The 119,121-nt window shown below is 53.6% G+C and overlaps 37 protein-coding genes and 1 non-coding gene across 38 annotated transcripts; 23 read left to right on the plus strand and 15 right to left on the minus strand.

The window, feature by feature from the left end:
• Nucleotides 1-689: 689 nt before the first annotated feature.
• Nucleotides 690-1,122, minus strand: V2A60_004301 (mRNA splicing protein SMX3; the record flags this gene model as incomplete). Its single annotated transcript, XM_083255622.1, has 2 exons — nt 690-750; nt 923-1,122. 2 exons carry the CDS (start codon nt 1,120-1,122, stop codon nt 690-692), a joined length of 261 nt encoding a protein of 86 aa, XP_083111748.1.
• Nucleotides 1,123-8,425: 7,303 nt separating this feature from the next.
• On the minus strand, nt 8,426-10,194 carry V2A60_004302 (uncharacterized protein; the record flags this gene model as incomplete). The annotated part of the gene is made up of 5 exons (XM_083255623.1): nt 8,426-8,604; nt 8,663-9,362; nt 9,444-9,826; nt 9,895-10,033; nt 10,090-10,194. 5 exons carry the CDS (start codon nt 10,192-10,194, stop codon nt 8,426-8,428), a joined length of 1,506 nt encoding a protein of 501 aa, XP_083111749.1.
• A 1,707-nt stretch (nt 10,195-11,901) lies between these two features.
• On the plus strand, nt 11,902-13,212 carry V2A60_004303 (uncharacterized protein; the record flags this gene model as incomplete). The annotated part of the gene is made up of 1 exon (XM_083255624.1): nt 11,902-13,212. One exon carries the CDS (start codon nt 11,902-11,904, stop codon nt 13,210-13,212), a length of 1,311 nt encoding a protein of 436 aa, XP_083111750.1.
• A 1,989-nt stretch (nt 13,213-15,201) lies between these two features.
• On the plus strand, nt 15,202-17,080 carry V2A60_004304 (CRAL-TRIO domain-containing protein; the record flags this gene model as incomplete). Its single annotated transcript, XM_083255625.1, has 3 exons — nt 15,202-16,047; nt 16,129-16,270; nt 16,341-17,080. The coding sequence occupies 3 exons, from the start codon at nt 15,202-15,204 to the stop codon at nt 17,078-17,080; spliced, it is 1,728 nt and encodes a 575-aa protein (XP_083111751.1).
• An 815-nt stretch (nt 17,081-17,895) lies between these two features.
• Nucleotides 17,896-19,773, plus strand: V2A60_004305 (glycosyl hydrolase; the record flags this gene model as incomplete). The annotated part of the gene is made up of 2 exons (XM_083255626.1): nt 17,896-19,422; nt 19,765-19,773. The coding sequence occupies 2 exons, from the start codon at nt 17,896-17,898 to the stop codon at nt 19,771-19,773; spliced, it is 1,536 nt and encodes a 511-aa protein (XP_083111752.1).
• A 1,687-nt stretch (nt 19,774-21,460) lies between these two features.
• V2A60_004306 (DUF3632 domain-containing protein) lies at nt 21,461-22,402 on the minus strand (the record flags this gene model as incomplete). The annotated part of the gene is made up of 1 exon (XM_083255627.1): nt 21,461-22,402. One exon carries the CDS (start codon nt 22,400-22,402, stop codon nt 21,461-21,463), a length of 942 nt encoding a protein of 313 aa, XP_083111753.1.
• Nucleotides 22,403-23,661: 1,259 nt separating this feature from the next.
• On the plus strand, nt 23,662-24,531 carry V2A60_004307 (uncharacterized protein; the record flags this gene model as incomplete). Its single annotated transcript, XM_083255628.1, has 1 exon — nt 23,662-24,531. The coding sequence occupies one exon, from the start codon at nt 23,662-23,664 to the stop codon at nt 24,529-24,531; it is 870 nt and encodes a 289-aa protein (XP_083111754.1).
• A 1,713-nt stretch (nt 24,532-26,244) lies between these two features.
• Nucleotides 26,245-27,990, plus strand: V2A60_004308 (uncharacterized protein; the record flags this gene model as incomplete). The annotated part of the gene is made up of 3 exons (XM_083255629.1): nt 26,245-26,690; nt 26,764-27,151; nt 27,205-27,990. The coding sequence occupies 3 exons, from the start codon at nt 26,245-26,247 to the stop codon at nt 27,988-27,990; spliced, it is 1,620 nt and encodes a 539-aa protein (XP_083111755.1).
• A 1,422-nt stretch (nt 27,991-29,412) lies between these two features.
• V2A60_004309 (uncharacterized protein) lies at nt 29,413-30,950 on the plus strand (the record flags this gene model as incomplete). The annotated part of the gene is made up of 5 exons (XM_083255630.1): nt 29,413-29,556; nt 29,639-29,743; nt 29,805-30,026; nt 30,081-30,223; nt 30,281-30,950. 5 exons carry the CDS (start codon nt 29,413-29,415, stop codon nt 30,948-30,950), a joined length of 1,284 nt encoding a protein of 427 aa, XP_083111756.1.
• A 183-nt stretch (nt 30,951-31,133) lies between these two features.
• Nucleotides 31,134-31,835, plus strand: V2A60_004310 (uncharacterized protein; the record flags this gene model as incomplete). The annotated part of the gene is made up of 2 exons (XM_083255631.1): nt 31,134-31,190; nt 31,257-31,835. The coding sequence occupies 2 exons, from the start codon at nt 31,134-31,136 to the stop codon at nt 31,833-31,835; spliced, it is 636 nt and encodes a 211-aa protein (XP_083111757.1).
• A 1,296-nt stretch (nt 31,836-33,131) lies between these two features.
• Nucleotides 33,132-34,847, plus strand: V2A60_004311 (uncharacterized protein; the record flags this gene model as incomplete). The annotated part of the gene is made up of 2 exons (XM_083255632.1): nt 33,132-33,579; nt 33,733-34,847. The coding sequence occupies 2 exons, from the start codon at nt 33,132-33,134 to the stop codon at nt 34,845-34,847; spliced, it is 1,563 nt and encodes a 520-aa protein (XP_083111758.1).
• A 724-nt stretch (nt 34,848-35,571) lies between these two features.
• On the minus strand, nt 35,572-35,802 carry V2A60_004312 (uncharacterized protein; the record flags this gene model as incomplete). The annotated part of the gene is made up of 1 exon (XM_083255633.1): nt 35,572-35,802. The coding sequence occupies one exon, from the start codon at nt 35,800-35,802 to the stop codon at nt 35,572-35,574; it is 231 nt and encodes a 76-aa protein (XP_083111759.1).
• A 1,106-nt stretch (nt 35,803-36,908) lies between these two features.
• Nucleotides 36,909-37,538, plus strand: V2A60_004313 (GrpB family protein; the record flags this gene model as incomplete). Its single annotated transcript, XM_083255634.1, has 1 exon — nt 36,909-37,538. The coding sequence occupies one exon, from the start codon at nt 36,909-36,911 to the stop codon at nt 37,536-37,538; it is 630 nt and encodes a 209-aa protein (XP_083111760.1).
• A 167-nt stretch (nt 37,539-37,705) lies between these two features.
• Nucleotides 37,706-39,166, minus strand: V2A60_004314 (uncharacterized protein; the record flags this gene model as incomplete). Its single annotated transcript, XM_083255635.1, has 1 exon — nt 37,706-39,166. One exon carries the CDS (start codon nt 39,164-39,166, stop codon nt 37,706-37,708), a length of 1,461 nt encoding a protein of 486 aa, XP_083111761.1.
• A 2,218-nt stretch (nt 39,167-41,384) lies between these two features.
• On the minus strand, nt 41,385-43,556 carry V2A60_004315 (uncharacterized protein; the record flags this gene model as incomplete). Its single annotated transcript, XM_083255636.1, has 1 exon — nt 41,385-43,556. One exon carries the CDS (start codon nt 43,554-43,556, stop codon nt 41,385-41,387), a length of 2,172 nt encoding a protein of 723 aa, XP_083111762.1.
• Nucleotides 43,557-44,150: 594 nt separating this feature from the next.
• V2A60_004316 (uncharacterized protein) lies at nt 44,151-45,551 on the plus strand (the record flags this gene model as incomplete). Its single annotated transcript, XM_083255637.1, has 1 exon — nt 44,151-45,551. One exon carries the CDS (start codon nt 44,151-44,153, stop codon nt 45,549-45,551), a length of 1,401 nt encoding a protein of 466 aa, XP_083111763.1.
• Nucleotides 45,552-45,933: 382 nt separating this feature from the next.
• Nucleotides 45,934-46,749, minus strand: V2A60_004317 (uncharacterized protein; the record flags this gene model as incomplete). Its single annotated transcript, XM_083255638.1, has 1 exon — nt 45,934-46,749. The coding sequence occupies one exon, from the start codon at nt 46,747-46,749 to the stop codon at nt 45,934-45,936; it is 816 nt and encodes a 271-aa protein (XP_083111764.1).
• A 454-nt stretch (nt 46,750-47,203) lies between these two features.
• V2A60_004318 (fungal specific transcription factor domain-containing protein) lies at nt 47,204-49,042 on the minus strand (the record flags this gene model as incomplete). The annotated part of the gene is made up of 1 exon (XM_083255639.1): nt 47,204-49,042. The coding sequence occupies one exon, from the start codon at nt 49,040-49,042 to the stop codon at nt 47,204-47,206; it is 1,839 nt and encodes a 612-aa protein (XP_083111765.1).
• Nucleotides 49,043-51,491: 2,449 nt separating this feature from the next.
• Nucleotides 51,492-52,171, plus strand: V2A60_004319 (uncharacterized protein; the record flags this gene model as incomplete). Its single annotated transcript, XM_083255640.1, has 2 exons — nt 51,492-51,494; nt 51,578-52,171. The coding sequence occupies 2 exons, from the start codon at nt 51,492-51,494 to the stop codon at nt 52,169-52,171; spliced, it is 597 nt and encodes a 198-aa protein (XP_083111766.1).
• A 1,453-nt stretch (nt 52,172-53,624) lies between these two features.
• V2A60_004320 (F-box protein) lies at nt 53,625-54,296 on the plus strand (the record flags this gene model as incomplete). The annotated part of the gene is made up of 1 exon (XM_083255641.1): nt 53,625-54,296. The coding sequence occupies one exon, from the start codon at nt 53,625-53,627 to the stop codon at nt 54,294-54,296; it is 672 nt and encodes a 223-aa protein (XP_083111767.1).
• Nucleotides 54,297-54,658: 362 nt separating this feature from the next.
• V2A60_004321 (uncharacterized protein) lies at nt 54,659-55,339 on the minus strand (the record flags this gene model as incomplete). The annotated part of the gene is made up of 1 exon (XM_083255642.1): nt 54,659-55,339. The coding sequence occupies one exon, from the start codon at nt 55,337-55,339 to the stop codon at nt 54,659-54,661; it is 681 nt and encodes a 226-aa protein (XP_083111768.1).
• A 1,860-nt stretch (nt 55,340-57,199) lies between these two features.
• On the minus strand, nt 57,200-58,232 carry V2A60_004322 (uncharacterized protein; the record flags this gene model as incomplete). The annotated part of the gene is made up of 2 exons (XM_083255643.1): nt 57,200-57,790; nt 57,957-58,232. 2 exons carry the CDS (start codon nt 58,230-58,232, stop codon nt 57,200-57,202), a joined length of 867 nt encoding a protein of 288 aa, XP_083111769.1.
• A 7,382-nt stretch (nt 58,233-65,614) lies between these two features.
• On the plus strand, nt 65,615-68,827 carry V2A60_004323 (uncharacterized protein; the record flags this gene model as incomplete). The annotated part of the gene is made up of 1 exon (XM_083255644.1): nt 65,615-68,827. One exon carries the CDS (start codon nt 65,615-65,617, stop codon nt 68,825-68,827), a length of 3,213 nt encoding a protein of 1,070 aa, XP_083111770.1.
• Nucleotides 68,828-69,827: 1,000 nt separating this feature from the next.
• On the minus strand, nt 69,828-70,876 carry V2A60_004324 (U1 small nuclear ribonucleoprotein C; the record flags this gene model as incomplete). Its single annotated transcript, XM_083255645.1, has 5 exons — nt 69,828-70,066; nt 70,189-70,443; nt 70,565-70,666; nt 70,782-70,787; nt 70,867-70,876. The coding sequence occupies 5 exons, from the start codon at nt 70,874-70,876 to the stop codon at nt 69,828-69,830; spliced, it is 612 nt and encodes a 203-aa protein (XP_083111771.1).
• A 485-nt stretch (nt 70,877-71,361) lies between these two features.
• V2A60_004325 (emp24/gp25L/p24 family/GOLD-domain-containing protein) lies at nt 71,362-72,226 on the plus strand (the record flags this gene model as incomplete). The annotated part of the gene is made up of 3 exons (XM_083255646.1): nt 71,362-71,580; nt 71,681-71,804; nt 71,904-72,226. The coding sequence occupies 3 exons, from the start codon at nt 71,362-71,364 to the stop codon at nt 72,224-72,226; spliced, it is 666 nt and encodes a 221-aa protein (XP_083111772.1).
• A 609-nt stretch (nt 72,227-72,835) lies between these two features.
• On the plus strand, nt 72,836-73,210 carry V2A60_004326 (uncharacterized protein; the record flags this gene model as incomplete). The annotated part of the gene is made up of 1 exon (XM_083255647.1): nt 72,836-73,210. One exon carries the CDS (start codon nt 72,836-72,838, stop codon nt 73,208-73,210), a length of 375 nt encoding a protein of 124 aa, XP_083111773.1.
• A 532-nt stretch (nt 73,211-73,742) lies between these two features.
• V2A60_004327 (ankyrin repeat domain-containing protein) lies at nt 73,743-77,685 on the plus strand (the record flags this gene model as incomplete). The annotated part of the gene is made up of 5 exons (XM_083255648.1): nt 73,743-74,369; nt 74,416-75,013; nt 75,080-75,719; nt 75,771-76,159; nt 76,220-77,685. The coding sequence occupies 5 exons, from the start codon at nt 73,743-73,745 to the stop codon at nt 77,683-77,685; spliced, it is 3,720 nt and encodes a 1,239-aa protein (XP_083111774.1).
• A 3,506-nt stretch (nt 77,686-81,191) lies between these two features.
• On the plus strand, nt 81,192-83,066 carry V2A60_004328 (uncharacterized protein; the record flags this gene model as incomplete). Its single annotated transcript, XM_083255649.1, has 5 exons — nt 81,192-81,426; nt 81,525-81,722; nt 81,824-82,666; nt 82,758-82,993; nt 83,055-83,066. The coding sequence occupies 5 exons, from the start codon at nt 81,192-81,194 to the stop codon at nt 83,064-83,066; spliced, it is 1,524 nt and encodes a 507-aa protein (XP_083111775.1).
• A 1,673-nt stretch (nt 83,067-84,739) lies between these two features.
• On the plus strand, nt 84,740-85,494 carry V2A60_004329 (uncharacterized protein; the record flags this gene model as incomplete). Its single annotated transcript, XM_083255650.1, has 3 exons — nt 84,740-84,862; nt 84,961-85,022; nt 85,131-85,494. 3 exons carry the CDS (start codon nt 84,740-84,742, stop codon nt 85,492-85,494), a joined length of 549 nt encoding a protein of 182 aa, XP_083111776.1.
• Nucleotides 85,495-86,468: 974 nt separating this feature from the next.
• V2A60_004330 (ADA HAT complex component 1) lies at nt 86,469-88,274 on the minus strand (the record flags this gene model as incomplete). Its single annotated transcript, XM_083255651.1, has 1 exon — nt 86,469-88,274. One exon carries the CDS (start codon nt 88,272-88,274, stop codon nt 86,469-86,471), a length of 1,806 nt encoding a protein of 601 aa, XP_083111777.1.
• Nucleotides 88,275-92,831: 4,557 nt separating this feature from the next.
• Nucleotides 92,832-93,797, plus strand: V2A60_004331 (uncharacterized protein; the record flags this gene model as incomplete). The annotated part of the gene is made up of 1 exon (XM_083255652.1): nt 92,832-93,797. One exon carries the CDS (start codon nt 92,832-92,834, stop codon nt 93,795-93,797), a length of 966 nt encoding a protein of 321 aa, XP_083111778.1.
• A 614-nt stretch (nt 93,798-94,411) lies between these two features.
• Nucleotides 94,412-94,930, minus strand: V2A60_004332 (uncharacterized protein; the record flags this gene model as incomplete). Its single annotated transcript, XM_083255653.1, has 2 exons — nt 94,412-94,776; nt 94,897-94,930. The coding sequence occupies 2 exons, from the start codon at nt 94,928-94,930 to the stop codon at nt 94,412-94,414; spliced, it is 399 nt and encodes a 132-aa protein (XP_083111779.1).
• Nucleotides 94,931-96,424: 1,494 nt separating this feature from the next.
• On the plus strand, nt 96,425-97,256 carry V2A60_004333 (Tctex-1; the record flags this gene model as incomplete). Its single annotated transcript, XM_083255654.1, has 4 exons — nt 96,425-96,436; nt 96,547-96,585; nt 96,675-96,749; nt 96,903-97,256. 4 exons carry the CDS (start codon nt 96,425-96,427, stop codon nt 97,254-97,256), a joined length of 480 nt encoding a protein of 159 aa, XP_083111780.1.
• A 2,868-nt stretch (nt 97,257-100,124) lies between these two features.
• V2A60_004334 (uncharacterized protein) lies at nt 100,125-101,444 on the plus strand (the record flags this gene model as incomplete). The annotated part of the gene is made up of 1 exon (XM_083255655.1): nt 100,125-101,444. One exon carries the CDS (start codon nt 100,125-100,127, stop codon nt 101,442-101,444), a length of 1,320 nt encoding a protein of 439 aa, XP_083111781.1.
• A 1,092-nt stretch (nt 101,445-102,536) lies between these two features.
• Nucleotides 102,537-102,617, plus strand: V2A60_004335. The gene has a single exon. It is a non-coding gene; the product is annotated as a tRNA-Glu (tRNA).
• A 490-nt stretch (nt 102,618-103,107) lies between these two features.
• Nucleotides 103,108-104,861, minus strand: V2A60_004336 (uncharacterized protein; the record flags this gene model as incomplete). Its single annotated transcript, XM_083255656.1, has 2 exons — nt 103,108-104,412; nt 104,469-104,861. The coding sequence occupies 2 exons, from the start codon at nt 104,859-104,861 to the stop codon at nt 103,108-103,110; spliced, it is 1,698 nt and encodes a 565-aa protein (XP_083111782.1).
• A 2,902-nt stretch (nt 104,862-107,763) lies between these two features.
• On the minus strand, nt 107,764-110,538 carry V2A60_004337 (neutral/alkaline ceramidase; the record flags this gene model as incomplete). Its single annotated transcript, XM_083255657.1, has 3 exons — nt 107,764-108,349; nt 108,398-110,306; nt 110,382-110,538. The coding sequence occupies 3 exons, from the start codon at nt 110,536-110,538 to the stop codon at nt 107,764-107,766; spliced, it is 2,652 nt and encodes an 883-aa protein (XP_083111783.1).
• A 1,087-nt stretch (nt 110,539-111,625) lies between these two features.
• On the plus strand, nt 111,626-113,125 carry V2A60_004338 (uncharacterized protein; the record flags this gene model as incomplete). The annotated part of the gene is made up of 1 exon (XM_083255658.1): nt 111,626-113,125. The coding sequence occupies one exon, from the start codon at nt 111,626-111,628 to the stop codon at nt 113,123-113,125; it is 1,500 nt and encodes a 499-aa protein (XP_083111784.1).
• Nucleotides 113,126-119,121: the final 5,996 nt, after the last annotated feature.

The raw sequence follows: 119,121 nt of genomic DNA on the forward strand, positions 1-119,121 counted from the left end.
TCCGGCAGATGGAGGACGGCCTTGTCTGCATGCACCGATCCGGCTAGCGCAGGGCCACTACCATCAACCACTATCACCATTCGACACATCATGTTGAACCGCCCGCAGGCGCGAGAGGTTGGCGCTGGGAATCTTTCTCTTGGTTTTTGTATAGTGTTACATGTCATGTCTGCGGCCCGTGTTCGGCGCGTCTCTCTCCGTCTCTATGCTGCCCCTTTCATATGTGCAAAGAAGCTGCCTAGACTGTCCTCCCGGCCTCTACATCACCGACGACCGCAACTTGACCACTACCGGAGCCCACCACCACGGAGACGAGCTTCGGCGACAACTTCGAGTCGGTATAGCAGGGCACGATTGGTCAGTTTCGTGCTTCCCAATTTCGCGCCGTGCGAGGACCGCCATTGACACACACACCGCCATGATGCCTCTGATGAAATGCGTCGCCCGTAAAAAAAAAGCCTTTGCGCACGACACTATTCTTCTGCCAACAACAACAACCCTTTGTGTTTGTCGTCCACAATGTACAGCATGTCCCGCCTCTGTCTTGCAGCCTTATGCAGGACTCGTAGGTCACTCAAGTCCATCAGCAGACTCTTCCCCCCCTTCTTCTTTTTCAATGCAACTTCTCCCAAAGAAATATCCCAAGACCCCCAAAAAACGCCGAGCAAATCAAGCATCCACGCAACGAATTAACCCTCCATTTTGGTATCTCCGTCCTCGGCACCGCGGATCCACAGGACATTGTTGCATCTGCGTAAAAGGGGAAAAGATGATTGTTAGCGAGCTGCCCATCTTCTACCGTTGCGCGCGCCTCGCGCCTCTGCCATGGCCATGCCATCCCCCAACACTCTAGGCACGCCGCACGCATTCCGCCGCCGCCCACGGGCTACGCCGGGTCGACCAGATACATGAACTTTCATACCTGATCAAAACTTGCCCCAAGTCCGCCGTGAACTTGTCCGCAATGTACTCTTGCGTGTTGGCCAGCTGCAGGTTCATGTACGCGTCCAGCGACACCAGCTTGCCCTTGTACTCGGTCTCTCCCCACTTTAGCCGCACCGAGACCGTCTTGTCCACGAGCTCCTGCAGCATCGGTCGCGGGTTGACGGGAACGAAGCTCATCTTTTTTGTCGTTGGGGGGCTTCTTCTTGGTTTAGGGGGTTCGTGCGTTCGTGAGCGCTGTGCCGCTTTCTTCTAGGGTCCTTCGTTTCGTTGGTCGTTTTGTGAAGCTCCAGTTGACTGAAAGTTTCGTGCCTAGCAAGAAGCGCCATCTCGCAAAATTATGCTGACATAATCACACACCGTTATATGCATATGTCTGCACAGTTGCATATCGCAACCGACCTACAACTTCACAGTCGCCATTGTGCTACATTTTGCGAAGAACCGTGCGATCGAGATAAAAGCGGCAACAGGCTATACTTACATTCTATAGTACCATAGCGTCGTGATTCACGATCACGTTGCCCGAGTCTTGTATTGCTCCATCGCTTTTCACCGCCCAGCTGCTAGCGTTTCTCCCCGGGCCTTAACGACCCTTTTGATAATGGTCACCGACAGGACTAAAATGCTTCTCATCATCATGCATATCCTCGGTTTAAAGGCTGCGACCTATTCTTGACTCTCAACTTGACAACATTACGACTTAGGTCCAGCTCAGTAGACGGCAACTAGGCGAAGTTAGTCAAGAGCTACCGGCATCTCCATCTCCACCCCTCCCCATGACCGTCCCGCCATCTGCGGCCCGTTCTCGCGGCCGCCCAGCTGAAGGCCGCGTCTTTTTTTTCCCTGCCAGCTAGTGCTCGGAGGCTTCTGCCTTGGTTTGCATTTCCATCCTCTGACGCCACCCACTTCTGGAAAAAGCGCGCGCCGGTGCATGTGGTGGGACGAGCTGCCCTTTGCAGTTTAACACGATGGCTTGATGCCCGGTCCCCTCCCCCCTTCCACCGTTCTCTAGCCCCGGCGGGTATGCACAAGACCGGTCACATCGGTGGCTCTCTCATATGCAGCGCTCGGCAGAGAAAGATGGACAAACCCTTGCTAGCTATCTCGACGGGATGGCGGCGGGCCCGAGGCGACAATGGACAGTTGGCCCTGCCCCCCGATGGCGATCCCTGGAAGTAAGCGAGTTCGAGAACGTGACTCGCAACCTATTTCATGTAGGTGGACTGATCATATTTGCCGCGACTATGAACGGAAAGGCTGCAGACAAAGTAGAGTCCGATCAAGTGGTCAAGTGATTGCTCGAGCCGCTCCTCTACATTCGGTAGTGGAGAGAATTTCGCTTTGCTGGGCATTGGCGCAGATTTCCATTTACTGTTTTCTGCGTTGCATCCTTTCACAATCCGTACTATAATACCCCTCGATGAATTATCTCTACCGGAGAAGCACGACTCAATGTTTTGAAAGGCAGAAATCCATATACTCAGTAGTTGTCCATGTAGATCCTTAACCGCCCAGCTACCCCTCCCTCGTAAGCTTTGCACGATACTGCCAGGTTCCGACCACAATACGTCCAAGCCCCTCAACCCTTCGTTTTTCCCGCCAAAGAGCAATCATTGCCCATTCAGAGCATCAATTGCTCCGACTTTTTTTCACCGATGCGCTGTTCATCACGTGAACACCTCGTCCTGCGTATCGCAGCTGCCGCGGGCGGGCTTAGGTGGGGGAGGCGGGGGGGACGACCAGCTCAAAAGGGTTGAGAGTATGTATTTGTGTGATTTATTCTAGGCATACCGCCGACACGTTCAAATCGGTTGGTACTAAATTATAAAAAATAAAATTAAGAGTATAATATATTTTTTGTAATATTCATACTTAAATTAAATTATACAGTTTATATTTTACACAATAAATCGAGAAAGCGCTGCCGGGGCCGCCAGATCTGGCCGAAAGTGCATTGATTCATTAGTCTCGCTTACGCAAAGCTGGCAGATGGCAAAGAGCAGCTGCTGTCGATGTGTCGCGTGTTAATAAGAGTCTGTGTGTATCCAAGTAACCTGGTCCAATTCCTAGGAAAATCTCCATCAATCGTTGGACAAGCTTGGTGTTTGTATTGAGGCAAAATCGGAATGTCCTTCGGACTCATGCCCATGCCTCTCTTGTAGCATATCGAACAAGTGGACGAGGTTGTCGACGGCGTGTAGGCCTGTAATGAGCCGAGGCTTAGCCAGTGACCCAAGTTGATAGTAGAGGCTGTTGAATGCCGTGATATCATTGGGGTATCGGGCAGACTCGTCCTGGAGGTATTCCTCGCATGACCGAAGCCAGGCATCAACGACCCCCAAGAACAGCGTTAGATGTGCTGCGGCGCATTCAGAGAGCGCTTGGTTGCGTACGCTCCGTAGAAGTCGATATTTGATTATGGAATGGACAGCGTCGATTTGTTGGACACAATCGTGAATATGTTGATGTTTCCTCCAGACGATTTGGGCACTTGGATAGCTGGACACCTTGGCACCAAGAGCAATGAGGTCGGTCAGCAAAGGACCAGTCTCCTGCCACCACGATGGCAGCGATTGCGCGGCATGCGGGGTGAGGAGGTCTGTAATCGTTCTGATGATGGCAGCCGGGAGAATCGGCGCGACTGGCGCATCTTGGAAGAGCGAAGGCATCGCCGAGTGTTGTCTGGAGTTGGGCAAGAGTAAGCCTGAAGGATGAAGCGGATGAGGTCGACGGGGTGTAGAGGTGGTAAAACACTGAGCACATAGCTCAAAGGGCAACCAGGTGTACCTGCGGAAGTGATCAAGGGGCCTCTCCTGTAAAAAAAGGCGGCAAGTATGCGCTGAAGGTACGCTACATATGTACTACCTAATAGATAGTATAAGAGTAAGTATAATATGAAAAGAAAAGATAGTATCATGAATTAATAAGTATCTAAGTATATATTAAGAACATAAGAGAAATATATGTAATTCAATCATAATATATATTCAGAACTTAAGAGATTAAAAAAAAAAAACTGAAAGAAAAAGAAATACTTAAAAGAAATACTTAAAAGATAATCTATATTATTTTATAAATTAACTACGTAAGAAGCTATTTATAAAAGATAATTTGATTCCTTCATATTTGATTCAGATTATTCTTTAATTTAAGTTATAAAAAAGAATATATGTATTATATACTCACTAATGTTTTTCTAGTGCACTGACCAACTTGAGTCACAACACATCTTTAAAGCTGTCTCTCATCCTCTGCCAGTCAATCGCTGACTTCTGCAACTTAGACTCCCCGATGAGGACCTTAGCAAGGCAAACACTGTATCAAAGGCTGGCGTGCAAAAGTCGCCATCTACCGACCACTTTTAGACGGAAGATGGCGACTTCGCCCATCAGGTACGAATTTGTCGAGGAGGTTGAAGACATCTCCAACTACGCTGTAGGGGGCTTTCACCCTGTCAGGATCGGAGACTGTTACCATGGCCGGTATCGTGTAGTGCACAAATTAGGTCATGGCGCATATGCAACGATATGGCTTGCAAAAGATCTGCAATCGATGTGATACACTGCGCTCAAGATTGGCATTGCCGACTGGGAGACTCAAGAAGCGAAGACTCTCAGCACATTGGCGAAGGGCACGTCTACATTCAGTGACCTTTTCCCTTTACTATTGGACCAATTTGAAATGACGGGGCCTAATGGGAAACACAAATGCCTTGTGTTGGAAGCTGCCAGGTGTAGCTTAGCGGCGTCGAAAAAAGCGTCGTGGATACGACTCTTTCATCTTAGGACTGCTCGCATCCTCGCCGCACAAATGGCTATCGCTGTTCATCAAATGCATAGCAAGGGATTTATTCATAATGGTAAGTTGACTGCATCCGGTAATAAGATTTTAGCTGAGAATTTGATTGATAGATCTGCACTTGGGTAATGTTCTTCTTCAGTTGCCACGCAGCCTTACTGCGCTGTCTGAGGAACAACTTTATAGCCAATTCGACCGGCCAACACCTCAAGCGGTGGTTCGTGAGGACAAAATGTGTCTTTCGTCCAACGTTCCTGCGCATGTCTACGAGGCTATATGGATGGGGATGCCGACAGAAAGTCTTGCTATCCAAGACGCAAAGATATTGCTGTCAGATTTTGGCGTTGCTTCTCAGCCTGAGAAAGAATCACAACTGCAATCAAATACTCCAATTAATTTTCGACCACCAGAGACTCGATTTGAACAGAAGACGCCTCTCACCCCTGCTGCTGATATCTGGAGCCTTGCTTGCATGATATGGGATGTAATGGCACAACGGCCCTTGTTTGGAGAAATTCTAGCAACAACTGATATGATCACAAGTCAACATATAAACACCCTTGGCGCGTTTCCACGAGATTGGTGGAACAAGTGGGATGCAAAATGGAAGTTTTTCAAGTCAGACGGCACTCCAATCGAAAGTCAACGTACTCCTTCCTGGAGTAGTCGGTTTGAAAGAGATATTCAGGGGCCAAGGCGTGAAAAAAATATGGGGGGAAGTTTAGATATCGAAGAAGCGCAGGCTTTTACTTTTATGCTTCGGTCAATGTTGGCTTACCAGCCTGCTGATCGACCAACAGCCGAAGAGATATTGAATACGGAATGGATGAGGAAGTACGCTCTTCCGGACTTACAAAGGTCCGAAATACTCGGCAAGACAATATCATGAATCATAACTGGTTGCGAAACAAATGTCTTTGGAGGCCACGTGCTCGCTTCTCGGCGAAGGTGGATTGGCAATTGGTTGTTAAACGTTTCCACCTCGAACCAAAATTTCAAGAGTTTGACCATGCAAAACTACGAGCGCCATGTCGGACAAAATTGCGGTTTCAATTGATGCAGATAACGTGCAGCCCAGCAAAGCGAGATTTGGTTTGGCAGAAGTCGCCAAATATGGCACGGCGAGTGTCAAAAGAGCGTACGGGGATTGGACAGAGCCAAACGTCAAGGGTGGAAAAACCAGCTGCTCGAGGATTCAATATAGCCGATACAACAGCTTGCTTCTACTAAAGGCAAAATTTTCATAGAGGTAGCGATGGTCATTGACGCCATGGATCTAGAGAGATACAGCACATGCTCGTAATGGGCTGGGGTGGCAATAATCCAGGAAATATTTTTGATGACAGGGTCTTGCAGGAATTAGGTCGATCGGTGAAGGAAATGCGCGATCTCGGAGCCCGACACCGAGATCTACGTTCTAGCAACGTGCTCTGGAATGAAAAGCTGCAGCGTGCGGTGGTAATGTATCTGGCCACACCTGTTGACATGCTGCTTGAGAAGGGGGCTACAGAAGGAGGACTGCATTCCCTGCCGAACCAGTTGCTGTTTTTTCCGCTCCACGATGGTTGCCTTTTGGCTGGTGGCCGTGGTTGGCGACCCACGTCATACAGGTGGGTGTCAGAACGGGCGGTTTCATCTCCTTATGACGTGCCAATTGTTTGCTCTATGTAAGCGGGGGCACCCTCGGATAATCAGGCCGATTTTGGCGATGACAAAGGTCCCGTTAACGATGAATAGTACCTGCGGTCATATCATATCGTTCCGCATTTGACTGTGAATGCATGCGCCACGTTGAAGCGATATTGGTCATTGGTACCACGTCTGTGTCAATGCAGCCACAACAGCAAGCGATAAATGATTGCAAATGGCAGGCATTGTGCCTGGCACGCACTATTGTACAAGCTGATCGAAGAGACTTAGTCCGCCCACCACCTAGCTTTTGTGTAGCCGCCCGAGATGGCTGGTGGGACGTTGTAAGCGATCTGATGGAGGCAAGAGTGGATCATTACTCAGTACGATGCAGACGATTCTTGTGGAGCAATTTTGATACATGTGCCACACACCCACTTTCTCGAAGTGGTCAGCATAGCAAAGTGGCCTGTTAGTGTTTTACAGAAGATAGTAGATAAATACTAATAAGACCCGATTTATTTTAACCTTTAGTAAAAGTCTTTAAGGAATGTTTATATTATTAATAATAATTAAGATTTACTTTACTTTAATCTTTTTTATTCTAAAATAAAAATTCTTTTTCTTTTTTTATATATTTATTTTATATCAAAGCTTTATTTTATATTTACTTTTTTTTCTTCAATACTAGCTTATAAATAGGTGTTAAGAAATAAAACTTATGTTATTATCTTACTAACCCTCTTCCTACTTGCTAGCATATTTCTGGTATACTGACCCGCTTGAGTCATAATAGGCCGACACGCTGCTAGGATCAGGCAGACGAGAATGTCTCCACCCTTACCACCAACCAACATCGACAGACATCAGCACTAGCGCCTATCCATAACGCTCGTTTACGAAGTAACAAGCTAGGAAAGAATTAGGCGAAGGAGACATTATGGAAGCTCTAGGACTATTATCGTAAGTCCACGAAGAGGTTAAATCGAAGCTAAGGCTTAATCCTGAGGACGCCATACCGACGAAACGAAGATAACCTCCGCAATTCAAGGGAGAAACCACTACTAGGCCGAAAACGTTGGGTAAGCTCCTTTAGGGCTTATTATATACTAAAACACTATACTATAGCGAAGAGGATAAGGCTATATTTTACATATGCTTTAGCCTGAGGTATAATAGGATATTAGTGACTCAGATAGAACCTCTATGCTATGCTACGCGGGGAAGTACTGTGATAGAATTAAAGTACTATGGGAAGGTTAGGTTAAACGTAATTAGAGCGCTGCTTGTAGAATATGGATTATGGTCACGAAGACGTGGAAAAGAGCTTCACTTACGATATAGAGGTCTTACGTTGGTGGTAAAAGTAGACGGTGTCTTCTACGCCCTATCTAGAGGTCTACTAGTAGTAGTTGCCGATCTTGCGAATATGGTAGAAAGGAGGATAAAATACCCTGTGACCTTGCTACTAGAAGCTAAAAGAGAGGAGAAGGAACATAGAGAATATAGAGCTGAAGAGTACCTTCGCATTAAGCCTAAAAACCCCGAAGAGGATACGTAAATAGTATTAATTATGGTAGTGATGGTGTAAGAGATGTTAAGGAGTAGTGACTAGAACTAAGCGGGTACGTGGGCGAGGATAATTAGTATTGGCGAGGGTAAGATCTACTTATACTGAAGCTAGATTATAAGACGATTTGTAGAAACGTTTAAAGCCGATAATGAAGTTATTGTGAGTTATCGAAGCGTTTCGTTGAAGGATGAGGCTAGGGTCATAGAGTAGTTGGGTTACTTGCTTAAGGAGCGAGGTCCACCAAGTGTCCAGCCTGGCGCGGCTGCTACGGCTTAATATTGCAAATTGAGGTTACTCTAGCTTGATTTCATAAGTTGTATACTCTGAATATAATTTAGATAGTATTACATATATCAATATATAGTATACTTGGAACTTGGATAAATCTATAAAAAGTCCCCTTAAACCCCGTATCTTACTGAGTTAATGCCCTGCCTGCTTCAACTGCCACACTCAGCACACTCAGCACACCATATCTACTCAGTCAACTTCAATGAGACAGCGGTGACCTTTCGGTGATGCGATAAAATATGAAGCCTCAATCATATCATCATCGCACATTCCCTCACGTTCAGATACGCGGGCATTTGGGAACGTACGGAAGAAGCACGCAATGCCCATCCGAAGCTCCGTCTGGGCGAGATGTTGGCCGATGCAAACTACAGTCGCAGAGGAAGATCAGTCAAGAGATTCAATAAAAAAACAAGATCAACTTACTTCGAGAACCACGCCCAAAAGACATGAAACAATCTGTCATTGCCTTGGTGGGCGCAATCCAGCGGGCGGGATCAAATTCGTCGGGGCGGTCAAAGACGACCGGGTCACGGTGCATGCTATATGCCTGAGCGCTGACCACGGTGCCAGAGTCGAGGTGGAAGCCGCATAGGTCTGCTCCGCTCGGGGGAACCACACGCGGAAGACCCTCCGGGACAACGGTGTGGACGCGCAGTGTCTCCTTGATGATGCGGTTAAGAAGGTCGCACTTGCGCAGGTCCGCGTCTGTGTAGTCGGGGGGCAGAGCTTGAAGCTCGGAAACCAAGGCATCCCTCATGAACGGGTTCTTGCTCACGACCCAGACCACGTACGTGAGGGTGTTGGCCGTGGTATCGCTGCCGGCAATGATGAAGGTTTGGCCGTCGCCGGTGAGTCTCTTGCGCGAGATGTTCACGCTATCCTCCTGTTGGAAGAGCGTAGTGAAGAACGTCTTCTTCACGTTTTCCGCGCCGTTTTCTTCAATCAGCTTTTCGTGGATGGAGATGCCGTCCACGGCAGCCTTGTACATGCTGGTGACGGCCTTGAGAGCCGTCTTGCTACTCTGCAGAGGTAGTAAAGCCATGAGTTTGCTGATGCGCGGTAGGACCGATCGATAGACACCAAAAGAGCCAGAGTTCCTCAAGAAGTAGCTGTACTCGTTTTCCTGTGGGCGCAGAAAAAGAAAAAGAAAAAAAGAATGGAAGTTAGCCTTGGGCTGGGCCGTCAAGTGGCGGGGATTACTGACCTTGCCGTGCTGGAGCATGTGGAAAGATTCGCCAAAGGTGAATTCCACAATGATGTCGGTTGTCATATAAAGCCACCACTTCCAGATATCCACAGCCTTGCGCGTCTCGCTCTCGGCCTTCATCTGCTGGATGGCAAACTCTACGTGGCCTGCGACGCGCGGGGCCAGTTCTTGAATCGCAGAGTCCGCCATGGGGGCGGCAATCAGGCGGCGCGACGTCCTGTGAAATTCGAGATCATTCGTGCTGAAGATGCTCTCAACGCCAGCCACGAAATCCATGTACCAGTTTGTCTTGCGAAAAGTCTCCTTTACCGAGTATATGGTCTTTGCTGCGTCGATATCGCAGACAGAAACTTCGTCCGGGCCGATGCGAACGATGCGTCCTGCAGAGCTGTTTAGTAGCTGTCGTGATGACACATTCCTTCTGGCATCTGAAATCTCGCTTTCATACCATATTTTCCATGTAGCGAATGTACATATACGCTCTTCTGGCCTCTTATCCAGTGATACTTGAGAACGAGACTGGTCCACCTGGAATACCAGGGCCCAGGAATTCGTGAGATTGGCTTTCGCAGCGTCGTGAGGCCAATCTTGGTGACTGTTAGTACACGGATTGTGATGCACAAATTCTGAAAGTGAAACTAACAAGGAAAAGTCCAAGAATGAGGGCTACCGTCGTGGTTAGCGCAGCATTTTGCTGGGCGAAAGTGCCAGTCAAGTTGGACGAAAAGAGCAGTGTTTCGTTTGCCATGATTCAAACTGAGTTGATGTTCTGGACGAATTCATGTTCAATAAAGAACGACCAGAAGTTTTTATATTAATACAATTTACTTCAAGGTATAGTATCGTGACCTCATGCTACGTTCGCTCCACCAAGTTGAGCGTTCCCCGATGGCTCCCCGAGGAACCCGCACTGCACATCGAGTAGCGAGCGGGCTAGCCCGTACCCGAACGCTCAAAACGGTCTTGACACCAAGTCGTTGACCAATCTCGTGGGCGAGGTGGATGACCAAGTCTGACCGAAAAAAAAACTTGCTGCTATTATTGAAGCTGCCTGGTTTTCGGTAGGTGCCTGGGCGCCATGCCCACCCGCTCGCGCCTACTCGCTCTCCGAAGCTGACACGGTGCACGGCGCGGACGGCGCACCGGCGGTCGAGCATCGGACAGCTGACATGTCCGACGTGGGGGAAAATCGCAGCAAATGCCAAGGCAATGATTAGCTGGGACGCCAGGTCTTTCTTCCAAGAATGCCGGCAGTGGCGGACTTGCGATCTGGCCCCCGATCGAAGACTGCGCGGTCCGGTAGGCCTCCCTTGCCTCGCTGGGGGGGGGGGGCGCGCTTGACAGCTGTTTCCCCTGCACGGAGGTGGGCGGGCGACTGATGAGGCGACGGCAGATCGTCCGGCCGCATCGCCGCCAAGCTCGTGGAGAGGGGGGGGTTGTAGAAGTTTATCCGGCGATATGCGCCATTACTGTGGGTAACTTCTGGTTTCCACGAAATAGTCTCGATGCCCCCAAACTTGAGACGGTGGAAGCATTAGGCAAAACTGCCATAATTCAATACCAGCAATATATGTGGCATTTATTAGTCTTTGTAAGCGGGCATTTAACGTACAGCGATGCTGAACCGCCCCCGGCAAAGAACGGGATGGCAGTTCTTTTCCTACCACTGGCATGTCGGATGTTTGTAAACCCCGAGTGGAGAAGACGGATTCATATGTTGACTCCCGAATATCAATGTGTGTTGTTAGTTTTTGGCCTCAGCACAATTTGACCATGCTCTGATTCGGGTTAAACTGGCGATATCCGCTTACATAATCGAATATTGATTTTCACTGCATTCCGTCGCTGTACGTATATACTTGGAACCTGATGAAGGACCATTTCTGATTGCTCTGTTTACTGATTCAAACCGAGTCTCACTCATCACAGAATATTCTCATCTTCATAAATAAGGTAGCGTACCTATAGCTAGGTATAGAGACCGACGGAGTGAGTGCGCCAGCTAGGGTTAGGGTTGGATGACAAAGAGCCCGTACCCATAAAAAATAAGGAAATAAGGCAACAAGGAATGCTACGTTATCAGATCACAAGTGCATTTACCTCCTTCAATAACGCCTTTGTTCCAAGCGACGTCTTTCCGTACTGAATTTCAGGCAGCAAGGATGAACTCCAGGCAGCAAGGATGAACTCCAGGCAGCAGAGAATTCTCATGTTTTGTTACGCTTTCATTTCTGTCTCATAGACCAAATATGGGTTGCGAGCTTGCTTGCGCGCTCTCCAACTTGGAGCTGGCGTTTTTTTCTAGGCTGCTCAGTGAAGCCACTTTGCGATTGTCGACCGATAGGCAGCAACGGCGGACGAGTGGGCCTAAAATGCCAAAAATGAAAATTGGAAAAACTCGACAGAGGCGTCAACATAATTCCCAATAACCACAGACCCTGCTGCTCCTTTAACTATGCCTCAGCTGCTCTCCCTGCCATGGGAATTACTGACCGCCATTGTCGCCCACCTTGGCCCATCGCAGACCGACTTTGACAACTTCGAGCATGAATACAGGGTCGACAGCAGTCTCTACAGGCTTGGACAGACCTGCACGACGCTGCGAGATATTTGCATACCCAAGCTATACGAAATCTGTAGCATCAAAACTGGCGGCAGTCTCCTCAGCAGCATCAATATTCTTCGCACGCTTGCCGCTCGACCGGAAATTGCAAAACAGGTAAAGAGAGTTATTCTCGACGACGGTTTCCACCTCCCTGCTTCTCAGGGAAACGAAATAGTCATCTCCACAGCCGACGCAAGGCTTTCCAATACATATCTGCGAGAAAAATGCAACCTGAATGCTGTTGGGCTTCTGCGCAGGCTGCGAAGCTCTGAGAACCCTGGGCACATTCTAGGCGGTGACATTAGCGAATCGTTGACTTGTCTCGCCCTCGCCCTCGTGCCAAACATCACAAGCGCCATCTTCTCATCCCACTACGCTTCAACTGAGAGGTTTAGACCCGGCTCATTCCCACACCTGGAAGCTTTCTCGCTCCAGCATGCAGACACTGAGCTTGGAACAACCTTTCAATATGTGGAAGGCGTTCTAGGTGCTGCCCCTAACATAAGACGACTGATTGGCTGGTCAATCAGCCACCTTACAAGCTTTGCCTATCCATCCATCAGGCAGGTTGTGCTTGGCCACAGTCGGATCGACGACGAGGCCATGGCGCTTCTCCCAGTGGCATTTCCGAAGCTGGAGCAGTTCACCTATGTCGATGGCGGTGCAACGGTCAGCGACTGTCGCCCAGCGTCCCCGCTGGCCATTTCCGAGGCACTGCTTGGTCTGCGTAGGACTCTAAAGCATGTTGAGCTTGGGTCCCACGAGCCCATGTCAGACTCCTTGGACTATCTTGAAGCTGCTGATAGATTTATGAAGAGTCTTGCCCGCATGGAAGTGCTCGAGAGTCTCCGACTGCACGCACTCTGCATTTACGAGGATGAGCATGATATAGACCAGCTTGTTCCGAAAACGGAATTGGTCCACTTCCTTCCCAAATCGATACAAACCCTCTATATAGAAGGTGTACAGTCGACGAGCCTGTTGGATATCCTGGCCTTGGCTCAGTGCGCGCCTCAACAATTCCCGAAGCTGACGCACGTTACCTTTCCCGCGTTGGAGAAGTCGTCAGAAGGTGCCGTTTGCCACATGTACGGAAATGCTGGGATCAACTGTAGCTTTGAAGCCGTCGATGTGAACGAGTATGGATGCAGTTGCGCCTAGTGCTTTGCATTCGATTCTCTCTGCCCACGCGGGATGGAATGGCTTGTTCAGAAACTACAAGAAGCCGTGCCACGAGATTCCCTCTGCTGCATAAAAATATGATGGTACACTTTTTATATTTCAATACGCTGAAGCTATATCGTCGGATAGAATTAAAAAAGTTTGGGACGTGCATCTCTTCTAGGATAGTCTTTGGCCGAGTTAGGAGGAGCTTGGCGGCTCCCAAACTATCCCCAGTACCAAATTGACAGAGCTCAGTCGAGCTAGGTTACACTACTTGAATACCAAGAGTGTATGAATGGAAATCAGAAGTCATGAATCATTCCTTCATGGAGGGTGTCTGGTTTCCATTGCTTAGGGAGGACGTGAGTTTTGGTAGCGTCGCAGTTCGCAGAGTCGCAGATTGAATGCGGTGACCGTTTCTTGAATTCGGAGGCTCTCTTACTTACTAAGTAGTATTAACGGCTCTTTAGCGGGCCGTCTCCAACCAATACAGAGGGTCGAAGGCACCACCTTTACCGCGCCATCTACGACCAATAGCTTCTTCACGAGTCTTGGTTCTCCACTGTCTTCCAGTTAAGGACCAGGCAACCAGGCAACAGGGTTGTAAAAAAAAAACGAGTATGCAAGAACAGCGGAAGAACGGGGCGATTTTTTCAAGCCCAGGATCATCGCGGCACTCCCTAGTATATGCATGAAATCAACGAGGTTGCGGTGTCGCCACAGATGCTAAAGGTTAAATTACCGAGCAACTAAGGTTTACATCTTAGTCGACGTGTGGCTCAAATCTTGGAATTGGCCACCCTCCTGCGGGTAGTTGAGCCGCATTGAATTGCGAGCTTGAGCAATGTCGCCAAGTTGGTCGGTGAATGAGTAGACGGCCAAAAGCAAGGTAGATGTGAAGATGCAAAGAGCGTCGGCGGAGGAGGCTTACTATTAGTGTCCACCCCCAGCACAGACTGTCATGCACGACTCAACTTTGCTATTGCGCCGACGGTAATTGGGCGTGTCCCCCGCGAAAACAAAGAAACCCCAGAGGGCATCATTCTGGGTCTGGAGGCGGGTTCTCCGCTGTCGGCTGTGCAGCTGCTCGCGGCTGGAGTCTTGGATCCCCGCAAATTGCGCTTTGACCTTGGGTACCATGGAGATCCAGTAATCTGGGGAGCAGCAGGATGCTCGTACAGAGGGTCTATTGGCGGGCAAAAAGGGCAGACGGTATATTCCTCATGTTGGGGGGCTATGGGCAAGGTCGGGTTGGGGGATGTCGCATCAGATGCGACCGAGGTGTCGAGAGTTGAGCCGCATCCGTTCAGAGAGGAGCGAAAACAACGCAAGCGAGTCGGTATCCTGGCAAGAGGCTTGAAGCGGCGCATGATTAGCCTCTGCTAGCTTGAACTGGCCGGGAGTAAGAGTGTAAGAGTTTTTTTTCTGAGGTGGGGGACTGGCTTGCCACCCGTCATACAACTGGGCGGCGGCCGGAGGTGTGTGCGGGGAGGGTGGCCGGTGTGGCGTCGCCAAACCCCCGCATCTCGGCTTCCCCAGCTGTAAGTCTGCTCTTCTCCAGGTTGTCTTGGTTGTTAATCCAGCAGCTAATATGCGGGTTCGATAGCGCGACACTGGGCTCCAAGCATCTTTCCCCGCAACGCACATGGCCTGGAGCAGCCAACCAGCTTGCCCGAACGACGGCATTTCGACCCATCCAGGCTTGCGAGGCGTTGTTGAGCCCCTCCAGAGTGCCCAGCAAGGATGGCGACCAGGCCTCGGCACTGACACTCGAATCGCGGGGCGCAGGCTTCTGAATTGACAATCGTCTGTTCGCCAACCCCGGTCGCTGACGAGCCTCTGTCTGGTATAAGGCCCCGACCTGCCCCCCGACCGTCGTTCTTTGCGGGGTGATGCTCCTTTGGCAAGGCCAACAACTTGTGCAGTAACCTCGTACGCTGTGCCAAACCAAGGCGGACCTTTTCTCCTCCCATCAATCTCCTTGCAATGGCGCAAGTTCTCTCCCACGGCCCGGCGTCGCTGCTGCCCACCCCCCCGGCCACGCCTACAAAGATGACGGCCCACGCGCCCAAGGTCGGGCCCAAGGGCTTCATCGGGAACTTGACCCAGGCGCAGGAGGCCAAGCTGCGCGCGCTCTGGGCCATTGCGTACAAGTTTGTGGAGATGTGCGAGGCCGACGAGAGCTTCCGCGACGCCGTCACGCTCGAGGACAAGTTTGTGCCGCCCGCCATGAAGCCCGGCGCGGCGGAGCGCAAAAAGTCCAAGGGCGGCGGCAGCGGCAGCGCCACGGGCCGGCAGCATCCCGCGGCGCTGGTCAAGGAGCTGCTCTCGCTGCTGCCGACCGACGAGCGCAGCGTGGACAAGCTGGCGGGCGCGGCGCTCGACGCGCTCGACTACTGGACGCCGCACATGTTCCGCATCACGCTGCTGCACACGGTCAAGCAGGAGCACCCGGACGAGCTCGCGCTGCGCTTCCTGCGCCAGAGCAACTGGGACGTCATCCGGGCCTGCAAGAACATGGGCAAGACCATCTACTGGCGCACCATGGAGGCCGCCATCGACGACGACATCCTGCGTCTCGGCGAGGGCGGCGCCGCCGAGGACGAGAAGAACGGCCAGGGCCACGCGCGCACCCTCGGCGCCGAGTTCATGAAGCTGCTGCGCTCCGGCAAGGGCTTCCTGCACGGCAACGACAGGGAGGACCGCCCAATCACCTACGTCCGTGTCCGCCTGCACAAGGCCGGCGAGCACAGCCCGGAGAGCATGGAGCGCTACATCATCTACCTTCTCGAGATGGCACGTCTATCCCTGCGCTATCCTGTCGAAACTGGCGTAAGTAAATCCTCTTCTTTTATTGTCCGGCGATGATTTGCGAGGCTGGTCTTTGAAGCGATACTAACCTGACCTTGATAGACTATTTTCCTCGACATGAGCCACTTTCGCCTAAAGAACTTTGATCTAGACCCGCTCAAGTTCATTCTCAAGTGTGCTGAACAATACTATCCCGAGTGCATCGGTCTTATTATCGTCCACAAGGCTCCATTTGGAACCAAGGGTAAGTACTCCATCTATGCAGGCAAGAACGAAGCCCCCCGGACTCTTAGCTAACGCAATGCCGCCACCAGCTCTCTGGAAACTGATTCGCCACTGGGTCAACGCAAACATTGCCGACAAGGTCAAGTTCACAAAGAGCAGAAAAGATCTCTTCAAGTACATTGATCCCAACCAAGTTCTCAAGGAGCATGGCGGCCAGGACAACTTCAAATACGAATATGAAGAGCCCATCATGGATGAAAACTTCAAGATGCAAAATACAATCACCCGCAACTACCTGCTGCTCGAGCGCCAGATGCTGGTGGAGCAGTTCGAGGACGTCACAAAGGAATGGGTCATGAACGCCCAGGGGACGGACAGGGCCGCCGAGGTCAGCGGCCGGCGCAACCAGATCTGCGCGGAGCTGACCGCCAACTTTTGGGAGCTGGACCCGTACGTGCGCGCGCGCTCCCTGTACGACCGCCGAGGGTGCCTGAGCGGCACCGGGAACCTGCAGTACCACCCTCCCAAGTCGGACCGCCGCCGTCGCGACTCGACGGCCACGCGGCCGCGGTCCATCTCGAGCTCGAGCGGCGCCCGGTCCAGCATCATTGCGCGCTCCGCTCTGGGCTACAGCTCCAGCTCCGGCATCTCGAGCGGCATCGGCTCTGTCGGCGCCCGCTCGAGCATTTCCGGCGCAGGCTCGGGAGGCACCGGCACCCTCACCACGTGTTCGATTCTGGGGTCGCCGGTCAAGGAGGATCACTTTGGTGAGATGGAGCATGCTGACATGACCACCATTGGAGACGATTCATCGTTTTACTCTGACTGAGTGTTTTCTTTGTTTTGTTTTGTTTTTTGTTTTTTTTTTTTTGATCACGTCTTTATTTGATTACGAGGTGCATGACTACAATACCAGGTACAGGTCTGTTTGGGATATATGAATTTAGTGTTTTAATTCTTCAATGATCACTACAATTCTGCTTTGAGAAGACGGCACCTGAGAATTAACGGATGCCAGAAGTAAACCTCATAGAACTGTATAGTAGGACACTGCGCCACTACACCTCGGACTTTGCAGGGCTGGGATGGTGATTTTGCGATCCGAATCGCTATTTTTACTGGTCTCGCTCAATGTGCCTAGAATACCTCTCCGAGACATTACTGTGAACTAAGGCAGGGACAAATATGTATATCTGGGTTCCATACGGAGTACTCCGTACGCCACGCGCAACCAGCCCGATCTACGATTGAGAAATAGCCGCTTTCATCATCGAAAACTACTATAGATGTTGACGGCAATTAAACCAGGAATCAAAGCAATACAGATATTCTTTTTATTTAAAATCACTTTTTGAACAAAAAGTTGTCTTTGTCTTTAGAAATTCAGGGCAAGTGATTCCACAGCCGTTGTGACGGCATCTACGCTTCGCTACCCCGCAAACTGCTTACATGAGGGTTGGGCGGGGGATTTGCATCCGGCAACATTCGGGGGTGTTACTAATGACACCAACGAGCTAGCACAAGAGTGTGAATCATGAGCACTGGAACTGGATCCAAGTGGAGTGGTCCGGGCTTGATGTATTCAAGTCGATTCTCACTAGCAACCTCTCGTTGCTTCCCTAGCATTGTTCCTTGGTCTCTGTCATGCATCGCTATACTCAGATATGTACCGCCGCGGCGGCCATTCTCTCCTTCCAGGCCGTCGTAACAGCGGCAGGGCCTCCTACGTCGTCGTCGTCGAGAATTCTCAGCAGCTCACCTCCCAACTTTCACAATGCAGCCCGCTACGAAGCCGCCGACCCGTACGTATTCTACGACGCCGGCAGTGCTCGGTATTATGCCTACTCGACCGCCGGCGCGGACGAGGGCTGGAACTTCGCCATATACAGCAGTCCGGACCTGGCTACTTGGCATCGGCAGCCTGGCGGCGTGCTCCGCGCCTGCTACGACGCCAACATGACCAGACTTGAAGGGGGGCAAGCCTGCTGGGCACGCGACTGGTTCTGGGCGCCCGAGACATACCACAACGCCGCGACAGGGTGGTACTTCTTCTTCTTTGCGGCACGTCTGCGGGAGGACCTGACGGCGGCGCATTTTCGATACTCGAAATTCGAGGAGCCGTCCAAGATTGGTGTCGCCGTTTCGCGGTCGCCAACGGGGCCCTTTGAGGAGATCAAAGAAACGCCGATTGACTACTATCCCTTTGATCCTCACTATCACGATGTGAACTTGATCATGGACGAGAGACAGATGCTTCCCCCGCAATCGTGGGATAAAGGGCAAGCGGCGCCCAAGGGCACATATATCCCGGGCATTGACCCGAATGTGTTTTTCGATGACGACGGCAAAGTCTACCTCTACATGTCCCGCAATGCGTACCGCAACTGGAATTGGGATACCGAGCTTGGAAAGTACATTGAAGAATCCAACATTATCGTTGTGGAGCTCGAGCGTGAGTGGTGGGATGACCCGGCAGCGTCAACCATGCCTGAGATTGCATCCTCCCAAAAGGATGTATACGCCGCAGGCGCCTCGAAAGTTCCATGCAACATCACGGCCTACAACGGAACCGGAGTGGTCGGCCGGCCACCACGAAAAGACGGGTGGACGACAGTGATATCCTACCGTGCGGACCCGCAAGCGTGGGAGAACTTTCACGTCAATGACTATCGGAAGTTCAACGGCACGAAAAAGGACCGGCGCTGGTCCGAAGGCAGTACGCTCCTCAAGCGCCGGGACCCCGACGGCCAGCCCGTGTACTTGATCACGTATAGCTGCAACAACTACGAGGCAGCCAACTACGGCGTGGGCTTCGCCACGGCGGCCTCGCCGCTCGGGCCGTTCCGGAAAGCGGCGCGCAACCCCGTGCTGGCGCAGCAGCCCAACGGCAGCCTGCCCATCTTCTCGACCGGCCACGGCAGCGTCGTAGCCAGCCCGGTCTACGGCGTCGGCGCCCAGGACGTGACGCTGCAGACCCCCAGGGGAGCGGAGCTGTTTTACGTCCACCACGCGCGCAACAGCAGCACCAGCAGCGAGCGCAGCATGTACACGACGCGCATGACGCTGCGGGATGGCGCGGCGGCGCGTGTCGGCTCGGACGATGCGATCCGGATGCACCTCACCCCGCTGGACCAGCCGCTGCCGCGGGACACCTATCCGTTGCGGCTAGACGTAAGCTGTTGGCGGCATCGTGAGGATGGAGGCAAGTACATGGTGCAGGTGCGGTCAATGTTTGGTGCGGCGTTTGACTTGCGCGATGGGTCGAACCGTGTGGTGGCGATGCCAGGGATGGTGCAGCCGACAGTGGTGACGCATGGGGAGGGGGAAGGGGAGTTTTTATATACATTCGGGTCGAACGAGTTGGTCGGCGTGGCATATCAGCGGCAGAGCGTGGGTGGGAGCTGGAGTACAGTTGCCGAGAGTCGTATATATTGCAGACAGTGACTGGAAAAGCATGTGTATCGTAGTTTACAACCGCATGGGCTGTATTTCAATCCCTACTAATAGCAGTAGAGCTCATGACCTGAAAAGAAACCGTATTGACACATGCAACGGTCAATATGATTCGCATTCAAGGTGTCTGTTACCGTGTATGTCCACGGGCGTTAGTGTGCGAGAACGCGACGTGCTAGATCGACATTGTGCACGATGTTGCAAGTGCTCCACGAACAGCACTGCTGAGTTGACCGAGGAGCTACTCGATCCAATCCAGACTACATCTCTGTAAAGATTCTGGGCTCAGTAGCTTGTTTCTTCTTCGACGCTTCGTCATCGTTTGTAGAGCTTGCGTTGTTGCCTCCATCGCATCCTACCCTATACAGAAACCAAATCCCGGCCAACTCTACTGCCCGCTGTCAGGCTTAATGGGGAGAACTGGAAAATATTTGGCTTTCATTCTCTTTCATTTGAGATTTGCTTTTCAAGTGAGTCAGGTGGTCAGCCTTGACAGGGATAATTCCACGAGCCATTGCGCCGGAAACATCTCCTCGGCGACATTGGTCATAGAGCCTCCCCGGTTCGTTTATCAATATCATCAATTTTCTCTGGTCCTGCATGCAGTATGGGTTGCATTAATTTACGTGCATACGCCACCAAAAAAAAAAGTTCTTAATCGACCGTCATCCCGCCAACTCAGCAGGGGCAATTATGACCGAGATGTGGCGGGATGCTGGCTGGCGGAGGGGTTGCCTGTTCTGGCAAGGGCTAGAATTGCTGTTATTCAGTGGAGTCTTTAGCAGGCAACCAAACGTTGTGGTGAGTCCACTGTAGATCCATCGCAAGCCCGCTAAATTAGCGAGTCTCCAGTTCTCATCGCCCCAGAGCACATAGCTCAACGGGCGATTACTCAGTACTGAGTAGGTGTTCTCTGTACCTGTGGGGGTGATTAAGACCCACCCATACAAAAAGGGTAGTACTGGTAAGCTTGCGCTATAGATTCGCTACATGTATGCTATAACTATACTACTATCTAATAAATAATATAAGAGGAAGGATAGTATAAAAAGAAAATATAAGATAAGAGATTAATAATTTTTAAATATTATATATAACTTTTATATTTCGTATTAAATTATATTATTTTAATAATCTTATTAAATTAAGTATATAAGGAGCTGAAGAAGTAATTGGTTGACGATTTAGAATAATACCTTGATGCAGATAACCAGGCTAAGTACAGTGGGCACAGGATGCCATACCGTCGAGGATATCTCCTGTATGGCCCTCCAGGAACTGGCAAATCTAGCCTTACCGCGGCGATTGCTGGCCACTGCGGGCTGAATATCTACATTGTTGATATTCCTTCTGTCAATGACGAGCAACGCAGGGAGTTGTTCCGTAAGCTGCCGAAGAAATGTATAGTCTTAAAACAGCTATAGTAATACTGCATTGAAATCTTTACAGTAAATCTCGCGGCAGTGGCGTCTCAAAATGTCCACTGCTACGTTTTTACAAATTTAAAGTAGGTCTTGCTAGCTAAAATAGCATAGAGAAATATTCTAATAGAATATTAGGTATTCTATTAGACTAGGGGGTATGTCGAACTATTATATACTAAAATACTTTACTAAATAGTGTAGTACCTACCTTTTGCTAGCGGACTAGTAATACGACAGATAGAAGGCCATAGAATAACGCTAGCTTATACTAACCAGGCGCTTTAATGGGAATTTATGGTTGACTAGTTATCTAGGTACCTACACCTAGTTGCCTACTTCGCGCCAAAAATCACTGTTGTAGGCTGATGCCGAACTATGCCAGGAGAGTTATGCAGCAGTTGCTTGACGGCAGAATGCCTCTCGTCCACGGTAAAGAGCATATTATCCAAAATTCTCCGGGCAGTCCCGCCAAGACGCGCATCCCCCAAACTCTCCGCGCCTTCGGCAACCTGTTCGAGTCTCCTCAGCCAGAAAATCCACCTCTCAGGGCTGAAGCCGGCCGGCGTGGCGCTACCACATAACGTGTCGCTGCGGAAGAGCTCACCGAGGCTACAAGCGTCGCTACTCCACCCCGCGTCGGCCAGCTGGACGATTTTATACCCGGCATGAAATAGCCAAGAGCTGACGGGCGGCAGCAGCGCCGCGACGGTGACATCTTGTGAGAGCCGAGATGCATCCTCGACATGCTCCTCTGCAGAGGCCCCTAGTAAACGTGGGGTCTCTAGCGTATCGCGCAGGAGACCAAGGCCGATACTGCTTAGCCTGTCCTGGCAGACACCAACAGACGCCAGTTTTGCTAAGAAGGTGGCAAAGCTAAGCAGATTGCTTGCGCTCATCGTCGACCAGTCCTGGTCCCAAAATGCAGTCATGTCCGGGACTAAGAACGGCAGATCTGTCCAGATAACCCCATCAGAAGTGATTGCTTTCGTTATCACACTGGCATCTGTAGGAGAAGGGTCATATAGCGGACCTAGTTCTCGAGCCTGGATAATCTGGACAACAAGCCGATCCAGCACAGGGTTTGCATCGATAGTGTTCTTCGCCGCATGGTAGTAGGTGAACCAGAGATCGTGTAGGTCAATCTCGAACGCGCTCGCTGGCTTACCAGAACCTGTATACTGACGATTTATGCTCGCTAACGAGCGGGCAGATTCCCAGAGTCGGTTCTTGTCCCCCTCAGCTCGCCCTGTCTCGGCAACTGAGGATCGTAGCATATTAGAGAGAGTCAAACGAGTCACCGGGCCAGGTCTGCTCGGTAGCTCGCTTTGGCCGCGGTCGGGAGCCTTCTCTTCTTTTGGTCCGTCTTGCATTATCACAGAGAATGCAGCTCGTGCAGATGTCTTGGAGAAAGAGATTAGAAAGCCTCAGGCTAACGATATGGGCTTTTATGTTGTTAGTCAAAAACACGCCGCTTACCCCGCCTGAGGTTGGTTAGGTAGCTTTAATGAGGGCCGCAATTTAGCACACGCGGTTTATATAATTGCACACGGCTAAACCTAATTAGACGTAAGGCCTACTCTTCTAAAATCAGACTAATAAGAGGCTAGGATTCCTGCTAGGCGACCCCTATGATCTATCGACCCCTATTACTTATAATAGCTCCTTTCTAGTAGCTAGTACCCTAATTAATAGTAACAGACTAAATGGTAACTCTCGCTACGCTCGAAGTAGAACCTTCCTACTTATTAACGAGCCTCTCCTCTATCACTAAAGCCGGGTAGCTCCGTTAGCTAGTTTAGCCGGGGTAGCCAGGTTGCCAGGGTAGCGGGGCAGCACATCAACGTTAATAGCTTCGTTAGGCGGCGCACCCGCTCTCTAGGTGGGTACTAGAGGGCAAAGTAGTTACCTATCGTAACCTTTGATTATCAAAATTAAATAGCTAAATTAGAATAAATATAAAAAAATAAAACTAATTTTATCTAACATATAATTTATATATTTCTAGCCTTAATTATTACTAGCTATTATAGTTTTTCTTCCTATTTTTCTACTTATAACATACTTAGTTAACTCTTTTCTAAATCTTCTAAAACATATTTTTATCTCTTTTAATTATTATTTAATAATCTTTTTTAACCTCTAGTAGGCTATCTTTTTAGAGCTAGTATTCATATAAAATTTTAGCTTATCTTTTGTCTTCTTAATTATTTTTAAGGATTTTAGGATAGTTTAAAAGCTTAATATATTTTATTATTATAATTATACTATTATATATAATATAGCTAATTTAATAGCTAGATTTCTCAATAATAGTATTAGAAAATAAAGTTATCATCTCCTAGGAGATATATTAAGGGTAGGCTATGCGGCGTAGTGGAAGTTGCACTTCGGCCTGAAGTTCACCCGGCTTGTTTCCCAACCACCACGCTCAATGCTCATAGCAGCGAGGAACACCAGTCAAAGAACTTCACTCTCCCATCTACACACACGAATCTTTCACAGGCCAGATAGCTATCAAAACACGAGCTTGGTTATGGATGCACATCTGAAAGCACCTTACTTTGCGCCAAAGGAGAGACTTCCTGCTCCACTTCCTCCTCCAGGAGTCATCGCATCCTCAGGTGTTGTTCTTAAGGAACATACAGGCCGCCGAGTCGTCCGGTTTGGCGACAGCTACGTTATCAAGTACGGCTTAAATGTCAGTCTTAAAGAAGGTGAAACTTTGTTATTTCTCAAAGAGACACAAGAGATCCCTGTACCTGAAGTATACGGCCTGTACTCGAGGGACGATGTCAAAGGAGGAAAGGTAAATTACATCATTATGGAGTATATATCGGGCGAGAGTCTCGAGGCATGCTGGAGTCTCTTGGAATCATGTCAGAAGAAAGAAATAGCATCCCAACTTCGCACATGTCTCAACATGCTACGGAACATTCCCGCCCCGGGATATTTTGGGTGCCTGGGAGGCCAACCATTCGAGGAATCAGTTTTCTGGATTTCACCACACGATGAACCCGATCAGCATCGGCAAATCAGCGGCCCGTTTGGATCAGAAGCAGAGCTAAACAAAGCTCTGGTGCAAAAGTATCTCTATAATGGTGGATCTGCACACAAGGCCAAGTTTTACAGTCGGTTGCTCCCATCTGCTCTCCGAGATCATGCGGCGGTATTCACCCACGGGGACCTGCAGAGGAAAAATATTATTTTAAAGAAGGACAAGTCTTTAGTTTTGATCGATTGGGAAGCAGCGGGTTGGTATCCAGAGTACTGGGAATATACATCCGCCACAGTTGCCGCTGCTGCTTGGAAGGACGACTGGCATGAGTATCTGTCAGAGATGCTCGACGAATACCCCAACGAATACGCATGGTTTGACATGATTATACGCGAGATTTGGTCCTAGAACAAAGCAGTATATGCAAAGATAACTAACCATACCTCGCCACTATGACAGTTTGCAGAAAGGTATGACATTTTCTGATAGCTAGTAAGTTAGGTATTGTATCCCCACCCCATTTTCTAAACTTGGATTTTTAAGTAATAGAATTCTATTGGAATAAGATTTACTATATTTCTTATTCTTAGTTTTATTCTTCCTAAAGGTTAAAATGAGTAGGGTCTTATTAGTATTCACCTCCTATCTTCTGCAAAATACTAATAGGCTCAAACACTTGAAGACAGGTACTACCAGTACTTTGGGACCTACTTTAATCTCAATTTTTACCCCTTGATCGCCTCCATACCTAACTTGGCTACAGCGAATTGCCCTTTGAGCTGGCCCCCCATCACCCCGTCCGTCGTCGGTTGGTTTGTTAGGACCCAAGTTCATCACCATGAGGCGTCGGGGACGATGAGCATTCATCAAGCGTGGGACGACAGCATATGCCTTCCAGGTCTTTGGGCGAGTACGACATGCACGACACTGATGCAAGCGTTGATCGTTGATGAACCCCCACCTCCAACTCCTTCCCTTCCTCTTCCTTTTTGCGCTCGCACAAATTACCTTGGTATTGCCTCGAAGAGCCCGGCTTCACATTCCGCTTGCTGCAGCTATCCCGCCCACTGCTCCTTTCCCTCACTAATCTGCCGCCCAGATGCGCCCCATCGCACCGTTACTGGTTAGTACAGATGGTCCCGCCCCGGGAGCCTGTCCACTGGTGTCTGCCCGAGCCGTATTGTGGGCAAATTAGCTGATCCCGTCATCTCAGAGATGAACACAAATTCCTTTTTAATCGACGAGGAGGCTGCGGCTTAAGACGACAAGGTCCGATTTTTTTCAAGGCCTCCACACTGGTACGCCCGCGACCCGCACCTCCGCCTCGATGCTACCACCAAAGTGCTGCATTGCACCACAGAGCGCCTCGTTAGCGTTGAGTCGACAAACCTGATCCTCGTCGACGTCGTATCAAGCTTTGTTGGCGAGGGATGGTTGCAGGTTGCCAAATAATAAGATGCAGCTCGAATACTTTATCTGCGGCCTAGCCACTGAAGCAGCCTGGCACGGGCGCCGCCACGCTCCCCTGTTCTGGGTCTCATCGAACACCTGGGTTGTCCTGCTCCATGATCCGTAGACAAAAAAACCAGTTTGGGTCGCTCATATCAAACAAGGGGGCGACTGCGCCAGGATTAGGGCCCAAGCAAGGGCAAAGTTTCATTCAGCAAAAAAAAAAAAAAAAAGCTGCCGAAACCTTCGACAGAGCCTTGCCCCGGCAGCCTTGCCCAGCCCCTAGTTATTGCGACAGGGTCCATCCTTTCTTCAATCATCGAGACTTTTTGCAAGGCGGGGGGGCTCTTCTGCGTTGTTACATACTGGAAAGTCGGCTTGCATGAGTTGCAGGTTTTATCCTAGCCACACCTGCTTGAACAAAAGAGCCCGTGTCCACGGAGAGAGATGCCCCTCGTGGCTAGCCGAGTACAGCAAGCTGCATAGCAATTTACGGTGAAGGGGATACTTGCTTTATTATGCTTGAAAAGAAGCTGTTACCCGATGGGAAACCTACCTTGAGAGAAATATTCAGTCGTCGCAATTTTTCGACTCTTCATATTTGCACCACTCAGCCCAACGGACGTTTTGCACCCAACGCTCTAGAGCATACCAGACAAAAAGGTCTTCAGCATGAGTGGCACTGCTACTGACTACTACGGCAGAAAGGACGAGGGTGTTGTCGAGCTGTCCCCTCGTCGCTCCAACTCTGGCCGGGAGGAGGCCCAAGATGACGCCGACTCGATCTACCGTACGACCTCGGCCGACAACCGTGACATGCAGCGCATGGGTCGCAAGCAAGAGTTCATTCGCCAGTACCGTCTCTTTTCCATGATCTCTTTTGTCACCATTGCAACTTCGGCATGGTGTCTGAACGCCTTTGTCGTCACTCCTGCATTGCTCGACGGCGGCATCCCCAGCATGATCTTCTCCAACGTCTGGTGCTTCGTCGGTTACCTGCCCGTCATTCTCAGCATGGCTGAAATGTCTAGCATGGCGCCCATCGCAGGTGCTCAGTATCATTGGGTTTCCGAATTCGCACCCGAAAACTGCCAGCAGATTCTCAGCTACCTCACTGGGTATGTATCTCGTACAAAAAAACTGCTGCGGCGCGGTGTCGCATTTCTCGAAACTGACATGATGCGCTTGCAGGTGGTCTTCCACTCTGGCATGGCAGGCTGGTAATGCGGTTGGCCTGTTTCTCGTCGGAACTCTCATCCAGGCCATTATCGGTCTCAACAATCCCAGCTATGTGCCTCAGAACTGGCACGGCACTCTCCTCGTCATTGCTGTTGGTTGCACGACTGTTCTTACCAACATATTTGGCTCGAGGATTGTCCCCCATACGCAGAATGCCATCTTTGCGCTCTCGCTCATGGCGTTTGTCGCATTCCTTGTCCCAATCTGGGTCAATGCGCCGTTGGCCGAGTCCAAAGACGTCTGGGGCCACTGGGAGGATAAGGGTGACTGGGCAAACCTCGGCCTTTCCGTACTGGTCGGACAACTTCCCGCCATTGCGGCGTTTCAAGGCATTGACACGGTGCGTTTATGCTCTCGCCCAAATAATACTCACGCCGCTAACCCGGCATTCAGGCTGCACACATGTCCGAAGAAGTCCGGCAGGCATCCGATTCCGTCCCCAAGGTGATGCTCGCGGTTTTATGTTTCAATTTTCTCGAAACGCTGCTCGTTGCCATCACTCTTGGCTACCACATGCCTAATGTCGAGGATGCCTTGAATGATGCATCCACATACCCAGTGGTTCATGTGCTCATGAAATCCATGTCCCTGCCCTGGGTTACCGTCTTGCTTGCAATCATCTGTCTTCTCCTCACTCTTGGCAATGTCTCGTACCTCGCCGCCGTCAGCCGCGACTTGTTTGCCTTTGCCCGCGACGATGGTTTGCCGTTTTCCAAGTGGCTGTCCAAGGTCGATCAGAAGCGCAAGATTCCCACCAATGCCTACATCTTCTGTGGCGTCTTCAGCGCGCTCCTCTCGCTCATCTACATCGGAAGTCCTGTGGCTTTTTACGCCATCACCTCGCTTGGCTCGGTAGCGGTTCTGCAGTGCTACTGTCTCAGCATCGGATGCATCCTGTGGAGACGCATCTGTCAACCGGACACCATCCCGGCTGCTCGCTTCTCTCTGGGCCGATGGGGTATTCCCGTGAACTGTGCCGCCGTCGTCTTTAGCTTCTGGAGCTTCTTCTGGTCCTTCTGGCCCCAGACCAACCACCCAACGGCCGCTGGCTTCAACTGGGCTTCCCCCATTTTCGCAGCCGTCATCATTGGTGCTCTAATTTACTACTTTATCGTTGGACGGAAGAGATACTTTGGCCCTGTAGCTCTGGTGGAGGGACGCAAGGAGCATTTCTCTTGAATGACTGCTTAGCACTTATTATTAGTCTATCTATCGTTGTTCAACATGACTCCACTGCCAAATCGGATTTAACCAAGGACGGAATGTACTCCGTACATCAATTTCTTTCATGCATGTTATATTGCATATGTTGTACTGTCAAGGCACGATGGCCCTAATAGTACTTTGTATATTTTATTTGTAACTGAAAACAGTGCTGGTGCGGTAGGGCGGCAGGGGCCGAGCCTGGTTGGCTGCCTTTACACAATGGGCTGGCAGATACGGAGTACGCAGGTGCATCAACGGCGGCGGCCATCACAAGATCCTTGTCCTTGACCTAAATTGCACAAAAACACCAATTTAACGTTGCAGCAGGGCCAAAAAAAGGAAACGCCACTGGACCCCAGCAGTTGTGTTGGTGGCTTGGTCCATTTGCGACACTCACTTCCCTCCTTGTTTTTGGGTTCGCCGAATGTAGGGCCCCTCAAGGTCATTATACATACTGCAATGATTAACCCAGCCGGCAATGTGGTGTTTCTTTCTTTTTTTTTTTGCTCCCAGGAGCAGGGGTCGCCTTAAATCCCCACTCGTCTAGCTTTCCTTTTGCTTCATTTCGACAAACAACGAGCCGAGCCAACGCAGGATCATTTGGCGCGCCCAGGCGAGACACGCCCGTCTTTCAGTTCTAGCCGCCAAACTGTTGGGGATTAGACCTATTGTTTGTCATGGTCGTCACTCCCGAGAGCACATACTCCCTTGTCGATCTTGGGAGGAAGGAGGAGGAGGAGGGACATTGCGGAATTGGGAGCGGCAGGTGAACGGAGACAATCGAGAACCCCCGGGAGCCTCGTCTTTACTAATATTAGCACTGATCGCTCGGCGGCTACCTAGCCCAAGGTGGCGGAAGGAGAGCAAGGCGCGGAATTTTCAATTCCTCCCGTCCCCCCCCCCCCCCCCCCCCTAGTATGTATGCAGGAAGTCCAGGCCCAGAGCCCTATGCAGAAAGTACCTTTGTGCAGTTGCAGCAACAGAAGTGCATTTACGTCGTGGTCTCAGGGCGGGTAGCTTCAAAGTAGAAAACTGAGCAAGGGGTTTCGAAAAGCGCCATTGTGAATGCTCAGAAGAGCGCAGTAGCCAACAGAGGAGCCCTCATACTGGCGCGAGCCTCGTTGTTTTAAACCGGCGGTTGCGCCCAACAAACCTGCGGAAGCGATTTACCTGCCGTTGGCCGAAGGCACTTTTTTTCCTGACACAGCTTTCGGTGACTTTTCTCTTTTTTATTTTCGTTTCTTTCCAGATTTGCAGCGTTTCCCATCTTTGCTCCGCTCCGCTTCCTCTCACTTCCTTTTTCACCTTATTCTACGAGGAAACCTTTTTCCCAACCAACTAGGATTCCCTTTCGTCAAAGGGACACATCAGCACAGGGGGGTAGACTCCAATAACATGGAAGAGGTCCAAGGTGCATGGCTTGCCAGCGCTATGGGCATCTTCTTCGGCTGGGCGTTTCTCGCTTGGCTCGTCCGCGTGTGGGCGAAGCTGCGGACCAAGGCCTGGGGCCTGGACGATTATGCCATTTCTGGCTCGCTGGTGCGTGAAGGACTCGCTCGCCAGAATCCCCCCCCCCCGACGTGCCCGTCCAAAATATCGTTACTAACATGGGAGCGGCTAGCTGGCTGCTTTGCTGCACATTGTCTTCTTGTTCCATGCCATCGCGCACGGATACGGCAAGCCATTCCATACGCTGTCCGCGTCTAGCATTACACGGGTACAGACGGTAAGTAAGCATCGACGAAAAAGCAAGAGAGAGAGCAGTAGACGGCTGACCGTCGTCGCAGGGCCTCTACCTCGCGCAGATATTCTACATTGTCTCATTTGGCCTCTGCAGAGTAGCAGCGGCTCTCTTTATCGCGTACATTTCGCAAGCGGGCCCGCACATCCAGCCTGCGCGGTTGGCGGCCGTTGTCACTGTGCTGTGGACTGTGATCTCTTTGCTTGCCATCAGCATTCGTGGCGACCGTTCTCGGCCGTGGGAGGTGCTGGATGGCTCCAATGATATGGTACATCTTGCTTTCTGGCGTGCACGGCTCGGTGAAGTGCTAACGTCCTTGTAGTTTTCGAGGTGGCTCGGCACGGAGATTACGGGTATAGTGATTGAGTTGGTGCTATGGGGGATCGCGGCCCATCTCGTTTGGGGCATCCAGCTCAAACTATCGAGGCGCATCATAATCATATGCGCGTTCGGCGCTCGCCTATTGTACGAGCCCATGCCCCTCGTCTTGAAGTGCGGCTTGTGTACTAACGATGCCTGCAGAGTCGTGCCGTTCGTCATCGCCCGCCTCGTCCTGCTGAGTCCGCAAATCAACACCGGCGCCGACCGCAGCGCCACCATGGCCGACCTCGTCACGGAGGCGTGCGTACACTTCTCCATCATTTCCGGCTCCGCCACGGCCCTCAAGCCGCTCCTGACGTCGTTCTACTCGACGCACCCGGCGGCGGCGGCCGTGGAGCTGACGGCCTCCACATCGTCCGGCCTGCGCTGCAAGGACGGCCACCACGACTCCTACTACCGCCTCGAGACGTTCAGGCCCGCCGGACTCGATCAGAAGAACAGCGACGGCGGCGGGGCCGGGGGCAAGAAGAAGGTCGTCATCAACCGCGCGACCGCCCGCGACATTACGTGGCAGACGGTCCCGCAGGAGCCGCGATCGCATCATGCCTCCTCGGCGAGCTCCAAGTCGAGGGCGAGCAACTCGGTGTCGCGCAGTGTCACAAACTCGAGGACGAGCAACTCGGCGCCGCCGCGCAGCCTCACGAGCGCGAGGGCGGATGAGGGCGGCCTGAGCAGAAAAAGAGACACGCTGACAGAAGCACTTAAGACTGGACTGGTGGGGAGGAAGGAGTCGCATGTGTCGTCCGAGTCGGATGACTCGGGTCGGATGATTATACAAAAGACGACAGAGGTGACGGTTCATTACAAGTAGGTATGCGCGTGTTGAAAGGTTTGTTTTGTTCTAGATACCCTTGTTGATCAATTTGAGGCGTTTTCATCTTCGTTGGATATATATTCTTGAATTTCTTATTGGATTTCGTGTAATTTGGTGCTGTGATGCGAGGTAGTTGGATTCACTACCGTCAGCCTGATACTGTAGCTACTTGAATCAAGAATGAATCGAGGACACGGCACATCAGACCACGAACTGAAAAAATACGTGGAACTTGTGGTATGTCTCAGAGACATCATGCATGTACGAGGATCACGAATAATACTGACCGCTCCTCACTCATAGAAGTACCAAGCGCTGCAGGTCGCGCCGATTACCCGTGACTGCGACGCTTCGGCTTCCTCGACCTCGTCCTGCGCACGACGGCCGCCTTACCCTTCCATCCTTGCGCGCGGCCCGGGGCCAAGGAGATCCGGCAGCTGGTCCACGACGGGGCCGCCGTCGGCACGACGCACCTTTGGCGCGGACCTGCACCCGGGGGCTTCTTTCGGCGTCGGCCAGCTATGCGCTGTTCCGGGGACCGGGACCGCCTCCAGACGACGTTTCTCCCGCCGCGGACCTGCTGCTGGTGGTGGCGGCGCGCGTCGTGCAGCTGCTCAGGGCGAGGCCACCGGGTCGCTGCTGGTAGGACGGCACGCGGGCGCCGAGAGTAGGCCGCGGAATGGGGATATTGGGGGGGGGGGTGGCAGGAGCTCTTTCTTTGCTGACGACGCGGCGAGCTGGGCGGTCCAGGCGGAGCTGGTGCCCGAATTCAAGTTTGCGGCAGCGACGGAGGAGGGTCGTCGGGATGCCGCGGACGGCGATGAAGAGGCTGAAAGGCTGCGGGGCTCAAAGCGGCTGGTTTACACAAGTACGAGGCTGTGAGATTTCTTGATGTAACAAGGGTTGTACAATGTAAGATCGTGTCTGCTGCGCTGTTGCGGGAGACGCCTGATAGAAAGGCTGTGGTGTGGGTGATATGATGGCAATTATCGAGTTTGGGTACCAACATGTGTAGAAATTTGTTGTTTTACCCGGAAAGCAGCAGAATAACAAGAGTCAAATCCTATCATGTGGAATTAAAAAATATGATCCCTGGCCGTGGAGAACCCACGATCCACAAGGAAGCACCCAATAGCTTCGGCTCTAGCGGCAAGTTGACAGCGCGTTCCCACTCGCCCGGACGCCCGATCACGGGACCCTCGGATGATCAAGTTTTCCATCTAATCATTTCGCGTTGGGTGAGTCGTTGTTGGTACGCAACAAGACTGTAATGTCTAAAGCCCCGACGGTTCAAGCCAGGAGCTTCCTCGACTGTTTGAAATGTAGACGGGACGAGGCAAGAGGGTAGTTACGGGCTGTTGAAAATTGTCAGAGCAACTGTATCTTGTGGAGAGTGTGGAGAAGAAAACCCCCTGGTGAGCCCATCGGCTTCTGAAGGGTCTGATGACGGGATAATGATGAGTGTCCTGCGCTGAATTGTATATAGCAGGCTGACGACGGCATTCTATGGTTCCCTTTATTTTGGTCCTTGGTAGCAACGAATGGCAATACTTTGCGCTTCATCTATCAAACCCTCCACGGATGTCTAGTTGGGCTGCTGGATGATGCACATGGCCACACCAAGGGTTGCCGATCGTCAAGCCGAACGAATGGGCGGCGCTGACACGATGGCATTGAGTTGGTTCATGTACCGCCGGCCTTTTCAAGGTACATGGAAGAGGGCATCCTTTCCCCATGCAGCCCGAAAATGCAGCCATAGAGTTTCATCTCCATAATACCAGGCTCTCCGCTCTCGATGACTCGGGTCCAGCTGCCAACTGCCAACTGCCCTAGTGGGTCGGCCGGGTTTCCAAGGTCCGGGCCAGAGACCATCTGGGCCCAGGTTCAAGCTCCGCCTCGAAAGGGCGGGTGGTAGGACTACAAGGCCAAAAAAAAAATCAATATTCCGGGCTCCTCTTCATCCTCCGTTTCTCTTTGTTTTCGTCTCCCCTCCCCTCTGGTGCCAACTTCTTTCGCCATTCGAGGATATCCATGTTGGATCGTACTACGCGCAGAATCGGATAAGACGCAGCACCATCTCCGGCTTACTCCCGGAACCCGCGTCTTGGCACCGCCACCACTACCGAAATCGAACCCCCCCCCTGGTTATCTTATTCGGCACCCGCGAACCGAACCATCATGAGCGAACCGACGAGCCCCGACCCGCGTCCCAAGACGAAGCGCAACATTTCCTTTGCCAACATCAACTGGAACCCGCGTGCGACGTCCGTCAGCCGCGCCACGGCCTCCAACAGCGCCGCCGCCGCCGCCGCAGCCGGACGGCCCGGGGGAGCTCCCCGCAGCATCTCCTTTGCGCACCCGCAGCGCAAGAAGCACCCGGCCATTGCCAATGCGCACAACCGGCCGGGCGCGCCCCCGCGCGCGCTGTCCTTTTGCGACACCCGCTTCACGCCCTCGGGGCCGAACCTGTCCCTCCGCCAGGGCAGCGTGTCGGGCCCCTTTGCGTTCCTCAACCCGACGACGGCCATCTTTGATATCCGAACCGACGACGGCCTGCCTGACGGCGAGCACTCGGAGCACCGCGAGCGTGCGCGCGTCCGCTGGAACGCCCGCGAATTTCGAAAGGGTAAGGGAGTTTGAAAGAAGAAGAAGAAGAACAAGAACAAGAACAAAAGGCGGCTTTTCCCCCAATGACTTTTTCCGTTGCGGGACTGTGTGTGTCAAAACGCAAATAAACTTTGCTGACTGAAAACTTGGGCGTTTCATCACGTCAAAACAGGCCGCCACGTCTTTGTCCTCCCACGCACCGCGCCGCTGGCGCACCGCCTGCGCAACACCTCCAAGCCCAAGCGCGTGGCGCTCGGCATCCTGCGCATGGTCACCGTCTTCCCCTACTGGGACGTGTCGTGGCTCATTGGCGTCTCCTTCACCGTCGGCTGCGCGCTCTTCATCGCCTGCGGCTTCTTCTACTGGCTGCCCGTCGCGTACCCGGAGACCGAGTTCGCCCACGAGGAGGACGTCGCCGGCGGCATCGTGTCCTTTATCGGCGCCACGCTCTTCCAGATCGGCGCCTTCCTCCTCATGCTCGAGTCCTGGAACGACCGCGCCGAGACCAAGTTTGGCGGCGCCGTGGAGACTTTTTTTGCCGACCGCTTCAGCTTCCGCCGCGGTCCCATGCGCGGCAGCGTCAGCCGGGAGAAGCAGGGGGGGTCGTCGGACGGCGACGGCGAAGGCGAGACGACGCCCAGCCGCGCGGTGCGGCTGGGCGACGAGGAGAGCGCCGATCCGGAGAATGGGGGCGGGAGTAGCGGTGGTGGTGGTAGTGGTGGAAATGGCGGCGGCGGCGGCGACGGCACGGCGGCGCGCACGGAGCAGCAGGCATTCGGCGCGAGCCGCGTCGGCAACACCAACCCCTTTGGCGAGCGCGAGTGGCAGTGGCTGCCGTCGTGGCACGACGTCAAGACGCACTACGTGTACGAGATTGGCTTCCTCGCGTCGGCCACCATGTCGCTGGGCGCCACCATCTTCTACCTGTGCGGCATCCTCGCGCTGCCGGGCATCCACCTGAGCGTGCAGGCCAAATGGGGCGCGTACTACCTGCCGTACCTGGTCGGCGGCATCCTCTTCGCGCTCGCCTCCGTCTTCTACATTCTCGAGACGCAGCCCAACTGGTACACGCCGCAGCCCTTCAAGATTGGCTGGCACGTGGGCCTCTTCAACCTGCTCGGCGGCGTCGGCTGGACCCTCGCCGCCTCGTTCGGCTACTGCGAGGCCCACTGGTGCCGCTACCAGAGCGAGCTGTCCCTCATCTGGGCCTCGGTCGCCTTTACCTTTGGCAGCGCGCTGCAGTGGTACGAGTCTCTGGACAAGTACGTCTTCATCATCGAGGACTGAAGTCCTGGGGGAGGGGGCCGAACGTGGGCAAGCGGACATTTCTGGGCGTTTTTAGCATTATACAAAAGTAAAGGCATGGAAAACATATGAGCTCAGGTTATATGAACTCAGGTTATATGAGCTCAGGCTGAAATCGGGCACAAGTGAATGCATTACGGGTGACTGGCGAGCTCGATGAAGAAAGTCTCGTGTTATTTTGGAAATCCACCATTACGATGCATCTCAAAGACCTGACCATGGCATGTGGCCGCGGTCGACTTTTCAGGGGTACTACAAGGTCGGCAAATCGACGTGATTCCTCGCCGCCTGCATTGAAACTACAGACTACCTTGCAGTGAGCGCCTAGCTCATCATAGAATGTGGGAGTTTTTGATACAAGTTTCTTATATTACTATCTGAATCTGTAAGGATGCTACCGTATACACTCGCAACCTTGTTCCGTTGCTGTCGTCTTGGGACAGCTGCCACTTCCTGGGCTTCTCTGGTATCTCTGACGGCAGACGGCATCCAGGCCAGTCACTGCCGGTCTTGGATAACAGTAACGTCCCTCATCACAGAGGCTGAAAAGAGAGACATGTCAGTTTTTTTCATTTTCAATTCCGACGGGTCATCGTCTGTTCCTCTTGCTTTCAAGTTTCCATGTTGCACTTACCCACTCAATAAAGCAATGCCGGACATCACGGGTTGCTTGGGTTCATTGGGGAACCATAGTCGACGGTTGTTTTTAATGGTGTGGGGGGAGTTTATTGTTGACTGGAGCGGCTGTCCTGCCCGGAGCCCGGCTGCTCGAGCTTTGGCTGCGGCCTGCGGCTTCTGGGATGGCTGGCGGCTGAGGCCTGGTGTCCACAGGCTTGCCTTCTTTGGCGACCAGCTCGGTGACCATCTTGACGAGGCCGGCGATGTCGACGGCGGACGCGCCGACAGCGAAAGCGAGACAGACGAGGCTGAATTTCATGATGACGTATTTTTGTATTTAGAGGGTAAGGAGATGGTTTCCACAATATGGTGATTAGCAAAAGAAGCAAACAGATTTGAAGATTGGAGTGAGACTGAAGAAACAAAAAACGGTGAGAACAACGGTGCCTTATATACATGATGATGCCACGCGATGGAATTGCCCGCCCAATATACTGCTGGTAGCATACGCAGGATACAGCCATCTTTTTGCTGCTAGATTGCACGAAATGCCGAGAGGGCTGGCCTTGGACTTGTTCCAACGCGTCGCCCCCAGGTATGCACATCCCGGGAACGGAATGCGCGAGCATTAGTGGACATTGGGGTACGCAAGTATTGGGGGCCGCTTGATGATCTACCAACTACCTAGTTGCTAGTCAACTAGTCATATACCGCCTTTGTCTGATCGGCGTTGAAAAGCTCAAGACCCTGCCAAGGGATGCTGTGGGGGAAAACCCAATGTCTCGTCCAGGTTGACAAAGGGTTGCCGAGTTGCCAAGGCACCAGCGAGAAGCGAGGATCAAAGAATTCTCGCGAATCTCAACGCGGATCCCATGCACGACTATCACTCAGGGTTAAAAAGCAAAAAGGAAAGAAACAGGAATCTGACTTGCTCCCGAAAGAATCCTGTTAATTCTTGCATTTTAATTGTGATGCGCGCCAATCCGTGTGAACGCAATCCTGGGGGGGGGGGAGGCTTCCCTCCTTGAAATTGGATTGCCCATGTAGCAACATCACACATGGCTATATCCATATTCAGAAGATGCCCAAATGACCAATCCGCAATACAATCACATAAGGCAGCATGATTTCTTTTTTTTTTCCCCTCTGGCTGCCAAAAGTCGCCGGGTTGTGGAGCTAGTTTATTAGTGCTATGCTGAATGGGCTTATTCGGCTTGTGTGGACAGCGTAGTCTGACTGCGTGCCACGAACCAGGCTGCAAACTTGTCATCATTGCAAAACATAACAACGACTAGAAAACCGCTTCCTATTGAACTTTTGTCCAATCCCTGTGCTTCACCGGATTCGCACTGATCGAGTACACCCTCCCCCCTCCCCTCCCCCGAACACGTAAAGGAGTGCACGACACCCGTGTCCCGTCCAGTCATGGAAAAGGGCGTCAAGGCGTTTGAGCACCAGGAATGGGTGTCGCAGCGCAAGGTCCCGCACACGATTGACGTGGTCGACGCGGACCCGTCGTGGCCGGCGACGTTTGAGGAGCTGGCCGCGGGCATCCGGGCGGCGCTGGCGGGGGGCGGCAGCGGCAGCGGCGGCGGCGGCGGCGGCGGCGAGGACACCGTGGTGGTGGGCGTGCACCACGTCGGGTCGACGAGCGTGCCGGGCCTGGCGTCCAAGCCCGTCATCGACGTGGACCTGGTGGTGGCGGACCCGGCGGACGAGGCGTCGTTCGTGCCGGCGCTCGAGGCCGCCGGGTACCACTTCCTGTTCCGCCAGCCGCCGTGGTACGAGCACCGCATGCTGGCCCGCTACGAGCCCGTCTTCGTGAACCTGCACGTCTACGGGCCCGGCGCGCTCGAGCTCGAGTCCCTGCGGCACCGCCGCCTCCGCGACTGGCTGCGCCGCTGCCCCGAGGACAGGGACCTCTACGCCCGCGCCAAGCGCGAGGCGTCCCGCCGCGCAAGGGCCAACGGCGAGGGCGTCGGCCCCTACACCGAGTACAAGGGCGACGCCATCAGGGAGATTATGGAGCGGGCCGAGGCGGACGCGGCTAAATAAGCAAGGGGCTGAGGTAATGTGGTATAGATGCGTTTGTACAGTTTCGGCATGGAGTAGATTTATAAGAAGAAAACATTTATATATATATACAGGGTCGGTTCCCAAAATTAGCCATACGAGAGAACGCGCCCAGCATGCGGTAGAGATGCCAGAATAGAAACGCTTATTTACATGATGATACGGATGCCAGCAGGCAAGTGTGTATCGAAACCATCTTCGCAACGGTTCTGTATAAAGAGATGGTCCTTGTAGCTTGGTAATGAGGCATCGGCTCCGCCATGTCCGAGGACATCTCGTGCGGGTGACGGTTGTGGGACTGCAGGCAGGCCGCCCTCAACAATGATCTGAAGGGGCAATGACAGCGCAATATTGGTGCGGCCGGGTCCCACGGAGAGGACCAGGCGCAGCGTATATGTCCGCGACAGCAGGCAGCCGTGAAATGTAGGCAGCAGGACCCTTTTGTGGTCGGTCGGAAGCTGAAGAGCGGCATCTACCGTCGCGGCCCAGGCGCTTGGCTGGCCCTCGTGCTTCTTCTGCGCCTGCCAGCCGCCGGCCAGATCGAATGGCAGATCCGTTGCCCGGCTAGAGTCCGAGTAGTACAGGGCTGCGCCGTAGTTGAGCTCGGTCCTGCGGTCGCGGTCCGGAAAGGCGCCCATGTGAGAGGTGTTGTAGTAGGTCTTGGCGATGAGCTTGGCCGTGATGGAATGGATGGCGGGCAGCGATGCTTCGTCCGGGCCGGCATCGGCGGACGTCTCGCCCAGGCCTCGCGCGGCAGAGGAGAACCTGAGCCGCAGCGCTATCCGAGTTTGCGACGCCAGACGCGCGTCAGGGGAGAGAACGACGGCGGAAGGCTGCGCCGCCTCGACGGTCACAGTGCCGAATTTCCGCGAGACGAGAGACTTTCGCAGCGTCTTGGATGCTGCCAGTCTGTACTCGCCCGTCTTGTCCCCGGGTTCGATATCGAGGGGCGCATCCTCGGCGCCGACGGGCAAGACGTTGACCTCGTGCTGACCACGCAGTATGGACACGGGCTCCGGCATGAACACGGGCCTTTGCAGCACCGACACGGAAACGCAGTACTGCACCCGAGCCGTCTCGGGGCTCGCGTCGTCGCGGTCGCCCCAACAAGCGCCCATGGTAGGGGGCAGGCGCAGGTGGTGCTCCCGCACCGAGGCGTGCTCGCAGCGGTGGCAGCACGACCCGATGGGCAGCCGTTCGGGCACGACAAAGTGGAAGGGAAGCGTGTAGGACTGGCCAGCTCTGAGAAAACGGTCCGGAGGCAGCCGGGCGTGTGCCGCCTTGTCCGGCATGTCTAGGAGCAGAAAGTGGTGCAGGACCTGGCTGATCTCGGGGGTCATGTAGTTGCGCGTGGCCGTGAAGCCGGCAAACTGGACGGCGATGCGGTCAAAGTGGGTGTCGCGCGGGACGCGGACGACGGCCTCGCCAGTGATGGAAGCGCCCGCCGTGTAAATCTTGGCGGCGTAGTGGTTGGTGATGTGAATGTCAACGCGGGCGCGGCCGTCGCCCGTTGTCGTCGTCGTCGTCGACCCGCCGGGCGGCGCGCACTTGGTCGCCTTGGAGCGCATGTGCGCTGCGACGGTTGTCCGGGCCTTTGCAGACGATGGCATGCTGGGGCGTGTCTGCGAAAAGAGTGGAAGAACGGATGAAGGAGATAGGAATCTGCCCCGGGTTGCCGATGATGATGATGATGATGATGATGACGACGATGCTCTTGTGCGGCGGGTAACTAGAGGCCAAGGCCGTTGATTGCCTTTGGGCGGGCGATGCCAAGAGTGCCTCGATCAGCTGCTAGTTGGAGATATTGCTCGCCGTTTGGCCCCAAACACACGATTGGTGTCGCTGGACCTTGCCAGTTGCGTCCTTCACATAGTCAAGAGAAGAAGAGTTTCTTTTTGGATGGAAGATTTTTCGGATCGCTGATAAAGAAATGGAAGGAGGCCAGGTCGCGGACGGGGCGGCGTGGGATGTCTGACAGCTGTCATGGGCGGATGTCTTGGAGTTTGATGAGCTGGTCTCGATGGGGGGAAAAAAGGTTAGGAATAGGCTTTCCCCGGGTATTTGCATGTCGCACAGGGGGGGAGAGGGGAGGGAATGGTTTCTGCTGCCCGCAACAAGGATAGTTTAAAAACAGGCCAAGGAGCAAAAAAAGAAAAATGGCGACAAAGCCACGGGCCACGGCGGACAAGGGCGATTTCAGCTGCCGCGTCCTTTGGTGTTCTGGTGTGGAGGAGGAGCAGCAGTACCGTGACCCCGGGAGAGTAGCAAATTGAGGGGTTACGCGACTGTTGCACCACAGCATGTCACCCGCACATCACCAGGCCATCGCCATCATCAGTTACTGGTATGAGACGTGGCATCCAGAATATTCTATGCCATTTTTCTTTCTTCTTTTTCTTTTTCTTCTTTTTCTGCATCAGATTGAGACGAGGGGGGGAGGAGAGGGAGCCGTCCCCCCCATGTCCCCGAGTCATCTGAACTGTTTGCTTTGCGCCCTTCGGTGCCAAGATGGAGGAGCGCAGAGGTTCACGTGGAGGCAACCGCTAGAGGCAAGGACTAGACAATGTCGATCGCCGCACTGACTGCTGCAACAAGCAAACACTGGACTGCCAAGGCGGTAGGATTTCCAGCCTTGGTCCGTCGTCCCTTTGCGTCGTATTCGTTGCCATTCCACCGGGAGAGTAGTACTGATGGAGCAACTACTTACTTGGGACTCGACAACTGCAAGGGGCAGGGGAGCAAGCTTCGAGTGAGTTTCTCGATTCTAAATGTCTACAAGTCCGCCCGGTACTCCACTCAAGCAAGCTATATAGACCGGGAGCTTTAACTACCATCCACGGATACTACTGCGTCTCCCTCCAGCGACTAACGCCGGCACCTAGTGAGAAGTAGGGCGAGACATGTTGCTACAACTATAAAAATTATTGACTACTGCGCCGAAAAAAAAAAGGTGTTGATATCGTTGTGCACGGCAAAGCAGGCCACAGGTGGGTAGACTATGACACAACTTGTGTCCTAGCATATCAAGGATATCATGCGTATCTGGGGCCTTTTCAGAAAACCCATCGGGCGTTCTCCATCGTGGAAAAGACGGACGAAACCATGAACGCAAACCAGGTGCGCACGGCAGTTCACACTTGAGACATGAGCTACACTATTCCGGCGGCCACCTTCCACACCACACTGGCCAAGCCCGATGCTTTGCATGCCACTTTGTTCTTCTTCGACGCCGATGGCGGCTTCGTTAACGATGCCCGCTTCCTGCCGCCCTGAAGTGGCAGTTCCTTTCTTCAGGTCCGGGACCCTGCCGGCGCCACGGCGCCACCGCCGCAACCTTGCTTTCAGATGTCGAGAATTTGAGAAAGATGGAGAGGGCACTGATGCAGGATGTCCCGAGGTAAGAGTGCTGCGAGAAAGACGACAGTACTTCCGGGGCTTGACAAGCCCCCGAACAGTGTCAATCGACCGGATACCTACCACCCCCGAATCTTGGCGGATATTGAGTGCTTACCGAAACGTGAGAAGAAGATACAACTTCAAGACAGCCTGTACTAAACAGGGTTGTTCCGAGCGCAGCGCAGCAACAGACTGCGCCATTCTTTAAGAATTCAGAGAGTGCATGTAGTCATGTTTGGAGACAGATTTACTACTAATAAAGCTGTAAACAAAATCGCATGGAAGATTTCTGGTCCTACCAGAAATCCTCCGTCCTGGTAGCCAGCTAACCGGGCTAGGTGAACTGATGCACTTGAGTAGAACAGAAACCATGGCATCAATCTGGGATGCGAGACGCTCAAAATTTAGTAGGTTTCCAAGTCATAGATTACTCTACTGCGTAGTGCTCAAATCCGTAGCTGGCTCGTTCAAAGGCAGATTTGCAAGATGACTGGCAACATATCCCGATACGTCTGTGATGACTTTGATCTTTCGAAAACAAAGCCCCTGCTCTCTACACTTCTGAAGCACCAGCTCTCGGTATCCTTCCACGCCCATCAGCGCCCCGGACAATATCAGGACTGTCCTGCTGGCCTCGCCGAGACGCACCAGTCGCGCCACGAGCGAGACGAGGTGCCCGGCGGCTTCGTGTAGGATCTCGGCAGCCTCCGTTCTCGCACCCTCGTCCTCATCGACCGCCGGCGATGACGACGGTGGAAACGCGGCGCGTGTGACGACTCGCGCCAGGCTCCCCATCACCAGTCGCGGCACCGACCCGCCCGCTGTCGAGAGAACCGTCGACAAGAGGTCTGCGGCGTCGCTGCAGCGCAGATGGCGCACGACGTCAGCCTCGAGGGCCGACGGGGATGCGCACGCCCGCGCCGCCGCCGCCGCCGCCGCCGCCGCCGCCGTTTCACACATGGTGCCTGCGACGGCTCCGTTGTCTTGTCCCTCCCGCCTGCGCAGTACGGACTGCAAAGCTCGCTTCCCAATCGCAAAGGCGCTCCCGTCGTCGCCTACCAGGTGGCCCCAGCCGCCGGCCCGGCCGCCCTGCACGACCTCGCCGGACGCCGTCTTGCGGAACGCGATTGCGACGGAGCCTGTCCCGGCCACCAGCGCGATGCCAGCCTCGCCGTCCTCCTCGGCTTCTTCGGCCAGGCAGCAGGACAAGAGCGACGTGTCGCACGTCAGCCGCAGGCTGCTCCCGTCCTTTGCGGACACGCCAAACAAGCGTTCCAGCGCCCTGGCAAACTTGTCCGTCTGGGGCGGCCCCAGGTGGTGGAAGCCCGCGATGCCGGCCCAGACGCGGCAAAAGTTTGGCATGGAGGCTCGGCGATGCGGGGACTCGGGAGGGAGCGAGGCGACGGCTTTGAGCACAGCGGTCCGTATCTCCTCGACGACTCCGGTCAGTGACGCCGAATGAAGGTTGCACGGCCCGGTGACAGCCTTTGCCACGACGCCTTGCGCTGTCGAAATGGACACGGCGCATTTCGTACCGCCCCCGTCGATGGCGAGGAAAAGACGTGGTGTTTTCTCGGGAGACACACTCACCACCGTGAGGGGGCAGCCCCTCTCCAGAGATGAGATGAAATCAGATAAACACCCGTGCACATCTTGAAGCCTGCGCTTCGCATCGGACAGATCGAGACCAGAGGCGCCGACCGCGCATGCGAGCTTCACGCTGCCTCCGCAACGGACAATGAGGGCGTCGATCAGATCGTCCAACGCGGTCTCCTGATCGAGACGCAACAGAGCGGCAGCATTCTTCTGCAGATCCTTTCCCCGACAGACCTGGCTGACGATTCTCCGTCCCCTGACGCGCAGCTTCTCGTTGTCGACGCGCACGTCCACCATGAGTCCGCGGTACGTCTTGCCCAGCCGGACCATGCAGCAGGTGCTGATCATGGTGAGCAGCTGCTTGGCGCAGCTCCCCGCCTTTAACCGCGTGCTTCCCGCGACGAACTCGGGCCCCACGAGGGCCGTGATGCAGTAGTCGACGCCGAGACGGCCGACGGCCGACGGCTGCGCGTTGGTGAGAGCTGCCGTCAAGACGCCGCCGCTGCCGCCGCGGCTCACGGCGCGCTGCATCGCACCCAGGACAAAGGGCGTCCGTCCCGATGCCGAGATGCCAATGACAATGTCGTGCGGCGCGAGGCGCAGCGCGTCCATGGCCGCCTCGCCGTCCCGGCGCGCGTCCTCGGCACCCTCCACGGCCTCGCCCACGGCTCGCGGCCCGCCGGCGATGACGGCGACAAACTGGCACGGGTCGACGGAGAAGGTGACGGGAAGCTCGGCGCAGTCCATCTGCGCGATGCGGCCGCTGTTGCCGGCGCCGACGTAGATGAGCCGGCCGCCGGCGCGCAGGCGAGGCGTCATGTCGTCAATCAGGCTCGCAACGGTGTCGAGGCAGGGCGCGATCGCGTCTGGGACCCGACTTTCTTCCTGCTGAAATCTTTGGCAGAGACCGAGGGTGCTCAAGCTGTCCATGTCCTCGGCCTCGCGGCCGATGGCCTCGGTCAGGAGATTGCCTAGGCCTGGCTCTGGGCCGTGTCCAAAGTCTCCCATCTTGTGAAGATGCAAAAATGAGTATTTTGGAAGAGCTCTTTTTTTGAAGGGGTCATTTCAGCTGCATTGTATCTTTAATAGCATATTTGACAGGTATTTTATGTCGTTTATTCTAAAGTTGATGTAGATTCTCGGAACGCGGCCCCGCGATCCGGCCGTGATCCGGCCAACCATCCGGTGGTACTACTGTCGTCCGCATCATGGCAAGCGTGGTAACGTAGCACTCGGCAAACCTACCCATCTGACTCGTCTGAGTCCGGGGTTACTTCTTCTTATCTACATTCTGTACACTTGCCATGCATGTCAACTCTCCGATTGCCTTCCACGATTTGCCATTGACTAGCACCTCCAAAGTGCACCAAGCCCAGCACGACGTTCCCCGCCACTGGGATGATAATCTTCGGAACGCGGCGCCGTTGGACAACCGACGCCTCTTTCAGCCAAGCACGCCATTATTATTGGCCAGCATGACATCGGCAATTTAAAGTACAGCTTCATAGCACTTCGTCCCACATATAAAGACGCTTTAGCTCCATCACCAAGTTCCAGAGCAACTGCCAGTTTCTCCCCAACTACGCTCCTACACTAGCAATCATGGCAACGCTCAACTCGCAAAGTGACAATGCCACACCAAAGCGACGCGGACTCCCTTCTCTTTTTTCTGATCCCTGGACCCAGATCCTCATCATTTCGTTTATATCATTCTGCAACCCCGGCATGTACAATGCGTTGACAGGCATGGGTGGATCCGGTCAAGTCAACGGAACCGTTGCCGCAAACTCCAATGTGGCCACTCACGCCTGTACAGCCGTTGCGGCTCTGCCCCTTGTGGGCACATTCTATCGCTATCTCGGTCCTCGAGTGTCGCTACTTCTGGGCGGCTGGACCTATGCCTTGTACGCCGGCTCGCTTCTCAACTTCAACAGGACCAAGAATGGGCCCTTTGTCATTGCGTCTGGGGCCTTGCTTGGCCTCGGCGCCGCTTTCTTCTGGGTAGCACAGGGGACGATCATGGTTACATATACCACTGATAGTACAAGAGGTCGTGCCATCGGCCTTTTCTGGGTCATTTTCAACCTCGGAGCCGCCATTGGCTCATTGGCTAGCTTTGGCCTGAACTTCCACTCCAAGTCCGGCACAGTCACGGATTCAACTTACGTCGCCTACATTGTCGTTATGCTTTTCGGTTGGACGCTATCTGCCCTCGTTCTCTCCTCCGGAGATCTCTCTACCAAGTATACTGGTACTAGAATAAGGCATGAAACGCAGCGAATGAGCTGGAAAAGCATCCGAAGCACACTGGTTGAAACGGCCAAAGTCATCTTGAGCTGGAGAAATCTATGCCTGTACCCCATGTTTTTCACTGCGAACGTTTTTTACTCGTATCAGCAAAATAATGTGAATGGTACGACGTTTACTTTACGAACCAGATCTCTCAATGGAGCTTTATATTGGATGGCACAAATGTTTGGAGGCTTACTCATGGGTTTTGTTCTTGACTCGAGCTTCTCCCGAAAAGCGACTCGTGCTAGAACTGGTTGGCTTGTTCTACTGGTGTCTGGCATGGCTATCTGGGGAGGTGGATACAAATTCCAGCTGTGGAATGACGCGCGGATGAGTCGCGGCCACAAACAAGACATTGACTACACACATGGCACCATCTTCCTTGGCCCCATGTTTCTTTACATATTCTACGGTGCTTACGACTCATTTTGGCAAACCTTCTGCTACTGGACCATCGGAGCGCAGTCGCACAGCCCGGTGGTGAACGCTGTCGTGGTAGGTGCGTACTCTGCACTGAAACCTGCTGGAGGCGCCATGGCATGGCGGGTCAATGCCGAAGGATATTCGGCCATGACACAATTTGCCATGAACTGGGGAATGGCTATTGGTAGTCTATTGATAGCTATTCCAACTGTTCTTGTCACTGGCAAAGTGTCTGATCTAGAAGCCGACGCATCGGAAGTGGAGGAAGTAGTGCAAGAAAAGTTGTAATTCTTGAACCGTCCATAGACGTATAATAAATAGCGTGTAGAGTGATTTTGTGAGTCGTGAAATAATATAAAAAACGCGCCATCCTCGTGATCACTACGGAACGACATTTAGACTGTAATTGAAGAGGCGGGTAGTAAACACAACACCAAAGGTTGAGAGCATGAGATGACTGAACCAATCTGTAAAGCTCATTAAAAATATCCTAAAATAGAGACAATCTTTCATAATGAACTATACCTACCATTGAGGCTACCAATACATTGAAGAGCCTCTCTACTATAGCACGAGCACGCATCATACAGAGCGGCTGGGGTGGCCAGAAGCAAAGGAGCATGATTGGTAATTATTGAAACATTTCTCATTCTCTCGAAAAAAGTTACAATCAAACTCCCACAAATGCTTGACGGCCGGATCTTTGCGGCGACTGGTTGTAAATACCATACAATTCATTCAAGAAAGAACGAGTAGCGTTGAGCCAAGGCTGAGCACCCGCAATGGCCTGGCAAGCGTCATTGCAGACGGCGTGGTTCTTGCCGCCCCAAATCACGAACCCATCCACATCCGAATTATCTTTGAGTCCAAGAAGCTGGTTCTGCCAGAGGCTGACGGGATAAAATGAGAAAGGGCTGTTGTGGTACTGCGGCCACACAAAGGGAAAGGTCGGCAGCGAGTCATTGATGACTTTGATCTGCGCGAGTACTGTGCTCAGAGACTTTTGCCAGGCATCGAGGCTGCTGGAAAAGGTATAGGCCGATGGGAAAAAGGCATGGCTGCTGTGGTTGGCAATCAGCGCCCTGTAGTGTCCGAACAGCGAGGCGGGCGTGTTGCCCGCCAGGCCGTACCAGCCGATGATTTGGCCGGCCGGGAGGACCTCGGCCGCCCACGTCTGCAGCTTCTGCATCGTCGCCAGGTTGGCGTCCGCCGTCGCCGCCGAGCCGAGGTAGATGTTCTCGCAGTCGAGCACCAGCGGGTAGCCGGGGTGGACGTTCCACTGCGCGACGATGCGCTGCCAGTCCTGGCGGGACGGCGCGGCGCCGTCCGCCACGAGCGGGTTGCACACGTAGGCGGGGATCCAGTTGATGGGGGAGGTCCCGAACCCGATGCTGGTGTTTGTGTAGGCCGTGCTGTCAAAGACGACAAAGTTTTGGGCATTGGCAAGGCCGAGAACGGCGAGGCAGGTAGCTAACAAGGGCCGCATTGTGGGTGGTTTAAACGGTAGACTAGGCACACATGCAGAGAACAGGGGAAACGGTTGTTGGTATGATCGGATGGCAAAACACCCCTATTTATCTTCAGAGTCAACTGGCTTTTACATGCATGGTATCTGAGAAAGCCTCAATTGACATCATCCACACAAGCTATGAGGCAAGATGAATGATGACGCTTCGCAGCGGGGTGCGGATCACGGGCCGGATCACGGACTCGCTCTCGGATCGCGGCCCCGAGGTCTCCGGAATTTGGGCGTCATCCCGCCGACACAGTGCAACAAGCCAATATATCTCGAAGAGCGTCTTTTAGGTACTATTATATGATACCGGGAGATTTATCAAGGATTTCTTTGTCCATTGTCAGAGCTATACAGTCTGGTAAGTCGTTGCGATCAAGCCGTTCTCATCAGTAGTGTCCACCCCGTCCAAACCCTCTATTACTCGTCAGTAGAATACGTGAATGTTTCCCAGGCCATGCTCGCTCAAAAACGCATCGTCAAGAAATGTTGGATAGTCCATGCTTTCCAAAAGCGGTAGCTGCGTGTCCCAGTCCCGCAAGGCCGCGGCCTCATGGCTGTCCCGCCTTTCACCAGAAGTGCCCTGAGTCAATCGCGAGGCGGCCGCGGGGTCTACAACCACGGCACTTCGCGCGCCTGCAAACCTCTCCGGCATGTGCTTGTCGCGCGCTTGGGTACGCGCGATGGGGAAGACTCCCAGTGGGTTGAGAATGTAATCCAGCGAAAAGTGCGAAGCGCTCGGGGCCTCGCCCATGCCCTCTTTGCCATTCGACAGAGCAGTCTCCTGACGCTGAACAATGAATTCGAAATGCTCCAGCGCCTGGCTCGCAGACTCGACAAATACGTCCACCTTCATGTATTTCTGCATGTGTTGCAGCATCCTGATGTTGGTCTGCAGCATGCGGCGGCACTCCGACTCGGTAAAGTTGAGTGGTATAAAGCCCGCGTCGGCGGCTCTGGCAGAGGCCAGCGTCGTTACGAGCGTGCTGCTGCAGACCTGTGCATGTATGGCGTAGGGAACATCGACCATGCTCTCGCGGTGGCACTTGTAGAGGCTCTCTAGCAGCCCGGAGATGAGAGTCGCTTGGTCCGCGCACATCTGATGACAGCGCCGCCGAAAATACAACGGCGCGGAGTCTCGAAGCTGCGCAGTGGCGGAGCTCGGGAAGACGAGCCCGGCCACGCCCACGCGGTACAGATCGGTCCAGGTCTGGGCAAGCAGGATGTGCAGACCGTAATACAAGTTGAGACGGCCAGACGACTTGTACAGGTATGTGTTGCCGCTATTCATTCGGAGAGCCTGCGGGATAGACTGCTCAAGAGCGGCGAGGCGCTTCTCCAGCCGTTGAAATTGCGAGCCGCCGAGCGCGTCCCACGGTTCGTCGCCGTTGATGTGCTTGACGTAGCGTAGAATGCTGGAGCGCAGTGCCATGGCGCGAATATAATACGCCCTCAGATCCAAGTTGTCTGCAGCGTCTTTCGCGTACTCTTCCCCGACAGACGCAAGCCGAGTGCCCGCCGCCAGCGTCTCCGCCACGCAGGGCTGGCCGCGCAAAAAGTCCTCTTCGCGGCACGGCAGCTGCACGCGCGCGTCGTCGCCGGAGATGAGCCGGAGCTGGTCGATGCCGCACTCGATGAGGGCGTCCTGCAAGTAGCATGCCCAGAACAGGCGCCGCCGTGACTCCTTTGTCTCGCTCGCCAGGGAGCCCGGCGACACGCACAGCGTGTCGTCGTCGTGCTCCAGGTTGAGCTGCAGGATCTGGACTTGGCGCGCCACCATACCAGAGACCAAAAGGGCCTTGGTATGGTCACCTGTCCTGGTGAGATGCTCATGTGCTAGCACCGACACGGCAAGAGATTCGACCGTCGAGGAGCCAAAGTTGGCAAAGATGCGCTGCATTGCGCTCGCGGCCCAGCCACGACCGGCTTCATGGTAGCGCCGGCTCGCTGGGTCGTCGTCGTCTCGAGTGTCCGCCACTTTGGCACATATGAAAGGCGCGGCCAGTGCACAGATGATATAGATGAGTCCCGAAGAATCCGCGGCCAAAGACTCGTCCTCTCGAAAGCGCTCCATGAAAGTCGGTATATGGAGGAAGCCCAGACATCGAACAGTGTGCACCTGGGCAAAGTAAATGTCCACCAGCTCGCGCACACGATGGGACGACGGGAGTTCCGTAGAGCCCAGCCAACTGGGAAAGTCGCCCTGCTGTGCGTGCAAGGGTTCCGCTGTCACTGCCGGGGACCGACCCTGTTCAGGCTCGTCCATAGTCTGCGCTGTGTAGGTACACGCCAGCCCTTTCTTGCTACATCGTGCGCACGCCGGCTCACCAGAACATTTAACTTTTGACCGTTGACAAGCTGCGCACGAGCGAGGCACACGGCGTCGGACAAGGCCGGTCTGGGTAAAGGCGCGACTAGGCTCGCCGTGCAAAAGGGCGGCGGTGCCGCGGCTCGGATTAGACCGGGCAACGGTCGCGTACACGCAGCGCGCGCCAAAATGAATGCAATTCCGGCACGGCGGGGGGCTCCGGTCACACTTGATCTAACTCTGGTCATTATCGGAGTACGTCTCTCCGTCTGAGATGACCAGGAATCGACGAACCTTGCGTTTTCGGCAGACGACGCAGCTGTTGGTCATCATCGGGGGATGGAAGCAGTCAGATCACAATTTCGTGCCACTTTGTGTGCTGAAGCTAACGGGAGTTGGTCACAATGTTGGGCAAGCGAACAATTGATGCGTCACGTTTAATGATGGCATTCGGGCGGAGGGAAGCAAAAGGCGCCCTAACTGGCAGCCATGGCGGAGCTCAGCATACGTCCTTATCAAGCAGACGCCACTCTGATTCCTGAATCGAAGGAAACACTAAACACAAAGTCGAACGAGTTTCTCTTATTTTGTGGAGGAGTTTATTCAATGTGTTGCTTGCCGTAAAACGGATCCGTCCGCTGTGAGTCTTCTGCCAACTGCACAGCGATGTGCACCAGTGTATGTATCCCTAGAATAGCGATTCGAAAAACGATACTCCGTAGAATTGGCGTAAACCACCCTTGCGATTGCGCCTTGACCATACCTTGGGTTGGTGGAGCAAATAACACACTTAGCTGTTTTAGACACTTTGATGGCAGCTGAGTTGGGCCGAGCTGCCTACACACACCAGGCGACCTAGACGAATGCCGGGAGAGTAGTCGCAACGAGTTTGCAGCATTTTCCATGGTTTGAACACTATTACTCAGGTCCCTCAGCTGGGAAATGACATCACGTGGTCTCGCAGAGAAGCGATCGAGACCGGAACTTGTTTGATCACCAGCCGAAGCGATCGAAATCAACACAACCGATCCACAACGTATCATATGGAAATACACGGAGAATGAGGATTTTCGTTGCACTTTGATAGTCTATATATTTATTCATCGAGAAAAAAAATCATTTCTCATTGACAATTTAACACTTAACGGACTGATGCCTGCGATACTACTTATTACCCTATAGGATTTTTATCTAGTTGCTTTTACAAGTCATAGACTCACTATGGCGTAGAATAAGCTGTACGCATTGAGACAATACTGTATTTATGAAGTAATGATCTAGTCAATGTCAGCCTGATTAAGGGATCCGCAACACACTTGGTACATTGAAAATGAGACAATGCAAAATTTGAGGCTTCAAAAAATCTAGCTTCAGTGGCGGTGAGGATACTTGGTGGTCAATTTGGTATACCAGCTGGTCAGTGTATCAGCCACTAGTCAATGACACACCACCGCATATTTGCAAAGGTCCTACATTCGAGATGCACTGTCGTGCCGCCTTTGTCTCCATTGCCAGATTCTAGAACATGAAAATGCCTGCCAACATACGTCAGTAGCAGCCCATCTATGCAGAAAGGGGCTCAAACTTCTTATATGAGCTGTGCTAAGACAATGTCTTGCGTTGCATAAAAAGGTCACGTCGGACACGCTCAAGTCAGCCCTAGCACGCAGTTTTGCTTTGTTGGATGCGGCTACTACTGCAGGATGCAGGCCATTCGAAATGCAAATCAGCCACGTGAAGCCGACATTGCCGTAGCTTAGTATATAAATCGAAGAAGTATGTGATTTTGGAAAAGTTGTACCGCTCGAAGCGCTCTAGTTTTCTATGCCGGACATTCAGTGCGACTTTCTGTACGGCAGGTGCATTACGTTTACCACTCTCTACTTTGATACAGAAGCAAAAACCCTGATACAGCTTAGGTTTGGATTCATCAAAGTACTCCAGAGGTACTATCATTACAATGTCATCTGAGGATTCCAAGAAAGTAACTTGGCCACTTGGCAGAAACGATAGATGGCTAACTGTCACTTCAGTCTTGCAAGTGCTGTTCTGGATGAGAACGGCAGAACCTATCATGTGTATCACCCTGGTTGTGAGCTCAATGACTTTATCAAGTATACATAGTGATACACTAACCCTTTCAGCCTATTTTCTCCCCAACGACGATGTATGATGTCTATCGACCCATTGGCGTCTCAGTAGTCCACTAATCATGAAGAAGCCAGAAAGGGATCGCCTAGGTAATGAACCATGCCGAGTGATTTGCCTGGGTCTAATAACTTGGAAACAGACTACATGCATAGCATCTATCTACTATTGACTGAGGGAAAACTTGGCAAAGCACCGATAGAGAGCGCAAACAGAGTGCTCGAAATAGCCACCGGGACGGGAATTTGGGCCATAGACTATGGTATGGCGCTATCCGCCGACGCGATTGAATAGTGTTCAAATGTTCACCATCCGAGATTAGCCACAAAACACCCGAGCTCACAGGTTATCGGCTCTGACCTCAGCCTCATCCAACGGAAGCACGAGCTGCCGAATCTTGAATTTGTTCAGCACGACGTGGAACTCGACGAGTGGCAATTTGGAGCGCCCTTCGACTATATCCATATGCGTTACATTGTAACTTGTTTCGACAATACGAAGGCGGTCTTCCAAAATGCCTACGACAACATGAATGCGGGCGGGTGGGTCGAGTTCTTTGACGCGGACATGGACCTCAAGTCACCGGATGGCAGCTTCCAAGGCACGGCAATCGAGCGCTGGGGCAAACTGTTGCTGCAGGGCGGTCAGAAAAGAGGACGAGATCTTTTGCGGCCCAGACACTTTGCGGAATGGTGCAGAGACATCGGCTTCGAAGACGTCCACGAGGAGATTGTGCCTCTGCCCAACAACGGGTGGCCCGAGGATCCGAAGATGAGGGCGATTGGCGAGCTGTATACGGCAAACCTGATTGGTTTGGTGGACAGCTTTACCAAGTTCCTGACCCTGGCCGGCCTGTCGCGTACTGAGGCTGTGGAACTCGAGACGCAGGCCAAGAAGGATATCCAGAATCCCGACATCCACTTTGTTGTGAGCACGTAAGTTCATTTCTTATTGCTATCAGAGTTATCTACTTGAATTTTACGCAACTAACAGCTATCAGCCATATTGTGTATGCGCGTAAGCCACTGCGAGGGTAGGATTCGGCATATCTGCAACCGACCGGAGGATGGCAAATGAGCTGCTTGATATGAGCTGCTTGATATGAGCTCTGTCTACGTAGTTTGGACTGCGATTAAATGATTCTAGTACCGTTCCGCTTATTCTCTCTTTACGGATATAATGGATTGCAAGTGATGTGCCATCGCACAAGCCTCAAGGACTCGATGCGAACATGTGTATGAACGGGGCGGTGCTTGAACTGGGAGGCACGGAAGGCCGTATACCGTCTCACTAAACGCGGAGCAGAGCCACTGTCTATGGATAGTCCTAGCCTACTACTGAGCATGCTATTGTTTCTGACGGGTTGCGCGCCATGAGTTGGGAAGAGCGATACGAAGAAATTTTGCGTAGGTGCCACGCCTCAGCACACAATCTTGCCCGCCGGCGGACAAGAAACAAAATCGAAAGGCGAGTAACATTTGAGGCTTCGACCATCTTATAAGAGCCTTTTTCTCACCAGTCCTCTCCAGTCTTCTCCAGAGAACTAGGAGCTTGGCCGATTTGCGCAGCGCGAAGAACGTCACGGCGTGAGAGTGGGTGACAAAGGCGGCGTGCTGCGAACGCCAGCAAGATGCATACCGACTGCCGCCAAAGTAGGGATGATCTCCTCCATTCCGGTACATAACAGGTCGCCCCGTCTTGAGCCATCAAAAACTCTCCGAGGACTTGCAAGTACTTGCCCAAACTGAGATTTATCAAGCTCGGAGCTCGTCCGTATCCCACCAAGCCACACGTCAAGCCTAGGGCATCACAACGTTTCCCAAACGGGAAATGGAAATCGCCAGGCCCTATAGAAAATCGAGCGAAATGAGTCGTGCACCGAGCTAAGCAAAAAGCAGCACCCCTCACCCAACGAAGCTTGAATAGGGCTGATGGTTTTAGGCTGCGGGCGGACACACTTCATTCAGGACCCCCGCATTGGCCGGGGCGCACTAGCCGGCAAGTACCCTTTTGGGCAATCTTTTGATACTGAGAACCCGGACGGGCTCGTGGAGAGTTGCCGGAGACTTTATTGACGAGGGCGTCAAAGGAGGCTGCTCAGCAGACTCGGGACATGTCCTCAACTTGACTTGGTCATTTACTTCTCTTTCCTGGCCTACCTTTATCTTTCTCCTTGACAGTTGCCCCGCGCAAGGCCAACACAACTCGAGTTGTCCTCCTAAACCACCGCCCACTTACACGAACACAAGACGAACACAAGCACAGCACAACGCGCGCGGCCAAGCGATAGGATAACTTGGCACATTTCTTACCGCCCCCTCCCCCAACCCTGCGATCGAGAGAGAGGAAGACACAAGAAGAAGAAAAAAAGGAAACTTCCCCCGGACCAGTCATGAATACACTGCCGGTCGAGATATTCGCCGAAATCCTGGGCTACCTGCCCCCGGCCGCCTGCAAGTCGGCGCGCCTCACGTCCCGCCAGTTCAACGCCGTCCTGGCGCGGACCACCTTTGGCCGCCTGCGCGCCTTTCTCGACCCGGAAGCCGCCCAGGCCGCGCTTCGGGCCACGCTGCGCGACCTCGGCGGCTACCGGCCCCGCGCGCTGTGGTCGCCCAACTGCAGCGTCCCCGACGGCCTTCCGCTGCCCCCGAGCTTCCTGCGCGCCGTGTGCGCGGCGCTCGGCGGCGGCGGCGGCGGCGGCGGCGGCGACAGCAGCGGCAGCAGCGGCGAGCCGTGGCTGCGCGGTCCGAATCGGCGGCGGCGCCCACTGATGCTAACAGACTCGTCCGATGAGAGCAGCTCGGACGACGACGGAAGCGAGCTGAGACTCGCGTTTGGGCTTCCCGAGGAGGAGGAAGAGGAGGAGGAGGAGGTGGAGGAGAAAGGGCCCAGCATGGGCACGGCGGCGATGCTGCAACAGCTAGGACGGCCGGAAATCGACGAGCAGATGCTGCGACAGGCGCTGTTCCGCTACGCGCTGTATAAAAGCTACGTGTACGATGGCGAGGGCGAGGCGCCGCAGCTATGGGTGATGAACTCGACAACGTGGAAATACCAGGTATAATACCGGCCAGCGTCAGTCATTCACAACGAGATACTATTGTCTTCATTTTTTTTTTGTTTTTCAGCGGGAGTTGTAGTTTGTATTCCACACTCTGCGAGGTGTTTGGTTCATGTTTTGCCCTTGTATACTCACACTTTATATAATATGTCACTAATATCACACTCAAAAAAAATATATATATTACCTAGGTTGTTCGCTCCTGAAAAGGCTTTCCCCAACCACCGCGACCAACATCTATTATGCAAAACAGAAGAAAAAAAAAAGACTATACAAGTAGAGAAGACAAACTGGGCTAGCTAAATCCCCAATCTCGGATTGGGTACATTCGCTTCTTTCCCATAGTTTCTTTTTCTCCTTTGTTTTTACAGAAGGTAAGCAACAATCATGCCAGCCAGGGCCAGGCCGCTGACGGCGTCGCGCGGGGCCGCGGCCGTCCAGACCTCGTTGGGGGCGGAGCCGTTGCCGACAACGGCTCCGGTGGACAAGGGCGCGCTCGTGGCGGCGGCGGCGGCGACACCGGTCGGGGAGGCGACGCCCGAGGAGGCGGAGGCGTAGTGGGCGACGACGGCGTTGACGACGCCAGCGGCGGCGGCGAGGTTCTTCATGGCCTGGGTAGCAGCGGCGGCGGCCTCCGGGTCGACGGTGGCGGCGGCGGCGGCGACCGGGGCATCACGGGCGGTAGCCTGCTGCTGCGGGTCCACCGCGGCGGCGTCTGCGACGGGGAGACCCTTGGGGGCGGCGGCGGAGCCAAACTGGGCGGCGGCGCTGGAGATGAGGGCGTCAATCTCGGCCTCGGAGGGGAGGCCGTCGTCGGCGTTGGCGACGGCGGCCGCCTCGGAGGACTCGGCCGGGGTGGCGGGCGTGGTGGCGGCGGGCGTGGGCTGGGCGCCGGCCTGGAGGGAGGCCTGGGCGGCGCGGACGGCCGACGTCGGGATGTTGTCGACGAAGGCGTCCAGGCCGGAAAAGTCGGCGGCGTCGACGGCCGAGGCGTGCGCGGTGCCGGCCGCGGCGGCGACGGCGACGAGGGCGGCGTGGAACTTCATGGTTTTGGTTTGTTGGTTTGTTGGTTGGTTGTGTTTTTGCTGTTGGTTTTTCGTGTATACAAAGTTGGTCGGCTGTAAGAGAGAGCGAGAGACACACACACACACACACAAAGACAGCGAGAGAAGATGGGAAGGAGAAGAAAACGAAAAGAGGGCTACGGGCAGGTAGAATAGGAGGTTATAAGAGAGCAGAGCTTGTTACATCTGACGGGATTGCTCTTATATCTTTCTGTGCTGCGCACGTCCTAACAGATCGTTTGGCGGCTCACAGGGAGGGGGTTCATCCATCCCCCCTCGGTCCCCCCCCCCCGCGCAGTGTGTCTGTGTGTGTGTATGAGTGAGTGAGTGAGTGGTGTGCGTCGTTGGCATCTACACCTGCTAAACACCTAAAAGAGACTTTTTGTTTCCCAACCTTGGCTGCTGAAAAGACGACCAGAATAGCGTCCAAGCTGCCAACCTGAAGCAGAAAGGGGGGGACTCTCTCCACCGGCCCACCGCGTAGATCAAGCGTCGAGTTAAAAAACTACGCTACCAAGAGGAACTTGGTTGGTTCTCCCAAAGGCGCCGGACGGGCCTTTTTGATTTGGTTTGGTTTGGTTCCTGGCCCGCGCGAACGGACGGGGGGGAGGGCCGGGCGCGCCTTCAAACTCCGTAACATGCGTTTGACAGCTTGCCATTGACAGGTTCGGGGGTTTGGTTACTGAAATCAAGGAAGGCAGGCAGGCAGACTAGGGGCATAGTTTCGCAACATGCAGCCATTTCGCTCTTCTTCATGCGCCTTGCTACTTTTATTTTGGCCCTTGAGTAGGCGCCCGTTTCGAAACAAGAAAAAAAAAGAATCTACTTGTGTCAGGACCAGCCGCCCGCCCTCCCCCTCAAAAACCGGCATACTTTCCCTTCTTCGCTGGGCCTCTTCCTCCCGTATCATCGACAAGTGTCTGTAATATCAAGTTCTTACACTTGGATAAGATCAAAAATTGCTTTTCATTAGATCTCGGGCGGCGCGGCAGCAGCAGAGCCAGAGCCTTTCAGCCGCATCCGACACATCCAGCTTCGGGAGGGGTTGGCAAAGAACCACGACGACGACGACGTACAAGGGGCCGTGCGAGGCTGACGCGTTTCTGCTTTTCTCTCGTCGTTTTTTGGCCCATGGCACGACCGAGTTCCCACAACGGAGGCCCGTGTATATGTTTTCGCTTCTCTCGCTTGGGGAGAAGAAAAAAAAATTAGAAAAGAAAGAGGAAAGTTTCATCAAAACACGGCAACAATGCGTTTTATGCAAGCAATTGGGCATGACGCATCGAAACGGCTACATCGGGTCAGAGCGGATTCGCCTACGCATGGACGATGCAAAAAGGGGGTTTTTTAATTCTTTATTTCTTTTTTATTTTCGGTTGGGCAATATTAGAACCATTCATTCCGCACTTTGAATTGACTGGCCCTTCTTGCAACGTCTTGTTCCTGGTTCGGCACCGAACGGCACCGACGTTCTCTCGACAGGCTCGGGGATAGACGGCACAGTCTACGCGGTACACTGCCAATGGGAGATTGGCTTTACATTCAACTGACAACAAACAGTAGAGCAGAGTCAATTGTCTTCTTTCAGCAAGCAGCGTAAATATATTATCATCTCATAGGTTTTGTAGCATCGTAGCTCGTCAAATTATCTACATATTTCCCAGTCAGTCCCAAATGGCAATAGCAAATACATCGCATCCCGTCGCATTTGTACATGGGTGAATCGAGGCAATGATTGGGGAAAAAATCGCGAATAGGTCAACACAAATATAAACAACTGACACCATCTTTTTTCTTGTCCAATTCGTGAGTTCAAGCATTGGTGGTGGCGGTGAGGCTGCTTCAAAAGAGAGCGGCAACGGCTAGGCCCAGAGCGAAAAGGCCGCTCATGGCATTGTTGGCAACAGCATTGTTGGAGTTGGTGGGAGGAGAGGTGGTGCTAGGCTTGGGACCGGTGACGCTTGTCAAGGTGATGGTGCTACCGCCGCCGCCGCCGGTAGTGCTGCTGCTGCTCGACCCGGTGATGACGGGGATGGTCACGGTCGAATTGTTGCCGCCAGTGCGCGTAGTGGTGATGGAAGTGCCCGGAGGGGGAGGAGAAGGTGTGGTGACGGAGCTGCTGCTGCCGGTACTGCTGCTGCTGCTGCTGCTGCTGCCGCCAGACGTGTGAGTCTGTGTGGTGGTGGAGCTGTCCGAGGTGTGGGAGCCGGTTGAAGAGGAGGTGCCCGTCGTAGAGCTGCCGGTGCTCGAGGTAGAGCTGCTGCCGCCGGTACTCGTCGAAGAAGTGGTAGAGCTGCCACTGCTGGTGTTGGTCGAGGTGGGAGTGCCGGTGGTAGTAGTCGAGCCGGTGCTGGTAGGCTGGCCGGTTTGGGTGGCCGAGGGCGTGCACTTGTCGGCGGGGAGGGTGAAGGGCTTATCGGCATAGACGACGCACTACGGATGCGGTGTTAGTGCCACGGAAGCTTGTCCGGAGAGTGTGTGTGAGCGTGCGGATGCGCGCGCGCGCGTGTGTGTGTGTTTCTCTGCCGTTCCAAGCAGAGGCGGCAACACAGAGCAACACAGAAAAACGCAAAAGAGGGCCAAAACGGGCACTACTCACATTCTTCTGGCAAGCAGCATCACCAGCGTCGCGAGAGCTCTCCCAGCACTCGGCGACGCCGCCGGCGGGAGGGTAGCCGGAGAGGTTGGCGGAGCAGCGGGCAGGCTCGCCGAGGGCGTCGGGGCCGCAGCGAAGGATGATGTCGCCGCCCATGCAGTAGTTGGCGTTGGCCTTGGCGCAGTTGATTTTGGTACCCGTGGGCAAGGCGTGCTGAGGCTCGGCGGCGGCCAGAGAGGCGGCGGCCGCGAGGACGATGGCGGTGGCGGCAGTCTTCATGACGAACACGGGGGGGGGTGTAAGAAGATTCTTGTAGAGGACGATTGATAGAGAGAGAAAAAGAGAGAGTGAGAGATGGGTGAGTTGTAGATATAGATGTAGACGAATATATATGTATATATATACTCCACAATACGTCGAGTTGAGCGTTTGTTTTGCGGTCTGTGGTAGTGTAAGCGAGTGGCGTAGTTGAAGAATCAACCGGTAAAGGGTTTGTTGGAGGAACCCCGAAATGGAGACTTGGAAGAATAAAGAAGAGTAAAAGAGATTTGATGATGGAGAGAAGAAGAAGGAGAAGAAAAAGAGGAGAGAAAAAGCAGGGTCCGGGAGAGGCAAACGGGGGACGGGAGGCTGCGGGATCTATTTATGTTACCTTTGCTGCGGCCCTTTTCTGTCAGGCGCTAGGTAGCGAGCGAGCGAGCGAACGAGCCACCAGGCACGGCAACAGGGAAGATCCAGACAAGGGAAGCAAGACGAGGCAAGTCGCGGACTAAACTAGAGAGGCAAAAAGTACGAATAGAGAGATGGAGAGAGAGGTACACTGGTTTCGGTCGGCGTTGATGCGATGAGGCATGTACCATCTGAAAATAGACATGTGCCCCCCTCCTCCTCCTCCTCTTCCCCGAAGCTAGCCAGCATGGATCGGTCTCTTATTTTTTTTACGAGGTTGCAGTGTGACGACCTAGTGGGCCGAATGTAGACCATCTCTCTTCCCCCCCCCCAACGCCAACGGATGTAACTACTCGACGTTGTCTACGCATGAGTTGCACCATACAAGAAGAAGAACAAGGGTGCGGGGGGATTGGTGAGTGAGTCTGTCGTGGGATCCGGCCACACACCTTGTGGGGCTTTCTTTTTTCTTTCGTTTCTTTCTGATGCTATTCTTGAATATTAGAAGAAAAACACAGCCCAGCCAGCCCGTTTTTATTTTGTCTTTCCTTGCCCGTAACGTCACCTGCCAGCCACGCTAGGTCGACCAGCCGGAAGAATTCCCATCTTTTGCCCCCCCTCTGCGACCACTTTAAGGCTGGAGTGGCGGGGGTTGACCTCTGGGGGACCCAGTTTGTCGTCATAGGGCCGAACTACTCCGTAGTTCGTTGGGCTAAAATAAACCAACCAAAAATACAAAAGAGTAGCGACCAAGAGTAACAACAAACTGACCAAGGGTGGACTGGACACTGGGCATGTCGAGATTGCCACAGGGTACACACGACACTTGCTCTCCAGTCTAACATTACAAGGCTTGGTCAGAGAGCAAAAAAAAGGGGGGGGGGTTCCAATGCTTTCCATCTTCTTGTGCCCAACAAGGGCCCTGTGTTGCCGTCGCATCTACCAACTATTGATCCCATTACTTTCCGCGTCGCATACGCTCGCGATGCACCAAACACGACAGGGCCCAGGGGGGGCAGGGGCTCTTGGACAGATGACGATGCATATACCTATTGTTTATCATCGTTTTGTATTGCGCCACACTTGCTCAGAATAAACAGCCAGACAGAAAAAGGTCACCCTGTCACTGCTATGCCTGTGTCGAGTGCCGGAGCCCCGTCCATCTCAGTTGATCATCACTCTCCGTTTCAACTAATCAGAATCCTGCGTTCAAGTATTACTTTTCATCCACATAACAAAAGGCCCCCGTTCCAGCCACACCAAGATGAGCACGCTCAGGGTACCAAATAGGCATCTGCCTCGTTTCTCTCCCTCTCCGCCTCTCTCTTTCTTTTTTTCGTTCTTTCTTTCTTCCATCCGTTGTTTCAGAGCAGACAGAACCAGCCACGGTCTCGTCGAGGTTGTCCTGTGCCTTTTTTTTTTTTTTTTTTTTTGCTTGCTTTTTTCCTGCCCTCAGAAGTAAGGGGGAAAAAAAGGAGAAAGCAACGGCCACTGTGGTTCACAGATAACAACAAGCCCAATGAAACACTTTCTGCAAGGGGCAAAAGTACATTCCAAAAAAAAATCTCCAATTCCATCACACATCACATCCGGGGAATTAAAAAAAAAAGAAACTCTCTGGTCAGGCAGTGTTGCAATTGGAGGAGGGGGCTCCGGCAAAAGGGGACTTGGACCCTGGACGGCACATGACATCACACGCTATCCCGGCCCCCCCGCCCTACCCCCCCGCCCATCGTTTCTGAATCTTCCGCGATGGAGCCGAGCTGCAATAGAAACCTGGCGAGAGAGAGACACACGGAGCGCGCGCGCGCGCGCATATCTCAGTTGGCTCAGAGGTCGGTCCATCGTCATAGCTTGTGGGGAGGGGAAGGGGGAGAACGAAGGAAGACGAGCTCGTTTGATTCCCGCCCCCCTCCCCTCTCACGTCAGCTGAAGAGGATGCGACAAACCCTCAAAAGTCATTCATTCACCTTGTGGTGACGAAGAACAAAATCGAGCACGCCTGTCTTGTTTTATTTTCCGTCGACTTTTTTCCTTTTTTTTCCTTTTTTTTTCTTTTTTTTCTTTTTTTTTCTTTTTTTTTCTTCTTTCACACCTCAACTCTGACATTTCAACTTTGAGAGCCGTGAGGATTGCATTCTTGTTACTATGCACGAGGCCGGCCCCAAGTTGTCGAAAGCGACTTCATCTTCTTCTCCTTTCATTCTGGACAAAAAGGCTACCGTTAAAAAAAATAGCAAACTTCAGGCTGTGTAGTATCCTCGACCGTTCTTTGTCATCAGCCCACCCTCTGGCCTCATTCCATAGTTGCCCATATTCCTCCCAGAGAGAGAGATGGAGGGCGAAAAAAAGGGTCTTTGGTGCATACGGGCCATACAAGAGACAATGTGCACACACATACGGATAGTTACGGAGTACTCATAGTTACGGAGTACTCATACACATACACACCCCTTCGTCCGCAGCAATAACGAAACGTAGAGTCTGGCGGGCAAGGCCATCACGTGGCGCACCAGACACACTTCATGATAGGAAGAGGCTGGAGGGGGGGGGGGTTGCAATCTTGCATTCTTTTCGGAGGCGGCCCCGTTCTCCCCCCCCCCTCTTCGCAATGCCCATTTGCCATCCCATCAATACGATACCCTATCTGCAATAGTTACAATGCACGCTTTATAGTGGGTGCAGCGAAACGACAGGGTGGGCTCGTTTCTCGTATCGCTTCTGTCCGGGGACGGTCACTCGACCCGGTCGCCCCCCCCCCCCCCGGTGCGTGGGCGAAGATGATCTGGGCCGCCTCGCATACGAAATGGCGGCGGCGCTCTGGCTCTGTATAGTCCCATGGTGACGCAACTTTGGTAGGGTTTTTTGAATTCTTATTTTTTTAACTCTTCTTTTTTACACAATGTGAATGGTAACAGTTGGCACTTGTTGAATAGTAGTCAGTAAGTAGTTTCCATGACCTACACAAGAACCAGCAAAGTTGAGTTGATAACAGGGCCAAGTTTTGTGCAAGTTGACAAGAGAAAAAAAAAACAGCGCTTTGCCATGTTTGTGGCCGCGGACCAACCAACCACATGTACCAGTAACTGCTTTACAAGGCAACGCTTTTTTCAACCTTGAATTCTCCAGGCGGGCATACATGAGAGCAAAGAAAAGACTTTTCTCTTCCCCTTTTGAGTCTACAGCCCTTTTCTACATCAGTTTTATTACCCAATGATACTCTCCTTCACATTACACGATGGCGCAGCAAGGGCGCCACATGCAGAGGCCAATGGTGCGGTGGCCGCCTGGCCGCCTGGCCACCTGGCTGGACATGCTGTACAGCGCAACCAGGGTGGCATACTTGTAGAACATGATTTGTTGGTGATGATTTGGGCATATGGCAACTGAAATTGGGTGTGCATGCATACCTGTTTCGTCTTGATCTGCTTTCTCCCCTTTCTCTTTTTTTTATTCTTTTTTTATTCTAAGCTTGGCTTGAGAACCTCTGTTACTGTGGTGCTCGAGAGAGATGGCCCCATGGCGCAGACCAACAGACTCGTATTGAAATGTGCAGGCTGTTGGGCGACTTTTCGCCTGTGAAAGAGTCAGATACCTTGGCGGTTGTTTTCCTTTCGTTTCCTCTCCTTCTTTGTCTGTTTTATTTTATTTTCGGCATGACTGATCTTCTTCTTCTTCTTCTTCTTCTTCTTCTTCTTCTTCTTCTTCTTCTTCTTCTTCTTCTTCTTCTTCTTCTTCTTCTTCTTCTTCTTCTTCTTCTTCTTCCTTTGCTGTTCTTTTTTTTTCTTTTTCTTTTTCTTCTTCCTGTTCAAGTGAGAAAAAGACGGCCCTTCCATCGTCAAAGCTTTTACCGCGTCAAAAACTACGCAAAAAAGCGCATACCGAAATCTCACTCGGGCCCCCCCCCTCCTCTATTGTTTCGCCAACAGAACTCGGCAGCGGTAGTTAATGGACAAGCACCACTCTTATTAGCTAGGCCTAAAAAAAAATCCACTCACAACGGGAAGCGACCGTGGGAACGGCCCGGAACGACGGCACTGGGTTCACGGACGAAGCCGACGTCAGCGGATCCCCCAGCCTGAGCCAACGTTCAAATTGATTCATCATGAACCAGCCATCGAAAATAATACAATATAGGCAAGGGGAAGGGAGGGGGGGGATGCGAAAGGAGTGTTCCCAGCCACGCGGCATGAGAAGCTCTCTGCCCTCCCCCTCCGAAAAAAATTTCGCTTTCGGCAAGTCTCTAGGCTTACTTACATGATCATAAAAAAAAAACTCGGGGCGCTACGCCGCACTGCATAGCACAGCACAGTGCACACACAAACGCACACACACACCATCCACACTTTATGCGTTATGCAAGGCAAGCCCGTCGCTAGTCCATCACGTCAATGGCCGGATGCACGAGAGAGGGGCAGCATACACACACACACACAGAGCATGCACACGTACACACATGCAGCCAGACAAGTCCTGATGAGGAGAGGCTGGATTTGTCCAGGATTTGCTGAGAACAGGGGGGAACATGGCCAATCTGCAACTTTTTTTTTTTTTTCAGAAGCAGACAGGCAGAGCAGGAAAACAATAGATCAGAGTGGGGAGACAGAATATGTGTGTGTGTGTGTGTGTGTGTGTGTGTGTGTACTCAGTAAGAGAAAGACTGAAGAGACGGCAAACGCAGCCCAGACATGCAGTCGAGAGTGGAGGCAAAAGTTGTACAGTGCGGTGCTGTGTCTTCCCCCAATCAATGCCCAAACCGCGGCCTCTGCGCCTTTATTGGCCTGCTTTTGAAATGAAAGGAAGAGGAAGAAGAAGAAGAAGAAAAAAATGGCGGCATCAAACCGGCGTGCAGCCGAATATACGCATGCTGTGCGCCGCGCTGGCTGGCTCGTCCGTCAGCCGGGTATTTTGCGACACTCGGCTGCGATGCTGCTCTGTACTAGTAATCCAAGTAGAAACCCAAGTTACCCAAGCGCCTACTTACCTGCGCACTGGTATACTCAGTACTTGCCTATTAATTTGTATGTACCAGTAAGTAGGCAGGAGACAAGGTACTGAGTAAAAAGGTAGATAGGTAAGTAGATAGGTATACTGGAGCGGCCCGTCACCGATAACGGACGCAGCACGCCTGTCCTGTACACCTTTTGGTCGAGCGGGATTTTTTTTCGATAATATCCTTCTCTTCTCTTCTTCTCTTTTCCTTTCTTTGCTTTTTTTCCTCTCTCTCTCTCTCTTCTTTTCAATTCGTTACCCTCGTCTTCTCAGTTGTCCCCCTTCTCTCTTGTTCGCTCGTATTGCTCTTCGTCTCCCCTTTGGTTAACGATCGTGTTACCTGGCCTGGCCCGGATCGCTAAGTAGCGCCGCCCCTCCATGGCCTCGCCAAATGGAATTGATTGATTGCTTTTGCGACCTCATCCGTCCATCCACCAGTCCACATGTATGGTGCATAAAATCTACTTACTTGGTTGTTGAGCTGCTTAGTTGGTTGGATAGATAGAGTGGTGGTTCCCAGCCCCCCCGCCCCTCGTCTGCAGCAGTGGCACGGACAATGGCAGTAGGTAGAACGGAGAGAAGAGAAGGGAAGTGTGCAAGAAACATCTCCGCATTCTTTTCTTTTCTTTTTTTTTTTTTTTTTTTTTCAAATGCAAACCGGCGCACCTAGATGGTCATCTTGGCCACATCTCGTAAACATCAAGAGAGCGCCTACCTATGGACCTACTCAGCCAAGTACCAATCAGGTACTTGCGTAGGTTACCTGGTGCCACCTCTACGTATCTACTGAATACACTCGCCCGCCCGCCAGCTGGCAGCCCGTTTGCAAGGGCTCCACTACCAGCTGCCAGCACTTTAACCCATCTGGCACACCCTCACTACTTGGTAATATTGCGCGCGCCGCCCTGGCACTCTCTCACGCACTGTGCCTCTTTTATTAGCGTCTTCCCTTGCATCGAGCCCACTGCCCGTCCACTGCCGCCCACTGCCGTCCGCTGCCGTTCGCTGCCGTCCACTAGCAAAGCCCGCTACCACGGTACGAGCCCACTGACAGCCCACCCTCCACCACCACCACCGCCGCCGCCGCCGCACTGTCCACTTGCGTCTCGTCCACCTACTGTCCACCTACTGCCCACCTTCTGTCCACCTCTTGTCCTTATTCTTCTGATGAGTACGGATAAAAAGTAAAGATTAAATCTCTACATGATAGGTACTTGTTACTGTCGCTATAACGGCTTCACCAAACCCTGGCCCTGCCTGTGCGCCTCTCTCGCACACTCTCACCCTCTCTCTCTCTTTACCCGCCTACCTATCCATATTTCTCTTCTCTCCAAAATTTCTCCAACACACTTCGCACACTTCGAAACAGGCCCTCCCTAGCAACCGCTCCTCGCCAAGCGTCCGTCATGCATGCCTCTGCCTGATTCACGATTGTACGAAACGCCAGATCTTCTCACCTCTCTGCTCTCACTCAACCTTTGCGACCTCGACTGCCTCTCTCTTTTTTCCCCCTTCCAACCCGTGTCTCACCCGGCCTCCCGCCAGCTCGGCTCAACCTCTTCCGCCGTTGACGCAGTAATCTCTTCCCATCCTGCCTGCTCTTCGTGTCTGAGTCGCAGTCTTGGTCCTCGTTAATCAACCGGCTTTTTTTTCCTGCTTCTTGTCCTTGGGCCTTCTTCCCCGACGCCCTCTTCGACCTCTTCCTCGCCTTCTTCTCGACAAAACCCCAGGCCAGCATCTCCCGCCACCAGACTTGCCTGCGCTTCAGCACCACCTCGTCTGTCTCGTCTTCGCTTCCCTCGCCTGCATGCGCTGCGCAGACTCTGCTGCCTCCACCTCACGTCTCCTTCTCCTCCGACCCTCTCTCCCTCGATAGTCACCCCCGCCGCCTCATCTCGCCAGCTCTCTCGCCAGTATCCATGATCCCTTAAGCTCCTCCCCACCCTCCGCTCATGCCGAGTATGCTTGCGACCGCGCCACTCGCTCCGTCGCCGACCATCATGGGATCGTCGACAGAGCACATGTACCAGGCCCTCTCCGACCCTTTGGTCCCTTCTCCCAGGCAGTTCAAGAAGCACAAGACCTTGCCTCGCCCGCCAAATGATATGGACCTTGCTCCCGACGCGCCACCTTCCCGTGCCGCCTCGGACGCCTATCGCCTAGTTCTCGATGCCTCCTACGCCTTTAATTCCTCCGCTGCCCACACGGCCCCGTCTCCCGCCTCGCAGGCCCTCAAGCCCACATCTCGTCGCTTTGCTTCGTCCTCGTCTGCTGGTCCTGACCCTCCCCCAACACCCCCGGCGCACTCTCGTGCGTCTTCCAGCAGCCACCCCACACTGGACCCCAGCCCGACCACCTCGGAACCTGCCAGACTGCATCTTCCTGCGCCCCTTGCCCTGCGCAAACCCCCCGTCACGCCTCCCGACCAAAGAAGCCCACCGACTCCTGACGTAACACCTCCGCAGCCTCAAACTGCCTTGAGATCTGCCCGCCAGCCGTACTGGGATCAATCCTCCTCCGGCGCCACCCCGACCGACTCTCGCAACGACTCCTTCACGACCGCCCGCGAAGAACCCTTCTCCGAGGACGACCATGCCCGCGCTGCTCTGAGATCCCGAAAGAATTCGGCGCAAACCGCCCACGCTACCATCCTGCGTGCTCCTGAAATGTCAGCCTCTGCCTCGGTCCCGGAAATTCTCCCCGCCAGCGCGCCACAGCTCACGCCACGCACCATGAATGAATTTCGCAAATTCGACGGTCAGTGGGAATCGGCGCAAGAGCTGGCAATCGACCGCCGCCATGAAAACCAGCAGGACGGAGGCCGCCCTCACGTAGTCGTCAGCAAGCGAAAGCGCTCGGTTCCCAAGACTCCCATCATTACCTCGTCACCTGTCGCCAAATCGTCGTCTGCCGCCAAGCGCGAGGTGCTTGAGGACGACGTCGTCACTCCCACCGCTGCCACTCGCGCCGCACGCCACATCCATGTTCGAGATAATGCAGTGATAGAAGCATCCCCGGTTAGCTCTTCGGTGCGATCCATTTCTGAAACCTCTGCCAGTATCGACGCTCGCAGATCTTCGGCCACATCTGCGCGATCCAGCTCTTCGGCCGTCGTTGAAGTCATCGTCATGAACGGCCCCGCCCAAACGCCCCAGCGAAGACGCACTCTCCGACACGTCAAGAAACAAACCCTCTTGCGACAGTCTCTGCCTGTTCCTGACAGGTCGTCGGGTGGCAGCTTCGACGGCCACAGGCGTCTCCCTCAACCCCAGCGTAACCGCCACGAAAGCCCAGGCTCCCGCGACCGCAGTCGACCCCCCAGTACCCAGGTCACGTCCGGTCATGCCATCGGAGATACTAGAGCACGCCGCGAGATTTTGAGCAGTGGCGGTATCCCAGTCATCGTCGTGCCGGACCGGCGCTCTTCCAACCGCAGTAAATCACGCGAGCCCTCACTGCGCTCTACTTCTAGCAGGCGCTCCAAGAGATCTGCCAGCGTTGGCTCGCCTCAGCGACCTCGAGGTTCTTTGGACACGTCACGATCGGCGTCCATGTCCCGTGGTAGAAACCCTGGCAGAAGCCCCGGCGATGAACGAACCATGGATTTTCCTCCAGGTATCCCGCCTCGCTCGTCATCGCTCTCCGCCCCGACCAGCCGGAACGTTTCTCGCACAAACTCCCTGACGGCCGAGAGCATTCGGGCGCATAATGCCTTGCAGCGAAAGGAGGACGAGGCCAGGTCGGCCAACTCCATCAGGTCAATCAAGTCAGTCAAAGCAAGCCAATCAGAGCGTCAAAAAGGGGAAACCCTCCCCGTCGCCGGCCCTGCGCTGGCGCCGATTTCATCTGGAAAGCCTTCTGAATCTCAGCTCGGTCGTGACATCCCGCTCAGCCCACTGCTAGACCCTACCGAGGATGGGATGAGCACCAAGAAATACTCGTCTCGAAATACCCCCTTCTCTGTCACGTCAGTCGCTACCACCGGAACTGCGCCGGAGCTCTCCGAGGCGCTCGCGGTACATATGTACCAGCACCAGAACTCGTCTGTCGTCATGGTGAACCATTCTGCCCGGCCGTCAGACGCTTCCAGTGTAGCACGAGCTGGGGCGTGGCATCCTCTCGTTCCAACCATAACTACCACCGGCACCCAGGGCGAGCTGCCTGCGACACCTCCAGAGCAGTCGCCCACGACGGAAGACGTCGATTCTCCGCTGCGCAACCCACGAGCACCGCCGCAGCCTCCTGCGCATCCTCCTGTGCTCAATTTGATTCCCGCCACACCGTCTGGAGCTACGCCGGCTCACGAAAGTGACAGAAGATTGGGCAACTTCTTCGAAACGAGCCCACCAAGACGAGAATCTCTGCTTAAACGAGCTTTCAGCCGCCGTCGCCGCAACTCTCTCGACTACCCACCAACCTCGGCCAAACCCCCTGGCAGACTGACCCGTACATTCTCTCTTTCACGTTCGCTGGGTCTGGAGCCGAAATCTCGTTTGCTCCTTGAAGCGGAGCTTGATGGCGAGGTTGCGCCCAAGAAGACGGGCGAGGAGCCAGTGGAGCGAGAGAAGCTGCATCCCTTGTGGCGTCCCCAATACGACGATGACGACGAGTGTGAGTATGGCGACAGCTGCCCTCATCATAGCAAGCGCGACACTGTATATCGATATCCACTTGTGGACAACCGCCCTGGCCCACCAAGGAGAAGCCTTAGCACTCGCATGAAGAACACATTCGCAGTCTTGCCAACTCGAGAGAGGCAGTACCCTGTGGAGGAGAGTACGAGCTGGCCAGAGCGTCGAATCATTCGCCGCACTCCCAGCGGAAATCTACGAGTAATGCAACGCCGCGCTAGCCTTGACTCCCTACGCATGTCACCCCGTCCCGATAGTGGGCAGTTGGAGCAGCTACATCTATCCACTTCCACAGGGCAACCGCGATCATTCTGGCGCCCAGGCGCACTTGGCCGCGCAGAGACGGTGCATTCCGGAACAAGCGGGCGACGCCGTCGACGCTTCTCCCTCAGTGACAAGCTGGAAGACATTCCCAACATTCCACGGATCCTGAATGAAAAGCGGCGTGAAAAGAGGACGCAGGAGCTGCGTCAGATGATCAGCGCGCCGACCCAAGTCCGCGATGGCGTTGGCGAGGTGCTTCGACGCGGCAACAGTTGGGGCAATCGGGGACCCGTCAAAACCAACCCTTCCGACTTTTGAGTCGACAAACCATTTGCATTTTGCATTTTTTTTGCATACCATGACCAGAAACAAAGCACCTTTACCACACATTACGATGCCATGAAACTTGACATGATGACAAGACACACACACACAAAACACACAAAACACAATCACAAGATTGATACCAGTTTACGATTGCTTACGACTTATACGATACAATGAATAAAAGAAGAAGACGTCTTTATCGACGGAAAGCAGCAGATGCGACGGGATTTGTTAGTTTTATTTTTAGCGCTTTGACATTTGCACTCATCAACGATGGCAAGGGGGATTGGGAAAGAAGAGAAACGAGATTGCTGTTTTTTTTATTTTTGCTGGAGAGGCGCCAGTGATGATGGGAGGGATTGGCACGGGATTGCTTGCAAATTTTTCATTTTTTTTTTCATTTTGCTGGCGGTGGGACAGAGAGATGGGATGGTTGTTTTTGTTGATATATAATAGGGGCACATGGTTCCCTTGTTTTTTGTTTGCTTTTTTTAACATTTTTGTTTCTTCTCATATCGACAGAGGACGACGGATGTATATATGCTGCATGCAGCAGCGGCGTGGAAGATGGGGAAAAGGGACCGGAACGTACGCACGCAACACACAAAGAAGGCTGGCTCCTCAAAACAGTGAAAGCAATCAATTGAATTTTGTTGTCATTTACCGTAAAGATTGATTGGTCTTTTTTTTAAACCTTGATTTTTACATTTTCAAGTCATGTTTTGTTACAACACTTATCAAGTACATATATGCATAACAAGAAGGCTGTGAATACTGAACCAGAACGCCGATATCTGCCCTGTGATGTGATGAACGCCACCAGTTTAAACCTTGCAAAGCACACAAAACTATCCTTCTCCCGCACTTGAAATCTGCTTCTCTTCTTCTTTCCTTTTTTCAATTCCCTTTGTTTTTCTCCGCCTCATCTTGCTTGCCTCTAAATTTTAAGAGTTTTGGAGTTTACACAGAAGAGAGACTAGAGCTCCATTGTCTACCGGCGAGGATCCTGGCCGGGAGGCGGAGGCCCGCCACTCGGGAAGCCAGGCGGCGGCAGGCCACCAGCGCCGGGCGGCGGCGGGAACTGGAAGTTGGGCGGCAAGCCTCCCGGCGGCGGGAAAGGCAGGCCGCCGGGTGGCGGGAACGGCAGGCCACCGGGCGGAGGGATGGGCAGGCCGTTGGGGCCGGGAGGCGGAAAGGGCGGCATAGGTCCGCCGCGACCACCCGGAGGGGCTTCAGAAACAAGGGGGGGGGTACACGTCAGCGCCAACTCTTTCAAAACACGGACATGACATTCTAGCAACCCGCAAAGGAGGCGTTGGGGGGGAAGGGGGGGGGAGGGTAGGTGGACATACGAGGGAGGCCAGAGGGAAAGGCACCGGGAGGCGCGCCAGGCAGGCCGGGGAACGGCGGCGGCGGTCCTCCCGCCGCACCGCCGCCGGGTGCTCCTCCGGGAAAGGGAAACGGCGGCGGCGGGTGGTGGTGGTGGAAGCCGTGATGCGCGCCGGGCTGGTTCTGCGGGAGCATGGGGTTGGCGTGGGCCTGGCCCTCGGCGGCGTAGGAGGAGGTGATGCTGTCGATGACGGACTGGGCCTTTTCGTGCCCGATTTCTGTTTATCCGCAGCAAGTCAGTCATGCAAGGGTAAAACAATGCTACCTAGGCTGTCGCGCAAAGCCAAACAAAAAAAGAAAGGCGAGCAAGTCGGGAGGGGGAGATGGAAAAAAACGAACGTTGGTAGTAGTCGACGACGTTGCGCAGGTGGTTGCGACCCGAGTTGTGTGCTTTGCGCACGCTCATCGAGTCGTGCGTGAGGTAGACATCGCAGTAGTCGCCTACATTTCAAAGAGAAGCCGAAAGAAAAAGGTAAATGAGTTAGCCAAAAAGTTACAAATGTTTGCTTGGTTCGAGTCGGAATCGGCATCGAGCGTCGCGCGGAGAAAGGCTTACAAAAGACTAAGAGATGCGTTAGCAGGAGGTTCCTCGGCTTTTTTCAATTTGCGGGATTGGATTTGGGGGAAACTCGGATACTCACATTTCGGCATTGCGGCAGTGGTCAAGGGAAGGCGTTTGCGATGCGGGTTTGGACACTGAAGCTATCTCTCTCTCTCTTGATCTTGTCGCGCGACGAGATCAAAATGTCCCAGGCATCGATGCCCCACACGTGATTTGTGCGGTGGTACTCGTGTCGCAGTGAGCTGGGCCAGCAAAATACAAGTACCCGAGCGGGAGCCCAGCAAGCGCAAGCTTGTGATTGGCGCAGCCAAGCCCCAAGAGCCCCTGACAAAGGCGAGGCCACCTTGAAGCTTGTCCAGAGGCCGTACTAAGTAGCTGAAGGGGGGGAGGCGGATTTTTGGCCAACGCGACAACTTGTCAGTTTCCTCCCCTTCGAACTCTTGGACTATTCGACAGCACGACGACGAAACCCCCCCTTTGCCACAGAGAGAACGAGACGCAAGGGCCCAATTCGACATTCAAACGAATAGGGAAATATAACAAGGGTTCACGCAATACCAGAAGAAGAAAAAAAATGGCCGTCGTCTCCAGATCGCCGCTGCAGTGGCTCTGCAGCCTGCTCCTCCTCGTCGGCGTCGCCAGCGCGCTCAAGTTCGAGCTGGCCGCGCACACGGGCGGCGAGAGCCACCGCAAAGAGCGCTGCATCCGCAACTTTGTCAACCGCGACACCATGGTCGCCGTCAAGTCGACCATCGGCGGCCACAAGGGCGACGGCATGGTGATCAACATCCACGTAAGGTTTACCTGCTATAATGGGGAAGGGGGAAAGGGCGGTTGGATTAGCCGCTGGAAAGAAGCCCCTGTTGATGCTAATATGACGGTTATGTGAGCAGATTCGCGATGCGCTCGGCAACGAGTACGGTCGTCCTCGGGACGTGGTTGGCGAGAACCGCGTCGTCTTCACCTCCCACTCGGACGCTTGGTTTGACGTCTGCTACGAGAATCTGTTTTCTGGATGTATGTATCTCTTGGAATTTGCAAGAATTTGGATTTGAAAAGAAAACAAGAGGACACAAAAGATTCAGGTGCTGACGAGACAATCCGTGACCCTCTTAGCCCACCGCCCCTCCCCCTCGATCCGCGATATCGAGCTCGACGTCGAGATTGGCGCCGACGCGCGCGACTGGTCCGCCGTGCAGGCCAACGAGAAGCTCAAGCCCGTCGAGGCCGATCTCCGCCGCATCGAGGAGATGACGGCCGAGGTCGTCCGCGAGATGGAGTACCTGCGCTCGCGCGAGCAGAAGCTGCGCGACACCAACGAGAGCACAAACACCCGCGTCAAGTGGTTCGGCGTCGGCACCACCTGGCTGCTCATCGGCCTCTGGGCCTGGCAGATCATGTACCTGCGCGCCTACTTCCGCTCCAAGCACCTGATTTAAGCAGTATAAAGAGAGAAGAGGGGGGGTTGGCGGGCTTGGAGTATTGGTTGGCCCCCTTCCAAGTTGCTACGAGAGAAGGGCAAATGCTTAGAATTGGGGACAAAATTCTTGTAAAAAAAGAAAACAGGACGAGGAAGGTATGTAGGTTTTTGCATGCGGATCGGCTGGCGTTTTGAAATTCCATCATGACGGTGACACGCACTCTTGATGTTGAAGGGGACACAAAAAAAAGATGGTGGATCAGACGCAGAGAGAAGAAGGGTCGTCGGTGATGAACCGGCCTTCCATCGTACACTATATAACGTGCCAGCTAGCTGGTGAATAATACTGATACTCTACAACAGCCGGCTTGCTGGTGAACGCGCGGTGGCTGCCGAGCAGTTCTTGCTACATCTGGACGTGGGCAACAAGGCTGGCACAGCCGACGTAGAACGCCCCTTCTGCATTATCTCGTCACTTGGAGAATGACGTCGAGCGAATTGGAAAGAGCACACAAGATGCGGCGTGTCAATCATCACTCCGGAACTAACGAGGCAATCTTTTTCACGGTTTTCAAACGAAGCTCGGCTCGTCACCATAAGTGCCGTCGATGACGACACAATCAAAAGTATGCTACACCCGTCCACGACATTGACCGCGCAAGCCACATATTTTGCTCCTGCGCAGCGACGCCAGCCCGACCAAGGCCCCAAAAAGTCCCAGGAACCATTCACGGCGCTGCTTCATGCCCGGCCGGCCGCCGTGGCGGAGGTCTGCCCGCACCAGGGTCAGCAGTGCAAAGGTGCCCACAGGTACGGGGAGCAAGTCGTATACTCTGTCATGTCGCAGAGACTCGGCGTGTCCCGGCGGGCGACGGCGTCTTGCTCTGCAACGAGGCGGGCCTCGCAAGCAAGGACGGGTCCGCGGCGGTACGCCGGTTCGCGCTCTACGATGGGCCGGCGCAGCAGCAGCAGCAGAGAGGCCGTTCCCAAACATGCTTCCTGAGCTGGCATCTACACCATCACCGATTTGGCCGAGCCACCCTTGAGACTTTGAGCGAACATGTGTCAAGTAACGGTCATGGTAGCTGCGCCGCAATAGTACTTGTAAGCTGATAGAGTACACGGCTCATCGCGCACCCACGGCCCAAGTAGATCGCGCAGGCTTTGCATGGACTCGAGCCACAATTGTGTGCAAAAAAAAGAACGGAAGCCAGACCGCCAGGCCTGCATGGCTGCATGGCTGCCTTGTCTGCCTCAGACCTGCAGGTGGGCCGGGCGCTTAAACACCTCGGCTGCTCACTGATTAGCAAATAGGGGTGCTTTACAAGCAGCCTGAACACGTCAAGGCGAGATGCATTGTTGGTGGATACCAATGTCAGTTTCGGTCATGTATAATCCTCTGAGGGGTAGGTCGGATTATGGCTGGTGGACTGCCTATAGGTGAAGAAGTACGCGTCCCATCGGCCTTCTCATTTTGCACCCTGCCATTCCTCACAAGTCAATAAAGTCAATAGCGAAAGCATCCTCATGGCCCCATGGCCGGTCCTGGTCAGTCTGACGCCGGGTGCCTGTCCATTCTCGCGTCTTGCTTCGAGAAGCCGCGCAAGGGCCGGTCACAGACCCGGAACTCTTCAAATCGAGCAGGCACCACTGCACCATCTGCGTCCATTGCGATCCGGTCATCCTTGCGAGGTCGAACTAGTCACGGATCCCATGCTTTGTCGAGCCGCGACGCCGAAACATTGGCCTCGTCGTCCTCCGCTGGACTGCAAACGCCATCATCCCACGCCGCCGGACAAGATCCAATTTCTCCTCGGGCCGATAAACACAACTCGGCCGTATGCAATAGTCCCGGGGAGAAACTCAGTCTATGGCAAGAAGCTTGCAACTTGGTCGACCCCAAAACTCGAACCTGGATCGATAGCATCCCATCGAATGCCATCGCTGATGACCCCGTCAAGGAGCTGGTGGATATCGTCCGCCGCGCGGAGGAGAAACATATGAAAGAATCACCGAAACTGACGGTCGGCGACCGCGATATTCTATGGAGAGATTATGCAAATAGGGTCGTCTCCGTGGTTACTGCGATCGGAGACGTTGCAATCGCCTTTTCGCCTGCACCGTCTACCGCTGTCTGGTCCGCGGTCAAGGCGCTTTTACAGGTGCGTATGAGGGCCGGTATGTGACTCAAAACTGACAAGTTCTCAGGCCAATGTGACACAATGCGAGGACCTTGTGGCCATAATGGGATGCGCAGATCGGGTTTTGTGTTGTGTGAGGCGCGGCAGAGTTTATGAAGAAGTATACATCTGCGACTCCCCCGAATCGACAGACTCGGAGCATCTGCGGCAAGTGATAATTGAAGCGTATAAAGGCTGCTTGGATTTTCTCTTCTTTGTGAAAGAGAACCTACGAAAGAAAAATTTGAGCCGATTTCTCCTTGCACTCGTGGACCCTGGCCAAGGTGAGAAACGAGTAGCAAAAGTAAAGGCTCTTGAAGAGGATATGCGGCACGCAGCCCTGGCCTGCGATGCTCGAGCAGGCTCCGAGCATCGAAAACTATTGCTCAGTCTGGAAGCACCACTGAAGCGCGTCGATGACGGCGTTGCAGCGGTGCTTACGAGACTTGAAACTCATGACAGGATGAGAGCTATGAATTACATCAGCAATGTTCCAGTTGGTGCTCATCACAACGAAAAGATTGAGAACAGAACCAAAGGCACCTGCGAGTGGCTGACGAGACATTCTGAATTTCGTAAATGGGAAGACGCGGCTTGTTCTTCGATATTTTGGCTGCAAGGCGACAGTGAGTGTCCCTCTCGCAACGCGATGACTCGCAGCATCACTGACTGTTTTTTTTTCTTTTTTGCAGTTGGTACCGGAAAGTCGTTCCTGTCTTCTAAGGTGATTGGTCGCTACATGATTCGTGATCAAGCCACTCAGACACAGTACGGTGATGGTGATGAAGGGTTTGCCTTTTTCTACTGCGACAGAGGTGATCCGACTCGGCGGAACTTTCGCTCCATCATGCGAAGCTATATTCGACAACTCAGCGAGATACCTCGTCGCACCGAGAGGATCCACGAAAGCGCTTATGCTCTCTATAAGAAGAGAGAGCAAATCCAAAACGACATAGACATCAAAGATTGCGAGATCGCGTTGGCGCAGATGATTGACAGTTACCCCAAGACGACCATTGTTCTGGATGCCTTGGATGAATGTGAGCAAGAATCGAGTCAGCAGCTTGCCGAGCTTTTTAAGCGCCTGCTTCAGACAAGCATTCGCCCGTTGAAAGTGTTTATAGCTAGTCGTCCGCAGTCCGACATTGAAGACTGTTTCTCGTCATTCGAGTCCCCGCGAATGCTGATCCGAATCAGCACCAAGGACAATCTTGCCGATATTGAGAAGTTTGTGACCGAAGCTGTTGACAATAGCCCTATGAATTGGAAACGCATCACCCCAGAGACAAAGAAGCTTGTGTGCGATACGCTCGTGAACACGAGCGACGGAATGTCGGTTGCATCCTGCCATCTCCACGACTAGGCTGACGGTTACAAAAACAGGTTCAGGTGGGCGTATTTGCAGCTGGAACAGCTCAAACAGCTGAACATGAATTCCGACATCATGGAGAGGCTCGGAAAGCTCCCACCGACGCTGTCGACCTTGTACGACGAGATATACGGTCAATGCTCCGAGGGTCACGAACGTGTACTGTTGCAACGGGCCATAAGATGGGTTCTGTGCGCCCGTGACCCTATGAAAACCTCCACGTTGTTGGCGGCAATCCGTGCGGAAACCTTGCAAGCGGATGGCGAGAACTCCTTGAGCACGTCAGACATTAACGAGGACACTCTCAAGATTATATCTCGGAACTTGATCGTGGTCGACTCGAAACTTGAAGTCTGGAAGTTCCCGCACGCGTCAGTGGCGGAACATTTCGAGGCCAAGGGCGGTCCGTGGATTCAAAACGCTAAAAGGGAGGTGGTAATAGTCTTGACTGATTGTTTAAAAGACTGTTGCTCAAATCTCCCTCCGGATTTACTCTCTCTGAACGACCAGGAAGCAATTCAAAGCTGGATGAGAAAAGAGAACGAGGAGCCGGATAACTATCTGAATCCTCGTCATCCGTTTCAACGTTATATTCAGAGAAATTGGCTGCATCACATCCACCATCTGTCAGATCAAGATTGCGGAACGGATGTGGCTCAGGCTTTGAAAGGACTTCTCGGTGCGACGCCGCAGACCTTCTCGACGGCGTACCCCATGCTTTTCAAGTATTTCTACGCTTCTGGGATGCTCTTCGACACATTCTTGCTCCTTGCCCATGGATTCGAGCTCGAGATGGTCAAGCCCGGCATAACTTTTGTTTTTGCGATTGTTACCATGGGCCTCCATCGAAGCTTGAGAGGATGGTGGGACATGGACCTCGACCCGACTCTGCTGCCAGACTTGCTCATTCGCGCCATCTTTTCCAGACACACCGACCTCGCCCGGGATATTATTTGCCGGGGGTGTGACCTCAACAGAGACGTCGAGCAGCAAGAGCATAGTGCGCTGGGCATGTCAATCTACTGTGGCAACATTGAAATCACCCGACTACTCTTGGACAAGGGAGCAGACCCGAATCGCCCACAACATCACACTTTTCTTTGCGAAGCAGCGCTCATGAAAAGATTCGAGCATGTGCAGCTCCTGTTGGAGGCGGGCGCGGACCACAGTAAGAATTGCAGCAACATGCCCGGCGGTCAGGGTGAACGCTATGAATGCTATTTTGGATCCGCATTGGTCACTGCGGCTTACCACGGCCAAATTGATATTTTGAGAGCTCTCGTTGATCGAGGGGCGGATGTGAATCCGACTATTCGAGCAGGCCGTTTTGGGAGCCCGCTAGCTGCTGCCGTCACTATGCACAGAATCGACTGTGCCCGCTTTCTTCTGGAGCAGGGTGCGAAAGTCAACATGGAGATGAGATTTGGAGTTTTCGGCAGCGCTCTGGCGGCCGCCGCTGCCAGCAGGGAGCGTGATCTCGGATGCTTGAAGCTGCTCGTAGAGCACGGCGCGGACCCGACCAGCAAACCAAAGTTTGGGGTTCTCGGCAGTCCCCTGGCAGCAGCTGCTTTCGGGGACTGGGTAGAGGGGGCTCGCTTTCTGATTGATCACGGCGCCGCGGTAAATGACCATCTAGAGTTTGGGCAATACGGCAGCGCCTTGGCTGCTGCCGTCATGCACTCGCGTGGCAGCATGGTCAAGTTTCTGATTGAGGAGCAGAATGCGGATCCTGGGCAATTGGCAGTTTTTGGCCCGAGAGCTCCACAGACTTTGGAGCTGGCCGAGTATTGGGCGGCTGGCACTCGTGGTTCGCAGGCAGTCAGGGAGTATCTCATCCGCGACTGTCATGTAGATGCTGGATTCCTGCTGTGGCTCGGCATCTCCCCAGAACGTATGCCACCGGGATATAAAGCTCTCCGCTCCTCCTAGCTGGTTGATGAAAGAGGTTCATTAGTGGTGGGCATATATGTTTACATGCATCAAAAACAAAACTCACACTGCGGTATGAGCCGGGTTGAAAAAGATGGAGAAGTGACGTGCCAGCCGATGACCGTCTGCGGCTTCGACCCATGAGCTCACCATATTCCTACACCAGACCATCCTCGACTGAATCGGGCGGTGGTGGTGGTTGGGGGAATGCCTTTACCGAGACCCCGGCAATCTTTGATGATTGCAAGCTTGGAGAGAGCTTCACAGACTTGCTTGGTGGCCGGATTCATATTCTACACTTTGTGTATTCACCCGATTAATACTCCACACAGGTATAGTAGAGAAGAGAAGGCGTCGAAACCATGTGGGCCTTGAACTATTCATGTCTAAAAAAAACACCATGTCAACTCGAAGGGTTCTGCGTTTGGTTAAGGACGGTCCTAAGCTTGCGCTTGAAGCCAACCTCAAAGGTAGACTATAGTCAAAGCGGTACTTTTCATCAGTGACAGTTTCCACAGTCTACAAGCCAACTGCCCAGCTGATTCGTCTCGAAAAAAATACGTTTTATTGACCTCTTTTTGGCAATGCAGAATGATGTCCCCGTCACGGGTGGAAGCGTTACGTATTGTCCATTTACTGCGTGGCATTTGATCGAGGTACTCCATCAGCTACACACAGTGTACAGCCAGCTTGGCTCTCACACATCAGCCCAGAGAATACATCACCATCAATCTCATCTTGTGCGCACCCAGCACTTTTCTGGTACGGCCAATCTTGCTAGGTAGGAAGCGAGAGTATTCTAGTTAGCCACAGCCAGAGCAGCTTTCTACTAGTACAGAACCGCCAAGTAGCCAGCGCAGCCATACAAGCTCAGCAAATGCATTATAAAGATCCTTTATTCATCCCCAGCTACCTCTTCGGCAAAGCTATAATCCAGTTGCTATAGCATACAGGTACCATACAGCTATGTAAGTAGGCAGCCGTCTCAAAGGCTGGGCCGGCCGGGGGGGCGGCTCAGAAGTGGGGCGAGAGTGCATTGCTAGGGGAACACGGGCGGTACCTTTGGTTTGTAGAGAGCCACACACAGAACAAAGTACCTTCTACAACAGCTCCCCGTTTGTTGTTTGCCTCGTAAGTAACACTACCTAAGTACTTAGTGATGTCAATTCTCTATCAACGTTTACATCCAATAGTACAATAGCTGTCTCAAATTCCGCCCAGGTTCCGCTACCGCCAGAACAGTCAGAACTACCAAATATTCTTTGCGCCCAAGAGAACACCGTCACCTTTTTCATCTTCGCCCGCCTGGGCCAGGCAACATGCCCTTGTCTGTGCGCCGCTGCTTCGGTGATGTGGCTCGCTGTGGCGATGAAACTATCGGCGAGCTTCCAAATGTCATCAAGTTCTTTCATCCCGGATATGGGAAAGAATATACTGGAGACTCCCCGAATTCAAAAGACTATGAGCCGCCGAATCGCGATGCTCTGATATCCCTTCCCGCCTTCGACGACGGAGGCATTCACTACGACGTCGCCCATACAGCCTGCGGCGTGCTGGCTGGGAACCGGTGGGATGGCTACTTTTCGCTTGACAGAGATGGTCAAAATCGGGTCGATCCACCTGCAGACGGCATTCTTCGGGAATCAGGCTACTTCTTCTGCCTCCCCTCGACTTCAGCCGATCCATATCCTGTAGTTGCTACCTTTCGTGACTGGCGATTTCCCCATCACAATCTTCCGCCCTGCTGGGAAAGAATCAGACCCCATTTCCTTGGGACCTCGCACCGGGGTGTGCGACGTTGCGTCATGACGGATTGTTATTTCAGCCTTGACAATGCGCACCTAGTGCCCGCGAAGCAGTCGGGCTGGTATAACAATAACGCCATGGAAGAGTAAGCACTACACGAGCTGCTTCGCTTCAGGGACCTACTAATTCGAACCAGTTGCGGCACTGCCCTATCTTTTTCAACAGATGCTTACAATTCACACGCGAATGTTATTACGCTCCGAACAGATGTCCATGGGATGTTTGACGAGCGGCACTTCTGTTTTGTCCCAAAGCCTTGCAGTGAGGCATCTCAAAAAGAACGAGAATCTAGTGCAGACTTGACGACGACCTCGAAAACTCGAGACAACGCCCTCGTCGGACACGTCTTCAGCCTTACGACAGGAGGCGAGTTACAAAAGCTTTGGCATAATCGGGAGGCGCATCCTAGCATTTACGCGGCATCATTAGAATGTTTATTCGCAAGATTCGCGTGGACTATCTTCTCTCCAAATGTTTTCCGCAATTTTCTTGGCTTAACGGGAGAGTCCCGGTTACTTCTCGTATGGGATGAGGCAACAGCACGACGTACTACTGAGTGGCGAGATCCTGAGAAGTGTAAATTATCTATATGTGCGGCAAAATCCAGGAGTGAAAGTCCAACAAAGAGGTCAAGGTCGGCGAAAGATACGGATTGCGACGAGGATGATTGGAGTGACGATGAACCTCGAGATGATTGCCGGGACCCTTCTCCGGATACCGATAGTGGCTATTTTGGCGACCCACATTGGGAGGAAGAGGAGCGCGGGCGCTCAAGAAAACGCAAGTATGTGGAGAGTACGAGCGCATACGAGGAGTCTCTTGACCATAGGGAGACCAAACGTGTGCCGACGTGGAGGTAGAGACGTTCATGATGCGAGCCAGCTACGGGCAGTGGGCACGGGCTGGCTTCATGCAACCTCGCGCAAGTGCTGCCGTTACAATTTCTCACGGATCGGAGCGCATCCACTAGAATTGTCAACGGCCAGTGGTCACAGGTGCTCGGAGAAATTGGTCGTGTGTAGGCGATCAAGTTGTGCTGTTGGTCGCCAAGCGTCAAATCACAAATCCTGTGACATTGATAGCAGCCTTCTATCACGCACCCCGCGCATACTGTGCAGCGTTTCATCCCATCCACCATACCCCAGATACCCACTAGACTCTCTCCACCCTACTTTCCTAGGTTGGAATCTGCCGGAAAAGACATCGTCTCTTGGCGTTTACAACTGGACCTCTCAAGACCAACAATCGCAGCCACCGATTTATCCCCAGACTTGAAATGCTTATTTAACGCATTCGGAGTCCTCGGAACGCCTAGCTACACCGGGCGAAGCCCTCGACACGGCTCTCCGCGGGGCCCGAGCGCGGGGGTGGCGTTTCGATAGCGAGGACATTTTGCGGGGGAGGAGTATAGGTTAATTGAAACGCATCCTGTCAAGGCACGCAAGCTCAGCACATTGGTCTAATTGCAGCCGCGCGGTGGACAAAACTGAGAGCCGTTTCTTCTTCCTCGAAACTGAGCAACAGACAACGGCGATCAGTTCTGTCTACCGTGTTAATCCTTATAAACTAATTGGGCTGTGCCTCCGTGCCTTTCTTCCGTTATCAGGTATAACTGTGACGGCGAACCGACACGCTTGCGCTTCCTTGCAATATTCCAAATATTCCCCGGCGATAAATTGAAAGATTCCGCGTGAACCACAATGACTCGCGACGTTGTAGAGATATCGACCAATGTGGACTATGAGGACGGAGAGGAGCCAACCAAGCGAATCGGCACCAGAGATGTGGACGAGGCGCTCAAGTTCCTGAGTGGCGAGGAGAACATACCGCACATGTCTGAGAGCGATGAAAAGCGACTGCTGCGCAAGATTGATTGGCACATCATGCCTCTGATAACGTGTTGCTATTTCTTACAGTATCTGGATAAAACACTGAGTGAGCAGCCCAAAGTTTTTTGAAGCACCTTTTTCAGCAAAGTTTTGCACGTGTGGTTCGTAGACGGTAAACGCTAACATGCGCGCGGTACTGGGTAGTGAACTACGCCAACGTCATGGGCATCAAGGAGGACACGGGCATCACCGGCAACCAGTTTTCCCTGCTGGCCACAATCTTCTACATTAGCTTCATCGCGTGCGAGTTCCCCACCGGATACCTCATGCAACGGCTACCTCTGGCCCGGTATCTCGGCGCCAACATTATCCTCTGGGGCATCACAGTTGCGGCCAATGCTGGTACGTAAGAACAGGCGACCGGACCCGATCCACGGTCAACGGCATCACCAGACAAGTCTTGAAACTGAAAACTCACGGGGGCCGCCGTTCTCCCTCCTCAGGTGCGCACAACTGGGCCGCGCTGGTCGCTCTTCGGGTCCTGCTCGGGTGCTTCGTCGCCGTCGTCGCGCCGGCGCTCATCCTCATCACCGGCATGTGGTACAAGCGCTCGGAGCAGCCCCTGCGCGTGGGCATCTGGTACGTGTCCACCGGCATCGGGCAGATTGTCGGCGCGCTGGCCTCGTACGGCCTGCAGTTCTACGACGGCGGCAGCAGCTTCAAGTCGTGGCAGGTCATGTTCCTCGTGTTTGGGCTGCTGACGGTGCTCATCGGCGTGCTCGCCGCCCGGCTGCTGCCGTCGAGCCCCATGACGGCCGGCTTCCTCACGCGCGCGGAGAGGGTCTGGGCGGTCGAGCGCGTGCGCGGGAACCGCACGGGCATCCAGAACCGGCGCCTCAAGCCGCGCCAGGTGCTCGAGTGCCTCGCCGACCCGCAGGCGTGGCTGCTCTGCCTCGTCATCGTGCTGTCCAACGTGCCCAACGGGTCAGTCTCCACGTACCAGGCGGCCGTCATCGAGAGCTTCGGCTTCTCGGCCAGGGCGTCGGCGCTGCTCTCGGTGGCGTCGGGCGCCGCGGCCGTCGCCTCGACGCTCGCCGTCGCCTGGTTCGGCGGCCGCTTCAACGCCAGCGGCGCGGGCATCGTCTTCCTCCTCGCCTGCGGCGGCGTGCTCGGCGGCGGGCTCGTCGCCTTCGCGGCCAGGGACGACATGGCGTCGCAGCTGGCGGGCAACTTTCTGACCAACTTGATCGGGTCCTCGATGGCGCTCATCTACTCGTACTCGTCGTGCAACTTTGCCGGCAACACGAAAAAGGTGACGGTCAATGCCCTGTTTCTCGTGTCATTTGGTAAGTTTCCTCCAACCTCTCTCTCTCTTATCAACCCGCTGAGGCGCGGGAAATCTCGTGTCTGAAAGTGCTGACGCCCCGTGTTCCTCAGGAGTTGGCAATATTATCGGCCCGTTGACCTTTCAGGACAATGACGCGCCGAGATACATCCCGGCCAAGGTCACCATTGTCGCATCGAGCTGCGCAGCGTGTGTGCTGACTCTTGTGCTGATGGCCTACTATTTCTGCGAGAACAGGCGGAGAGATCGGGTGGCTGCCACGACGGAGCAGCAGCAAGGCCACGGCGAGTTTTACGATTTGACCGACAAAGAGAACCTGGCATTCAGGGTGAGCGAGCCGTTTCTGTTCTTTCTTTTTCTTTCGAAAACGATCGCTGACAGAAATGCAGTATCGGTATTAACGAATGGCGGGCTCTATAAGAATAGTCGTGTTTCTGGACAAACCAAAGTTTCTCTCCCAACCAAAGACTAGTTTTCAAGGGGGAAAACCCCCCAAGTGTAGCCAATGCCCATTAAACCGAATCTAAATGTACATCTATATCGTCATCTACTTTTGTTGATCCTCTGTAGCCCCATTAGAGACGACCATGGCCCTCTACAGTCTGCACATTCACCACCGCCACGACATGAGGGAAGAATGCCTCGGATGCATAGTCGTCTACAATAAGGCAGCGATGGCACATGACGCCACTTTTTCTTCGTTCATTGTACCTCTTGTGCCTTGAACTCTGGCCGGCAAAAAAAAAAAAAAAAAAAAGGCCATTCGCTGCCATTCTTCTCCAAGCGTGCGTCCTTTCCCCCCCATCTTCCTCCCCGCAAAGTCGTTTGCGCAAATGCGAGAGGGACAAGAAGCAAGAGGACCAAAAGGAAAAAGAAAAAAAGAAGAAGAAATCCCCGACCCAAAAGGGACCAGTGACACCTTTTTGCGTGCTTCATCAGAAACCCCCTCCCCTGGTCTAATTTGGCATATTAGCAACCCCAACATGGCAACGGGGCGTGAAACATGATAAATTAGACAAAAACTCCCCCGTCATTCCGCTCCGCCCCGGGGTAGCCCAGAGCAACAAGCCCAAGCCAGAGAGGTTGGCCAAGTAAGTATAGACTACTCCGTACTCCGTAAAAACCACACACACTCTCTCTCTCTCTCGCCCGAACCCTTGTCCGTCGGCGCTGGCATGCGTGCGGATCTCGCGGGACGGCTGTAGCTGCAGCGGCCCTGCGCCGATCGCGCCATGACTGTAAACATACACATATATATATACCAATATACCTCTTCATCTTTTTCCCATTTGTTTTCAGGGTCCAGTGATTCAATTCTGGGTTCAGGTAAATAAAACGAATCAATCATGAAGTAAGTTTTACCTACTTTCCTTTTCACAATGCCTTGAACACCGTCCCTAATCAAACCCTCTCCCACTCCCCCCCCAAAAAAAAAAGCAACTCTCGCCTTGCAGGGGATAGCATTACCACCGGTGTAGCGTTTTCTCTGTGTGGTTCCCATGTGGCTTTTTTTTTTTTTTTGTTTCTTCGTTTCCCCCTCTCTCTCATTTGGCATGGCCAAAAGAAGCAAAACAAAACGAGAAACACACACACACCAAGTCACCATGTAGTTAGCTGCTCTTGTTAGTGTATACCTGAAAAAAGGAAAACCCCGACAAGTATGTATTCCATAGGGTTGGTGTTGATTACCGGTAGCAACACGGTAGATGTGAAGAGGTGGTTTACTCTGGTTCAATATAACTATTGGAATGAAATGTCTCTCTCTCCTCGACCCCCCCCTCCCCGGACCTGTACTCCCGTGCCACGACACACGACAGCAGAAAGAAAAAAAAGTGCTGTCCTGCCAGCTCATCTCGCAGAAGCTTTTATTAAGTCTCACCGTCCTCCTCCTCCTCTGCATTTCAGCGGAATTCTTTCTCAGTTCAATCTTCTTTCTCCTCCTCCTTGCCTTTCCTCTGCTCTCGTCTTCTACAATCTCTCCTCACACACACACACTCACACACACCTTTTTCAATCACCGTCTCGCTTCCTTTCAACAAAGCATCTAGATCCCTCCTGTACAAGCCGCAAAACCATGAAGTTCGCCTCCGCCTTGACTCTGCTCGTCGCCGCCGGCGGCAGCGTCGTCACCGCCCAGGACAAGAACTGCGAGGCCGACTACATAGTCACCCGCTGCCTCAAGACCGAGAATGACAAGGTAAGAAGAAGATGATGCCGTTATTTTTTATTTTATTTTTTGCCACTTCTTTTTTTTTTCTTTTCCTGAATTGCTAACACGAAATTTTGGTTTGTTAGGCCGGTGCCTGCGCCAGCACCGACTTTGACTGTCTCTGTGCCGCCTACCAGGCCATAGCCACGTACGTTTACCCTTGCTCAAAAACATGTGCAAGAAGAAAACTTTTTCTCTCCTGTCATGAGAAGAAAAAAAACAGACGTTTTCATGTGTACTAACAAAAAGGGTTCAGGTGCTACAACAATTGCCCCAACGACGACCGCGCCCCCTCTGCGCGCGCCCAAGTCACCGCCTACTGCCGCTACGCCAGCAGCACCACCGCATCCTCCGCCGCCACGCCGGCCACCACCTCCAGCACCGACGCCGCCTCCACCGGGGCTCACGGCGCCGCCTCCTCGTCCGCCAACAGCAACAACGCCGGCATCGCCACCAACCTCAACGCGCCGCCGCCGTCCACGAGCACCGGCTTCGTCGCAGGGAGCAGCGCCACGCCCAAGTCCGCCGCCGGCAACAAGGCGCGCGAGGTCGTCGGCGGCGGCGGCACCGGAGCGGTGGCTCTCGTGGCTGGTGTCGCTGGCGCTCTTGCCTTGCTGTAAAGGCTTTCGCCGGGATCTTTCCTTGTTCTTTTTTTTTTTCTTCTTCTTCTAGAGAAGAGGGGGGGAAACGAAAAGAACAAGCCTGATTCTTGAGAAACAAAAAAAAACAATGAGAGGATGGTACTGGGAGGTTTTACTGGTCTTCTTTTCTGAAACATGCATTTACATGGAAATAATTCAGCCTCTTCAACCTCGGTGAAATGTAACTAGGCTTGGAGAAACATCTTTGTACTGCTCGCCCAAGTAGTGAGCGTATATTAATGTCTATAATCATTAAACTCTCAGACCCGTTGGTTATCATCTTACCATGAACCTTTCTTTTCATGTCAACATCGAGGTATTTGGTCATTTTCATTGCCCAGCTTGGAATCATTGGGCTACATATTGTCGATGCTCTCATTGTATTCTTGACACAGCACACGGCATTAGTCACAGCATCCTGTACCATTATCAATCACATCAGTCGATTAAGCAATTGTTGACAAGTGCTGCTCTTATTGCCGATCCAATCGGTATCTATCATACAGCGAAGATCCTTGTCAACGCCAACGCAAATCATACAACGCCTTCCACTTGCCCGCCTGTTGTTCAGGCTCGCGTGGCAACCTAATCAACCAATTTTTTGCACCTCATGCGTTCGCCGCATGTCCGGTGTGTGTGAGATAGGACCATTCTCTCAGAAAATTTCTACATGGAAAAAACAAAAACAGAAAAAAAAAGGGGGAAAAAAAACAGCAGCTCAAAACGCGCCAATCCCTCTCCGAAAATGCCAAAGTAAACGCCGGTGAATCCACGCTCCAAAAATTCCATGGTCCAGTTCCCATAACTATGTGTTTTTGAGCGTTGCGCATCTTCGTACGCAGTTTTAATAATAATGTAAGGTGTAAAAGCGACTAAAATCGAATATCGTAGTAAAAACAGGGTTTTGAGAAGGTAGAGTGGTGACTGTAATGTCGTAGTGGTAGCACAGTTGCTTACACGCGGCGAGACTTTCGCTGCTTGGAATTGTTTTGCTTCACTGTCCCGATAAAAGTGACGTGCTTGGCGTCGTCTTTGCGCAGTCTGACAGTGCCGGAGCCGCGGCGAAGGGCGCGAGGTACGTGCTCCTCGTCGAGGGCAATCTCGGCAACATCAGAGACTGAGCCAGCTTCCAGGTGGTCGCTAGCCTCGGAGACGGATGAACCCTCGTCCGAGTCGTCGTATTCTCCGTCGTCACTGACCAGGGAGGGCGCGTTGTTGCTCACCAAGGTACTGGGACTGAGGTTGTCTTCCCGCATGGGCATGTCATCGTCCGACAGGCCGCCGTGAGATGCAGAGGACGAGTGCGGCGGGGACACAAAGTCAATGTGCGCAGGTCGGCCCTTGGAGCTAGGTGGTCTCGCCATGGGGGTAGGAGAGCTGCGTGCCGGCATGCGCATAACAGCAGGCGTACGAACAGTAGAGGGATCAGCACCGATGCGAGGCAGCGAAGCGTCGGTGTCGGATTCGTCTCCAGAGGCCTCATCCAAGGACATCTTGGTCTTGGCGTCGGTAACAATGTCGCCGAGGTTACCGTTGAACTGCTTGCCTTGCATGAACTTGGAAAGGTAAGGAGCGTCAATAGCGGCCTTGAACTTGTCCGTCTTCTTCTTTTGCTGCTTAGTGACACGACCAGCAGCAGACTTCTGTTGAGGATACAACTTGAGGGCATCGGCGATTCTGCTGCGCAGGGCAGCGTAGGCCTCCTGGTCGGTCATATCACGGGCAGCAAAAGGGTGCACAGAGGCCGAGGTCGGGGCGACGGGAGCAGGCTTGTCGTCGACGGGCGTTGAAATGCTGTTGGTACGCGGCTCCGGGGGTGCGTCAATCGGTTGGCCGCTCTGGACGGCAGCCTCCTCGTGGCTCTTGAAATCGCGCTTGTGGGCAATACGGCAGTGGTTGATGAAGCCTTGCGTGCTGGAAAAATTCTCGCGGTTGCAGTCGAGGCAGACAAGCTTGACAGTCTGACCGTCGGAGCGCTTCAGGATACAAGGGCCGGCCTTGTCCTTTGGCTGAGGGTACCCGCTCGAGAGGGAATGGAGGCGCTGGCCGGACATGGCACGGTTGGGGCGACCCTTGGCGACAGCGGTGTCTGTGAAGCTGTTGCGGGTGGTGCGTCCTTCGACGAAGGAGGCACGCGCAGCGGCAAACTCGGGCGTGAACTGCCACTCGGGCTGCATTCCGTCAAAGGAAGGGTCGGGAATGAGCCACTTGGCGTAGTGACGAGCGTAGGGACCATCGACGACGCCAAAAGGCGGTGCCCATTTGGGCGCAGGCTCGGCGGGGTGGTTGGCGAGAGCAGGACCCTTGCCGTTGGTGACTTGAAGCATGCGGTCAGGCGTAGGGCAGTTGACGGGGTAGGGTATCAAGTGACAGCGACGTAGCTGCTCGAGGGCGATCTGGCACTTGGCAAGCTCCTGGTTGATGAGGCGCAGCTCGTCGTGCTTGAGCAGAATCTCCAGACCGAAATGGTGGCGGATCTCGTCGCGGGCGCATTCGAGAGGGTCCTGCTGAGCGTAAAGCATGTTGTCGTCGGTGGCGCGCCGGGTGCGCTTGGAGTGGGGTTCAGCCGAGTCAAGCGACAGCGGCTCGGCGTCGTCGAGGCCGTGCAGCTTTCTTTTCAGAGGATGCGTGGTAGGCGAGGACGGGGAGGCCGTAGTTGGGGAAGGCGTCGGATGCTGGTGGGAGTGGCGATATGCGCCATGTGAGGTGTCTATCGACTGCTCACAGCCGCTAGAATCCGAGCCCCAGAAGCGAAACATGGATGCGCCGTGTTTTTTGGCAGATGCGACGAAGAAGACGGAACGCGCCGCTCTTGTCGCAAAAGTCGGGCTTGAGGCGGGCGTATGGATCGCGAACCGGGAGGCGGCGCGAGAGAAAAGAAAGAAGAAGTTGATGACTAAGATCACCAAAAGGGAAAAGAGGGTGTGAGTTGTGGTGCAAGAGTGGCGTGTGTGTCAAATGTGGCGTGTGGTGTGTGGCGTGAGTGAAGTGAGGCAGAAAAAGCGGGACGGGAGCTGCCTGTTGCTGACGTAACGAGGAGACGCAAGGTAATTGGTCAGAGACCAAATTGCGTACGTTAGCGGGTGTCACTGAGAGTGAAAGTGGCTCCCCCTTGAAAGTGGGCAAGGCCAAGGCCGGTGTTTTGAGGCACAGGCCAAACAGTGGGTGCGCAGCTGGCAGTTGCCTGGGAGGTGGGAGGCGTCGGAGACGGACGGGGGAGGGTGAGCGTCAGAGAGCGAGAGAGAACGAGAGCGAAAACTGGCTCGTGAGGGAGAGAGAAAATGGGAGAGGGAGAGAGAGGGAAGTTGCGGTGCTGCGCAGGACGCGACAGAGCAGAGGCAGGGCACAGAGGGCAGTGGGAGGAAATGAGGAGCAGGAAAATGAAGAGGAAATCGAGCGCTAACGAAAGCCTCGAGTGAAATTTTCCGGCGACAAAAATGAAGGCGAAGAAGAATAAATTATTAGGAGGAAGTGGCAGGGCAGGAGGGTTGGTGAGAGTGAGAATGAGGAGAATGAGGGAGGGAGAAGGCAGGTGGGTGGCGATGGGCAGGCGAGGTGAAAGGGAGGCAGAGGAGGAGGAGCGGAGGAGGAGAGGGCGATGAGTGTGAGTGGCAGAGAGGGATGGATTCTGAGTTTGGGCTGGTTGGTTGGCTGGTAAGAGGGAGCCTGAGACGCCCCCAGCGTGCTAACAGGAGGACCTAACAAAGACCTAACAAGGACCTAACCAGAAGAGTTACGGCCTGGTAGCAGCCTTGGTAGGGGCCTAGCAGAGGTACTGGTAGGAGGCCAACTGCAGCCTAGCAGTAGAGGGTTGCCTGGAGCTACTTACAAGAGACGTTATCAGACAGTGAATACCGCAGTACCGGGTACGTACCGTGAGTCCCAGTGGCCCCGAGGTGGAGGGCCACCCACTAGGATTGGCGACTCTTCACTGGTTGAGTCCCGGGGGGGGGGGGGCGGGTTTGTGGTGCAGTGTGCAGCAACCATTGACCAACTGGGCGTCCTCTCTCTCCTCGACGCTACGACCTCCCCAAAAGACGAAGACGCATCAATACTGGCTGGCATGGGCGGTCGAAGGCGGAGCCAGCCAGCCAGCCCATCGCGGGCAAACACCCGCAAAAAAAATGATGGACAAGGATATGTACGGATACAGACAAGTAGAGCGCAAGGTCACAGCCAAAATGATAATAATGATAATAATAATAATAAATAAAAGTGAAGAAAAACTGGGTATTTCCTTTGTCCAAATGGACCGATGACGCCGGCAAGGAGGTAACCCAACAACTTGGGCTTGGCTCTTGAACACCATCGAATCACCCACCTACTTGACCACGCTACAGGCCTGCCACAGCAAATACACCAGTCCCAAGCCGGGCTTGGACGCGGCGATAGCTACCAGTTCTTAGCTTGTTGCCGCGCTAGCCAAGGAGGCGACTCAATATTTATTCGTAACTGGTTTGCCGGATCTTTTTTTTTTTAGATGTATTTCCTTTTTCCGGCTCGATTTCTTCTGTTGTTTTTCTTTTTTTTTCCTTGCCTTGACGTTGGAGTGGACTCTACACAGTGTTTGCTGCCCGTCACGACGCCCGCTGCCAGCGCAAAGCCGCAGTCTGCGACGCATACCCAAAGGTGAGGTACGTAAGTAAGTAGAGCTGTACTTGGCAGTAGGTAACCCCCAAAACAACATTTATTATTATTAAGTAGTACTCCTGAGAAACAAACAAGACGACTTTGGATTGACACACATTTGTTGGCGATACGTCTGCGACCAACAAGAAATAAAGACGGCGAAAGTTTTTCTTGAAAAAAAAAAGAAGAAGAAGAAAACGCAGCATCATGCTCAAACTCGTTGTTGCACCCCTAAGTATGTACCGAAGTAGTTGGGTGACTTAGTTGGCAGGCTGCGACGAGACTTGACACTCACTGCCCAAGCAATGATAAAAGTACTCAGTACCAGTAACAAGTAGCACAGCTCTGTTTGTATGACGACGCCCGCGTGGGCCGAGACGGGACACTGTGCCGGCGCACTGCCCAGGGGAAAAAACGAGTGAATTGTATTTGTTTGTTTTTATTTTTAAACGTTTGCAAAAAAAATTGTTTAGAATTCGATATTAAAACTAAAAGATTCGAGAAATGAAGAATACATGAATGAGAATCCTACCCATACCCTAACCCAGTACACACGCTGAAATGAAGCAATCTCCTTGTCTTTTTTTTCCTGCTTAGCTCCGTCACCAACGTCATCACAACAAAAAAGTGAACAAGTGGTAAGTACTCAGTACTGAGTAACATGCCTCCGTTCCCCCCCCCACTGGAGGAATGCTTTCCTTTTTTTCCTCTCTCCTTCTTTCTTTTCTTTTCTTATTCTCTGCAATTCTTGATTGGGCCTTGTTCCACCGCACACTCGGGGGCGACATATCAAGTTTCAGACCAGCCACCCTTGCAGACGCCCAAAACTCTCGGGCCCTCCCCCCCTTTGGCTACTGCATGTTTGCATGTGTCTCTTGTTGAATCTGCATACATCATCCATCCCCCTCCCCCATACCCGGGCACATATATGCGCATACAAACATGGATGGACCCTTGGGGATGACAACAACAAAAAACAACCAACAAGTCCTTTTTTTTTTTAATCCGTCCCTGAATCGCAAAATAGCACCTCTGCTTCATTTTCATACCAGTGTTCATCACTATCCCGTCATCAAGCTCTGAGCCTTTTTTTTTCTGTCCCTTCGCGAGGATCCTCTCTTCCCCTCACAACTCCAGTTGATAGCTTGCCGAGCTGTCAGCTACCAGCAGGCTTCTCCTGAGCTCTTTTTTTTTTTTCTTTTTCCCTCTCTTCTCTTCTCCACGCACGCCCACTAGCTTCAAAGCTTCTTGCCGCATTCTTACTCCGTTGCAACTCTGGCTCCATTCTGCTGCCAGATTGGCGCAGCGCTAGTGTCACTACTGGAGTCCTCCGTCTCCTCCTCTCCCTTCCTTGTTGCTTTCCTCCCCTTGTGTTGCCCCCTCCCCCCCCTGTCTGCCCCTCAGGCTCCGGCGACAGCTTTCCGTCGCCTTCCACGACTCTTTTCACGACCAAGGCGTAATACACGAACAAAATAACTACTTGACTGAGTGATCTTTGAAAGAATCAGCATCAACGTTGGTGTTGTTTTCCTTTATTTATGAATTTATTTATTATTCATTTATTTTTCTCCAGACTTTGGGTCGTGATACAACTTTCAGGGCAACAAAAATCGCCCGGAACAGCGCCGCTCCTCGTGTTACCGACAACCGTCATCTGTCGTCCCGGAGAGCAGCCCAGTTCCGTCCCCGGCCATCTCCCGCAATATATCAGTGGTGCACAATATATAGCTATATATCAGGGTGTAGCTCTTTGTGCGCCTCACGCCTTTTTGCCTGCAGCCGGCTCTTGTGAAAGCATTCGACAGCACTCTTCCCGTACTTGGGCTGCATTGCACAGTTTCTGTAGAGACCCGTGGCTCAAACGGCACTGGCACCCAGACTTCTTGTTACTAGAGGTACCTACTGAGTAACATAACCACCCCAAAACCCTGCTCGTCGGGCTCCCGGTCAATGCCTCTCTCTCTCTCTCTCTTCTCCTGTCCGAGTCCGTGTTCGCCGAGGCCAACGCCACAGGCACAGCGAGTGGCTTTCTTTTTTTTTTTTATCTCTTCTTTTTCCTTTTTTTTTTCCTTTGCCCAGCCCACATCTGCACCTTCCACGTACGGGGCCATTTTTCTACTTACCTACCTATGGAGCCAGAGCTGCAGCTTGTACTCCAGTAGCTTGGGTGAAACTGGGCGGCTTACTCTTGCGCTAGCCCGCACGGCAGCGTCATATACTCGAATTATCTGTTGTGGCGTCGTACCGCTGCAGATTATTGTAGGAAACCCGAGGCGGGAACACATCACACAGAAGAGAAAATTATCGTGGGCTGAGCTACAGAGCGCTATTCCTGATTGTGCTTTATGCTTTCTACCAAGGTTTTTCCGTGCCTGTTTCACTACAGGCGGTCGTGTCTGCCGCATCACGCAGCTTCACGCTGCCTACATAAGAGGGACCTTCGTAATATGTAGAGTGTACTGTGATTCGACGTCAGGTTGTCTATAAGCCAAACCCAGTCAACATGCAGAGGTTGCGACGTGAAATGGCCGAAACAGTTCATGCAGTTGGTAAACTCAAAATCCAACGCAATCTCAATTACAATGGCCTCCAAATTGCCCGTTCCATTCCGAATGCTCAGTACGCAAAGCGCTACCCTATAGTTATCACAATCACGGAGCGGACCCACCTGCTTATCGATAACCAAAATGCTGCTTTTCATCAACCACCAGACAAACATATCTCGGCGGTTCGAACACATCCCACTGCCACGCATTCTCCAATTCACAAAGGGCTTCCTGCCGCCTATGCCCGCTGCCGCCGCAGCCGCAGCCGTGACAATGGACCACGCACCCAAAAAACGCAAACCGTCCACCTCGTCCGTCGAAAATTCATCCAAGAAGGCGCGGTCTCACACCAACAACAGCACGCGCGCTCACAAACCATCATCATCATCGCCACCACCACTGGCACCGCCAGCGCAGGACTCGCCTCTCTGCAAGCCTCACGTCTCAATACTGGAAGAACTCTCCGGCAAGTACAACGTCCTGCTCGCGTCCGTCATCTCCTCGACGCCGATACGCAAGCGCCTGGTACACATCACGACGCACCTGCTCGACGGAACTGGCCCCGCTGGTACGGCCCCTCCGGATGACGACGACGACGACGACGACGACTCGGCAAATCGACGAGGAAGACCTCGCGTGGTGCTGCTGCACGCGCGCACGGCCGAGGTCTGCAAGATGATTACCGTGGCGGAAAAATGCAAGCGACTGCTGGAGGAGCAGCAGCAGCAGCAGCAGCAGCGGCGGCAACAGGGTCAGATAGCGACGTGGTTCCAGTACAATCAGCTGTTTGACCTTCCCCAGGACGAGGCAGAGCGGATTACGAAGAGGAAGAGCCGCGGGAAGAAGACAGTCGTGGAAGAGACGGTGCTCCAAGTCGACGCAGAGGTGGGCAATGACAACGATGATGACGACGACGACGACGACGAGAGCGACGCGTTCGAGACGATGCAGCAGCAGCAGAAGCAGCAGCAGTCACGGTTCGAAAAGGCGGTGCTGCCCCCGCTGCCGGTCAGGACCATCAAGTCGCTGCGCATCTTCCTGTCGACGGTGCCCATTCCGGAGCTCAAGACCAAAGACGGCGTGACGGTGCAAACCAGCGCAAACTGAGTTGGGCGGGAGAGTAGCAGGCACATGCCTGTACGGCAGCGGACCGGCGGAGAGAGTCTTGACAATATGAAATACTAGGAGTGCATTACATGGCGTTGGGAAGGGGCATGGAACGATTTTTATCTGGCATAGACAGCACACACACACACACACTCACTCACACTTTTGTATCATGATTGAAGATACCCACAACTCTGGAGCTTTTGGATCAATTTTTTTTTGAACGATTCGGCTGCTTTGTTTTTCTCGCTATCGAAATTTGCCTCTTGTACAGAAAGCACTCATAGATATATTTCCAAAAAAAGGGATGCTATATAAACACGATTCAAAAAATTAACGCCGACAGGCAGTTTATGTGTCAGATATGCATCCCCGCTCTTGCCGCTGTCAAGCAACCAAATATGACGAGAATACATGTTCAACCCTCCACCACCTGGCACTCCTAGGCCTCTCCATCTCTTTCTCTCTCCTCCCAATTGGGGGCCGGGCCATTCGGGGTTTTCGTCGAGTTCAAACACGACAGTTTGATTTCCTTTCCCACAGAATGCGTCCAAACACAACCCTCAGCCTCTGCTCTCCCCACCCCACCCTTTCCTTTCCTTTTTATTTTCTTTTCAATGGCCGTCGCCCTTTTGCTTCTTAGACGTGTCCATGATGCGGAGGACAAAGTTGACGACGACGGCGAGCAGCAGGATGATGGCCAGGACGGTGGGGCCGAAGCGGTCGTCGAAGCCGGCCTGGCCGCGGACGCGTATCGACTTGGCGCGCCAGTGGTAGGTGACGAGGGCGTAGATCATGGTGAGCATGGCGACGCCGGTGAAGAGAAAGGCTGAGATGAAGGCGACGCGGTCGCCAAAGTTGAGCATGCCAATGGCGAGGGCGCCGATGACGACGGTGAAGTTGAGCCACGACAGGAACGTGCGCTCGTTGGCGAAGAAGACCTTGGGTTCGACGCGGGTCGGCAGCGCGATGCGCTTGCCTGCAAAGGAAAAATAAAAAATAAAAAATTAGCCATCACGGAATCTGGTTGGCTACGCATGCAGCTTGGGAGGCAAGGTTGCTCCGGAGGGCACTCCGGATAGCAAGAGAGGGGACGTACCGGGCGCGGTCTGGAGAAGAGGTTGGGAAGACATGATGGAGGGGTAATATATAGGGTACAGCAGGTTTTCCAATTGGGTTGGATGGAGGAGATGTGATGTGTTGTCTGGCTCTTCGTAGTCCGGTTCTGCTTCGTCAAGAGGTTTTTCGGGAGGGAGCCAGAGGAGGGGAGCCGGCGGAGATGGACGAAAACAGTCCAAAGGCGATTGACAAGACAAAAGCTCAACCCTCGTCTGCGAGAATCGCTGGGCAAAGCGCTAGGAGTAGAGACGTCCGTTTCCGAGAGGGTGACACGAGAGAGAGAGAGCAATATAATCACAAGATGAGAGGGATTTAGAAGCAGAAATGTAAAAAAAAAAAAATAGATTGCATTCAAGAGTGTAGGTAGCTACCCTTTGGAGAACTGACCTGGGCGACCGAGAAACGAGTGATGAACCCATGTAGTGCCCCACTGCTTAGCTGGGTGTGTGGGTGCGGTGCTATATCGCCTGGAAGCTCTTGGACTTTTTGGCTTGAGAAGCCGGATTCAGTGGTGAGGCACGTGGGGGCCATGGTTGGCTGTCCCGTCACGTGGAGCCATTCTGTCTGTGGCTTGTGAATGGAGGGAGGTCTGTCGGTGGGAAAAAAGGCGTTTTTGAATGGATCCAGCGTCGTATGGGTTCTTTTTTTCTTTCCTATTTTCCTTTCGAACCTTGTCCGGGACGCGAGCTGCAGTCGGTCGAGTGAAAGCTGTGGTGACGGAGGAGGAGGAGATGCTGTGGCTTCCATTGTGGTGGTGTGGTGCTTGGGTCTCAGATTCGGGGCACGTTACATGTACCTACATATTTGCTATAGGTACCATCTCTGTAGGTACTAATGGATGGACGACGTTGATTGGAAACGCGCAAAGAGGCTCTACAGTCTGACCCAAAGGCCTGCAAACCGGCCAATGCACATTCAGATACGAAAGACTTCTTCTGTAGCCACAAACAGATTTTTTTCCTTTCTTCATACAACAAATGCCGTAGTTGATCGCGCTGGACAGCGTTTATCCGTGTCCTGTACTACAAGAAACATGCAGCGGGCCGCCGCCAATGGCCGCCGTCCCGCGGCGCCTTGGCCCCCCCCTCTCTCCTCTAATCGTTATCGGCGGCACCGCCAAACTGGTGCGCTAAAGTAAACAGAAAGCCGCCGGCCCAAACACAAACAAAAACCCCCCCGGTCATCAACCTCCAAACACGTTCGGATCGCGTGCCAACCTTGCAAAGACCGTTTTTGAAATCTCCGAGTTCCAACGCCCACGTTCCCCTTACGCACTACATACTCGTCATTGGAAGCTAGCTACAACGCCTTTTTTATCATTGAACGGTTCTCCCTTTCGTCGCCACCGCCACACTCTGCCCGACCGACCCGTACCCCGGTTTCCCCCCCTCTCTTAACGGCGGCGCGAAGCGAACCCCCCTTTAGTGACGACGCTTGCATTCGTCTTTTGTCTCTCGTCAGACCCCATTTTCCTTTGCTCTTCGACGCACGCGACAATCTCGTTCAAAATGTCCACACCTGTATGATAGATGCGACTTCCGAGGGAGGGCGGCGCGGGAGAGAAGGGATTGTCGGAAGACCTCCTCACCCGTGTTGCTGTTGGTCTGCTGTTGCTAATTGTGTCGCGCAGCCCGTCGCCCTGAACCGTCTCAAGCAGATTGCCACCGATGTACGTACGAGAGCCTCGCCTGCCATGGCCCCCCGACGGCAGCACTCCGGACGAGGTTGAGATCCACGGTCTTCTAACGAATGCGATAGGTGTGCAACAGCGCCATTGGCAATGCCGAATTCTACGACCACGCCAAGACGGAGCAATGGAACTCCAACATCATTGTGAGAAGACGCCCGCATCACATATTACCATTTTGATTCACGAGCCCTTGAATCACGTTTCGAGTCGAGCCAGCCCGCGGCCCCCCGCCCCGTTCCTTTCCATGATCACCAAGTCAATTTTGCTAACGCATGCTGGAAACAAAAACCAAACAGAGCTCGATGCTCAAGGCCGTCATCTCCGAGTCGACCCCCCAAGGCGCCAGCGCGCCGTCGTTCAAGTTTGCCTGCAACAGCACCATTGTGCAGCACCTGGTGCCGACGTCGTCGCTCAACAAGCCGCGGGCGGGCGCCGACGGCGGCAGGGACGAGCAGCAGCCGCACATCTCGACGAGCGCCGAGGCCGCGACGGCCACGGACGGCAAGCCGCACGTGGGCCGGCGCGGAATGCACAGCGCGACGGGCGCGTACTGGGACGAGAAGAAGGACGGCATGTGGACGTTCAAGTACGACGGCGGCGAGGGCAAGGGCATGGACGTGGTGATTATGCTCATCTGGATTGCCATTTAGATGTAAGGGGGGTTCGGGCCAGAGGTCGGGATCGTGTTTCCCGGCGGGTTCGGGAAGAGGAAAGATGAATGGGCATAATCCTGATTACGGAAGAACCACGAAACGATAACAGCATTCGATAGTTGAAATTGTAACTTCTTTTCAATTTTTTTTCTTCTCAGATCTCATTTGGACACCAGCTGGGACCATGGTCAGCTTATTGATTCGGTTTCTGAAAAGAAGCCGGAACTTTTTGTTCTCGTGTCGTTTGGAATTGCAGTCATGTAGCTATGGTGCGCGGCAAGGACGGGAGTATGTGCCAAAAAACAGTCACAGCGTGACTCTTTTGTGATTGAGGTTTTTGGTCTTTCTGGTTCGACTACCAGTACATGGTTCAGTACCTCGGAAAGGGTATCAGTTCACCCAGATACTGTTCTCCGTGATAAGGCGCTAGAAGCATCTGCAGCAAGCGAAAAACATCACAAAGCGGCGTGGAATTATTGACAATTGTGACTTTTCTTTTACTACCTCTGCACTATAATTGGTGTTGAGGCAAGACATATATACAGCCGTCACCCCCTTTCCCTTCTCCCGTGGCGAGGCGCTGTAGTTCTATCATTAGACATGACACTCGCGCCCCTCTCCGGGGAGACGAGGCCGTCTTGGCGTGGCCGCAGGAAGCAAAGCCGCTTGCCACCGCCGATATGCCTGATTACGCATCCGACTACTGGCACGTAGTAGGTACGTAGTTGGTACGTAGGCTGGTGTGTCATGTTTGCAATGGGCGGATACTACCCCCTCCCCCCGACGGAGCTAGGAAGAAAAAAAAGAAGAAAAAATCTATGACTGAGAGAATAAATGTCCGAATATCAGTGGCTGGAACAGGGTCAAGCTGCAGGGTTGTGAGGGTTCTGAAGGGTCCCAATGTATTATGGGGAAGAGAGGGAAGCTTTGGCGGTGGCCATGACATCAAAGAGCTTCCAGATGGGGAGGGAGGGGATTCGCTGGCATGTGTTGTAATGGCAATGGATGGGTACAGACTAACTAAAATAGTTGACTCAAACTAAGTTGTCTAGTTGCCATGTCGGGGCAATATTTTGACGAGGAGAGGAAGTTGTACATCCATTCAACCATTCAATTGAAACATGGACCCTTGGATGGGCGAGGTGGAGGTGTCGTGGTATGACGTACATGTGGCCAGTGTGGGAGGGACTTGGGGACTTTCTTTGGTCACGAGGGGTTCCTGTGCAGCATGTCTGTCTTGGATGCCATACCAAGACAAATAATTGGGTGGCCGAGCAGGTACAACCAAGTATTTGAGCCTCAACACCTGGTACTAAGGCAGTCATTTTTTCTTTACCTTTATTTTCTTAATGTTGAACAAAAAAATCACGTCTTGCTTGAAGTTGCCTCCCCCTCCCGAGAAGATTCCCTGGATCAACTCAACCGGGATCCATGCCCCCCCCCCCGGGGGCGCAAAGTCTGGTGGACGAATAAGAATAGAGGCCATGACGCAAAAAAGCTGGGGGGAGGGGCCTCGTGGAACTCGGCCTCTCCACTTGATCGGCTGGCTAGGTAGAGAGCTGGTACGGACGAGATACGATGCCGACGATGACTGGCAAAGTACCTGAACTTCTTACTTTTACTGGCTCGGTACGTGCAAACAAAAAAGTACCGCCACTTGTTGGTGGGATAGGCTGGAAGTGGGTCAGGTACGTACTTGCATTTGTTGCTGACGGGGCTGCAAACGAAGAAACCCGAGTTATGTCCCAATGTTCAAACGCATGCATCGTATTCTCGGACGAGGACGGGATAAAATGCAGAAAAAAAAAAGGGCAAGACCAAACAGAATCGAAAACGGATAATTTATACTGCATGTTCTAGACACAACCTTTCCCCCCTCCCCTCCCCTAAAAGAAAGTGAGGCGGTGGCTGAATGCTCTGCATGCTCTCTCAACACCCTCTTCTTCAAAAAAAAAACTGCATGCACTATATTTGGCAGCTGGTAGCGGGTTGGACGGTGACGCCGTAGGCCATCTATCCACCCACCCACGCTACGTAGGTAGTGCCTTGAAGTCCAAGGCCCAAAAAAAGGGGCCTCGCCTTCAAGGCCTCGGACCATGCAACTTTGGGCTCTTGTTGCCTGTCCTGGCATCCGTACCTGAAAAAGAAATAATTGACCAAAAAATACCAATAATAATAGATTAGCGGCCGCCTTTTTCGGACTCCACAAATCTTTTTTCGTTGCGCACGCCCCCCAAGTACCTCCGAACCCCTCGGTTCTCCGTGTCTTTCCTTATAAAGATCCCCGGCGTCGTTGTCGTCGCCCAGACCGCCCCCCCGCCCCGTTACCTTTGTACAAACTCACCTTGTATCATATAATATCCATAGGTATCGACAATCCCAAAGAGAGGGTGACCTCTATTTTCTTTCGACAACAATCACGAAGAAATAGTTTCGACACAGACAGAATCTTGACCCGAGCCATATCCTGCGTACGACAGACGCGCGGCAAACATACACGCATATACTGGTCTCTTTTTTTGTCTTGGCTACCGACCAGCATTTACCAAACGAAAATCACCACACCCGCTCTATACAAACAAAGACATTCAAGGACGGCAAAAACCATTTTGTCCCGACCGACGTCGAGTCAACATCAACAAAGATCGCCTTCTTCGCGCTGCGGCCCAGCACGAAGTCTTGCCTTCTCTTTCTTCTCCATCTCCCTTCTGTATAACCGGTCCGGCGCGCCACACGCCCGTTTATCGCCAATCACCAGCCACTTGCCCACCTCTTATTGGCCTAAACGCACGCTTCCACGCATCATCATTAACTTCATCATCGTCATCATCATCGTCACCAACAAGACACACACACCCGCCCATCATGGTCCAGTGGCTCGCCGACCCGGCATCGCACGGGGGTAGCAGCAGCAGCGGCAACAGTGGCAGCAGCGGCAGCAGCACCAGCACCAGCACAACCACAACCACAACCGAAGTCGCCCGCAATGTCCTCCCGCCGAAGCGTCCCGCCCGCCGCGGCTACTCCGTCACCGATTTTCAAGGCGACGTGATGCCCGACTTTCTCGCCGCTCTGCAAACCGTCTCTCTCCACAACAATAGCATCAGCATCAGCAACAGCAGCAGCAGCACCAACACCACTTCAACATCACCTCCCTCCTCCTCCTCGGCCGCCGCCGCGCACATCCCCACCGAGGCCAGCATTCCCGAAAACGCCGTGCTGCGCACCGCGCCGCCTTCGGTACCGCTGTCGACGCGGACGCAGCAGGCCCTCGTCTCGGCGCTGCGGCCCCAGGCCGGGAAGAAGAAGCAGCCCCCGCGGCGCTCCTACTCGGCCACCGACAAGGAGCCCGAGGACGCCGTGCTCGCGCCGAACCAACCCCGGCCGCCGCCGCCCGCGTCCTCGCTCCGCAGTGGTGGTGGTGGTATCCGCAGCGGTGGCGTCGGCGTCGGCGTCGGCGGCGGTGCTGGTGGCCTGCTCGACCTCCCGCCCGAGCTGCACTACACCCTGTTTGACTTTCTCGACCCCATTGACGCCGTCTGCCTGGGCCTCGCCCACCCGGCCCTCTACGCCGTCCACCGGCGCAAGAACAGCCGCGTGCCCCTCAGCAGCCGCTACAACGGCCCCAACGACCTCGAGTGGGTGTGGCGCGGCGTCCGACACCTCAACCAGCGTGGCGGCGGCGGCGGCGACATGAACCACAACAGTAGCAGCGGCACCTCAACACCCACCACCTCTGCGGACCAACAGGAGACCACTTGCATCTCACAGCAGCAACGGCAGCAGCAGCAAAAGAACGAACACAGCACCGGCGGCGGCGGCGGCGGCGGAGGCAGCGCGCTCGACAAGCTCCGCGTCAAGGGCCAGGTCTACTGCCGCAAGTGCGGCATCTCCAGGTGCGAGCTCCACCGCCACATCAAGAGCTGGATGGGCGACGGCTACCAGTACTGCGAGATCAAGGAGCGCTTCGGCCCGCCCGCCCCGGACGGCGCCAAGTCGTACTGCTTCATGAGCTCCCCCAAGGACCGCCACCGCTGCGGCCGTCACGGCGCGCTCAGGGTCGCCGGCGCGGGTACCACCAGCAGCAGCGGCCGCGGCAGCGGCAGCAGCAGCAGGAACAGCCCGGCGACGACCCCGGCAGCGGCTGTCGCGACGCTCGCGGCGACGTCACCTTGGGGGGCGTGAAGGAGAAGATGTACCCGTCATCGTCGTCGGGTTTCCTTTTGTTTCTTTTCTCTCACTGTGAGGCTGCGCTTGCGGCCAAAACAATGTAACTAGAAATGGTGTGGTCTTTTTTATAGCATCAAGAGGCAAGCATGATACCATTTTCCTTTTTCTTCCCTTTTTCTTTTCTTTCCTTTCTCTTTTTTTTTCGCATCTTTTGCTTTCAAGTCCCCCCCAACCTCTTTTGTCCTCTCTTGTCCGGGGGGAAACGTGCGGTTTATGCCCAAGCCATCACGCCCCGGATCATCATCACCATTTTTTTCTTTTTCGCATTTCCTGGGGTTGTTGTACTTTGTTCAATCTTTGCATTAGGGGCGAGGGAACATGGTTTCTGGTTGAATTTCGGGAAAGCATTTCTTTCGCAAGATGTAAAGGATGAAGAAGAAATCAATCCTTTCTTGATGAGTTGATCGTCTGGCACCACACGATGAGAGATGGTGGGTGGTTGAGTGGTTTTGGAATGCAGCTTCTTGCAAAGAGCAAAATACTCTGAAACACACACACCACACACACACATATATCAGGTATACATAGTATACACCATGTAAGAATAAAGAGACAGTGAGACCTTGTTTCTCAAATCAACCGTTGCTGGCCCAACCTCGAAACTCTCTGTCGATGTGCTTTCCCGTCGTCAACTCACACGGCTACTGTTCATGGCCAAACAAGGGAAATCGTGGACATTCTCTCTTCTCTCTCTCTTCTCTCGCTCTTTTCTATGCAGCAAGACCTGCCAACTCTTGCATATATGCAAGCCCCCCCCTCCATCCTAACGAGCCAAGGATCAATAAAGTGACGGCCTCCTTCAAACCAGCTGATTGTTCCGCGTGCATGCGTCTCGGGGTGTATTATTCCGCGCCGTGCGGTTGTATAAGAGTTTTGTTTCTGCTGCATTGTGCATATTTTTGGGGGGGGTTCAAGTATGCAACAACACCACCAGTACCGCCAAGAGCAGCCAAAAAGAAATAAAAAAAAAAAACATGAGAATCCTGTCGGGGGTTTGTCAAGTAGATCTTAGTTACGAATAAGACTGCGGCTTTGCATCAAAAAGAATCCGGTATGGTGTAGTGGCTAACATCGCTCGCTCTCAACATTGGAACCGAGCAGCCCAGGGTTCGATTCCCTGTACCGGAGAAGGGCGACAAGCCACTATTTTTTGCTCCTCTCTCTCTCTCCTTTAGAGGGGGTGGAGAGTGTTTTGCCAGCTGCCAGTATCAAAATCTGTTCTTCTTCCTTTTTTCTTTTTGCCCTTTCTTTCCTCTCTTCTTTTCTTCCTTCTTTCTCTTTTGATTTCTTTTGATTTTTTCTTTCATTTCTTCATTTATTTCTTTTATTTAATTTTTGTAAATCTCCATTTTTAAACACGTTCTCGTCTTTTGTTGTTGGCCAAGTCACATGAATGAAAAGGAGCCAGCATGGAAAATTCTATTTGAATTTGTGGTTCCAGTCATGTAAACATCTTTAAAGAGGAAATGAACCAAAAGAAAAATAAAAAACGCCGTCTTTCCTGTGGAATCTAAAGAGTTGACCCAAGAATTGATCCAAAAAATAATCCAAAAACGCCGTAGCCATGATCTAAAAAAACAAACAAAACAAAAAACACTCATTCTATCCTTTGGGCTTCTCATCGCAGGGCGTCAGTGTTGCCGGCACCAGCATCGTCCTTGCTGTCGTCGCCCGGGGTCGGGCCAAACTTTTTAAGCATGGCCTCGTGGGCCTTGCGGTCGTCGTCCATCTGCTTTCTATGCTTCTCTAGCTCCTCCGGGCACCACTTGCCGACGCAGGTGGGCGTGACCCACTCGGTGCCGTTGGGGCACTGGCCGTGGTCGTGAATCCAGCGGTTGATGCCGTCGACAAACCAGCCGCTGGTGGCGTCGGGCTCCTTCTTGGCGGCGACGGGATAGCCGAGACGGAAGCTGTCGCTGGTGCAGCAGCGGCCGTCGCGGTAGCGCCAGCTGAAGCAGGTGCGCTCCTTGCTGGGCTTGTTGGGGTCCGAGGACTGGTGGCGGTAGCGCTGGTGCAGGTACCAGTCGCGCTCGTCGTCGGTCTTGAGCCCCTCGTAGGCGTGGGTGTCGAGGCTGAGGCCCTCGGCGAGGCAGACGCGGGCGCAGGCCTCGGGCGACTCGTGGGCGTGCTTCTCGACGACGTTGTCGCCGTCGTCGGGCTTGGCCAGGCAGCGCTGCTCGGCCAGATTGTTCCACCGGGGGCGGCGGGGGACAATGTTGGGGGCGACAAAGGCGTGGTAGAGGTCGCGCAGCTGCATGGGCTCCGTCTTGGTGCGCGTCTGCTCGTACTGCCACACGCCGCTGACCTCTTCCGAGTTGACGTGGTGCAGGGTGAAGAGGGGCTGGCACCAGTCGTGGGGGCTGAAGGGGAAGGTGTTGGGCTTCTCGTTGTTGAACATGGGCGAGGCGCGCAGGACAGAGACGGCGAGGTTGTCAATGACATCGGCGAGCAGGGCGTCGCCGCAGCAGGTGTTGATGGCCATTTCGTTGAGCCGCTTGGGCGGGATGTCTTTGACGTGGGCGACGAGCCTCTCGAGCAGGACGCCAGAGATGGCATAGCCAGAGCCTCCGTGGGCAAAGGGCATGTTGTTCAGAAAGGCGACGCCGCCGACGTAAATGTCCTTGGTGGGGTCCATTTGGGTGTTAAGCCAGTTGACGAGGTTGGACCAGACGACGTAGGTATCGGCCTCGACAAAGACATACCACTTGCGGGCGGGGCGCATCTCCCAGGTGCGCACAACCATGTTGAGGAACTTGTACTTGTCGAGATCCCAGCCGCCGGGCATGTCGTTGGTGCACTCCTTCTGAGAGATGGGACAGTCTAGCTGGGCTTGGTAGAGGCGGAATTCGGCGCGGTCGCTGGTGAGAACGTCCTGGACGCGGTCGAGGACATTGTAGATGTGATATTTTCCAATTTGTTGTTCCTGAATTGTTAGCTATTGCTCGAGAGGAGGCAAGTTTGGGTGCAAAGGCATCATACCAAGTCGGAAAAGAGCAAAAAGTCGGGGATGCATTGCAAGCTCGTCAGCAGCTGGGTGGGCATCTTGTCAAAGGACTCGGTGGCGCCCGTCTTCATGACGACCATTATGTCGCGGGTGCTGGGGAAGCCATGACAGGGCTCGCTGAAATTCCAGTGGGGGTGGACGGCGGCCTCGGTGCCGTTCTGGTAGAGGGTGTTGTTGACGATGCCGGGTTCAAAGTAGTTGGCAATGTGGTCGTAGATGTAGTGCGGGTAGTAGGCGGCTTCGGGTATGCGCGAGAGGCGGTAAAAGGAGAAGAAGAAGCACGTGGCAATAAAGGAGAGTATCACGGTCCTCAAGGAGCGAGGCGGGAATGCTGGCGCCAAGAAGCGCGCGGGCTCGTGAGCTCCCATGTTGGTCGTCGGATGCGCGGTGGCTAGCAGAATAGAAAGGATATCCAAGAAGAGACGGTACAAGACAATGCCGTAGAGTGAAACAAGGGGTCAAGAGTCAAAGAAGAAGAAGAAGAAGAAGAGTCAAAGAAGACGAGCAAACGGGCGAATTAAAAACCGGCCACGTTTGAGCAAGAGATTAGGCGCGGCGACTGTTGTTGGTGGATATGCGCTTTCACCGAGTCCAGCTTCACAACTGATGAAACGGCTTGGCGCGGGTTGAGAAGATGGAAAAGGACGAATAGGAAGGGAAGTAACAAGTGACGACTTGAAACCTTGTTGCTGGGGAACAAAAGGTGGAAACATGAAAAGGAAGGAGGGAATATGCAAAGTTGTTCTTGGCTGACTTGGCAAGGGAAGGAAAAGCCAAGTGTTGTGAGGGCGAGGCCGGAGACAGGATATCAAGACTTTGTTTGGGTGGGGGATGAAGCAGCGTTTATCTGCAGACTACCGAGTACGCAGGCACTGTACGGCTGATATAAATGTTTTTAAAAAAAAGAAATAAAAAACTATGGAGAGGCAGGAGCAAATATGGCCGAGATGGCCCATTGTTTATGAGTATCGACAGGTTCGCTGGAGCAGTACTCCGTACCAGTAGACTGATTGACTGAATATTTGACTCAATTCGGGCGGTATGGGGTTCCCAAGACAAGCCACGGAGGGGTTGGAGTTGCCTTGGCCTGTGGTGCGTGTGTGCGTGTGCGTGTGCGTGTGCCTGCAGGGGGCCGAACCAATATGCCCACCACCCACGGGGGGGGGACTCGGCCGGGTTGATGGGATGCACGGGCAAGTCGAAAGAAGGGGAAAAAGATAAGCTGAAGATGTTATGGGGAACAAGGTTCGTGACGAAGCGACCAAGCATGGTTGGCTGGCATCTGGGACGCGGTTGGAATGCAACACTAAATGAACGGGGGGAAAGGCATGAATGGGCGATGGGGATTACATGAGGATGTGCGACAATAAATAAATAAATAAATGAATGAATTAAAAAAAGTAGTCGCCGATTCCTGCCTGTCATGGCGCTTCTTGAAAAGAAGGGACCTGACAAGATGAAGCATGAGCTGGGATTAAGCGGGGTTTACAGCTTGTTTTGCGTCGGGGCCACCCAAGAAAAAAAGTTTATTAATCTCCTTTCTCACAAGGGTATCCTGTTTGATTTCTTTTCCTTTTTTTTTGGTACAATTTCGAGAAGAAGAAGAGGAAGAAGGGGAAGAAGAAGAAGAAGAAAAAAAGGAACCCCCCCAAAAAAAAAAAAGCCACAAGTGGCAAAGCGGTTACGTACTAATACTCTGTACGGAGTAGTGCTCAAACTGTAAAATCCGGTGATCCGTTCCTGTACGACGACAACAGCAAGACAACAACTAAAAATAATGCATGGATGGGGGGAGGGGGGGTGATGGATCCATCTCCGCTGATCATCGGCGTCTGGTAATACTGATGGGCCATGGCCCATGGCTGGAATAGCCCATTTTTTTTTTCTGCCGTGGGATGACGACGCAGAGGAAAAGCACAAACGCTCTGGCTTTTTCTTTAATCTTTTTTTTTTATTTTTTTTTCAATTTTTTTTTATACAGCTCGGGTGTTTTTTTGTCGTTTCAGCAGGTCAAGGGTTCTTTCTTTTCCGCATAGTCTTGCGTATCTCTCCCTCCGTCTCTCTCTCTCTCTCTTTTCTACCTTTTTTTTCTACTTTTTTTTTTCTTCCTTGACAAACCCTTTCGTCAAGCAAAACCAGGTCCTTGCTCACCGGAGCAGCTTCTCCTTCCCGTCCCGTCCCGCCCCTTGTCTCTGTCTGCCTGCCTGCCTGCCTGCCTGCCTGCCTGCCTGCCTGTCTCTCTCTCTCTCTGTGCATCCTCAACGCGGGACCGGACGAAACAGTGTGCAGTAATGCAGACTTGAGCTATTGAAATCAAACTTGCCATCTCTCGAAAAAAAAAAAAAGAAAAGGGAGAAGAAGAAAAGGGGGAGGGAGGGCAGAGCGCTAATGTGTGGTTCTCGCTACTTAACAAGGTAGCATCACCAACTACTTGCGGATTAGTTCTTCATCAACCCTCCCGAACCGGAAATCGATCGTTTTTTTGACAAATCGGTGCTTTTCTTCTCCCCCCTTCCCAAAAAAAGTAACATCATCTGTCGACTGTACTAAGTAGTACAACCCACCACAACGGTAATTGACCTGGCCTCACCTTTTCGTTCTATCTAGAAAAAAAAAGGAAAAAAAAAAAGAAAAAGAAGAAACAGACTAGGGCTAGAAAATTCCCTCTGTCTTCATCTCGATTCATAAATAAGCTTTTTCTTACCCTCTTTTCTTTCTTTGTCCTTTTGGTGCCTCATATTCCGGGACGCCACATCCTTTCTCGTTTGTACTTGGGTAAATGGCTAAAAACAAGAAAAAAGAATTAGAAAAGAATTAGAGAGAAAAAAAAAGACAAAGAGATGAAAGGACTCGACTTGCGTTGGTGAAAACTACTACTTGCCCTGTGACCGAGCACAATATAGCAAAGTGAATTCCACACACGCACGCCGTCGCGCAACTAGCCGGCCAGTGTCTCATCAAAAGCCGGCCCTGCCTAATCCAAATCCTGCTTTTTGCCAACCTCTTGGGCACGTATCCGTACGGACTACTGACTGATACTTTGGTTCTTGATTTGCTTCGTCTCGTGCCTCCTATAACATGAAAACTATTGATCCAGTAAATTCCAATCCCAACGCCACTTGCGCCCGCACCACCGCATCACCGCATCACCGCATCACACATCACACATCACATCACATCACTTTGAAACAACAAACGTCACACCCACCTTCCCTTTACCAAATTCAAAAAAAAAAAAAAAAAAAGAAAAGGACCCCACCCGCATTCATCTCACCTCCTCCCCCCAACCCAGAATGATGAGCTTGCGCCGTCAAACGCCGTAATCCGACCCCCAAATGCCTTGGCGTCTCCAAAGTACCGTAGCCGGTACTCGCCCTCCTGCGCCCAGTCCTCCACCTCCCACTCCAGCGTCACCTCGCTCGTGCCCCGGATCCCCGACAGCCGCTTCCACCGGAACGCGAGCGCCCAGTCCGAGTCGTCGCGCACCACTGTCCACCCCTGCTGGCCCGCCGCCCGCCGCTCCACCGCCGCGTACGTCTGCTCCAGACGCAGGTTGTTGCGCGGGTTGGCTCCGACGAACCGCGCCCTCACCGTCTCCCCCCGCCCGAAGCGGTCCCGGCTCACATCCTCGCTGACGCTGCCGTACGGGCCGCCCCACGCGCGGTCGTACACCACCCCGGGGATGAAGCTCATGGCCCTGCGGCTGTTGTCCGGCGGCACCCGTCGCACCTTGCGGCCCGCCCGCGATGTCGGCCGCGTTGCCTTGAGGTAGTGCAACGTTTCCAGCGTCCGGTTGACGTATGCCGCCAATGTATGCGCCCCGTACAGCGTCGACGCGCCCTCATAACGTTGGATACTGCCCGCGTTAGCTTTCGCCCTACTCGCCCCGCCATCAACTACTTACTTGTACTCTTGCTCCGTAGTAATGTAATGAGTGTAGCTGTTGCTGGGAGCGCCAATCACCACCACGGGCTCCTGGCCGGCCAAGTCCTCCCTCATCTGCTCTTTGCTCCGAGCGGCGACGGCTTCTTTCCATCGCCTTCCCGCCATTGTCGTGGCTTCGCCCGGGCTAACTACAATCAGCAGCTGCCCGACCCGAAACGTCTGCACGTCGACAATGTTGGGTGTCCATTCGTACGGTCGTCCTACTTCTCCCACATCCAAGATGATGGGCTTGGGATGCTGACAATCCACCTGTTCCTGGCTAGGGGGCTTGAGCAGCCACCGGACGACCCGCCAGATGGGCGACGAGTTCGTCATGTTGCTGCCGTGCTGGATGAGGTCAAAGTGTCCCGGCTCGTCGCTCGTCCCACCGCCAAACGAGTATCCCAAAGCTGCGGGACACGTCCGAGCCATGGTGCCATTGGGGAGTAGGAATTCATATCCTGCCATGTCGTGAAACTCGTGAACCGCCTTGACTCCCACGCCCCTGACAGCGTTTACCTTGCTCAACTTCTTGTACACCCTCATGGCACCCTCAACCTGCAGCCGAGCAATCTCAAAGCAAGAAGATGCTCCGTTGTCGTTCTCGAGGAAAAAGGGCCCGCGACTACGGCAGGAGCCTGGACGTCCATCGCTGCAGCTACTAGTCTTGAAATCACAAGGCTCGCCCGTGTCTTCGCAGTACGCACCGAGCACGTTTGGGCTGGCGTCTCCCATGTTGGCTTGCGAGAAGCCGGCGACAAAGTCGTCCGTCTCTTGGCTCCCGCCCCGGACTCGACGCTCAAACAGATCCGCCGCGAGTCCCTTGTTGTCGCCAGTAATTAGAGTGTTGTTCGCCTGCATCGAGGTGCCGTGCGTGGGGAACCATGTCAGCACGCCAATGTTCTTGCCATCGGCCTCTCGCTGAAACTTGAGAACCGTAATGTCCTTTTCCACGGAGCCGTCGTCGTCACTGCTGACATTGTAACGCGCACGCTCCTCTTCAGGGTTTGCATAGTATGAGAATAAACTGCGGTTGATGTTGGCGCCGAAAATCTTCGTCTTGCCAACGCTGAGCGTCCCCACAGCCAAGCTCTCATGCGCTCGCTGGATGGACAGCAGACATCCGTCCACAATGGCCTGGTAGCTCTGCCTGTCAAAGCCCTTGCTCGTAATCTGCGGCAGCAGATAATTTAGCCAAGCACCCGGGCCGGAGTGAGAATGCGTGGCGGTAACTGCCAGGCTGTCGTGGTTGTACATGGAGTACGCCGGGCCGAGCTTCTGCAGGCCGTTGAGAATGCCAAACCGAACAGCCGTGTCACCAGACTGTGTGTCGAGCACGAGGTAGATGAACCGATCTTTGGGGTTATCAATGTCTCCAACGATGAAAGCGCGAGAGTACAGACGCTGCCGTACGCCGCTTCCGATTTGATTAGCGTCCGCATAGCCCATCATGTTAAGCTCGACAACGGGACCGGTAATGTCGGCTTTGCCAACGCCTAGTAGATAGCGGTCCGTCTCATGAGGTGCAGGTAGGCTAGAGAGTGGCTCATCTGTGTCTTCAAACTCATAGACGCCCCAGTCGCCCAGGCGTGACCACGGCCGCAAGTCGGTCGATGTGCCAAACAAGCGGAGAGTAGCGATGACGCACGCCAGACCCAGGACCAGATAAATCATGCAGTTGCCGCATAGCGAAGACCGCGGCCTGCGCTCCCGTAACAACGACTTCTCGGTACCTCTGAGGCTTCCAGCTTCAGGCAGAGGCTTGCCGGCCTTGGCTGACGGTGCCATGATGGGTTGTTCAGAGCTTGCCGACGCTGCCGCGTTCCATGTGGAATATCGGTGAACCTGCACAGCAAGGACGGCGGCGGCGAAGCAGGCGAGGTGGGTGACTAGAAAGAAAAGTGCCAGACCAGCTGCGACCTTTCAAGTCTACGTAATATTGGTTTGTGTGCGCACAATCTGACTTTGCCACGCGTGCAGTTTCGTGTTTGAGGTACGACGAGGCTCATCGGCGTCAGCCTGGATGCGGAACTGGCGCCGCGCCAGCTGGCGCTTTTGGTGGGGACGGTGAACACAGTGGCTGTGAAGGCTGCCTCGCAACAGACTGCAGCCGCCGGTCATGGCTCAACATCTTCGCGAAACATATCAAAAACCAAGGAGAGGAGACCATGAATGAGTGATCAGGGCCGTCTGGGTAGGCCCCAGACTCGCAACGCGACTACGGCTTTGTCATTGGCCAGCAGGCGCGCCTCCACCAGCATTGCCCAGACGCAGCCCTGACAGTGGTCATTTTATCGACACTGACAGAACCAAAGACGGCAGATTCTGGAGTAGAAGCAAACTGTCGAGCGTGGCCTACACATGAACTATAGGATAAGCGCTTCACCGTGAAAAATAGCCGCTACAGCTGGGCCTGTGAAGTGTCTCGTTGCGCTGTCATGGCCGCAACACTGCCAAAGAACGGTCGGGTGGACTCGAGTCTGGGTTACAAATCATACGATAACCTTATCTGGACCAGCCAGCGGCCATGACGCGATCTCTCCGCGCAGAGCCAATGGCCGCCATCGACCTTGTCACGCACACGCTTCGCCAGAGAAGCACGTCACCGCATCGGCTCCGCATACAAGCCATCTAGTGCCCACCGCCATGTCCAGGCTGGGTATAGCGCTTTCGTAGTTGTGCGTTGACTAATAACACTTGCAGATTTCGCCTTATGATCCGGAAACCGAACATCGAGAATGCCATTTGATCTTGGCCACGGAGTGCGATCTCTGGCTCTCATCGACTAGCGCTAGAGCTGCGCGGATTACCCTTACTTGTCGCCCGGCCCCGAGCTTGACACCGCATCTCCTGTCTGGCTGGCCGCTCCGCAAGTACGGAAAAAGTATGTGCATGCGAGTCCCACGATTAGCAGAAGCCGAAATCGATATCAGGATCAAAGGTGGCGGGGTATCAAAAATGCGTCCGACCGTTCCGCACTAGCCCTACTATCTATTACGACATATACAGCTCACCCTTTCCTTCCTACAAAGGCGTTTACTTTGCTCATCCATTGCGTTGCGAAATTATCAATTTCGTCGCATCAATTGAGCAATCTGTGGCCGTGCCGGATCAGCTCGGAGCTCCGCCGCGGGGCGCAGACGAAAATTGGAAACACCATAGTGGTGCGCAGTGACGACTGAGATTTGCGAAAACAACGCAAGACAAAATGGGGGAGCCAAGAAAGGGCGAGCATCGCCCTATACAGACCAGTGCGGTCATTGTTCTCAACGGCTCCAAGCGCCCGATAACCCGGCCTCCGTCGCCGCCGACACCGTCCGTGATACCTGCCGACAGCACGGTACCGTACGCGGAACCGCCCGAGCCGTTTCAACTGGCGGGACAGCACATCCAATATAGACCACCCACATCATATACAGCATCGCAGAACTCTGAGGATGCAACAGCGCTCTATACAGCTTCCGAAGATGAGCGGAAGAAGGAAGTACGCTTGCGCGACGGGCTTCACGTGATGAAAGCAGAAGCGCTCGCGCTGGCCAACCTGACACAGCTATACGAGACGGACGCGTTTGCGCGGAACGGGTTTCACAAGGCGGTGGAAGCCATCACGCGGCAGGCCGCAACCAACAGCAAGCTGGTGATTATCGGCGTCGGCAAGTCCGGGCTGATTGGCAAGAAGCTCGTGGCGACGTTTCAGAGCCTGGCGGTGCGCGCCGTCTTCCTGCACCCGACCGAGGCGCTCCACGGCGACCTGGGCATCGTCGGGCCCGACGACACGCTCCTGTTCATCACGTACTCGGGGTCGACGCAGGAGCTGCTGGCCGTGCTCCCGCACCTGGACGAGTCGCTGCCGACGATCCTGGTGACGTCGCACACGCGGCCCGACGCGTGCGAGTTTGTCCGGCGGCGGCCGTCGACCATTCTCGTGCCGGCGCCGGTCCACGAGCCGGAGAGCGTCTCTTTCGGCGTGTCGGCGCCGACAACGTCCACCACGACGGCGCTGGCGCTCGGGGACGCGCTGGCCATGACGGCGGCGCACGAGCTGCACCCCAACGTCGCCGGCGCGTTTGCCAGGAACCACCCCGGCGGCGCGATCGGCGTGGCCGTCGCGGCGGCCGCGTCATCGACGGCGTCATCGTCCATCACGACACCGTCCATCACGACACCGTCGACCACGACGTCGTCGTCCAAGAAGGTGCTGGTCCCGCCGCGGGCCGTCACGCTCCGACAAATCGCCGTCGGCTGGGACCACATCCACGACGCCAGCCACCTGCGCGGCGACAGCCCGGCGGCGAGCCTGCTCCGCGCGGGCTACGCCTCCAAGCACGGCTGGGTGCGCGTGGGCGAGGCCGTGGCCGCGCCGGGCCGCCTGCGCCGCCTGCGCGACGACGACCTCTTTGAGCCCCTGGGCGCGCTGCGCGGCGGCGGCGGCGCCGACGGCCTGCTCGTCTCGTGCCACGACCTGCTGGCCATGTCGGCGGAGACGACGGTGCGGCAGGCTCGCGACATCCTGCGAGGGACCCTCGGCGGCGGCGCTGTCGATGATGCTACCGTGCAAGCCAGCGGCAGCGGCGGCAGCGGCGGAGCTGGGCTGGATGAGGATGGCGAGTCCGAGGGCGCGGCGTCTTCGGCAATGATTGCGGTGACGGAGAATGGGCGCATCTGCGGCGTGCTGGAGGTGGCACAGGTGCTGGATCATCCCGACTAGACTCGACGCTCGTCTTTCTGTTTCCATGGGAAAGGACAAAACCAAACTATCAATAGACGGCGTTTACGATTTTGAATGACATGTATGCCGTTGGGTCATGCCAACGACATCGGATCCACGGCTCGGTTTTCGGCAGCGTGTTACGGTTCTACGGTACACTTTTTTCTTCTTCTTCTTTCATTTCTTCGCATATATACTGGGCATACGCATGTTGCATTTTAGCGATGATGCATTTGCAGTTTCGCTTCTCCTTTCCTTTTTTACTTTTCAACGGCTCTTTTCTTTCTTTTTTTTCTTCTTCTTCATAGCTGGGGTTCCGTACGGGCCAAGGCTTCGCGGCGCTGGCTGACTGGCAAACAGCAGCAGCAAAGGCGTCTCACGACATGAAGAATAAAAAAAAGAAGAATAGGGAAAAACAAAGGCGTCAACGATAAAATACACGACCAAATATGATAGAAGTGGTACAAGAGACATGGAAGGGCCATGGTCTCTTTTTTGCAAAGACAATACAATTCTGCTCTCCCTACTCTCCCAACGTAACATGAATGTTTTGTTTGTTTCTGGTGGTGACGGACAAGGCGAGGCCGCCAATGCCGATACTGTCATTCGTTCTGATAGTCCAAGCCAAGATAGTCCTATGACAGACCCGATACGAGCCAAGCCTCGAGAAAGAAAAGTGCACACTCTCCCCTTGCAGAAGCAATCCGGGTTCTTGGGGGGGGGGGAAAGGTGGTGGTGAGTAGTCACATTTTCCAACCTGCGAGGTGAACCAATATCGCCGCCAAGCCAATGTCAAGCCCAAGAAACCACGAAAACTTTCTTTTTTTACAGCCAAAGGAAGAAAGAAAGGCAAAGATATCCGGGGCACAGAAAATGGGGAAACGGAATGTGTTTTGGATCAGTCGTTCACGGGGTCGCCCTTCACTCCTCCCCCGCGATTTTACCTCCGCGGGGGGGGGGAGGCAGCAACATTTCGGACATGTAACAAACTTTTTTCCTTTTGTTGGTTTTTCCTTTCTTGGAAACAAAGTAGTACAAACTTTCGGGAGGATTAAGAAAGAAGCAAAGTGGAAAAAAAAGAAAAAGCCGACGGAAATAATAAAAGGCAGTTAGAGAGAACCCTTCCACCCCGCTTTCAAGACTTGAGCAAAATGCCCGTCAACACATGGACCCTTTTTCCCGTTGCGGCAAGGAGAAGAAGAAGGAAAAAAAAAAAAGAAAAACAAAAAGAAAAATACTAGACCGCTACGATAACATCATCTGGGGAGACGGGAACGGAAACGTAACATTCAAGATTGGACAAGAACAAGAGCAACAACAACAACAACAAAAAGCCCCCCCGCCGTGCGTCTTGTTCATTCATCCATCCATCCATGCAGCAAGACCCCTTCTCCTCCTCCCCTCCTACGCCCCGCTGGAGTGTTTCTGGTCGACGACCAGAAAAAAAAAAAAAGAAGAGGGAATTTTTGCAAGTCCTTGCCGGTAACGGCGTCGGTGGCCGTTGGAAGGGCTTGCGGTATCTCTTCCCCGCGGCCGGCCGGCCGGCGGCGCCCCCCTCCTTCAGGTGGTGGGTGGTGGGTGGTTTATGCTTGTCCTGGTTGTCCATATGTCGTGCGGCTGAGGAAAGGCAGGGGTGTGAATAGGCGAGCCACGTCACAAGGAAGCCATCTTCTTTTCTTCTTCTTCTTCTGCTTCTTCTTCTTCAATTGAAACTTTTTGTGTATCTTTATTCTTCATCAAGATACCCCCCTCCCTTCCTTTTCCCAATTCCTTCTTTGCCCTCTCTTGTCAAATGTCGCCTTTTCACTGTAATGGAGGTGGGCTTCACCGCCAGCATGAAGAAGGGTACGTAGGCAAGCGAGGTATGATATGCAACGTCCATTTCTAGCGTAATGACGACCAGGTGGGTTGGGTGGTGGTGGTGGTGGGGAGGGGGGGGGGGCCGGCCGTTGGTCATTGTCACTGAACTGAGCAAGTACCAGCAGGCTTTGCCGATCAATTCGGAACAAGAAGAAATGTAAATGTGTATATTGACCGATGCTCATTTTGCAAGCACAAAGAAAAGGGCCATCTAAGTCGTTACATAGTATAGCATACGACACCCCCTCTTTGCTACCCTCTGGGTGTGGCTGAACAACTCACTCCATGTCAGTGCGAATGCCGCCATTGAACAAAAAATCCCCAATACTACTTTGAATGATTCATGCGCAGGGTAATAGCAGTGGTGGTGGTGGTGAGAGAAAGAGTACGGCTTAATGGGCTTACCATTACCATCCTCCCGAACGGCATCAATGGCTGCTTCTCACACCCCCCTCTCCTTCTTCTCCCGTAATTGAAATGCCGTTCACGATATCCGAGACCCGCAGGAGAAGGGCCGTCAAGACCCGGGACGGCCCAAGTAGAAACCCTCGTTTCCATTCCGCAAAGGTGTGTAAAAAGTCTGAACAGCAAGCTCTGTAATGCACCGGGGCGCGTTTTATGCAACAAAAAAGGAAAAAGCCGAGATGCAAGAGTTGAGCGAGCGAGCGAGTTGAACGTTGCTCGCGTGACCCCCTCCCTCCCCAACCCCCGGTTCCGGTGTCTGGCGAGTGTTTGTATTTTTTTTTTGTATTAGGGGTCCAAACTCAAATCTCTTTTTTGCCCTTTTGCGGTTGTTAGCGCCGGGTTTTGCGCGCGACCGAGCCGAAGCGATCATTACTCCATTAGAGGAGAGGGATTACTACTTGACTGAGAGTCGTCGCATGATGACCCAAACCCAGATACGGGTTTTAAGTTGCCCGTGAAAGGGGGGGCGTGTGTTGTGGGAGAGACTTGGACTTTTGACCTTGATGAAGCTTTGGCTTGGCGTCGTCGGGACTTGGTGTTGCGAGAGGCCCGGGAGGAGAATCTTGGATATGAAATCATGGCAGGGGTCTCTCCTCAGTGTCGGCGACTTGATGTCGGCGATTTGATATTGGATATTGTTTACGCTTGATATTGTTTCCTATTTCTCTTTTTATTTTCTCTTCATCTTATCACCTTTTCTTCTTCTTCTTCTTCTTGATGCGGGCATGTACATTTTGTCAAGCATGTTTGCCGGATTGACTTGACAATTCCAAAAAAAAGAAGAAAAAAAGAAAGAAAGAAAAAAAGAGAGCGAAACCCGTTGCAAGCCGGGCTAGCACCAACACGTGGAGGAAAGGCCGACTCCATCACAAAGCACGCAAGCAGTCCCCTGCAACGGTGGCGTAACTTGTGCCGGGGGGCATTTTATTCTTTTCAGTACTGATAGTAGTGGAAAGAGAGGGGATTTGGCCGAAACGAGACAAGCGCAAATGCTATTTGTAAACGTGCGAGAGAGAGAGAGAGAGAGAGAGAGAGAGGTTGAATGAGCTACTGCAGTCGTGTAGCGTTGTTGTTGTATTCATGATAAGAAAAGCACGGGTGGCGTGGTGCGTCTGCGGTGCGTCTGCGGTGCGTTTGCGGTGCGTCTGCTCGGGCCACAAGTTGCTCGTGTGCTCTCCTGCCTAAAAGGAGCACGTGCGAGGCGAAACTAACAAGACGTGGCTCTTCTTCTTCTTTTCGTTTCCGGTTTCATTGGCGCAGAAATTGGAGTGGCGTCTTGTCTCGTCCCTCCTTCATTCTGCGTCAACGCACCTGTTCGGTGAGGCTGCGAACCCATGTCTTCAAGGGGGGGGAGCTCTTGCAGCCGGGGGACACGGAGCGGTGCTAAAGAATGAAAGGGTGCATCATGCAGATGGGATTAGTGTGGTCAGGCAAGGCAAGTTCGGATAAGTAGCTAGTATGGGAAGACGGAGCTGAGCCGAGCGTGTGAAATGGAGCCGACAAGTTGGTCGTCGTTGGGCCGAGACGCTAAGCCGATTCAACAGTTTTTTGCGCAAAAAAGTGTATCAAGTGTATCAAGTGTCAAGAACATTTGTATTAGCAAGTGTCATCGTTTACGGAGCATTGAGTAGTGCATCAAGTATTGTACGAGTAGGAAGAGAAGAGGCGGATCCCCGGGCGATGAAATCGAAGGAGCTAGCAAGGGGGGGAGAGGGGAAGGGATGCAGGAGGGGGGGGGGGGCTGTAGTATTTCCCCGTTGAGTGGGAAAAAAAGAGCAGTGACTCCATGGTGACGGAGGCGTCTTTTCGGTCGAGACCATGCGAGGTTGCATCGGGGGGCGAATGCAATAAGCATGTACGGGGTGTGCAATGGATGGGACGATGGGAACAAGAACAGGACGGAACGGGTGCGTGGTCGCGTGACTATGGAAACGAAAGTGGAACAAGAACGGCATCTGATTCTGGAAAAGGAAAAAAAAATGTGTGCTGCTCTCGTCGGGGGGGGGTTGGTTAGAAAGACGAGATGCTTCTCTTGATTGATAATAGAGTTGTGGCTTTTTTTTTTCTGTTGGGTTGGCGAGGAGGAGCCTCTAGTTGGGCCCTGGGGACGGACGATGTTGCTCATCTCAGTCACCGACGATGGAGTCTAGTCGCGCCGCCGTGGGGGGGCACAAGAGAGGGAGAGAGGAAAAGAAGAAGCAAGAAAAGATGGAGATGAATAAACGAGAGTACCCGCCGGCCGGCAGGGATTGTCTAGATGAAGGTGGCGATGGTGCAAGGCTTTGCCCGCCTCGCTTTGCCTTGCCTGCATGTAAGTAATTGTTTGTTGCATTTTGCATTTCGCATGGGAGGTTATAGGAGGGGTGCATGCTTGTCGTGGTGGAGAGAGTGGAATGGCTCCTCGGGGGGGGCAAAGATTGAAGACCGGAAAATTTCTGTACCAATGGATAGAATGGATCGTGTGGAATTGGGCTGAATGTCTGCGGCGCGTGGCGAGTGGGTGGCATGGTGGGCAGGCGGCAAGGAGTGGATGGACGGAGGCAAGTCGATCATATGGGAATTGCATGGATCAATGGATCAATGGATCAAAGGATAGATGTATGGATAAGTAGGCAGGTAGTGGGTATATATATATATGGGTGCTGGAGTTTGGTGATGTTTGGTGGGTTTGGTTGGGTTGGATTAGATGGCTGGATGGCAACATGGATATAGATGCAACATAGATTGGATGGAGGACAAGTGGAGGGCAGAGGGGGGAGAAAAAAAAAAGACTCGCTCGGGTAGAGTACGGGTGGACCATGCCAGGACTGTGTGGGTTGGATTTATAGATTGGACAGGGGTTCCTTTGTTTTCTTGGACGCAGCTGAGGCTGTTGGGGATGGAGGGGGAAAAAAGAGGTGACGGAGTATGCACATTGGATTGTATCATTACCAGTGCCAGTATATGCATGCAGCATGCAAGCTGGTGATGGTGGGGGGAGTCCTTCTCCAAGAGATGGACGTGGGACGTGGACGTGGAGACTCCCCTCTGTGGTTCTCCATCTAGATTATCCAGCAGCCCAAGAGGGAACAAGAGCGAGCGGCTTTTGAAATGAAAAGAGTGACTTGTGGAAACGAAACCATCTATACCAGAACAAACCAACTCGGCTAGCTAGCTAGTCAACTAGTTGGCCAACTAGTAAAAAGGCGTCGTCGGGTCGTCGGGTCGGGTCCATCTGGGTCGGGCTGGGTGCTGGGGTCTTGGCACGACTTTGCCCTCGGTTCCATGACGAGAGAGAGAGAGAGAGACAGAGAGAGAGAAATGGCGCGGTTGTCGTTGTCATTGTCATCGTTTGTCGTCGGGATATGAAGTGGGGAGGGCAAAAGGCGGCCGGCATTGTTGAGGTGCGATGCTACAAAGATTGGAGGGGAAGGGGGGTTAAAGAAGTGGGCGTTTTTATAAAAAAAATAAAAATAAAATTGTTTTGGTTACTTTTTTGATATTCTTTTTTTTCATGCCGCAAGAGCGCGAATTGATGAGCTGGTGCAGGCGGACGGAAGATTGCCGTTGGTGGGAACTTTTTTGGAACACGAGTTTTGACGATGTTGATATGCAAGGAAGGGGGGGTGTCAAAGAGCAGGGTGAGATGACATGCATGTGGATGTCGTGTGGATGTGTGTGCACTCTACCGG

Source organism: Cordyceps javanica, chromosome 3 (assembly GCF_051103115.1).
Source record: "Cordyceps javanica chromosome 3, complete sequence".
NCBI lineage: Eukaryota > Fungi > Ascomycota > Sordariomycetes > Hypocreales > Cordycipitaceae > Cordyceps > Cordyceps javanica.